General features: G+C 39.4%; 1 protein-coding gene and 1 pseudogene across 1 annotated transcript; one reads left to right on the top strand and one right to left on the bottom strand.

Moving 5' to 3' along the window:
• Positions 1 to 28692: 28692 nt before the first annotated feature.
• Grxcr1 (glutaredoxin and cysteine rich domain containing 1) lies at positions 28693 to 135737 on the bottom strand. The gene is made up of 4 exons (XM_057772615.1): positions 135354 to 135737; positions 81561 to 81803; positions 34588 to 34653; positions 28693 to 28872 (listed from the first exon to the last, which is right to left on the bottom strand). The coding sequence occupies exons 1-4, from the start codon at positions 135735 to 135737 to the stop codon at positions 28693 to 28695; spliced, it is 873 nt and encodes a 290-aa protein (XP_057628598.1).
• On the top strand, positions 65746 to 66279 carry LOC130876165 (cytochrome c oxidase subunit 6A1, mitochondrial-like; annotated as a pseudogene).
• Positions 135738 to 144179: the final 8442 nt, after the last annotated feature.

Genomic DNA, 144179 nt, shown 5'->3' with positions numbered 1-144179 from the left:
ATTGTAATATGTGCCGAGAAACAAATAAGGATATTCTAGCTCAAGAAGTTAATACTAGTACTATTAAAATATAAAGGATAATTCCTAGCATCACAGCCATTGCAAAAACACTGTTTACCAGTTGGCATAAGTAAATCTAGTCACCACAAGTTCCATTCAGCTTTAATAATGACAGTATACAGACACACACAGGCATGCACATGCAAGAACGCACTTATGTATATATAGAGATAGGTAGGCAGACAGACAGGCAGTCAAGCAGACAAATAGAGATACCACTTTGTGTGTAGCGTCCTCTATGTTATCAAACTGCATAGCTAAGCAACAGGTACTATAAATCGTAACAATTACTGAGAATCTCTTCCCAAATTTCTGTGTTTTCTTATTTTCCTTACAACTCAATTTACAAAACTCTGCATCATTTCAGTTTTTACCAATTTTCCTTATAATATAACAAAAACTCAGATATTGTCACCATGGCTTAATCATTTTCAATTACACTTTCATTTGATTTTCTTCTTTGCTATTTCTTGAAAATGTATCCTTGTAATATATATGTCTGGGTAGTTCTTGACAGAACCGTGAAAGGTAAAGGATAGTGTATTGTGTTTGTGTGTGTGTGCGTGTGTGTGTGTGCGTGTGTGTGTCTGTGTTCATGAAGTGAATTTTTTTGCTGAGCCTTATGTTAATTTCTAGTTTTTAAATTTATTTGAGAAATACAATGAGTAAGTATACCTGAGATCTATTGGGAAATAAACTGTTCTCAGTTCATTGTCTGTTCAAACATTGCGGTTTCCCTCTATCAGCCTGGAAGAAACCTGAGCTTACTAATTACCTTAATAAATTTATGGACGAATGACTGAAATTGTAGAGTACATACATTTAATTCTGTAGATAAGTTGCCTCAACAGTCTAAATGAGTGCTTTGGAACTCACTGTCAGAATCATCCCAGAAAATCTCCACAAAACATATGGCATGCCCACTTATTCTTGCCTTCTCACCCTTAACCCTCAAATAAAAACGATACGTTTCGATTGCTATACAAAAGAGGTATTTAGAATTGGATGTGGGTGGTATTTGCTCTCTCATATTTTTATTTAGCATAGCTATTTGGATATTTATTCATGTCATACCATGTTTCAACAGTTGTATTTTCACTGCTGAGTAGTATTCCATGATATAGAGGTACCACAATTTAGTATACCCTGTTACCTGCTAATACTGACGGATGTTTGATTGGTTCTTGGTTTTCACAAAAGCCATTATTATAGCCTTGGATAAAACTTTGTCTGCATATATCTTCATTTTTTGCCAGGTAAATGTTTCAAGTATAAAAATAAAAACAGTTAATTTAAGCATCCGAGCAGCAAAGAATTCCATTTCACCTTCAATCCCACATCACAAGCGTGCTCAGAGTGACAGCAAGTTTAGCTGATTAAGTCGCATGGTCTCAGCCAAGGCTTGCTTTGATTCTAACCGTGTAAGCAGGTGTCCTTTCCATGTCTTATTTAGCACCAGTTTTCCACACTCTGTGCTTGTTGGTGCTTGGTTTGCTTAACAAGGTCCCAGAGCACAGTGCTGAAGAGCTGTAAGTGATTATACACAGAAGACTAGATGTCTTCTGAGAAAGCGTGCATGTCAGATGAGTTTCTTGGAGATGCAAGTTACAGTTGGTTATATTGACTGTGAGCTCAATGCTAATAAACTGATAATGCTGTACAGGACGCGTCAATTGAGCATATGTGTGGATGGGTTCGTGAAAATGCTGTAAGAACAGTGTCCTAGGAACTTAACCCTGTGTTTTCCACTAGGGGCACTGGCTGAATCATTGCTAATTCATTTCTCAGGAGTTTTGAAAGGTCATAATTACTAACAGGAGTCAACTGTACATTAACTAATTAATTAATTATAAATAGTTGTCACATTTAAAAGGAAAACAAAATTATCCTTTCTACATGGCAGATCTTGTGAATCTACCCAAATGTGAAATATAATCAACTAGAATGTATTATTGAAAATTTTCAGGATATAGAATCAATGTACAAAGAATGCTTCTGTTTCCATATAACAGGAGCAAAAAAAAAATAAAATTTTCAAAAAATACTTAACAACACAAAAATACTTACAATGCTTAGAGATAATTTAACAAAAGAAATAGAATAATAGACTCATACACGAATAACCACAAAGTATTGTTAAGAGAATATTTTAAAACTAGACTAAATTAGAAGACTCAATATTATAAAGATTTCAATTAGCTAAAGATTTATTTAAAGATTTAACACAATTGCACCTGAAATCTATAACAGGAACTTTTATAGAATTGACTTTCAGATTTGCAGGGAAATCCATAATATTTCCATGGATCTAAAGGAGCCTGAAGATATCTTTGAATAGTTATATAAGACATGAGTTCTCAGGCCCTCATTTCTTTCATCTGTAGAATGGTGGTAAAATGTCTGCTCATTAAGGGTATGCAGTAACAAATGTGCGTAGGCCTGTTGTTTCCACACAACGCAATGCTCATCTGTACTCATGCTTTCGGCAACAATAGCTCTCCAAACAGGCTACTACTATGATCAGTGCTCTCAGGCGCTGCACTACTGCAGGTCAGCACCAGGGGACTGCTGCAAGACCCATGTGTATTCACACCCTTTCCATTTCTAAATGATAGTGGATTGCTTTCTGTAAAAAGAGAAGTAAAAGGTGGGTTTTTAATATGAGCGAGGATGCGTTATAAATGAGGAGGTGGGATGCAAGCTTTTCTACATGTGTGCAGAAGGCAAAGGGGCATGACAGGCCCTAGGGCTGACCTAAAAGTCACCAAGCTCCAGTAATCCTCCTATCATATCTAAAGAACTGGGGTTGTGGGTGTGGCATTCCTGACTTTTTATTTGGGTTCTGAGGATTCACCTCAGTCCCTTATGTTTGCACAACAAACACTTCTTGGCTGAGCAGCCATCTCCTCAGACCCCAAAATATGATTTTACCTGAGAAAGTGCTCTGAGTAGTCAATGTAAAATGTTAATCTCAGACCATTTTAACTGCACCCAACAAAACAGACAATTAAAAAGAAATGTTTGCCACATTATAGGGAAGACTGATCTTGAGCAAAATGCCTCCGGCTTTGTTACAGTGACACAGTCTCGCTAATTAGGATGGATTAGAATTGGTAGGGCTCCATGAATGGGCTAAGACTGGCTGACATCCAATCAACAGTGAAGAAAAATAAATGATAGAGTGCTGAATTGGGAGGATGTAATTAATTGAATCCATAGAAATCCGGCTGCCTTGCATTTGGTTTAATATTTCCCTGAATGCATTCAGGGAGGAGATATTTTTTTCAAAGCACATCAATTTAAATGAGAAATAAATAGTGATGGTGACAGATGTTTTAAATCAAGAGAAGCCAAGCAAAAGGTAACACGGGTTCCTCGTATTTTCACATTCTTAGAGGACTGCTTAAAAAGGAATCCCACATTTTGTCATTTAGCAGTTACAATGAGTTATGGGGAGCTGGTGTTAATGGTTATTAGATAGTAAGATAGTAAGATCTGGAAAATTTGGGTCACTTGTCTAAGGTCATATATCCCAATGATGGCAGTGTCACTCAAAGTGCCTTCAGTTTCCTCAAAACTTCCACTGACAGACACATTCTACTCTTTCAATCTCCCAGCTTGTCAATGAAAATAGTGCTTTAGTTACAGTTAGTAAGAACCCTACCCAACCTCTCCTAATGTAACCAGAAATTCTGGGAATTCCTTTCATGGTCAGGAGATGATATTGAGAAAATTGGGACCCCCTCCTAATGTTCTTGGTCTCTTTGATTAAAGAATTTAAGAGCAGACCAAGAAGAAAGCTCAGGGATAATTTTAATAGAGTTTAAAAGAAAAACTTTGGAATGGGCAAGTATCAATCCTAGCAGCTACTCGGAAAAGGTGAATAGAGAAGGGAAGGGCACACGAGGTAAGGGAAGGGAGAGGAAGAGAGGAAACAGTAGGGTAGAAGAGGGGACAGAAGCGGGGACCATGTCTTTTAAGTTAAACTGGCATCCTGGTAAGCCACATGGCATCAGGCAGCTGAATGGCAGAGAGGAGACTTGTACAGAAAAAGTCAAAAAGTCCAACGTGTAAGAGGAAGTTCAGGTTGGCTTTTGTCAGCATCCAAACGAAAAAGCAAAAAAGAAAAGTAGCTGACAAGCAAAGGAGCAGTCAGAAATTCTTCCTTGGTCTCTGCTTGACTTCCTGCCTTGACTTCCCTCGGTAATCAGGATGCCATCAGGGTTTGGAAGCCCAATAAATCCTTTCCTCACCAAGTTACTTTGGTCATGGTCTTTATCATAGCAATCAACAGCACACTAGAACATTAACTAATGTTGTATGCATGCCTACCATTTTACTGATTTTGTCTTTTATTTTCTGAGCAACAAGAAATCTTTGCTTTCATATCAACTGTCTTTTCAAATATTTACATTATAAGTTAGAAAATACTTTCTTAGGGGCTGGAGAGATGGCTCAGTCATTAAAGGCTAGGCTCACAACCAAAAATATAAATAATACTTTAGTAGTGCCCAATATGAACGAAACTACCATAAACCTTCTTTCACATACAATTATTAAAATCTGATCTCCTTACATTTGCCTTTAAATATTTAACAATATTAAATAATATGGGTAGGAACACTTGCAGACGATATTCAAAATCCAAAAGAATAAGAACCACTTTTCCCTGTCATCTTAGCATATTGTATTTGAATGCAACACCTCTTCTGTCTTTTCTGGCTAATTATTCTCAGTGGCATTTTGAGATCAGAATCAGGGTATAATTATTCTTTCTCTAAAAACCCCTGAAAGTAAAGTAACTCTCACAAAAGAATATTTAAGTCTTAGAACTTGTGAATAATTACCTTGCAATGAGCCATCTCAAACTATTTCATTAAGGTTTTCAAATTTATTTTTTTAATTTCTCAAGGTTACTAAGACATTTCAGAAACTAGAGGTGGGGAAGGAATAGTGGTAACAATGAAATCTACTTCTAAAATAATGAAAAAATATTTTCTAGAATTTTGAGAATTAAATATGATTCATATCCTTTCTTGTTCTGTGAAAACACAAATATTTTTGACATAGAAAAGACTGCCTACCTCACCACAATCCACTCCCAACACTTTAGATCATGACTTTCTACACTTATTCTTTAAGTCCTAGCTTGAAAGTTACTACCTTGAGCAAAGTTTCAATAACTCTCTAACTTATTTACCTGATAAATGATGTGACTTTACTCACTTTCAGAATTTATAATTTACCTTTAGTTTTATATATTTCTCTGCAAAACTACAATATAAACTCTACTCCAGAAGTTAAAGAGAATGTCTGCTGTTGTATTCCCTAGAATCCCTATGATGTCTGAAATACATGTACCAGAAATATTTGATAAACTTGAAAAAGATAATACAACATTTGTAAGGAAACCTCAAACAAAAGATTGTCATTAATAAACCAACAGCCAAAAAAAAAAATCTCCTGTAGTCTGTGCCAATAAATAATATCAAATTCATGTCAATGGAAAAAGAAAGTTGGGAAATCATTCCTCAACTTTGTCTGCTCTGAGTTATTGGGTTGTGTGATTTCATTAATTCTTTTTTTCTCAAATGTAAGCCTTTATCCCAGCCTGCTGGGACTGTAGTCAAGTATTCTGAAACTAAGTGTAACCCTGAGCATTTAGAGCATGACATTTTTAAAGGTATAAATTATATTCTGGCATCTCATTCTGCAGCTACATGGGGAGGTTTGTGCAAGCAGGAGCTTAACAGAAGCCAAGATAAGTAAACTAGGGCAGATTTTTCTTAGATTCTTAGAAGAGTTGGGTAATTTTCCATGGGGTTCTCCATCAAGGAGATCAAATTCTAGTTGAATTTGAAATAGTCTCAGCAAGAATACAAGATGGAGGAACATCTGCGCTGCCTTGGCCTGTCAGTTTGTGGTGTTTTTATTTTATGGAATACTATATGGAATTATGGATATGACTTTTTTCCTGAGAGAGTTTAAATTACTGCTTCAGCACCACTTTTTATTATAGGTCTCATTAAATAGTTTGTCTCACTTTGTTAGATCATCTGTGTCCAGAAATTCATCTATTTCAATAGCTTGTATATTTTGTTTTATTGGAACATATTGTTGCTATGTGAGAGTTTGGACATCATTAATTTCATTGATATATGTTTTAAGGGCTTTCTTTTCATCTATAAATTTATTAATATGTTTCACTTCTTTATTTTGGTTACTGTGGAAAAGGATTTATTAGCTTGCACATATATTTTCAAACAACAAATCCTTGGGTTTCTTTTTTGTTTCTATTCATTAATTTCTGTCCAAATTTTTTGTCTTTGAATTTGGATTTGGGGATTTTTCTATTTCTATTGTTATTTATTTGAGATCTCTCTGTTTTCTTAGTACATATAGCTAGATATATAAACTTGTCTTATTTTCTTCTTTCCTTTTTCCCTTTCCTTCAATTTTTTTCTCTGTTTTCTTGAAAATATTATCTATCAGAAATAGATAGTTAGAACTGGTACCATTGGCCTGATATAGACTATTAAGGAGAAACCACGTAGCCTTTCTGGAAACAGATGCCAGAACTTTACCAGGTAAGCAACAGCCTCGTGGCAATGTACAGATTAATGGAAATGGGTTAATTCAAGATATGAGTTAGCAAGGAATACACTTAAGCTATTGCCCAAACAGTATTGCAAATAATATGGTTTCTGTGTGACTATTCAGGGGCTGAGCAGCCGGGAACAAACAAGTGGCCTTCCTACAACACTGGTGGTTGCATAACTTTAATCTATTTTTTGGAAAATAACAGAAACAGTAAATTCAAATTTGACAGAATGATTGTTGAATGTGACAGCCAACAACAGTAGGCTCTCTGTAAGCTGATGGGTGGCTGCTGTCATTGACTGTGACTTCCGTGTGACTGCTGTCATTGACTGTGACTTCAGTGTGGCTGCTGTCATTGGCTGTGACTTCCTTATTGCAGGGCAGGTTACAGTCTGCTTGTACAGTATGGAATTAGACTGCAGCTCACTGTGCACATAGAACCTTTAAGACAGTCAATTTCTAAATACTTGTGCAGATAGTATCTTAGGCCAGACTCAATAAAATATAACAAATTAATCAGAACAAATTATCGAGAAAATCCCAATCTGGGACCATTCTACCAGATAACTTCAAAGTTGTGAAGACCTAATAGACAATGGAAGAGCTAGGAACGGACTCAGACTGAAAGACATCAAACACATTTCATTGTGCAATCTGCGCTCCAAGACTAGCACCACTCGGTAAGTGTGAAAAGGATCTGTCTTTTGATGATGATCATATACGAAGTTACCTTTAAGAGTTGAACTGTGTTTGTGTAGGAGAATGCCCTTTTTATAGGAACTATGCAACAAAGCATTAATGTTAACAGAACATGATAACATTGACCAAATTAGAACTTCCTTCCTCTTCCTCCACCTCTTCCTCCCACCTTGAGTGGTCTAACACCTGATCCCCATGCCTTGACCTCCAAAGTTTTGATATTACAACTCAATTTTCAAATGATAATGAAACACTAAAATCTATGTTTTTCCTTTAGTGTTGAATGTATGTCAATATTTATCTTTAAATAAAATGACACGAAAGCTAAAACTTAACTGAAATGAGATGTCTATCAAAAGTAAATAACAAATAAATATTAGTGTATTCATAAAACATGTATAGTACTTGATAAATAAGTGAATAGAATCCGTGCATGCGGTTAACATGAAGAATCTCACAGGCACGATGCTCAAGGAAATATGACACATATGTACAATGAGTAAGATTTGTTGTATAAGGAATCTTAGAGCTACCAAAGCTACCTTATATTAAAAGAGAGTGAATGTAAAGTCATGTGGCTCAGAGAAGCAGGGAGGGGTGTCTGAGAGACTACAGCAGGGCACACAGGCAGCTTTCTGGAGTGATAAAACTGTGTTCTATATGTGGTAATAAGCTGTTAAGTAAGTGTGTAACATTTAAAGCCATCAAGCTATATCTCTAAAAAATCTAAATCCTATTTTCTGTAATCTTTACCTCATTAAAGCTGATTTTAAAATAAAATAGGTATTGCTGATAGTAAAGGAAACAAAAGAAAAAACAGCATCAAAATTTCAAGAAAATCATTTCTTTAAAGTGGCAAGTCTTCTCCATGAAGCATTTTCAATACAAAGTAGTAAATGCTCAATCATCTGTTTGTTTGCTGGAACTTCATCAGCTCACAAGTGTAATAACCTGGGAAGTATTTAGTTTGCTTATCTCTCTTAAATTTCATGTTACATATTTAATAGAATTCCATTGTAGAACAGTTTCTATACTAAACCATTTCATTATGTAAATGTGTGTATTTAATGTGTTGCTTATCCTCATAGCTTGAGTTTATTTTAATTATGTTTTGTTCAAACAATGTTACATGTTTTGAAACCAAAAATTTAATTAGTGTTATTGATTTGGTCAAGGAAAATAATCCTGTAACTTCATTATCCATTAGTGTTTAAGGTATCTTAAATATTAAATATCAAAAGCTTTATTATAACTCTAAGTTAAATGAACATGTTATTCTATTTCCTAAAAGTAAAATTATTTTTAATTGCCATAGGACTATCTTTACAGAACGTTTCAACAAACGTCACTGGCAACCATAGTCCTCCTTTACAAAAGGAACAGTATCTGTGGCTGCAGAGTTGGCTTGGCAGTTAAGAGCACTGACTACTCTGGCCAGGTTTGATTTTGACACCTACATGGCACTCACAACCTCCAGGAACTCCAATTCATGAGATCTGATGCTCTCTTCTGACCTCCACAGATATCAGATATGCATATGTGTACAGACATACATGCCAGCAAAACATTCATACAGATATCTTTTTTTTAATTTAAAGAAATATATAAATATAGTATCCACCCTCCAAAAAAGACACAGAAGAAGAAAATGGATTACGAGACCTTGGCCGTGCAAAGAATCACAAGGGCTTGCTCCCACCGGGCCTTCCATATAGTAGACTGCACCCTGAGTATTTTGCGGAGCGCTCACTGTAAGGAGCACAGAGTTGGTAGCTCAGAAGTTCATTTAGAGCCCATATTCACACTTTTACATAATTCTTTTTCAGATTCATTATGATGGAATGAAAGAGGAAAGCTCTTCAAGATTTTAAATATAAAACATCATGCTACAAAATTTTGTTCCTAAATTCATGGATGGATTATCTGTGCCCTCAAGTGTCACTTTTAAATTATTTAAGGGAAACTGAACCAACTAAATTTTTCTGCAGACCGAATGATCGAGGTCGTAAACGTTTCCTGTTGGATGTTTTTGTGGCCATATTTTGTGTCTTGTTCTAAGGGAGTAAAATTAGCACTAATGCAATATTACAAAACAATGTCTAAAAATGATACATTAAGTAGCTGTGTTTGTCCTTATAAAGCTGATGAAACAGATATTGCCAACAATATGCATTGGAATTTTTTTGAATAAAAGTCTTGCACCAAGAATATATTGTTCCTCTGTGGTGTGTGTCTCTCACCTTATATGAAAGCCAGTTGCAATAAATGTTCCTCTGTCAAAACCTTAACCTGCTTGCTAAGTCTGCTGTTGCTAGAACAGGTTTCCATACCTATTACAATACTTTATGTTGGTAATAATATAGTTACCAGTGTGGCCAATTACCTTGCAGAAGAGAAGAAGGCAATCTGTCATTTTATGTGAAATTCAGTGTGTTCTCTCTGGAGTTAAGCTTTGATTGCATTGCTAAAAGTTAGTGCTATGCTTCATTTGCCCCCTAGGTGTAAGAACACACTACTCAGAAGGCTTACTAGAACCTCATTTTTGTCATTAAATTTAATTGTCTATCATTTACTAGTGATTTTAACAAGCCCAAAACACATGTTCTGAATTTCAGATTTTGTTTCACATTATCTTCTTGTGGCTTAGAGATGGAAATTAAAGACATGAGGTCAACTGGAAATTTTGGGAACACAGGAAAGTAAGAAAATAAGATGTTATAAAATACTAAGTTCAGAAAGAGAAAAAGAAGTGGAATTGTTTTTTTCCCTGAGCCTCTCTATTGAATTGTTTTAGATGTTATGAAGTGAACATTACTATTTAGGCAGTGAGATTCTTCTGTTATAGCTTCATGGTTGTAAGTCAGAAACCAACTTAAGATATAGAACTTTAAAGAAAAGTTAGGTGAGACGTGCAGCAAAAAGAAATTTTCTATACAAACACAAGTTATCACTGGTTCCAAAGGTTCTAGATCTCCAAACACTCAGGAAGGGATTGGGAACTTGGGAAACTCTCACCAAACCTCCTGACCTGATTTTCTGCTCCTTTCTTTTCCATGTCTTCTCTTGGTGTGTGTGGAGACCATGACTGACTTTAATTCTTTAGTCAGATTTTGATATGGGCAAGAGAAGGCCAAATTTACATAAAGCTATATGATGAAGAATCTTGTTGCACCAATTTGAGTCAAATACCTTCCTATGAGTCAAACAACTGTCAGCAAAGATTTCCTGAGGAGTGTATGACTTGGGAGATAGCAGGTATCAAAAGTTTCCATATAAAAGGATCATTTACTCACTTATTAGTTGAACAGATATTAAAAGTAGATCATCAAAGAACCCTGAACCTGATCAATTTTAAGGTAAATAAGCCCTTTCAAGTGAGTTCCTTTAACAATTTGTTGTCTTTTGATTTTTTTGACTGCATATCTTTAAAGAACACTGGTTTTTTCACCCTTAGCAGCCATCAGTTGCGATTAACTTTTTAGCTTCCTGTAAGAGCTCCTGCCCCAACCCAAGTTACTATTTGGATGTGCTAGACTTGTACAGTTACTACCCATGCATTTCCAACCATTATGGTTCATGTATACAACACCCATGTCATGTCTGAAAAATATTGGTTTTCTGCAGTTGCCCATGACCTTTGACTCTTGCAACCTTTCTGTCATCTCTTCCATGATGATCCCTTAGCTTTGAGAGGCAGTGTGGTTTAGAGTTGAATACTTATTCTCTACACATTAACCATTGTGGAGATATATGTCAGCTACTGCAAATGAAAGCTTCTTCGATGAAGGTTGCGAGACGTTTTTATCTAAGTGTATAAAAATGGAAACTGAAGTGGCAATTTATTTCTATGTCCATTTAGCAGAAGCCCCTGTGCCTATGATAAAACCAGCTAGGGGCGTAGGTTTTGGACCCAATTAAAAATACGAGACATGAGTTCCACCTTGTGGATTGGGTTTTAAATACAATCAAAAAAAGTGTTTGGTTATTCCTATAATCTTGTGCCACTATTACACCAGTAGGTAGGCATATCTTGCCAAGCAAGTTGTTATTGTAGCTCACAACATTCCCAGTTGGGTAAAACTGTTATATCCTATGATCTTCTTCTGTCTTTGTTTCTAGGTTAGGACTTGCCAATGACAGAAATTCAGATGAGATTTATAGCATTAAAATATAATTCAATATTTCCCAGAGACATTAAATGATATTCAGTAATTCATATTAGGTCAAGGTCTTCAGGCTCCTCCATAGCATGTACAGTGTCCAATTCCCGTAAAATATTGATGCAAATGTCACAATGATGCCTGAGAACTGTGGCAGATTTCTAATAAGAGGTCCTAAGTATCATCAATTTGAAATCATAGGCTGAGCACATCTGCATTAACAGCCTTAACATCAGCTCTTCTGTCTATAACAAATCTCCTTAACAATTGAGCAAAGAAAAATGTACAGCTCAATAAAAAAATTAAAAACATATTTAATCTTCCATACCTAAAATTTATGAATGGCCTCTGTTCTTCATCAAACCATGACTAACAAAACAGTCTGTTTAACCTGTTAACAAAGTTTTCTGTTTTATTATTAGGGTAGGTGAAAACTGTGATCAAAATATATAATGTGAATAAAAACTTCTTTCAACTGAAGAAGAAAAGTTCCCATTAAAAAAAAAAAAGATGGAAAAAGTATTTCTTCTCTAGAGTCTATGTTAATAATCATTCTGAAGTTAAATTCAATGAATGCTGGGGTTTCATTTTCACTTCTAACACCCCTTCTGTTTGTGTGTGGTCTGATGACTTCATACAGTGATTCAAATTTTTCTAAAATATTTAAATTTTACCATTTGTTGGTGGTGACTCTTTTGAGAAGCGTATACTATATTTTGAGCATGTTACTTCTCTTTAAAATACTCAAGATATTCTAGAAATAAAATGTGATGGTGGTTATAAATTCATTGTGAAGACTGTTGCTTGATAGGCATGCTGTCATGTCTGTAATCCATGAATTTAGGAGGTAGAGACTGGAAAATTGAAGGTTCTATGCTAGCTTTGGCTGTAGAACAAGACTGTCTAAAAGGAAAAATCAAAGCCAAAGACTAATGTTTAGGTATTATAAACAACTATGATTAAAACAATTAATATTTTCTCTTCCACTTTAGAAGTGACCTTTTATTTTTTTCATTTTAGAAGCAAAAATATCTTTGCATTCAGAATTTCATGGAAAACCTCACTGTTCTTTGTTGACTGTGTCTTTACAGTACAAAATATGATTCATCTTTCCAACATTCTTTGTAAAGCTTGGATTTCATTAAAACCATTCTTGGTTGATAGATTTGCTTTGGTGTTGAATTTATATTTAATTCATATTGAAGCATTGGGAGAAACAGCCACAGTATAAATAAATCAAATACAATGAATAAGGCATTACGTGGGCTGTGCAATGAGATGGAAGTATCTGCATGCTTGCATGAAATTCCACAGAAGATGGATGGCCTTGGAGAGCTCATGCACAGCTTGGCAAAGACGCCCAATGAATGGTCAAAGGCAAGAAGTCTTCCTCACACTTCAGTAGTTAATCCACTTGGTCTTTGAAGCCCAGCTGTTGAATCCCCTTTCCTTCACTTTGAGACCAATGACTTCAATACTGGTTTTCAAACATTAAATAAACATACTCATTAATAGTTTATTGTGTTCTTTGATAGAATTTATAAAAGTGATGGAATGAAGTTGATAGTTAAGTCTAAGTTTGTGACAAGGACGACTGACATTTACCCAAGGCTTCTTTCAGAAAGTCTTTCTGCAAAATTTTACACCTACCTGTTGCTTGTGGCATTTTGTCTCAGCCCTTCCACAATTTTAATAAAAAATTTAATTTTCAAATGTTAGTTTTTTCTTGATCTCTTATGATAGATCAATGTCAGCATTCCAACAAAGGCAACATCCATGCTTTGGTATATTGACCATATTTCACTAATATTCAAAAGCAAAGCACTCTCTAGTCATGAAAACTGTCCCCACAGATGTGCAATGATGGTGTGATTTTGAAAAATATCAGCTAGACTGGAAAACAAAATACTGTTATTTCAGCTACATTTAACTTTCAATGTGTTGACTAGTCTTATTGCTTACTTTTGGGGGGGGAAAGAAGTTATGAACAAAATCGTGTTTTTATTTTAATATTTTTAAGAAATAACGAATTCTAAAGCATTTTCATTTACAAAAAAACCCAAGATGACTTCCTTTTGGGAATATGAATGTCATTAAACAGCCAGTTTTTGCAAACATTCTGGTGAAATATTTGGACCAACTTAAGACAACTGCTTGGGAGAAGAGAAAAACGAATGAAAATTCAGATCTCTGTTTGCATGCCCCAAATTAATCTGAAAAGATAAAGGAAAGAAAGAAAAGTAAGCATAAAGGTTACAGGAGGATAGCTGGTCAAAAAATAATTATGTAAAACTGAAAGTTCCTCAGAGAGCTAAAGTGATGTCCCCTATACACTGTCTACAAACCGCAAACATAAGAAGAGGTAAAATTATGAGGTTCTGCCTGCACACTAAAGCACTGCAAATTTTATCAAAGCACATGTGTTTTGTTAAAAACTCAGATTCTAAATATTTACTGCTTTTGCAAGAGAAAAATCGATGAAATTTTAGTAAAGTTGTTTTGCAATTGCAGTCAGAGAAATCACATAGACAATATTAAGTACACATGTGAATTCCTCCATTCTACCTCTTCTTTGGACCATATAAAGAAAAACTACCTGAAGTACAAAGTAGTAGTTCCCCAGTTTATTTGTTTATAAAGTTGTCTATTCTACTCAAATAATGATGGGGGGTTGGAGAGATGGCTTGGCAGTTAGCTAAGAGCCCTTACTGCTCATGTAGATGACCCAGATTCATTTTCCAGAATCCATATGGAAGCTCATAGCTACCTGTAATTCTAGTTCCAGAGGAACTGATGCTCTTCTAGCCTCCACTGGATCTGCATGCCTGTAATGTACTTAAACTCACATGTACAAACAGATGTACACATGAAAATGAATAAATAAATAAAACTTCAGGTCACCTGCACTGTCTCTTACATTCTGCATTACAGATTCCTGGTAAAAGAAAAGTATCAATGCGTACTGTAGTTACGAAAAAATAATTGTGCAATAATAAACTCTGAGCATAATTTGCATATTCTGTTAATCAGCTATACATTTGTTTGTATTTATGACACATGAATTTCGAGCACCAAGAAAAGTAGAAGACCTGCACTTTTGATCAATATATTTCAGAATGAAGAAGGTAACAGAAGACATCATAAGATACAAATACATTATAAACCTGGTACTCCTTAAAACTTTCATGCAAAGGTCAAGACAGTTTATTCCTTTTGTTTTATAATGTAAAGCTCTTTAAGTCTGTTCTTGAAATATTCACCTCCAAGGTGACTATTCCAAAATTTTTCTTCATCTCCTGCCTGTAGCATCTCAACCAGGTTCAGTAGGTAAATTTCATTGTCCTATATACAGCATTAAGGGTGAGTTGGCAAACAACAACAATTTCATTGAGAAACAATAAAGACTCAGTTGTATGACTGAACTTGTGTTTGCAAAATTCTAAATACTGTCAGAAAGATTCTCAATAACCTTTGGTGCAGGGGAAGGATCATCACAGAAGAGGGGACAGAATGAGTCTAAGAGTCAGAGGAACAGAAAGTTTACTGTGAGATTGTGTCTTCTAGAAATTTCAGAGGAGCTACACCCAGGAAGTCGTCAACATGGCTGCATAAACAAGACCCAGCAACAGATGAGAATAAATATACTAATATGGGGGTGGATTCTCAGGAGGCCTCATGCCTAGACAAAGATCTACAGGCAAATGAGGAATTTGGTAGCAGCCGAAAGAGTCTTCCAGGGAAAATGTCCCATTTAGTTATCCAATATCAAGTGGTCAATCCTGAAATTATACATATAGTAACACTGTATTGACCAAGCAGATTCTCAGATTCTGCATGTGCATAGGAACACACACACACATGCACACGCACACGCATACACACACACACATATATATATAATTAAAGAAAAGAAGTCATGAATTAGGAGGTACATAAAAGGGGTGTGAGGGGAAAAGGAAAGAAAACATGATGCTTTTATATATTAATTTATAATAAGAAAAGAAAAATAATTTTAAAAAAAGAAAAATTCACATATATAATCCGAGTTGGAATTAGTCTCTCTTTACATAGAACATTAACCATTTTGCTGTCCATGAAGTTGAAGAGAGTGTATCGCTCCATTGTATTCTACACACGCACTTTTTACCTCGTATTATTCTTGCTACATTTCACTCTATAAAATATTTATGTTGTTCTGAGAAAATTAATATATATCATTATTGAGAGAGATTTCAGATGTTCTGAAGTAAAAAGAACCTGAGGTTTGGCAAGTTCCTCATGCTCCAAAGTTTGCACATTTCATCCTGGTATCTCATTTCAGACTTTTCCTTGGGTCTCCTCTGTGAGGCCACGAGTTCTCTAGCACTTCATACTCACCTCACAACGAGTCTTCAAAAGATTCTCAGCGAGCCTATTCGAAAAGGATTCAAACTCAGAGCCTGTTTCACAGTGCCTTTTCTGCTTACCATAGTGTCAAGGGCAATGGCATGTGTGATGAAGATGGATAAACACTGTATCCAAGGGTCCTGGTTTTTGTTTAGTTTTTTTCCCAAGTCATTAAGCTCTGTTCAGAATAGAATTGGAGAGACTAAATGGGGGAAAAAAGAGCCTGAAATTCCTCAACCTGACAGCAGATTTAGCTGTTTGTGTATGTTGAGTACCTATCGAATAATTCACTTTGTCATCATTTCTTCCTTTTTCTCTTTGTTGTGGGACTCTTTGAATGAGCTAAAACAGAAGAAATGACAAGTTTGCAGATATCAATGTAGTCAGAGTCAATTCTTGGAACTTCTATCTTTTCCCGTTTCCTCTTTACCAGCTTTGGTAGATAATAAATGTAAAGGCATATAACAATGGAATGTTCATTCTGCAAATCTCAGTGAGGAATACAGTATGTCTCATGTTATGATTATCATTGATGATACAAAGGTTAAAAAAACATTATTAAAACAAGCAAGGTTGTAGTCTCTTCAGAAGATGTCATAGGTTTTTCTAATCAGTCAGTATTCCCAGAACACAATGATTTAAATATAGCTACAAAATTATTCAATTTTATTTTAGATGTTTTGTAATACTATCTCTAGAATCAGGAATAAGAGTTCCATTAATGATTACATACAAAACAATTTCACAATCAGCTTTTCAAAACAAAATTGCCTCTGAATCACTCATCAATACAATTGGAAAACATAATAATTTATCACAAAAAAACAAAATTGATTCATAAAGGTAAGAATGATAAAGTAAAGTATATAACAAATGTTTACATTTTCTACACGAATAAATATAACCTGACTGACATATACAGAGTTTAATAAAGTGATTAATAAATATTTACTTATAATGGACAGTTTCCATTGCTTTTATTCATAGATTAAAATAATGATTAAGGTCCTTCATGCAATAAATAGCTAAAAATACGTTACAATCCTAAGTACTAATGTGGTGATACAGGGTAGTAGTGTTTAACATTCTTCTGTAAATTTTAAGTTTTTGTGATACTTTTCCTTTCTAATTTGTGCTTACTGATTTCTTGATCTCTTTCAAAATCTTTTTAGCCCCTCACCTTACCTCCTGCACTCTCCTCTGTCTGGTTGATCCTACATTTGAGCCAGACTTGACCAAAAGTAGTGAGAAGATATTTGAGTGTGGTGGCAGTGGTGTGTGCAGTGCAATAATCCTTCTGTACAATGTGAAGATGAGTTGCTCTCATTATTAATAAGAAGCTGATTGGCCTATGACGAGGCAGGATTTTCAGGGCAGAGAGAATGCTGGGAAGAAGAGCTGAGTGCAAGGAGTCAGAAGGAGATGCCATGAGACACAGGGCGAGCAGAATGGAAAGTGCATACATGAGATAAATGAATCTAAGGTTAGCACATAGATTAATAGAAATGGATTGATTTAAGTTATAAGAGCTAACCAAAACCAAGCCTAAGCTATCAGCTAAACATTTATAATTAACATTAATTCTATTTGTGGTTATTTGGGGGGAACGGCTGGCAGGATAAAAAAAGTCTTCCTACTGGTATGCATGTGTATACAGAATAGCCCAACTTTATACAATGCATGCAAGCACAAAGTTCTGAAATAAATAATGTCAAGGGATACATTTTGATACCTTTTCTTCACTTTCCAAAAAGTCTGCAATAGTCATATATTAATTTAATATTAAAAAACTAGTGGTGTTCACTAAAAAATCATTTCTACTCTGGTGGAGAGAAATGTTCAGGTATAAACTTGCTACAACACAGCTTTGATTCTTTTATCTAATCATTTGCATTCCCATCTTATTAGCAGGCACTGCACGTGTCTCACTTGAGTGTTCCTTCAAGTACTTCTGAATTTCAAAATCCAGAGAGATAGATCCTCCATCTAGTGCCTCACCAGTCTTTTAGCAGAACGATCCTCATACCGACTCAAGCTCCCGGCTAAAAACAAGCCCAGCACATTGTCAGCTCCTGTGTAGTTCTCACTTCCTGCACACTTGTAGCTTCCTGTATTTCCACTTCCTGTTGTGCTGTACTTGCTACTATTCCACAGTAAAGGAGCAGAATCTGCACTTCCTTTTGGTTCACACTCAAGTTTCCAAATGCAACTCTCCAAAGCTTGATGCTGCATCAACCAAAGGCTAAGACTGTTCTCATGAGCTGACTATTGAGCTGAAAACGATTCCATCCAAAGCAAGAGCTCTTAAACTTTTGAGATTTTCTCAGATAACCCATAGGTAACAGAAAGGGAAGGAAGCTGATTGTGAAAGATATCGGCTGAAGGTTAATAGAGCTGTGATATGAATATAAAGTAAAATATAGATTTGATTTGGAAATTGTCAATCACATACTCAAACATAAAAAGGCATTGAGGGAAAAAATACAGAGATGCTGGCTTATTCCTATAGAGATATATTTAGAGATAAGAAAGGGATGATTGTGGTGCAGTGTAGGGGGTCATAATTTGGTTTTCTCTGTCAATTAAAGAATTAGAAGTCAGGAAACATCTCAAACTCGACAGGCAACAGCAAAGAAATCTCAAGCACTGAGGCAGAACTCGCAGCTGAAGAAAATTGTTGACTGGGAGAGCAGAAACACACGTGCAGCAGACACAGAGAAAAAGAGTCTCTGCAGAGCTGAAAACCCAGTCTCCTCATGAGGACTGGGGTTTTTGAAGTTGCTGGAGAATTTTCCTCTTCTAATTTAGGGATGGTCACACATGTAACAGGTCCTGAGCTGGCCTTGAACTTGTTGAACCAGCAGGGACCTGCTGCTGGGAAACAAAAGCAAACGGGGGTTCTGTTTTAAGCTGTCGGTCTTTTGTCTCAAGCAGGAGGGTGAGGAAGAAACTGGTCATTTTCACAACCTCCATTACCTAGTCACGGCTCATCTTCCTGTCTTCCTAAGTCCTGGTTGCCCAGCATCTTGTGGATAGCTGCTCTCACCTGATTCTGCAGCAGGTCATTACTTTTCATCTGTATTTGTAACTTCCTCATCTTATTTCATGGTACAGTTGATCTCAGTTAACATCGCTGTGAACTGGGGTTTTCTCCTGTTCCAAAACCACCTCCCCAGGACCTCAGTCCTTTGCCTGTCCTGTTTTTGTTATAGCACAATACTCTTTCTTTACCTTTTATCTCTGAAAAGCTGTATGTGCTCAAGACGTTCTCCTTCTTACAATAGCACTATTTCGTACTGACAAGTAGAACCCACCAGTAGGCCAAATACTAACCTTTTGCCTTTGAGTCTGATGACAACAGAAGCTAAAAATGGGTCTGTGGTGGTTTCAACTTCTAGTTCAATGGAGTCGCTGTTATTTTGGTCCCTGATGGAAGGACTTAGGTCAAATTGCTAAAACGGTAATATCAATAGCTCACTGTGCCAAGCAGGATCTATTTCCTCTTCAGTCTCTTCATTCTCAGACTAAGGAAAAGCATTTTGCATAAATTCTTATGCAAAATACAGTGCCTTGTGCTTTTTTTTATAAAGATTTCTTTTTCTCATTTATGTGTATCTAACTCTTTCTTGCTCATCTCTCCCTCTCTCTATCCCTCCCTTCTTCCTCTCATGTGTGTGTGTGTCTGGTGTGCCTGTATGCGGGTACCCACAGAGGTCAGAAAAGGATATATTAGGTTCCCTGGAGCTGGAGTTACAGTGATTGTAAACCTTCCAAGTGGGTACTGAAAACTGATCAGATCCTATGGAAAAGAGGCAAGCACTCTTAAGTGCTGCCTCATTTCTCCAGACGCCTCTTCCTGCTTTTCTTTTTACTAAAGATCATCATTTCTCTGTAAGGATGCTTAGACTGCTCCCCAAGTCTCAAGCTGTTGTTTCCAAGCTCTCACACTTGTCAAGCATATAATTATTTTCCTTATACAAATTAACACGGCATGGCAAGAGCAGTTTGATTGCCAATGTTTTCATTGCCTTCATGATGAATATGGGCTCCTTTAAGCTTTTCACCATATGGATTAAAATGATCTTAAACTCGGTATGGAAAGTACTAAAATAAATACTTACTATGTATGTCTTAATCATTTTAGCAGGCCTATTTTGTAGGTATTAGCATTACATGTAGTTTTAGAACTAAGAAATGGAAGAAGATAAAGGACAGATAAGTTCCTAAAGTCATACAACATATAAACGCTGAATCTGCAAAATCCAAACCAGGTGCTTTTTCTTAAGTTCTGTGATGCTTGCTTACCACTCTAATCTTTGATTTGAAGCAGCAATGAATGCTTACATCAGCCAGCCATCATAGCAAGCACATTACTTTCCTCTTACTTGGTTTATAGTAGGTCTTGGCATTTCTTTTCTATCATTATTACCATAACATTATCGTCAAATTTTAGTGTTTTATTTAGATTATTTTATGTGAACTTTGTAAGTTTCAAACACTTCCTCAAATCCTATTTGTACAGACACAGGCAAGAGAAGAATACAGAAAGAGAAACATAGATACCAGAACTGCTTGCATATTTATACCAATTCAAGGAGCCATAGCAACTACTGAAGAACACAAAGAGAACTTGTACCTTGAGGGGGGAAAACAGGTTATAATTCTCTCTTCAAAGAATAAAGCATGGGTCTAAAACTGACTAGCAAGAAAACAAAAATGTGATAGGAAATAGACTGGCAGACAGTTCTGTCTTCAAATAAAAAATCTACAACAGACAGAAAACTCAAAACAAACCTAGGCTTCAGAGAAATCAGGTAGCTCATGGTCTTCCAGGATGAACCTCTGAGGCTGTGTAATAGTTTTTCTAGGATCCCTGAGCTTCACATCTTTACTTAGCAGATGCAAAGCAACACAGGAAATAAGGGAATAGACGACTGACAATGTAAAGCCAGTTATTTTCCATTAGTCTTAAAATTTCTCATCCATGGCCATAAATTGAGGTTGCATCAAAACACCATTGTCTGGATTGCTTATGCAACGTTTTGTTTCTAACTAATCTGTGTGTTTACACTTTAGACATAGGGGACCATAAATATACAGACTAAAAGGTGAAAACTCAAGGGCACAGAATTCTAAATTAAGCAGTGTGAGAAACCAGTGTGGACGTTTTCTAGGTATTGATTAGCACTGATACTAAATTCCAGTTTTATTTTCTATAAGCAATGTTTTCATAATATCTTTATTCTTCTATGAAAGCTATATTCTTATTCTAACTGACCTTGTGTCTAAATTGTGCATTTTTAATTTTCCAATGTATTCTGTCCTACAACGAATGGAAAAGTTCAGAAAGTGCAGAATAGAATTATAATAAGTGTTGTCATCACAATGCTTTTTCTTCTCCAAGAGAGATAGAGTTTTAATAAACAGATACATCACTACAGTTTAAACCATTTTCCCTCAATGAGTCTACACAGTTTGCCAAATGATCTCCAACAAGGCCAGGTCTTCCTGAATTAAAAAATGTTTCCTGATAAAAATCCTTTACGGTCACTTCCATCACATGGAAGACCAACACAGTAGCATGAGCAATGAGACCATCTCTTCCTAAAAGGGAAAATGAGACAGATCTCTAAGAGAATACTTGCAAAGATAACCCTATTTTCCAGCATAATTGGTCCTCCAGCTAAACACTGCCTTCATTAGCTGATGGCCTAAGCAACACCAGCTGCTTAAAACCTGAGAAGTGCTGAGAAAAGTAATGATGAATTGCCTTAGGCATATTACCCACAGTGCCCTTAGATACTGCTATGGCCCAAGACTTAGCTCCTGCCTTGCTAGCAAACTTCCATTTCCCATACTTACAAGATTTGCGGGACCTCCTCAAGCTCTGGGTAGTACATTTCTTCTGATGTCTCCTGTCTCTTCATTGTCTCAGCCAAGAGTACCACCCTTATCTATTTGCCTGCTTCTACTACCTAAAGACATATATATATACAAACAGCTTTCTTTCTTCCCACATCTCGTGTACTTATTATTGTTTTGCATTTAATTGTGTGATTAAAAAGCCATACTAATTTTAATTAAATCAAAGAACCTGTTATAACTAAACATTGCATGGACTCATTAAGATTCAAGAACAAGGAGAGAGAAAGCTGTCAAATCTATGAGAACTAAATTCAAGACACTGAAGATTATTCTGTAATATTGAATATTAAGAAAAGGCTACTTTCATATTAATAATGAATAAGGAAATCAAAGTTTCAGGGGAAATGGTTTAATGACTATTCTTGGTTGTCAACTTGACTATATCTGGAGTGAAGTACAACCCAGAAATTGAGGGGAACTTGTGATCTGAATCCTGAAATGAAAAGATGTTGCAGGAGAGCCTGTAACATGAGGGCTGGCTTGTTGGGATTTCTGTCCCGCCCAATACCCCACAGCGGGCAAGTCCCAAAGAAAAACTACACAGAGATCTCCGTAAGATTATAAACTGATTGGCCCATTAGTTCAGGCTTTTTGTTAACTCTTATAACTTATATCAGCCCATTATCCTTATCTATGTTAGCCACGTGGCTCAGTACCTTTCTCAGCTGGGTAGATTACATCTTGCTTCTCCATGGTCTGGGCAGGAATGGGAGGAATGGGCTTCCTCCTTCCTAGCATTCTCCTGTTTTCATCGCCCCACCTCTACTTCCTGTCTGGTTGACCCGCCTATACTTCCTGCCTGGCCAATCAGCATTTTATTAAAATACATGATTGACAGAATACAGATAATTCTCCCGCACCAAGAGCTCACTTGTTTGTCCCGGCTGCCTGGCTAGCTTAGCCCCAAAATAACCACATAGAAGTTATATTAATTAAATCACTGCTTGGCCCATTAGCTCTAGTTTCTTATTGGTTAACTCTTACATCTTGATATAACCCATTTCTATTAATCTGTATATTGCCATGTAGCAGTGGCTTACTGAGTAAAATTTAGCACATCTATCTCTGGCAGTGGATCCATGGCATTCCCTTGACTCTGCCCTTATTCCTCCCAGCATTCAGTTCTGTCTTCTTTGCCTACCTAAGTTTTGCCCTATCAACAGGCCCAAAGCAGTTTCTTTATTAACCAATAAAAGCAACACAAAGACAGAAGGACCTCCTACACCAGAAAGACACACATCTTTAATCCAGACCTTGAGATTGGAAAGCACACCTTTAATCTGGACCATACCTTCTATTGGAAGCCTATAAAATGTGAAGGGAAGAAGGAATAGGGTGGATGCATTCTTCACCTGCTTGTCCTTACCTTGTCAGCACATCCATTCCTTCACTGGTATTGGAACCTGCTTCTTCAGGACTCCAGCATATATACAGAAGACCAGCTGAGACACCTGACCTCATGGGACTGAGCAACTACTAGATTCTTGAACCTCCCATTCACAACTAGTCACTATTGGACTGCAGTCTATAAATCATTTCAATAAATTTCTATATATACATATATATGTGTGTATTATTATATACATGTATTGGAGCGAGAGAGATTGATTCCATAAGTTCTTAACTCTAGAGAACCCTGATTAATACAAATGAACACAAAATTATGAAATAATATTATAAGGAGAAGATTTACTTGGAGCCTCACTCTTCTTTTATAAGGAAGCCCAAAATGGCTTCTGTACCACTTGTTAAGTTCTGCTCATGAAAGACAAAAACAAGATTAAAGTTCCAAAAATTTGTGTAATGGATGCTAATAATTTATTTTCTAAAAGGCTTTTAAAGTCTTTTAGAAAATAAATTTATTTAAAAAATGATTTTTAAATAAATATGTAGTTATATATACATATATATTAGATCATTTTTGAAGATCCTTTCTCAAGTTCATTTTTGTTCTACTTTGCTTTTTAGCTTAATAGATGGAGTCTAAATGGGATATCATTAATAAATATCTTTTGGTGGCAACCAGTGTTGCCTGTCCTTTGAAATCAATAGTTTAGTTATAGAGAATATGTGAAGTTTAAGAACATAGGGCCTCAGAATAAAATTTTACTTTTGTTCCAAATCTTTTGGTTATGTTAGTGTTTGTGTTTAATAAATTGTTTTTTGCCTGACTGATTTCCTGTCTGATGCCAGAAACACATGCAGCTTACATGAACACTGAAGACACAAGAAATTAACTTTGATTTCAAGACTTTTAGAAATTAACTCTCTGAAACAGTGCCATATTGGTGGCTGGAGAGAGAACTTGGCATTCTAAACACTTTCTGCTCTATAGAGCTTCTAAGCTCAGTTCCTAGTACATTTGTCAACTGGTTCATAACTGCTTATAACAAATAAGAAACCTTCCTCTGACTTCTGAAGATACTCACACACCTCAAGATCCTTTCTTGGGTCTTTTTATTTTGCTTTGCTTTTTCGCTTAATGGATGAAGTCTAGGTCAGATCTCATTATCACATGTCCTTAGTGGCAACCAAAGTCTGGCACATTAAGTTGGAGCAGGAATAAGTCCCTCTTCCCTGCATTAAGGCTGAGAATGATAGGCATCCCACAACAGGCAATGGGGCTCCAATAAACTAGCTCATGCACCAGGGATAGATCCTGGTCTTACTGCCAGGGGCCCATCAGACAATCCAAGTTTGACCACTGTCTCCTACATAAGGAGGGTCTAGCTGGTTCTATGAATGTTCCACAGCTGTCTAAAGTTCATGAGTTTTCACGAGATTGGTTCAGCTGTCTCTAGAGATTTCTCCACCATGATCTTGATCTCCTTTGCTCATATATTCCCTACTCCCTCTCTTCAACTAGATTCCCAGAGCTCAGCCTGGTGCTTGGTTGGTGATCTCTGCATCTGTCCTATCAGTTATTGGATGAACGCTCTATGATGATATCACCAATCTGATAACAAGGGAAGGGCAGTTCGGGCATTCTCTCCATCCACTATTGCTAGGAGTATTAGCTGGGTCATCCTTGTGGGAACTTTGGGAATTTCCCTAGTACCAGGTTTCTCCCTAACCCCACAGTGGCTCTCTCTATCAAAACATCTTTCATCGCTCTCTCACTCCTTCTCTCCCCCCTCGACCTTCCCATTCCCTCATGTTCTCATTGACCTTTCCCTCTCCTTTACCACCCCTACTTACCTCCCATTTACCCAGGAAATTTCACCTAACTCCTCTTCCCAGGGCTATTCATGTGTCCCTCATAGGGTCCTCCTTCTTATCTAACTTCTCTGTAGCTGTGAATTGTAGTCTGGTTATCATTTGCTTTATGTCTAATATCCTCTTATGAGTGATACATACCATGTTTGTCTTTCTGGGTTTTTCTTACCTCACTCAGTTCCATCCATTTGCCTAAAATTTTTATGTCATTAATTTTACAGCTAGTAATACTTTATTGTGTCAATGTACCACTAAGTTCTGGTGATGCCATATTGCTCCTTGGGTTGCATTGGCATCAACCCAAATCTTCCTTTAACCGGTGCAGGTAATATCTTTGTCTCTTGATCCAATTGTTGCAGTCACGGTAGGTGTCTCAAGGAGCCGCTGAGGTTGTGGAGGCATGGGTGGGTTTGGGGGTGAAGTAAAACTTTCAGATTACAAAATCTGATGGGAAGGTTTGTGCAGCCTGCCTACAATAGGCTTGCTGCTGACCAGCTAGTGTGATTGAGATGGGTGGGGGAGAGGCTCAGGGTTTATCACCCCCCTCAGGGCCTAGGGCCTAGAGACTGAGTTACCTCTTATTTCACTCTGTGTGGTCACTCTCTGTGTCTCAAGGAGCCCCTAAAGTCATGGGGCATGGGTCCTTTGCTTCGTTTCTGAACACTCTGCTGCTGCAGTCCGCAGCCTCTTTGTTTCTAACTCAGCAGAACTGCAATGCCTTTGTGGATGTGTGCAGCATGGGCCAGTAAGTTCCCAGAGGAAAAGCCAGAAAATGTAGGGTTTACTTCCTTTTCCCCTTTTGTTACAAGAGGGAGGCCCTTGTTTGTTCTGGGCACCAATTGTAATAGGAGCCTACTTGTTCATCCCGGCCACCCAGAACCCAAATAATCACACAGAAACTGTATTAATTAAATCATTGCTTGGCCCATTAGCTCTAGCTTCTTATTGGCTAACTCTTACATCTTAATCTAACCCATTTCTATTAATCTGAATATCATCATGAGGTCATGGCCTACAGCAAAGTTTCAGTACATCTATCTCTGGCGGCAGATCATGGCATCTCCCTGACTCTGCCTTCTTCCTCCCAGCATTCTGTTCCATCTTCCCTGCCTACCTAAGCTCTGCCCTATCAACAGGCCAAAGCAGTTTCTTTATTCATTAATGGTAATCACAACACACAGAAGGGACTTCTACATCACATCCAGTGTTGTGGGTCAATGGTTTTACCCTGTAAACAATTGTTTCTTGTACTTGTATAATAAAATGTTGATTGACCAGTAGACAGGCAGGGAAACCATGCAGGAAATAGAGGCAGGGAAATGAGAACAGGAGAAATATGGGAAGAGGATTCTGCAAACTGCTATTGTGACCCAGCCACTGAGCAAGATGTGACTGCCTCACCAAAAAAGGTACCAAGCCACATGGCTAACATAGACAAGAATTATGGGCTAATGTAAGTTATAAGAATTACTTAATGAGAAACCTGAGCTAATGGATCAATCAGTTGATAACTAATGTAGACCTCTGTGTGATTAATTGGGACTTAATGGCTGCAGGACCTGGTAGAACAGAAAACTTTGGACAACACCCTTTCAGTATTTAAATACCCTCTTGTTCCTTTCTATTGTTAGTTGCTCTCCAAGGCTTTAAAAATGTATTTATGTGGCATCAGCAGGAAGTCAGGCACATTATAATCTGGCCCACTATCATGAGATGGTCATTGTCTCCATAAGATTTCTAATCCTTCTTTAAATACAATTTTCTGTGACCTTAAAAACATGTAAATTAGTTTTTGCAAGACACAGTGTCCTCTTGCTTTTGACTAACAAGCTTCCAATTGTCTATATATCAGTTGTCCAGCACATTCTGTCTGTTTCTGACTCATGCATGTAGGTCCTCCAGTTGTACATTTTATAGCACACTCATTGCCTTTGTGTTATGGGACCCATTTCTCTGTATTTGCGTCCTTTTATCCTTCCTTCTAGGGTTATAAGCCTCATGAAAACAGAATTGCTTCCCCCCCCCATGCCTGACTAGATAATGTCTCATAGACATTTGTTGCTTTTTTGATGATTGCATGGGTGTTATGGAGGCTGTGGTGGTTTGAATGAGAATGGTCCCTATAAGCCCAGTTAGTGGAATTGCTTGGGAAGGATTAGGAAGTGTGGGCTTGATGGAGGAAAAGTGTCACTGAGAGTGGGCTTTGGAGTTTCAAAAGCCCATGCAAGGTCCAGTGTGTCTCTCTGCCTTCAATTTGTGGGTCAGATGTGAATTCTCAGCTGTTGCTACAGCACCACACCTGTCTGCCTGCCATCATGGTCTCCATCATGATGTTCACGGACAAACACTCTGAAACTGTAAGCAAGTTCTAATTAAATTCTGTCTGCTATAAGTTCCCTTGGTTATGGTGTTTCCTCATAGCATTAGAACAGTAACTAAGACAGGGGTGATTCTTTCAAACCATTGATAAGAGAATCCATGGCTATAGATAGAAGCAGACAACAATGTATTGTCATCTACTCTACTCAAATTATTTTGTTTTAGACATTCATGCTTAAGCAGTTATTCTACCCTTCTCTAAAGACCCACGAGTATCCATAACTTTATGAGTGGCTTCCCATGACAGTGACACAAAGCAGGTGCTTCAAAGTAAGTTTATTTTAAAAAATTAAACAAAAAATAACTTGAAATATCTTACGGCAACATGTGTATATGTGGTACAGGTGTATGTGTTTGTGTGTGTCAGTGTGTGTCTATGTGTGTGTGTTTATTCATGTGTGTGAGTAGGGGGTGTATGAATGCCATGGCATGTGTGTGACGGCCATCAGACAACCTTCTTATCAGTCCTCACCATGCACCTTGGTTGAGACAGAGTTTCTTGCTCAAGCATGCATAAACAGGTTAGCTGTACTGCAAGATTTGAAGAATTCTCTTGCCTCTGCTTCTCATCTCACTGGAGACACAAAGATTACAGGTGGGAACACACTACTGCATGCAGCACTTTGTGGGTTTGGGGTGTTCAAGCTCTGGTCACCAGGATACATAGCAAGGATTTTACACACTGGACCATCTCCCCAACTGTTCTGGAAGTTTTTATAACATCCTCCAAAGATATATCTGAGAACACTGATAATGTATAATTAAAGTCATCTGCTTTGGCACTACTATATAACTTAAAAAAATATGGCTTAAGAATACATGGTTCATTATTCCCCACTGTTCAAAGCTTATGCTTCCCTGACGTTAAGGAATGCATCACATGCATTACACATCTAACGAGTTCTAACAGACCATCCTAAAGAAGAGTACTACTGCAACAAGCACTGAGATATGTTTTCTTTCCTTTAGGAATCAGAAACATTTGGGGAATGAGACTTTGGATATGTTAGAATGATATTGAGTTCTCCATGATTTCCACTAGAAACCATCATCTAGCACACAGGTCTTTGTTCTTTGAAGTTGTTGAGTAAGTGCTTATTTAATAAAACAACAAAAATAATCATAGCCAAAAATTAAAACAAAGGTAATTATAATATACAAACTTTATTTTGTAATCCAAAAACATTACTTTCTTTAAAAAAAAAAAAAAAAAAAACCTTTAGCCTTTGCTCAATAAAATGAGGCTTTCTCTGGGCAGAAGCTCCAGTTAGCCAGCACAGTTCTTACAGCGCTGAAGACCATTCTCATTGCAAGCTGTACACTTCAGGGCTTTGAAAGCGTCCGTAAAGCAATTTCGAAACACTGACATCTTGCTTCCATGGCACACGGAGCATGGAAGGAAGCCAAAGCCTCCACAAGAGGGACACTCGTGTGGATGCTGTACTCTCTGCATAGGGTGGCAAGAAACAGAAGAGAACAGAAAATTCGTTAATGTAAACAATCCAGTCAGTATCGTGAGAGGTTGTAAAACAACATTGGTAAGATATAATTGTGGCTATGCACCTGACATTACCCGCCATTACTATCCTTGGGGCCTAGGAGAAGGACAGGTGCAGGATTCTTTCACGGCCTTCCTATGACCATCTATGGCTCAGGCTTGGTTTAGGAAGTCTAGTAAATTTTAGCCTAAGTGTGCTGCATGGCACATACTTTCAAGAGTTTCATCATATAAAAACATTTTTTGTCAACTAAATAAAGCAAGAGATAATTATTTTCATGAGAAGAAAATACTTTTAGCTTTCCCTTTTGTCTCTCTTAACACTTTTCTGTCTTCTAGGAAAAAACACATCCAATGAAGAATTTGAAAAATCAGAAAACTGCGAGCTAAAGTTTGAAGAAGCCAATATCTACTGAAGATTCGTCATTGTGTTGCCAATTTGAATAATTCTTTAATCTTTGCAAAGCACTTTCAAGTGTATCATTATATGCTATTTCTTCCCTCTACCCTCCCCCTCCACATACAGAAATCATATTCAAGAGAGACACAATACAAGTATCATTATCCTCATTTGATACTTAAGAAAACAGACACGGATATCTTAAGACATTTATGCACATCATAAATCTTTCTTAATAGCTATCAGCCTTTCCACTTCAAGCAATGATAAAGGATCTTAAATATAGAATAAATACACCAGGCCCTGTGTGGAAGACAGTATTTCATAAAACCTTACATTCATTTCAGTTTGCTTCTTTGCACACATAAGCTTTCTCAGAATCCACTGTTGGAATTCTCCAAGCAAGGGGTGATTAGAAGCCATTGCAGAATGAGCACAAACAGAATGATGCTAAGTTCCTGACTCGCAGTAAGGGAATTGGCAACAATGTTTGAAAGCCTGGCTTTGTGCAAAGTTAAAAAAATGCAGGCAAAACACACATACAAACACACACATACACACACACACAAACACACACACCTGCAAAATGACAAACTCAGACAAACATATTTGAACCACACAGATATATACAGTATTGCAATAGAGAGTCAAAATTGCACATGAAAAGGAACCTAAACTAACTGAATTTATTTTCCAATATCCTACTATATCCAACTAAAAGAATCTAGAAAAGAAATAAGTAAATGCAATTTTATCTTTATAAATAATTTCAAAATGTAATTTGGAAAGCAAGCATTAGAATATAATCAAGTGCATGTCTATACCCACAGATATCTTTTTATGTATATATTTTCAGAAAGACCCACTTCCTACTATCCTTTGGTTTAGCTGTTATAGTAAGACACAAAACCTATGCAATGTCTCATTTTTAACAGCACAGAATTATTTTGATAGGAAGTAGTTGTTGCCGATCTCAGTGACACAAATTGGAAACTGGAAATGCTCTAAAGATTGAGGAAATTCAAGTCTCCCAAACAGATAGACTGAATGTAAATGATAATTTGATGATTTTGTTGTAATAGTTCTATGCACGAATTGGTCCCTGTAAAGAAAAGTAAGTTGGATTTAAATTTTTCATAATGCTAAAATGTCTTTGTAAATATTGGGGGGGGAGAATATACTTTAAAAGCTGAATATAAGGGGGGAGAATATACTTTAAAAGCTAAATATAAGGGAATTAGCAAGTAATTACGTAGTCTAATTTCAGAAATAAGATGATCAATGCAATATATTCCTATAATTGTGAGAGAATGATACATTGAGAAATATAAAGTTGGTCTTGTTAGTATACACTTGCAAACCCAGAACTTCAGAAGTAGAGGCAAAAAGATAAAACATGTAAAGTTAATTTTGACTACATAGTGAGTTTGAGGCAAGCTTAGGAGATGATAGATAGATGATAAATAGGTGTATAGATGATAGACAGACAGACAGACAGACAGATAGATGATAGATAGATAGATAGATAGATAGATAGATAGATAGATAGATAGATAGATAGACAGACAGACATCATGGCTTATATAAGAACTGCATCAACTAGACAAAGTAGATGTTAAGCCAGTCTATAGCTTACAAGAGAGCAACAGGATCAGAAGTCCAGGACTCCATTCATTACTGCAATATTGTAACAAATTTGGACTTCCTAATAGACCAAGATTGCCACGTATTAAAAATAAAAATAAAGAATATTCACAAAATTTGAATTTCAGATAAATCACAAATAATTTTTATAGAAGCATATATTTCCTTGGAAATCGATGACAAGCCACAGTTTATGTGAGATTAAAATGTAAGTGGGAGTCGAGCTTTGGCAGACTAACAGGACAGGTGCTGTCAGGCAGCAGGAGGAATGTTTGGAAAAGAGCTGTTTATCAACAGATGTAAATTGTTTGGTCGTTTTTAAAAATGTGCCTCAGCATTTCAGTAACAAACATAAAAGGGCATCAGGTGAACTTTATCTGTAACCAATTCACACTGTGTCCTGGAACACTTGTGGATGAAGAAGCTTTAAAATAACATGGTTTTCCAAAAGAATGTTTATAATGACAAAGAATAGCAAAGCCGAAATATACTGTGAGCTCCATCAGTCACCTCGTGCCATCCTCTCTGTCACCCTCACCCTAAACATCAGACTGTCCATACATAGAACTCAAAATTGTAATGCAACAGAGCTAGAGGATCTGAAACATCATAGATCTGAAACAGAGCCTACAAAATTACTTTTGATGAATGAAAACATCAAATGCTAAATTCACTAGTACCAGGAGTTTACCCTGACTTCATAATTTATCTGAAAGTCACAACTAATAAATTTTCTAAGAGAAAATTAACGTATCAATATTTAAGCCACATTCTTATATTAACAGAGCCACTGGTTTATCAAGACCATCCTAAAATCTTCTCTTTGGAGGCCTTAAATTGCAAAGTGAAATCTTTCTTTGATTACTTAGTTCTTGACAGATTCAGTGAACTAATCCACATTGGGCAGATAGAAAGCTGACTGGCACACAATAAGGTTAGGCATTGTAAGCAAGTCTTTTATTACTGTATCACTACCTTAAGTCATATGCACCAGCTGCTGTCTCCAGATAAATTCTTCACAGCTACATGCCTCAACCATATTCTTTTATATTGGGTTATTTGATTTAAATGCATCAGTATTAGTCTTCTGATTTAAGAGCTTGCCTTGGTAAAGGAAGAGTAAATATTACTCTAAATCTGTTAATTCTGATGCATAAGGCACAGTGGTGAAACTATTATAAGGCCACTGTTATTCTCAATTTTAAAAATAGCTATTTCAACTATCAATGTGAGTCAAGACATAACTTTTGTGTCATATAAATATGCTCCTCTTGGCCTGTTGCTCATGTGCAGGGACATGGGCAATATTCTTCAATAAGTCCCAGCCACTCAGCTTGCCAGAGAAATGTTCACTTGAACAGTATACATGATAGCATTCTTGAGCCAGAAAAAAATGTAAAATTATTTGCTGATTTCCTTTTCCTGGCCCCATGCAACTGCTAAGCCTTATCCATCAACTTCACTTAGGATAACCACTAAGCCTTGGACTTGTACTATGAGAGCAAAAGATAGTTGTATGGCTGACATGTGGCAACCAATAATACAAATGCGAATTGCATAACCTGTCTAATGTCTTACTATAGAATAACCAGTTGTCTGTCTTTTAGGATGTTCCATAAGAAAGATCATAGTATTAGAACAGCTTATCTCTGAACTTCATACACTAGATAAATTTTTCAACCAGTCTTGTGTCTTGTCATGATAAAGTCATATGACCCATTTATCTATATGTCATCTGAATTGAAAGTCATAGGAACATAACTATATATAAGTAATATCATGGGCTTTAGAGTCAGACTGATCAGATTCAGGAATCAAACATTTTCTGTAACATCTTGAGCAAATGATTTAGTCTCTTTCTATGCCTATTCTCTTATAGGCATCGTGAGAATAATAAGATAACATATTTTAATCACTCAGTATATATAAAACACCAAGCATATTACTTGCTACATGATCAGGATTTAAATGCTTTCAGTCCTGCGAATATTTAACTCCTACCAAAACTAACCAGAGTACTGGATATGTGGGGGCCCACAGAAATGGGTCTACTCCACCTTGACTGAAGATCAGAGAGCTTAAGCCTGCTCTTGCTCTTTCAAAGTTACTGACAAGAAGACTGACTTAAGGAGTGGCTACAAACAAGATATCCTGACCTAGGGTGTGGTTACTTGGTGTTTTTGATATTAAGATGGCCCATAGACGTGTATCCACCCCACCTTAACAAAAGATCAGAGAATTCAAGCCTATTCCTGTCCCTTCAAGGATATGACAGGAAGTTTGACCCAGGGAGTGGCTGCCTACAGGATACTTGGTCCAAGGTACATTCACTACATGTCAGCATCAGAATGGTTAACTCAGGAAATACTTTATGTCTCAAATATTGAAGCAAGTAATTGTTCTGTTTGTCCTTTATATCATGTTAAAGCAGTTTTTTGCCTTCTTCCCCTCCTTTCAAATTGGAGTATATAAGCAGATGGAAATAAATGCATGTGGATTCAGTATTCATTGGGTTACCCCCATGGTACTATTCTCTGTCTCTGTATTTCTTTCATTTCTGTTCCTCTTGCCTAACATTTCTAATCCACATTCCCCTACCCTGGAACATATGAACCCATCAAGGCTGGACCCTGAGAGATGTTGCCCCAACATGTGGCTACGACATAGATACTCATATTTGAATATTGCATCCTCATCCACTTTGATTGATCATCTAATGCTTCTCTAGGGTCTCTCTCTTTATCTAGATTGAATTCCATTAAACCCTAGTTCCTTCGTAGGCAAGATTTTCTGGATGACTACAAATTTTACCCTTGGGACAAGAGGTCACATGGCTATCAGTAGAGCTGTATTGCTGGTAAATTCTCAAATTTTCAGACCATAATACTTCATAAATTACAACCTGCATATGCTAAAGAAATTTAGGAAACCAGATCATGCCATATTTTCTTTCTACATCCCCGGGACACTCCCTGTTCAGAATCACTTTCTCTCTGCCTGCCCTTTTTCTCAGCCTCTGTGTATAAATGTAATGCAACTGTTACTATTATGACAAAAATTAGCTCAGAACTTTCCTGAGTTACTGCTATCTCTGAGCAAATCTTTGAGCAGACACTGTTGTCTCCCAGAGGATGATACAGTCATTTACCAGAGAAATGCTAGAAGTTTTCCAGTTACAGATTAATTTATTACACTATGTATTTGAATAATTGTGTCTCTTATGCTTTAATTGTAAAGGGTACCAACAGAAATTAAAATGTGTCTCATAGAAATGATTTTTCCTTTACCTTCATAAACGATGAATAAGCCCATGGGAATAAGTGTGCTTTAAGACAATTTTCTATCTCAATACTTCCTCAACACCTCTATTATGGAGAATTAGTCTCAGATAAAGTCAACTAAAAAGTTCAGTTAATAGGATGAGGTTGTTAGAAGCAGATATTTAAATCACCCTTGTTGGAGCAAATGCAATGGCAGGTGGTACCCAATTAAACTCTCACACATATACCATTTTACATTTGTATGAACATGGAATAAAAATTCAAATAGGAAACCAATTACAATCAGAATGTGCCTAACATTTTTGATTACTAAAAATAAGTTGTTAAAAACACAATTACCTCAATTTTGGTTAAGAGATCTTGCAGTTCTCCCGATTCATTCATTGACAAAATTTTCTCAGCACCCTGTTGACAAGAGGGGTATGGAGGAAAGAAAATCCATTGTGTTAATATTTGAAAGCCAAAGTCATAACCAGGCAAAGTTAGCTTACCAAACAATGAGCACAAATTTCCCCCGTAGCTCTGAATAAACGTAGAACCAGAGGCCAAAATGTTTTACTGTCACATACCCACTCCTGTGTCAAGGCTCAACTTGGGGCACTGAGAAGGCTGTCAAAAGGGGCAAGATCTGGCAAGTACTAGCTCTCACACCAGGTCTAACAGGGATGCGTACAGCACACCCATGGAACCCAGCACCAGGTCTTCTATCTGGAGAAGAGAGCTTTGAGAAAAATCCACAGCCTGGGTTATCTCTGCCCTCTTCTAGTCACCCTGGAATGACTCTCCTTACTGCCATACATGTACTTTTAATGGCTAACAAAATCATCATCATTAACCCAGCGCTGTTGTCAGACAGCAAGCACCATCTCCTTTGATACAGTGTGCTCTGCTGCTCGCAGAAGTTGACCCTTAGTAAAATTACATAACAATCGCAGAGTGTCCTTGAGAGAAAGCATAAAGGCAGCTGGAACACCAGCAGGGGAATTGCTGCAGAGCTGAAGTTACTATGAAAGTCAGAATAGGAAACACGTAGGCCCTTTCCTACACGTTCATCACGGTTCTTTGAACTATCCCCACCGTCTCTCCTTTCTATTGTCTTCTTAGCACTCTTCCATTCAACTCCTCAGAGTACAGAGAGGGGAGGAAGACAGTTTGGGTAATTATTACTAATGAAAGGCTGAGTTCACTTTGACTTTGTTCACACTGTCTCTGCACTGCTTCAAATAAGAGTCTAATCCACTTTTTTCTTAATGAACAAGTCATGGACAAAAATCAAACCATGTTTTTATAATCCTATTTGTGGTAAGCATGGCAAATATTCATTTAAAGAAATAATGAGATCTTATTTGATCCCATGGGAATCAAAGTATATTTTATGTGAATACATATAAAAGAATAATCCACTTACAGAAGAAGATATTAATGCTAAAAAAATGATGTGTTGGGAAATCCCAACATGAGCTAAAGATCTACTTGCTAGGGCTGCAGAATGCCTTCTGGGGTTAGTGGCATCTGTTCGCTTGATCACTTGTTCAGGTCATGAAGAATGTGCAACTTATTTAAGTAGATGCTGGTTACTTCCCCATATTGTCTAAGAACTCTAGCCCTTGTTTCATTTTAGTTTACTCTGCCTTCTAACATATCAACATCAGAAATGTCAAGTCAATATATTAAAATCCACTACAGACGAATGCGCAGGGAGACTGAAAATGCACAGAGCCTAAGAGGAGGTAGATTATATTCATTCATTCATTGATAGCTTCACCAGGCACATAGACAGATGTGACAGACAATATAACACAGGTGATGGAAGCCCACTGCCAGAACATTAAACGTAGAAACTTAGAAAGAACCGGTAATATTTTCGAATTGCAGCTTTCTATTTCTTTTCCTGAGCTAACCAGGCTAAAATGAAAAAATCCTCTGGGGATTTGGGCACAAGAACTAAGGCAGCACGGAGAATATACACCTCATTTTTCTCAAATGAAGGAAAATGCACCGCAATGATGGCAAACAAAATGAATGCCCCATAAAAGCTATAGCCAAATTTCCTGAGAAACCGCCACACTGTTTTCCATAGTTGTTGCACAAGTTTGCACTCCCACCAGCAATGGATGAGTGTACCCCTTACTCCACAACCTCTCCAGCAAAGGCTATCGTTGGTGTTTTTGATTTTAGCCATTCTGACAGGTGTAAGATGGTATCTCAAAGTTGTTTTGATTTGCATTTCCCTGATTGCTAAGGAAGTTGAGCATGACCTTAACTGTCTTTTGGCCATTTGAATTTCTTCTGTTGAGAATTCTCTGTTCAGTTCAGTGCCCAATTTTTTAATTGGGTTAATTAGCATTTTCACGTCTAGTTTCTTCAGTTCTTTATATATTTTGGAGATCAGACCTTTGTCTGTTGCGGGGTTGGTGAAGATCTTCTCCCAGTCAGTGGGACAATGGGGATGGTCTATCGGGAACTCACCAAGGCCAGCTGAACTGGGTCTAAAAAAAAGCATGGGATAAAACCGGACTTGCTGAACATAGCAGACAATGAGGGCTGCTGAGAAGTCAAAAACAGTGGCACTGGGTTTTGATCCTACTGCACGTACTGGCTTTGTGGGAGCCTAGGCAGTTTGGATGCTCACCTTACTAGACCTGGAAGGAGGTGGGAGATCCTTGGACTTCCCACAAGACAGGGAACCCTGATTGCTCTTCGGGCTGCTGAGGGAGGGGGAGTTGATTGGGGGAGGGGAAGGGAAATGAGAGGCGGTGGCGGGGAGGAGGCAGAAATCTATAATAAATAAATAAACAAACAAACAAATTAAAAAAAAAAAACTATAGCCAGTCGGCTTCCCAGTTCTTTCCTAAGCAATGCATTTTGCCTCCATCAATGGTGTAGAATACACTATATGCTGAGGAAAGATCTAGTTCATTGCTCTTATATGCATGGAAATTTCCAGAGCATAAATTCTATCTCACATTAGATGGCTAAACTTTAATCATATCAAGGTCTGACACAATCCCAATCGTCAAGATATAACCGAATGATTAGTGGATAGGTGGTGTACCGAGTGCTCAAGATTTCAAAAAGGTTTCCCAGTTACAGGAAGCAAAGAGCTGAATACCTGTTTCCTCTATCACCAGCTGCAGTTCTAGGGTCTCCACAATTCCTCTTCAACCAGTGCTCAGATCTGTATCAGGAAGCCAGTTTCTAGTCTCGGTACCATGGGCTAAGCCACAATGGTAACCAAAATCTCTGACTTTATACTGAGCCCCACATCTCTTTGAAAGTATAAGATATAGGAGTGGGGTTGGACAAGAGTGTTCTAGGGTCCCTCTGTCTGATCCGAAGGGCAGCAGCCAGAAAGGTGATCTCAGCCTTACAGGGCCATTTCCTTCCATGCTGAGGTTCAAAGCACTTGTCATGGAGTTCTCTGATTGGCCTGCTCTTCACCGTGTTTGAGTACTCCAAAAGTCTCATCCAGTCCTTTTTTTTTCAGTCAAATCAATCCAAGTCATTAATTATCTTACCAAAGATGCCCATGTGTGTACAACAAAGAGACATTGACACTCTCGATTACTAACATTTTTCTGGTTTGTTTGGCAAAGAATATCAGAATTTGACACTGTTCATCTACAGCTCCACCATTCAATCATAAGCTACCAGATATTAACCATACAATTATGTGCTCCAGTTCATCAAAGCTACTAGGGCAACTTTATTTTATTTATTGTTCAGTATTTTTTTTCTGTTCTGTATTTTTTTTCTTAAAATAAATATAATCCTGAAAACGACAATAATAGGACAGTAGTAATACATGAGGTAGATTATAGGCATTTAGTCATTGCTGCAAAGTAAGATTATAGGCATTTAGTCATTGCTGCAAAGTAATCATAATTATCACAAACTTTAAAAAGAAAGAAACTAACATTTGAAGAGGAGCAAGAGGATGCACAGAGGAAGAGAGAGGAGGGAGAGAGAGAGACTGTTGTCCCTCGCTACCATGAAGGCTTGTTCATCAGTGAGAGAATAGTATCAAAAACTCAATCTGGGAACTGGGAACTATGACGGGCAGATTTGTATTTAGGACTGGCTGTTCGCTGAATTCCCAGGAAGTTCAAGTGAGTGAATAGCACTTTGTACCATGAAGACCCTACATCCACAGTGGAGCATACCAGAGAAATTGGAAAAAAATAGTTTAGCTTTGTCCATTTCAGGACTGTGTTTTATCCAGTTATATAGACTACACTGTGTGTGCCAGGGTAGGTTCTGTCTCGCAAATGTTCAATTATATATACACATATTTGTTGTGTAACACCTAAGCACCTATATTGTAGGTTTTGTTCATATTTACTTATTTATTCCACTTCATCTTACTAAGAGCACAACATGAGTAACAGACCTATATCATAGCATAATAAAAATTATATTGAATATGATTTCAAGAAAAAGAAAATGAAGCAAAGAAAAGGAAAATACATCCCCAAATGACAGTTATGATTAAGGCTTACACTCGATTATCAATTATATCCTCAGAAGAAACAAAGTCTGTCTTAGCACCAGAGTCTGGACAACAACTCAGACAAGAGGTGAAATGGCTCATACAACAAGTAATATCTTTATTTTTTACTGACCATAAAAATTTTGCTTTCAATAAATGCTATTAGAGAAATGACTCTTGAAACCAACCAGTAAAACTTTTAGCCTCCTGCTAGCTTTAAAGAGGATTCTTTTATTTTTCACTTAATTGACTCCCTGCCATGCATTTGTCTCCATTTTGTTGCATGCCCCACACTGCTCATTAAACAGTCTTCTCGTGACTAACATAAAACCCACACTCTCAGCAGGGCCCACAAACAGCAGCATTGCTGGCTGACCAATCCTCCCAGAGCTGTCTTGCCCTACTGTAAGTTCCGCAATATTTCTCCTCCTCCCTTCTTTAAATTTTACACACAGACTCCATCCATTGCCTGAACTTTCTCCTCACTCGCCACTAGGAAAACTTTAATACACTATTCAAACCCCTTTAAAATGGTAAAGCATCCTTGAGTTTCTCGGGAGAATCAGCCATCCTTAGACCTCACTGCACAGCAAGCTGTGATGACATCCTTAGGTATTCAATGTTCTTGTGCCATCAACAACTCCTGAATATTTACTGTATTATTCATCTTCAAAACGGGGCAGTAACACATCATTAAATTTGAAGCAAGTATTTCTTATAATCAATACTATCTCAACAAAGGTAAGCAAGCCTTGGAAATATCAGATCGTGTATTTGTGAGAGAGATGTTGTGTATTTGTGATGCTAATGTGATGTCATAAAAGAATGTCAGATGAACAGCAAAACAGGCAGATGAAGACTGTGGAGCCACTCCCAGGTCACTCTCTGGAGAGGACCAGGAGGCTAGGACTCAGAGATCCTGCCTGGTAAGCAACCCTTCTGCTGTGTAATCAGGAGAGCAGATGGCACGTTTGGCACTGAGAGAGCTCAACTAGAACCAAGCTTCACGCCTGCCAAAGGATGTGCTCAATTAGTGTTTGCTGCTCTAATTGCTGTGCCTACCGGAAATGGGAGCCCATATCCACTCTGCCTGGAAAGAGGCCGCCTGATCCCTGCTGATGAAGTGAGTATTTCCTTTAGGACTCAGCTCTGGATCTCCTCCAGTGTGTGGCAAGCTTCATGGCGTCTCTGGAGTTCTGCATCAAACACTCAGAATGGGAAACTGTTCAAAACAGGTGTAGCAGTATCCCACCAATGTCCAAAAAAACACAGTAAAGGCTCCTGTGGGTATTTTAATAATAAAACAACAGCAACAAAAAAACATGGTTTTTCTATGTCCCTGCAGGGAAACTTGGGGGCAGAATTAACTAAGATAATTGACTTATTGAGCAAATATGAAACACAGACCCTTGGGTGTCAAATTCCTGCCAAAGCCGATGTCTTTAGTTTAATGTAATTAGTGTTGAGCCACTATTTTCAGTGCAGTTGAAAAGGACAGTTTTCTAGTAAGGCCAGTTTTTACTTAATAACAAAATTACATCATCAAAATAGAGGATCATGGGAGTAATTATTTCGTCCTTCACTGAAAGCCACTAAATGAACTTGATATTAACAAGTCAGTAAGTTGTTTACTTTGTTTGTTTGTTTGTTTGTTGTTTTAGTTTGGTTAGGGTTTGTTTTGTTTTGTTTTTTGAGAAAGGGTCCCTCTATGTAGAACTCTCTTTGTAGACCAGGCTGGCCTCAAACTCACTGAGATCCACCTGTCTCTGCCTCCTGAGTGCTGGGATCAAAGGTTTGAACCAACACTGCCCAGCCCAGTAAGTTGTTTTTTAAGGAACAATATTGATGATTAGGTTAGCAAAAATATGAGGATTGTTTTACATAATAAATTCAAGATTTTTACTTGTTATTTGCCCAAATTCTCTTTGCATAAATTGATTTTAATGCAGTCATTAAGGTCACTAAAACACTGAAGATTCAAATTCTAATGCCTCCATTATAAGTTAACCTTGAAAATTAACAACTGTAGGAATTTCTTCAGCCAGTAGCCTTTAAATTACCTGCCCACTTGGGTGTGGCCTCTTACACTATATATGCCAATGAAAAGTGCATGTTCGGCCTCTTTTCAATAGTCATCCATATTTGTCATACTTATAGTTAGACTAATCAGGTTCTTTAGATACATAGTGATTGTATTCTATATAGATAGGTAATCTTCATCCACTTCAAAGAGCTATAGAATATGACATTTAAATAACTTAAGAGTTGTGTTGAAGTGAGACACGATTGCTCCTGGCAGCACTGATCTAGTCCCAATAGAATGTTGAGCACCAAAGATATTCCACTTGGAGCTTATTTTTTTCTTGGCAAAACTGGCCTTTGGGCAAGGAACTGCCCATGCATTGACCACTGACAAAATACATAGGACAAGCAGGATACAAGAAAAAAGACTGTCAAAACTTGCCAAGACATGGTAAGACATTTTTGAAAATTTTCCTGCCTCTGAAAATGGTCTATCAATTACTCTAGGCCTTAGCCAAAGTTGGTTGCTCCAACATTGTAAATGAGGCTTTGGGTGATTTCCCAGGTAGCCAGTTATCTCTGTCATTTGTTGCACATTTTGGAAGTTGCTTGATTGCACTTCCTGCTTGCTCAAGAAAATACTATTTCCCTTCTCAGGTCTTTGATGGGGTTGAAGACTAGATAATTATAGTTACTTTCCTCTCGTGACTTGGCCAAGTTATTTATCATACAAGACAAACTCTTTAAGATAGGATATTATTGAAACATTTATTATGTGTTTCTTGCTTGATATTGTTTATCCTGGTTCTAATTTTAATTTTTACACCTGATATTTGTTCTTATTGTATATAATTTTGTATTAGGCTTAGAACTCTTTTATTTAAACTAAAGAGGGTGGTGATGTAGGTATTCCTACAGTCAGTAGCCTTTAAATTACCTGCCCACTTAGGTGTAGCCTCTTATACTACATATGCTGATGTAAAGCACACGTCTTAGCCTCTTTTGCAGCTGTGGGATTTGGTTGCTGTTCTCCATTTGAGCAGAGAATTGTGATCTGTGAGTCTACCACTAAATAAATAACCTTTTATTATACTCAGTTCTGATCTAGTGTGGGATTTCTTTTTAATGTCCTTCTTCAGTTAACTGATGTGCTCTGAGAATCAATGTATTTGTGAATAAATGGGTTGTAATAATGATGACAAAGTTGCAGGGCTGACATGAAATGATAGATAAGCGTCTAGAAATGTACTTCATACTTGAATGGGAATTCAAAGAGTAGCCGTCAAGGAGTAAATTCCTTAAGAATCCATGCCAAGCTCCCAAAGGTCAGTCCACAAACAAATAATGAAACATTCATAAAGTCCAGAAAGTATTTTCCATTACCTTAGATGATGTTACTATAAGTTTAAATAGAACGTGATGTTTTTAAAAGGGGAATGAGTGGTTGAGCTTAATAGGTATTTATTCTTCATGATAGATATTGAAAACAAATACCTAAGTTTGTGGTTTATTCAAAACAAAAGTGATAGGACTGGAAAGATGGTTCCAAGGTTAAGAGCCCCTATTGTTACAGAGAACTTGGCTTTCAGAACCCATAGGTAGATCACAATCACCTCTAACCCTCTAACTACAGTTTCAGGGAACTGACTCCTTCTTCTGGCTTCCACAGGCTTCTGCAGGCATATGGTGCACATGCACTCACATCACACACACACACACACACACACACATTAATCAATCGATAAATCTTTAGTAAGAAGAGTGACATGAATTTTGAGGATTCTTTTCCAGGCCATGAAAGTTTTCAGCTCACTTGAGAGATGGGTGAAGTGTTAGTTATCATGGGAGATTTATCTAGCTTTTAGTTAGGGTTCCCTGAAGAGTCATGAACAAATAAAAACCTAAGAATAATTAGTTAACAACACTGCTGAAAACTAAAAATTGAGTTGATTGCTTTTCTGGAACAGTATGGATATTTAATCAGTCAGCAGAAAAAATATTTGAGGAAGACTCACATTGAGACAGTAATTGAGAAATATAATTAGATGATCAAAATGTCAATTAAAATTCCATTCATTGGAAGGGATTCCAACTTGAATGGGCTCTCTTCCCAGATGAGAACTGGGGATATTTGAACATAGATTGGTTACTGAAGACAGAGCACTGCAGAGCTCACATTCAACAGACTTTTGCATTATTCATATTACTCACAGTAAAACGATCAAAGTCCTGAACAACAAACACCATACCCAGCTGCCATCTCAGAGGACTTTTCTATGGTGCACATAATGGTCAAAAATAATAGAATATCACATTTTAAAGGTTTTGCAACAGTAAAAATACATGGAACACCTAATGAGAGTTCTTTTTAGACTCACAATAAAAACACAATCTACCCTGTAAGATCTTAGCAGGAAACTGATGACATACACAAAACATATTATTAAGGAACTTTTGATGAAAGCCCACAGTTCAGAAATGTAGACAAGGCTTGGTAAATACCAGGCTTGGTGATGCACAAAATACCTGCCGGCGTTGGAAAACTTTTATACCAAGCTTAAAGGTTCACTGGGAACCTTCTGGCTCTACTTCATTCTTGCTACTGTCTTTGGTCATTTCATGGTACTGGAATCTCCAAAATGTTGGGATCTCAGCTGGAACTGGGCTACAAATTCTGTAATAACCTCTCCTGGGCTCTTTTTATGGTGCTAAGCTTCATCTGCTTTTCAAATCCAGTACCATCTAGGAGATGCTTAACACATGACCAAGTCAGGCAGCCACCTCTGTAAGATAAGAAAAAAAAAATCACTGAAGTAAAAACCTTGCTTTACTGAGAAAACTGATGCTGTTCAGAAGGAGATAAGGAATTAGCAGTGATTGAAAAGAGACCATTATCATTAAGGTGAAATCTGTGAAGTGTTTCCTCTGGGTCAGCACATAGATACTATTCCAGAGGTGGACTTTTCTCTCCTGCCCACCACTTCCCAAATAACCACCATGGTAACTCAATTATAATTGTAAATACTCAGTCAATAATTGAGGCTTATTACCAACTAGTTCTTACAACTTGAATTAACCAATTTATATAAATCTACATTCTTCCATGTGGCATTATCTTTTTGTCATCTTATGTCTCTGATTTCATCTGAGTCTTGCTGGCCACTCCTCTCACTCTGCCCTTCTTCTTCTTAGTGTCCTTAGTCTGGTTTTCCTGCCTAACCTTGTCCTGTCCAACTATTGACCAGTCTTTATGAAACCAATAACAACATAATTTACAACATAAAGGAATGTTCCTCAGTAGTTCATCACTGAAGGAAGTCAGAACAGGAAATCAGGCAGGGCAGGAAACTGGAGGTAGGGGTAGGTGCAGAGGGTTGATGCAGAGGCCATGGAGGGGTGCTGGCTTGTCCCTCATGATTTGCTAAGCTTGCTTTCTTAAAGAACCCAGAACCACCAGCCCAGGGATGGCCCCACCCATAATGGACTAGGCTCTCCCCAATCAGTCACTAATTAAGAAACTGCCCCAAAGGCTTACCTACAGATAGATCATACGGAGGTAAATTTTCACAATTGTGGGTCCCTCCTCTCAAATGACTTTAGCTTGTGCCTAGTTGATTGGAAACTAGCCTGTTGAGATGTTGTGTGTGCTACAGAGGGCAGAACCAGAGAAATGACTCTTTGGAGGAACCCAGAAGATCACAAATGAATTTCAAATATTGAACATTGAGTTATTTACACTGTTGGAATTTGGTTTTGCTTCAATCTGATTGCAAGTGTGACCTGGTTCTTCCTTCTTGAAGTAAGAAAGTATTCAACTTAAATTTGATTTTACAGGAGTACACATTGAGTTTGAAATTTTCAAACAGATTTTTAATTTTTAAAGAAACTAAACTTTTAACGTGTTTGAATTTGTAAAGAGAGTAGGACTCTTAACATTGTTTTTGTTTTATATTGTGATATAAATATTAACATGCCGTCTTGGGAATAAATGAAAAAGGAAATGCTCTTCTTGGGAGGGGTGTGTTTGTGTGTTACGATGACAAGGGGTTAGTTTTGCTAGCTAGTTTTATGTCAGCTTAACACAAGCCATAGTCATCTGAGAGGCAGAAGCCTCAACTAAGAAAATACCTCTATAAGATTTGGCTATAGGCAAATTTGTAAGGTATTTTATTAAGTAATGATTGAATTGGGAGGACCTGGCCAATTGTGGGTGGGTGGTGCCACCCCTGAGCTGATGGTTCTGGCTGATGGGTTCTGTAAGAAAGAAGGCTGAGCAAGCCATGAAGAGAAAGTCGGTAAGCTGCATTCTTTCACGGCCTCTGCATAACTCCTACCTCTAGGATCCTGCCCTGTTTGAGTTCTTACCTTCATTGCATTTGAACTGTTATATGGAACTGTGAGTGTAATAAACCCTATTTTCCCCAAGTTGTTTTCATCCATGGTGTTTCATCACAGCAAGAGTAGCCCAAACTAACTCCTCAAACCTCTACCCTGCCTCACCAGACAACCTTCTCCTTCTACCTAAGTTCAGGTAGAAGGCAAAGCACAAATCTGGAAATCAGAAAGAAAAAAAAAACAAGCAAAACTACCAATAAATTAAATGAATTCATTATTTGGAGACCATCACTGTGTAGGTTTATTTATTTCATATTTAAAATAGAGGTAATATAGATGTGAAATTCTCCCTGCAGTCCTGAAATGGAGGAAGGGGATCGCATGAGATGTGTGGGAGAGCTCCAGAACTGAAACTGCAGTTGTGGTTTCAGCCACACAATGAATCCTGTTTCCTATGATAATTAGATATCTGAACTTGGATAAATGATTTAATTCCCCACAGTTTGGATTTTCAATTGGAAAAACTATTTTCAGTGTATAGAGTTTCAGGAACCGAGTGAGACAATTTATAGTAAGCGCTTAGCATACTGCCTACTGCACATAGGTGCTTTGTAACAAAAACACTTTCTTGTTTTCATAAGCTTAGTATTTGTGAACTTTCTGCTGAGCCTAAATCCAAAATGATTTCTGAAATTTTACATAAACTTGCTTTGACTTATGAACAGTAGGAATCCACCTAATAACCTCATCTTATAAGTGCTAGGCACTTGCTCTTCCACTGAACAATATACACAACCCACTTTTTGTTCATTTTTGAATTCTAGAACAGTCTCACAAAATTGCCAAAGCAATCCTTAAACTGCAAGTCCCCTGCCTTAGCCTTTCCAAGTAATTTCAAGCACATACCATCAGGCTCAGTTAACTTCCTAATTTTTAAATTAGCTGATCCCCATGGCACCACCATTGTCCATCCTTCCTTTTAATGAGAACATCCCCTGAAAGTCATCTGAAATAGTGTTCAATGAAGGACTAAATTTCCCAGCCTCTGCGATGTTTGAGTGTATCCACCAGCCTGGAATATGTCTTGACATCGCACTGTGAGCAGAAGCAATGCATGCAATGCCTAGGCAATTCTCTTCCAGACAATCTCCTCATCTTTTACTTCCTATTTTTAAATAACAACTATCTAAAATTTCATTAACATGATAGAATTAAAATATCTTTAATTATAAAAATTGGCTGCTCCAAAGGAGTTACAACCAAAGAACCACTTATGGGTAAAGATTTCTATATCTGTGGGAGCCCCCACCCAGCACTGCAGGCTTATTAAAGAGACAAATCAGTCTTTCACATGGATTAAAGTTTCTGACTCATATGATACATAGCAATGTAAATGTATAATAAGACAAAAACATATGTATGTATACTCACATTTATACGGAGAGAAGTGTAACTTGGATGTTTGCCCTACACACACACAAAAAAAAAATACTTTATTCATTGAAATCTTAATCCAAGTGTTTTTGTTTTAGGGGGTACATCTCCTTTGGGACATCTCCCAAAGATGCACGAGGGCATGAGGGTGCAGTTTAATGAATAATGGCATTACTGTCCCTGTAAAAGAGAACCCAAAAAGCTGCCTTGCCTTGTACACCATGTTAAGTTTGGAGAGAAAAAGACCGTTAATGACCTAAGAGGATGTCCTTCTGCAGACACAATCATCTGTTTGCCCCTTGATTGAACCTCTCAGCCTTCAGCCTACAGAACTACAGGAAATATGTTTCTGCTATTTCTGAGCTACCAAGCATCACACTAAAACATGTGCCTAAATGTGTGCATTTAGACATAAATACTTATGTATTGGTGGAAAAAAAAAAAAAGAGGTCGTCAAGATAGAGCCAGATACATTCAGAGAGAACAGAATCTGGCACAAACTCCTGGATACTACCAAAATTTAATAATCTAACTTTTGGGTTAAGAATTAAAATATAATAACAGTAATAACCTTTACAGAAAGTTATATATTATATATCTATATATAGACATATATATGTATTTGTGTGTGTGTGTATGTGTGTGTGTGTGTTTCTGGCCATCCTCCTCAAGGAGGTATTCTGTTTGGAAATGAAGAAGTTGTAATTTTTTTCTGTGGATTCTATAATTCACAGAGGATGGATAAACCCTGCCCCCCAGTAGCAAATCTTTACAGTCCTTTGCCATCTCCCTCTGTTTTGACCTCTACAATCTTCAAAGAAGGGAAGTTTGGGATTATCTTTAAAGCACACGGCTCTGTGATCCATCTCCTGAGGATTTCCTGTGTCTGAGTGGTTTGAACAGTGCCAGGGGAATTTCTTAAGGATGGAGCAGAAGAGAAATTGTTCAGCATCATAGGAGTTGACAGACCCACAAGAAATACCCTTGATGTTCTCCAAGCACCATTTATTTAATCTCCTTTGCATCCTACAATGGTCTTTCAAAATCTTAAGTCCTAAAATTACAGAAACTGGAATATAAAGATACCATGAAAAAAATCAAGAGTTACAAAAGCATGTATTCAAGATGACAGAGTTACCAGGTAGCAAGACCAGAACTGAAATATAGGTGTGATTAGCATTAAAACTCAGACTTTTGCTCATTTAGGTTAACAAAGGTTTTTAAAATAACATCTACCTTTATGTATACTATAAGAAAGTACTATATTAACATATATCAAGGCATAGTTTAATAAAGAAAATATTAAGTTCTTGATAAACAATATCTATTGCTGTTGAATATTAGTGTTTGACTCTAGCCCACACTTAGACAGTACAATATTATAAATATTGCTAAGTGTACTATGATGTCTAGCAATAGAGAACAGGCTTTGGATGCTGTCATTTCTTGGACCTCACTGACTTTTTGCGTTTTGTTTAAGTCACCAGTGATGGGTGGGAATACAAGCCATTTATTAAAATCACATATTTAAGTCTGTATCAGATCCATCCAAAGAGAAAATATGAAGCTTCTTTGTTTACAAGATGAGCTAGCTGAAAAGACACCCTCTTATTAGATGGGGTCTTACCCATCTAATTTTTACTGACATTAGTATCCATTTTATAATTTAAACACATCTAGAGGTAATAAGCAATCTTTTCAAACCACAACAACAAAAAACTAGAGAAGGTAAAAATATATTTATGATAAAATAGATTAAATTAAAAATAGATTCAAAGAATAAAAAGTTGAATTGAATCATTGAAAACTATAACTAATCAAAAAAAAACCCGGAGAAAAGATGTTAGTGATATAAAGTGTTATGACCAAAACCATAAGAGAATGAGAACATTAATATAAAGATAGCCCTAGAAATACTTTTAAAGGAAAATAAAGTGAATAAAATAGTTGAAAATATACAACATCCAGTAAGGTATTATAAAGCAGGTGAATTCTTATTTATTATGTCAAAGGATTTTATGACAATATATAAGTCAGTGGGCCTCTAAGCCTTAAGCACAGTTGTCCACAGGGAAGTTGTCTGAGCTCCAAAGATGAACATTCATATTGAATAAACTGTGCCTGTATGTCAGTTACTCGCTTGTTCCCATCAGTATCACAGTGGTGCACACAGACTCATTTCACCCCACACTCAACCCATCACTAAGTCTGCATGCCAATCAGACTGAATGCATGAATTCCAGGAAAAGATGCTCACTGGTAGCCCCCCTGCCTTATGCCTGACATCTCACACAACCCCCATCTACCTGCTACTGTCGGGGTAACCCTGCAGAGGAAAGCAGGTTTATATATAGCCTGGCATCTTGACAACTTTTGTAATAGATTCCCTCATACAGTGGCATCTTTTTCTTCAGTAGCATAAGGTTGAACAATATGGAATTGTCAAAGATGACTGAACATCAATAGTTTGTAACAGTTAATATTTAATCATTCTGAAAGCAATCACAGAACTAAAACTAAAGAATTCACTGCAAATACTGAAAGATACCCCAAGCAGCCTTCTGAAGGCCAACACAACCCTGGGTATATTTAGAACTTGAAGATCCTGGAAAGACCCTGAAAGTTAAATTTCATTCAATACAGACCACACATTTCAGTAGCTACTTTTTCTATGTGTCTGGGAGTACTTTTCCTGTGGGATTATAACCTGTATCCATAGGGACTTGGAGTAAAAAAGAGCACCAGTACATCTAATTTGCATCTACAGCATTCAACTGAAATGCAAGGCAGATAATACAAGTGCCTGGAAATTATAAACAAGCTCTTTGAAAGCTTCCAGGCAAACATATATACCCCGAAAGACTCCCCCAAATCCACTGAACACCCCTCTCTCCATACTGATGATCAAATGCAGGACTTAAGCATGCTAGATAATCATGCTGCCACTGAGATACACTTTCAACCCTTTTGTTTTTAAGATGGGGATCTTAACATGCAACCCAAGCTGGCTACAAATTCAAGATGGTTCTGTCTCAGCCTGCAGAGCACCTGGGATTATAGGCATGAGTTTATCAGGCCTGGAAAGGATTTGCATTTTTAAGAGCACAGATTAAAACAGTTGTACTTCAAGAAAATGGCACCTTTCCTCACCATGTGAAGTAAATGTCATTGATACCCAAATTCAGCATTTTAAGTTGGATCCTTTACAACAGTAAAAGTCTCAAATTACAGACAACTTTACTGGGTGACTTGGAACATGCCTGTAGTCCTAGCACTCAAGAGATGGAGGCAGTGACCATCCTCAATGACATAACAAGCTCAAGTCCAGCCTGGGATACATTAGACTCTGTACACACACACACACACACACACACACACACATCCCTGATGTATTGTCTGTGTGTGTATTTGTGCACAGATGTAAAAGAGTGCAGTAAAGAAACAGGTCAATGCAAGGGTGAAGAAACCTGAAGAATCCCTGCAGACCAAAGTGCCCTTGATAAGCCGTGGTTCTCACAAGCTGTCTTTGAATGCAAGTCTCTTCTCTATCTCTGCTTGGGCCCCCTGTTCTTGAATAAAATTTATGTAGTCATATATACTACAAAGTCATCATACACAGGAAACAGTAGCAAGAAGGCAAAGTACACCCAGAGCACAAGCAATCGTCAGAACATAAAGCCCTCTACCTCAGCCCCCTTCACTCTCAAGAATCCACGAGGATCTTGAGGACTTTGTAAGGATGAAGTTCATCTTTACCCATCAGGTATTATGTGGCATCTGACTGTTCTCCTGTTAAGTCATTTGTTTCTATGTTCTGCTGATTCAAAATATTTTAATGACAACTTAAAGAGGTCTAATATAGACAAATCAATAGGATAAACTTTATTTCCTGGCAGGGAACCTAAACATGCTAATTTCCATACCACTTTTTTTAAGTCAGTTTTTGAAATTTAACTGTAAAATAGGAAATTCTAACAAATAACTACAACCAAGAATCAAAACATTGAAAAAACATATCTTCTGTTTAAACTTAGATTGTAAGGATACTTTTTTCTTGAAGCAAGACCCTCTCTCTGCATTAGGGAGACCTCAGAACCCAGGAAACTTTGGGAACATGGATGTTACTCTCTCAGTGAAAGCCTCAAGTGGGAAAGTTTAAGCACACCAGCCCAGAGATAAATCCTGGAGGCTTTACAATAAGATCAATGAGGACTTTTCTCATTTTCCCCTTTGCGTCTTTATTTCGTTCTTTTTCGACTTTCGTGTGTGTGTGTGTGTGTGTGTGTGTGTGTGCGTGAATGTTTATGCATGCTTGCACTGTATGGCACAAGTCTGTGTACACGCATGTGGAGGCCTGAGGGTAATGTCAGGAATCTTCTTCCACCTTGTTCACTGAAGCAAGGTCTCTCAGTCAAACCCAAAACTCACCAGCATGGTTAATCTTGCTACCAGCTTGCTCTAGGGATATCCTGTCTCCGTTTTCTACGGCTGGAACTAGAGTCAGGTTGTGGTGTTCTAGCTTCATTCTGTTGCTAGGGCAAACATGATTACATCTTGCAGGTCCATCACTGAATGAACTCAGGGCAAGAGTTCAATCAGGAACTTGAAGGAAGGCCTGCTTGCTATTCCATATAGCATTACCTCAGACAAAGGAATTCACAACAAAAGAGGTACACCAGAAGCCATGGAAGATGCTGCTTACTAGCTGGTACTCAGGTCGGATTAAACTCAACTAGCTATTTTATATAATTCAGGAACACCTGCCTAGGGATGCAGGGGTACTGGGTCCTCTTACATCAATTAGCAACCAAGGCAATCCCCACAGATAAGCCAACAAAACAAACCAAATTAGGCAATTCCTCAGCTGAGGCTCTCCTTTCAGATGCCTACATCATCTGAAAGACTACATCACACTGACAACGAATCACTAACTAGAGCACATGAGTCTTGAAAATCCAAACTCTGATTATCATGGTTGTATGTCAAGCATCTAAACACTGAGAAATCTTGTCAAACCCCTCTTTTTCCTTTGCAAATCTTCGTCATTTTGATGGCTTTGTATCAAATCATTGGATATTTTTAACTTGACATTCATCAATATGTTTGTGATATGGTCTTTAAGAGTCATAATTTCCGTATCTGCCTTTCTCGGATACACTGAAGTAGTCTTCATGCTCTATCAAGTTACATACACATAGAGCACATTGTTATATGAATAAAAATGCAAACACTGCCAGAGTAGAATATCCAGGACAAGTTTACCTATATGTTAAGAATAGAATCTCTTTATAGATGGACAGGCCATGGGGAAATGAAAAGGGTACATTGTTGTAAGAGGTCGCTTGTTTGTTCCCTGCTGCTCAGCCACCAAATAACTACACAGAAACTGTATTAATTAAATCACTGCTCGGCCTATTAGATCTAGATTCTTATTGGTTAGGTCTTATATCCTAAACTAGCCCATATCCATTAATCTATCGCCACGTGACTGTGGCTTACTGGGTAAAGTTTTATCCAGTATCCGGCATCTGTCTCAGGTGGAGCTACATGGCTTCTCACTGACTCTGCCTTCTTTCTCTCCACATACAGTTTAGCTTTCCCCACCTACCTCTATTCTGCCCTGCACAGACTCAAGACAATTCCTTTTTTGTTTGTTTGTTTGGTTGGTTTTTTTTTTTTTTTTTTTTTTTTTTTTTTTTTGGTTTTTTTCAAGACAGGATTTCTCTGTAGCTTTGTCGCCTGTCCCGGAACTAGCTCTTGTAGACCAGGCTGGCCTCGAACTCCCAGAGATCCACCTCCTCTGCCTCCCGAGTACTGGGATTAAAGGCGTGCACCACCACCGCCCGGCCAGACAATTCCTTTTTAACCAAGGGTATTCACAGAATAGAGAGGGAATCCCTCATCACTTCCCTTTTTCTGTTTAAATAAAAAGGAAGGTTTTAAATTTAACATAGTAATTACATGTAACAAAACAGTTATCAAGCAAGAATTACAGTTACAACATTTATATGTACTTTATTTTTATCATAACTAAGAAAAACTATATCTATTTCTTAATTTCATTAAAGACTCCAGAAGGATATAATATTACCTAAGTAAGCAGAAAGTGCATTGTAAGCAACTTTTAAAACTCTAGAATTGGCAGAGACATCTTGCTGCCTGGATAGTCACCCAAAGTTCTTTTGGAGCATCCATCTTTAGCCTAAAGGCCCATAGTATGAAATGAAGAGGGTGCATTTGCTAGTTTATTGTTGCTAATGACTTTTTTGGTTTTGATTTGTTTTTCCTCTTTTTTACAAAGCACATCAAGTGAAAAGAAGCATGGTTGAGCTCTGGGGCTAGGACTATAGGCTGGTTAAGAAGATCTTATTCAAAATTTCATTCCCCCACTTTCCATCTACAGACTGTTGAGAGGGTTCCTTGAGTCTGCAAAATAAATGTTAAGTCTCCTCTCCAAAGATTCCAAAACAAACCCAAGTACAAAGCCACCTAAATTTACCAATGAGGTTATAGAACTTACTTAAAGACTGTGGATAAAGAATTCCTGGCAAGATTGTGGGTGACCCCAATGTAGCTTCACTAAGAAATCTTTACCCACCATGAATGATGGCTTCCCCACCCACAACACTGGAGCCCACTTCTGTTAACCTTCCTCAGACTATATGTCCGATTACCTCTCAAGACTGCAGTCGCATGCCTTGGGTCATAATTGCATATAGGTGGCTGGGAGAAGGAACTAGAAACTCAGGTGAAGGTCAGTCAACCCACCCTTCTGTGAGGGAATGCCAAGTTCCTGGTGATGAGCTCTGGCAAGCAGGCACAGTTGACTTCATAGAGATAGAGGACCATTCTCTACAAGAGAGCCTCTGACCCTCCAGTTGCAAAAGTAGGGTGCATCGATGGCTTCTTCCTAAAAGTGGAGGGATCGGGTAAGATCCTGCGTGAAAAGGATTCACCAGGATACCTGTTAACCTCACACTCAGTAAATGAGAACATTAAAACAACTATTAACGTCTTCTACTTTAAAGTGGGAGTTTGGGGTAATGGGGAGAAGGCTTAAGGGTAAGGTGTTTGTGTCACAAGGCTGGAGACCTACCATCAGATCTGCAGCATGACATAAAGAAGGTGGACACGGCTGGCCATGCCTCTCTTCGAACCCCTCCAAACTGACCTCATTAATACTTCTACTTTCCCTCCACTTTACAAAACCATTTAAGAGGCATGATGATTTTAACCCCACTCCTGGCAGAGTGGCAGAGTGGGCTGAAGGAGAGCTCCAGAACTCAGGGGCTAATAGTCTTGCTGATTGATTAGTGCTAGGCTAAGTCGAAGACATTGCCTTTAAAAAGTAGAGAATGAGAGAAAGACACCGGTGCGCTTCCAGCCTCCACATGGTCGTATTGTTTCTTCTAGGAACTACAGCAGCCCAAGAGGGGCATCCCCATCTTTGAGTAACTTGGGATCAGAAAGTGCAGAAATTCAAAATCTAATGAAGTTGAATTCAAAATCACCATATTCGGCTCCACGTTTCTACTGTTCTCTTCTGCCATTGATTTCAGTCAGTGTTTGAATGTGAGGCAGGATACAACCTGTGTGACTAAATACGATTTCAGCTCAATAAAAATCACAATTTGTCAAACTATTCTGTAAATAAAATAAACTTCACCAAGTATTTGAAGTTTCTCATAGATGGCAAGGAAAGACAGAGAATAAATATAACAAGTCTATTACAAAACATTCTCTACATAAAAAGCACTTCATCTATGGGTAGTCATTTCCTTTTAACATAGGGTGTTTGTATACACATATCACTTAAAGTATAAATGGCATACAAGAAAGTTTTACAGAAAGAGTGTCAAAGTGGCTACTAGCTACACACAGTAAGAGGTTGAGCTAATATGGGTGGTATTAACAAAAGGAAAGAGACATGAGCACCCATAGAAAGACATAAAGTACTTCTTCAAGAAATTCTGACCAAAGATTTCCTTGTTATGGTAAGGCAGAGATGCAAGCCTATATATCCACAGTGTAATCTACTGACGTTTTGTTAATGTACTGACTTAAAATTTGTGGTATTTATTGACGATTATACTTTCATACGAGCAGTATATTATTTTGGCAACTTCAGTAATTACAGTTTTGAACATATATCACAGAGTCATCTTCATAACATCATAATTAAGGATGCTGGATCTCTGTAATAAATCTACACTCAGTATTTCTGAGCTTGCTGTATAAATTCACAAGGAAGTGACTACTTGACTATAATTTGGGGGGTAAAAAAATAAAACTTAGTCACAAAAGAAATCTATAGGCTTGCTGGAATTACACAGTTTATCTTCAAACTACACAGAATATTTATACGTCAAGATTTCTTCCCACACACTAAAAACACAACTTAGAAAATATAGGATGATTTATTCTCCAAGTAACTTTAGGTCAGAGTTAAAGATGACTTATTAGGGTCATAAAAATCACACTGGATGGACAGTTTCCTGCCCTTTCACTGAGGCTACCAACCCAGAGTAGTGAGGGCCTGACTAGAGGGCAGGCCTCAAGGTCCCCGCCAGGGAAAGCGGGCCCCCGCTGCTGGGGCTGCAGTCTCTGCTGTGATCTCCTGGACCTGCTCTGCCTGCGCCCTACTTCCCTTTGTCCCTGGCTCATTGGGGCATCCAGGAGTTCCTGTGTAGGTGCCGAGAAGTTTCATCGGGCGGGTGAGTGTGTGCTATCCTGGGGCAGACGGTCCCGGTAGAGAGCACAAACGCCCCTCCCCCAGCTCCTGCTGCAAAGCTTTCTCTCCTACACACCCGCCCCCACCCCCACCCCCAAGCCTGCCTTGTCTGCAAGGTCCTTTACTGTGGAACAGTTTCCTGCCCTTTCACTGAGGCTACCAACCCAGAGTAGTGAGGGCCTGACTAGAGGGCAGGCCTCAAGGTCCCCGCCAGGGAAAGCGGGCCCCTGCTGCTGGGGCTGCAGTCTCTGCTGTGATCTCCTGGACCTGCTCTGCCTGCGCCCTACTTCCCTTTGTCCCTGGCTCATTGGGGCATCCAGGAGTTCCTGTGTAGGTGCCGAGAAGTTTCATCGGGACGGGTGAGTGTGTGCTATCCTGGGGCAGACGGTCCCGGTAGAGAGCACAAACGCCCCTCCCCCAGCTCCTGCTGCAAAGCTTTCTCTCCTACACACCCGCCCCCACCCCCACCCCCAAGCCTGCCTTGTCTGCAAGGTCCTTAGCTGTGGAACAGTTTCCTGCCCTTTCACTAAGGCTACCAGCCCAGACCAGTGAGTGCCTGACTAGAGGGCAGGCCTCAAGGTCCCCGCCAGGGGAAGCAGGCCCCTGCTGCTGGGGTTGCAGTCTCTGCTTGTGATCTCCTGGACCTGCTCTCCCTGCCCCCTATTTCCCTTGGTCCCTGGCTCATTGGGGCCACCAGGAATCCCTGCATAGGTGCTGAGAAGTCCCATCTGGATGGGTGAGTGTGTGCTATCCTGGGGCGCACTGTCCCGGTAGAGAGCACAAACGCCCCCCCCCCCCAGCTCCTGCTGCAAGGCTTTCTTTCCTACACACCCTCCCCCCACCCCCACCCCCAAGCCTGCCTTGTCTGCAAGGTCCTTTACTGTGGAACAGTTTCCTGCCCTTTCACTGAGGCTACCAACCCAGAGTAGTGAGGGCCTGACTAGAGGGCAGGCCTCAAGGTCCCCGCCAGGGAAAGCGGGCCCCCGCTGCTGGGGCTGCAGTCTCTGCTGTGATCTCCTGGACCTGCTCTGCCTGCGCCCTACTTCCCTTTGTCCCTGGCTCATTGGGGCATCCAGGAGTTCCTGTGTAGGTGCCGAGAAGTTTCATCGGGACGGGTGAGTGTGTGCTATCCTGGGGCAGACGGTCCCGGTAGAGAGCACAAACACCCCTCCCCCAGCTCCTGCTGCAAGGCTTTCTCTCCTACACACCCGCCCCCACCCCCACCCCCAAGCCTGCCTTGTCTGCAAGGTCCTTAGCTGTGGAACAGTTTCCTGCCCTTTCACTAAGGCTACCAGCCCAGACCAGTGAGTGCCTGACTAGAGGGCAGGCCTCAAGGTCCCCGCCAGGGAAAGCGGGCCCCTGCTGCTGGGGCTGCAGTCTCTGCTGTGATCTCCTGGACCTGCTCTGCCTGCGCCCTACTTCCCTTAGTCCCTGGCTCATTGGGGCATCCAGGAGTTCCTGTGTAGGTGCCAGAAGTTTCATCGGGACGGGTGAGTGTGTACTATCCTGGGGCGGACGGTCCCGGTAGAGAGCACAAACGCCCCTACACTAAGGATACCCAACCAGAGCAGTGAGTGCCTGCCTAGCGGGCAGGCCTCAGCAACCCCCGAAAGGGAGCGCAGGCACCTCCAGCTTGTACTGCAGTGTCGCCTGTGTTCTACTTGACCCCGCCCGACCCCTTGCATTCGGCCTTCTTTACGCGGGTCATTGGAATACCACGCATCCATGTTTTGGTGTTGAGGAGTTCACCTGGAAGGGAACGGTTCCTGCCCCTACACTGAGGAGATACACCTAGAGAGTTAGTCACAGCAAAGACTGGTCCAAGACATCAGGCCTCTCCTGGCTCCATTTGAAGGAAAAGATGGGCAGGCGCCAATGCAAGAATTCCCCCAACAACTTGAAAGGCAACGTGACATCACCAGGATCCAGGAATCCCGAAATGAGAAGTGTACACCCTAATCCAGAAGAATTAGAAGAATTCGACTCAAAAGTGAATTTTATGAAAATAATAGAGGACCTTAAACAGGAGGTGAAAAACTGCCACAACCAATTAGAGATTACAAACAAAAAGGTAGAGGAAATGAATAAATCTCTCAAAGATACCCAAGAAAACCAAGAGAAACAAGAAAAAGTAATCAAACAGGTAAGGGAAACGGTTCAAGACTTGAAGAATGAAGTGGAAGTAATAAAGAAAACACAAACCGAGGGAAGGATGGAGATGGAAAATTTGAATAAACGAACAGGAACTACAGAGACAAGTACCACCAACAGATTACAAGAGATAGAAGAAAGAATCTCAGACACTGAAGATACCATAGAGAAAATAAACACTCTCATCAAAGAAAACAGCATAACCAACAAATTCTCATCACAAAACATTCAGGAAATCTGGGACACAATAAAAAGACCAAACCTAAGAATAATAGGGATAGAAGAAGGAGAAGATCTACAGCTCAATGGTCCAGAAAATATATTTAATAAAATTATAGAAGAAAACTTTCCCAACCTTAAGAAAGATATTCCTTTGAAGGTCCAAGAAGCATACAGAACACCAAATCGACTGGATCAAAAAAAAACATCTCCTCGTCATATAATAATCAAAACACAAAACATACAGAATAAAGAAAGAATATTAAGAGCTGCAAAGGAAAAAGGTCAAGTTACCTATAAAGGTAAACCTATCAGACTTACACCTGATTTCTCTATGGAAACCATGAAAGCCAGAAGGTCCTGGATAGATATACTGCAGAAACTACGAGACCATGGATGCAAGCCCAGACTTCTATACCCAGCCAAGCTTTCGTTCACTATAAATGGAGAAAACAAAATTTTCCAGGATAAAAACAAATTTAAACAATACGTAGCCACAAATCCAGCCCTTCAGAAAGTAATTGAAGGAAAATCACAAACCAAGGAGTCCAACAATGCCCACAATAACTCAGACATCTAATGACCCTTCACCAGCACAACTTGAAGAAGGGAAACACACAAACTCTACTACCAAAGGAAAGAAGGAAAGAAAGGAAAAATGACTGGAGTTAACTACCACTGGTCATTAATATCACTTAATATCAATGGACTCAACTCACCTATAAAGAGGCACAGGCTAAGAGATTGGATACGAAAACAGGATCCAACATTCTGCTGCTTACAAGAAACACACCTCAACCACAAAGACAGACATCTACTCAGAGTAAAGGGCTGGGAAAAGGTTTATCAAGCAAACGGACCTAAGAAACAAGCAGGTGTGGCCATACTAATTTCTAAGAAAGTTGACTTCAAACTAAAATCAATCAAAAGAGATGGAGATGGACATTTTTTACTCATAACAGGAACAATTCACCAGGATGAAGTCTCAATCCTGAATATCTATGCCCCTAATATAAAAGCACCCACTTATGTAAAAGAAACGTTACTAAAACTCAAGGCAGTCATCAAACCACACACACTAATAGTAGGAGATTTCAACACTCCTCTCTCACCAATGGACAGGTCAATCAGACAGAAACCTAACAGAGAAATAAGAGGATTAAGGGAGGTAATGAATCAAATGGACTTAACAGACATCTATAGAACATTCCACTCAAATAAGAAAGAATATACCTTCTTCTCTGCAGCTCATGGAACCTTCTCGAAAATAGACCACATACTCGGTAACAAAGCAAACTTACACAGTTACAAAAAAATATCGGTAACCACCTGTGTCTTATCAGATCACCATGGATTAAAGTTAGAATTCAACAACAATGCTATCCCCAGAAAGCCTATGAACTCATGGAAATTGGACAGTCAACTACTGAACCACACCTGGATCAAGGAAGAAATAAAGAAAGAAATTAAAGTCTTTCTTGAATTCAATGAAAACGAAGACTCATCATACTCAAACCTATGGGACACTATGAAAGCAGTGCTAAGAGGAAAGTTCATAGCATTAAGTGCCCACATAAAGAAAACGGAGAAAGCACACATTGGAGACCTAATAGCCCACCTTAAAGCTTTAGAAAGAAAAGAAGCAGACTCACCTAGGAGAAGTAGAAGACTGGAAATAATCAAATTGAGGGCTGAAATCAACAAAATAGAAACACAGAAAACAATCCAAAGAATCAATGAAACAAAAAGCTGGTTCTTGGAGAAAATCAATAAGATTGATAAACCCCTATCCAAACTAATCAAACGGCGGAGAGAGAATACGCAAATTAACAAAATCAGAAACGAAAAGGGAGACATAACCACAGACACAGACGAAATTCAGAGAATCATTAGATCTTACTACAAAAACCTGTATGCCACAAAATTGGAAAATGTAAAAGAAATGGACACTTTTTTAGATAAGTACCATATACCAAAGTTAAACCAGGACCAGGTGAACAATCTAAATAGACCCGTTAGTCGCGAAGAATTAGAAGTTGTTATAAAAAACCTTCCCACCAAAAAAAGCCCAGGTCCAGACGGCTTTAATGCAGAATTCTACCAGAACTTCCAAGAAGACCTAATACCTATACTCCTTAATGTATTTCACAATATTGAAACAGAGAAGTCATTGCCAAATTCCTTTTATGAAGCTGAAGTTACTCTGATACCAAAACCACACAAAGACACAACCAAGAAAGAGAACTACAGGCCAATCTCACTCATGAACATCGACGCAAAAATACTCAATAAAATACTGGCAAACCGAATCCAAGAACACATTAGAAAAATTATCCATTATGATCAAGTAGGCTTCATCCCAGAGATGCAGGGCTGGTTCAACATACGAAAATCTATCAATGTAATCCATCATATAAATAATCTGAAAGAAAAAAACCATATGATCATTTCATTAGATGCGGAAAAAGCATTTGACAAAATTCAACATCCCTTTATGATAAAGGTCTTAGAGAGATTAGGAATACAAGGGTCGTTCCTAACTATAATAAAAGCTATTTATAGCAAGCCGTCAGCTAACATCAAATTAAATGGAGAGAAACTCAAAGCTATTCCACTAAAATCAGGAACACGACAAGGTTGTCCACTCTCTCCATACCTCTTTAATATAGTGCTTGAAATTCTAGCAATAGCAATAAGACAACATAAGGGGATCAAAGGGATTCAAATCGGAAAGGAAGAAGTTAAACTTTCATTATTTGCAGACGATATGATAGTGTACATAAGCGACCCCAAAAACTCCAGCAAAGAACTCCTTCAGCTGATAAACACCTTTAGTAGCGTTGCAGGATACAAGATCAATTCCAAAAAATCAGTTGCCCTCCTATACACAAAGGATAAGGAAGCAGAGATGGAAATCAGAGAAGCATCACCCTTCACGATAGCCACAAATAGCATAAAATATCTTGGGGTAACCCTAACCAAGGAAGTAAAGGATCTATTTGACAAGAACTTTAAGTCAATGAAGAAAGAAATTGAGGAGGATACCAGAAAATGGAAGGATCTCCCTTGCTCTTGGATAGGGAGGATCAACATAGTAAAAATGGCAATTCTACCAAGGGCAATTTATAGATTCAATGCAATCCCCATTAAAATCCCATCAAAATTCTTCACAGATCTTGAGAGGACAATAATCAACTTTATATGGAGAAACAAAAAACCCAGGATAGCCAAAACAATCTTATATAATAAAGGATCGTCTGGAGGCATTACCATCCCTGACCTCAAACTCTATTACAGAGCCTCAGTATTGAAAACAGCTTGGTATTGGCATAAAAACAGAGAAGTCGATCAATGGAACCGAGTAGAAGACCCTGATTTTAACCCACAAACTTATGAACACCTAATTTTTGATAAAGGAGCTAAAAGTATTCAATGGAAAAAAGAGAGCATCTTCAACAAATGGTGCTGGCAGAACTGGTTGTCAACGTGTAGAAGAATGAAAATAGATCCATATCTATCACCATGCACAAAACTCAAGTCCAAATGGATTAAAGACCTCAATATTAGTCTGAACACACTGAACCTGATAGAAGAAAAAGTTGGAAGTACTCTACAACATATGGGTACAGGAGATCACTTCCTACGTTTATCCCCAGCAGCACAGACATTAAGGGCAACATTGAATAAATGGGACCTCCTGAAACTGAGTAGCTTCTGTAAAGCAAAGGACACTGTCACTAAGACAAAAAGGCAACCCACTGACTGGGAGAAGATCTTCACCAACCCTGCAACAGACAAAGGTCTGATCACCAAAATATATAAAGAACTCAAGAAACTAAACTTTAAAATGCTAATGAACCCAATAAAAAAATGGGGCACTGATCTGAACAGAGAATTCTCAACAGAAGAAATTCAAATGGCCAAAAGACACCTAAGGTCATGCTCAACCTCCTTAGCGATAAGGGAAATGCAAATTAAAACAACTTTGAGATACCATCTTACACCTGTCAGAATGGCTAAAATCAAAAACACCAATGATAGCCTTTGCTGGAGAGGTTGTGGAGAAAGAGGCACACTCATTCATTGCTGGTGGGAATGCAAACTTGTGCAACCACTTTGGAAATCAGTGTGGCGATTTCTCAGGAAATTAGGGATCAACCTACCCCAAGATCCAGTAATACCACTATTGGGAATATACCCAAGAGATGCCACATCAAATGACAAAAGTATCTGTTCAACTATGTTCATAGCAGCATTGTTTGTAATAGCCAAAACCTGGAAACAACCTAGATGCCCTTCAATGGAGGAATGGATGAAGAAAGTGTGGAATATATACATATTAGAGTACTACTCAGCAGTAAAAAACAATGACTTCTCGAATTTTGCGTGCAAATGGATGGAAATAGAAAACACTATCCTGAGTGAGGTATCCCAGACCCAAAAAGAGGAACATGGGATGTACTCACTCATAATCGGTTTCTAGCCATAAGTAAAAGACATTAAGCATATAATGTGCGATCCTATAGAAGTTAAATAAGAAAGTGAACCCAAAGAAAATCATATAGTCATCCGCATGGAGAGGGGGAAGTAGACAAGATTGCAGGGCAAAAAATGGGAACTTGCGGGTGAGGTGGCATGGGGCAAAGGGGAAATGGGATGAGAAATATGAGAAGGGGAGGATGGGAGGAGCTCGGGGGATTGGGATGGTTGGGATATAGGAAGGATGGATACGGGAGCAGCGAAGTATATATCCTATCTAAGGGAGCCATCTTAGGGTTGGCAAGAGACTTGACTCTAGAGGGGTTCGCAGGTGTCCAGGAATATGTCCCCAGCTGGTACCTTGGGCAACTAAGGAGAGGGAACCTGAAATGACCCTATCCTATACTGATGAATATCTTGCATATCACCTTAGAACCTTCATCTGGCGATGGATCAAGGTAGAGACAGAGTCTCAATTTGGAGCAACGGTCTGAGCTCTTAAGGTCCAAATGAGGAGCAGAAGGAGGGAGAACAAGAGCAAAAAATCAGGACCACGAGGGATGCACCCACCCACTGTGACAGTGGAACTGATTTATTAGGAGCCCACCAAGGCCAGCTGGTCTGGGACTGAATAAGCATGGGTTGATTCCGGACTCTCTGAGCATGGCGGTCAACGAAGACTGATGAGAAGCCAAGGACAATGGCACTAGGTTTCAATCCTAATACATGAACTGGCTTTGTGGGAGCTTAGCCTGTTTAGAAGCTCACCTTCCTGGACGTAGATAGAAGACCTTCGTCTTCCCGCAGGGCAGAGAATTTGGACTGCTCTTCAGTATCGAGAGGGAGGGGGAATGGTGTGGGGGGAGGAGAAGAGGAGTGGGGATAGGGGGAGGGGAGTGGGGGGAGGGGGCAATATTTGGGAGGAGGGGAGGGAAATGGGAAACGGGGAGCAGGTGGAAATTTTAATTAAAAAAGAATAAAAAATAAAAAAAAAAAAAAAGAAAATCAAAAAAAAAAAAATCACACTGGATGTTGAAATTTATGGCTTTGCTTTGTTCCCTGTCATTTTGTAACCAAAGCTATTTCTACCCTGCCATAATGCATACTTTTAATAAGACAGGATTAGCCACGGCAGAGCAAACCACAAGTCACAAGGACAGAGGACTATAACTCTATTTATGTTAGAGATGGGTTTCTGTGGCGCTACATCAAGAACAGGATTTATTCGTCAAATTAAATTTCCACTTCGCTTCCTTCGTAATTTTTCTTCTAAGGAAGTCATTTTGACCCCTAGATTTTATCCTTTAAAATGTGTGATTTTCTTGCATGCTTCTAATGTAACAAACAGTAAGCTAACGGAAAGTTTGTGCTCCTAATTGATTAAAAATTATCTTTGAGTGGGTTGGGAGGTGGGAAAGGAAGAGGAGATTGGGGAGAAACATGACGGGGGGGGGAACTGCAGCTGGGATGTAAAATAAATGGTAAATACGTTTATAAAAAATACAATTGGATATCCAAAAGAAAATTATCTGTGATAAAATAGCATGAGGAAGAAATCTAAAGACTTGAGCAATTTTTATAATTGTGATGATCTCTCAGAAGCCTGAGGGTAACATTCAAAGCCATTGCCTGCATCAGTACCAAGTACCAAGTTTAGTTTGAAGCACCTCAAAATTCTCAGAGTCAATAAAACCTTGTCATCTGGCTGTAAAATTCTTGATCTTACAATTTTGTGAACAACTTTTCTAATTCTTCAAAGATGGTGTTCTGTTTAATTGATTAAATTATCCAGGCATGTGACATGTTCTTCCTTTCCTTAGATGGATGAAATCATCAAATATTTGAAATGTCTCTGCCTGATTTATGAAAACTTATTTTATTAATGTGAAGACTAGCATACATGTACTATGACTTCTCCAGCACCTCTCCGTTTAACAAGACTCACGCCACCTGTGGCTTTCCTCAGTACTAGGACTCAGCTGTCTACCCCGTGCATTCGTTTTAAAGCGGGAACCTAGCGCCCCCTAATGGTCAATGGTGAACAATGAAGATATCTATTTCCAGAAAAGGCTAAAACAATAGGAAAACATTACAGGGCACACTGCTTTTATTCCTCTCTAAACAGAAGAGTTATCCCCATGGATCATCTCTGCTTTGAAAAACATACATGTAAGATGTGTTTAAAATTATAATGACAACATCTTGTAAATTGTCCAAACCAGAAACACTGAAATGCACTAGTGAAAGCTCTACATGGAAATATGCTGTGCGATGATGCTCTCATCTCTTCTGGGTTGTGCTGAGAACACAGTTCCACAGCAGCAAGATTTCATATCTGACATTATCTGTGAGGCAAACCTCTCTTCAGGAAATTTTAATGTCTAATAACAAGGAAAGATTATAGGCTGTATCATCATAATAATACATTTGATGTTAGTAATTTTTATATGAAGAAAATTGATGCTGGGGAGAAGGAAGGACAAAAGAATTTTAATATTTCTATGTATGTGCAACAGACACGCATAGAGTTCATATGAGGGGATAATGAGTGAAAGAACGAGGAATTACATGGGCAGCACAAATGCAAGGGAAGCCTTCTGCACAGAAAGAACCGACAGCAGAAAGAGCACTGAGGTGCCGTGACCTGAGAAGCTGTGATGTCACATGCCGTCTTCTTGTAGAATCCTTTAAACTACAAAGAAACAGAAATAAAGGGTGTGTGTGTGTGTGTGTGTGTGTGTGTGTGTGTGTGTTAAATACATATATATAAGCACGGGAAAAGTAAATTTTAAGAAAAACTGAATACCAAGATTAAAATATAATTACACCAGCAGTGCAGGAGAGATGAGTTCCTAGGGATTGATTACCAGCCAAGGCAGCCCACTTTGTGATTTACAGGTCAAGGAGAGGTCCTTTCTTAAAAATGAAGGTGGACAGTGCCTAAGGAATGGCACCCAACATTGACATCTGGCCTCCACATGTATGCATTCATATATTTGTAAGCACAGACAAGCGTGCACACACACACACACACACTCATTCACTCACAGATGAAATTACAACAGTACGAATAAAACTTTGTTTAAGACAATAAATTTAAATGGCTGAACTCCCCTGCTAAACATAAATGTTTACAAACTGTGTCAGTAATATGAAATACAAGATTATTTTTGTTCATAGACCAGACTATCAACTCCTAATTATAAACAAAGAAATATAAGACTAGCTAAACAAAACCCATAAGTTAAATGTATTAATACGACAAAAGAACAAGTTCAAGCCAAAAGCCATTAGCTAACTAAAGCTGACTACTTACAATAGTAAAATATTACGTATTACAGAAGCCGAATATTAAAGCAGAAGGATAAGGGACTAACAACAGACACATCTGCAAATGCTTCAACGACCGAATCTCAGCTGATAAAATCACACCACTGCATTTGATAAAGATATTAGATGGAAACAGGAACAAAGTATCTAGTGATGCAGCAAGAACATACAACTTAAAGCAGGATGTGGTGGTGCGTGTCTGTCCTCCCAACACTCAACAGGAGGAGCAGGAAGATCGGGAGTTCAAGACTACACTAAGCAGCAAGTATGAGGCCAGCTTGGCTACATAAACCTATCTCAGAGTTCCAAGATGGTGTCGTCGGTGTGCGGGTCTCGGGTGTCGGGGCTGCTGTGCCGGGCCCTCCCACGGGTGGGGCGGCCCATGTCGAGTGGCGCCCAAGGCGAGGAGGGTTCAGCTCGCATGTGGAAGGCCCTCACCTACTTCGTGGCGCTGCCCGGGGTGTGAGTGAGCATGCTCAACGTCTTCCTGAAGTCGCAGCACGGAGAGCACAAGAGACCCGAGTTCGTCGCCTACCCTCATCTCCGCATCAGGACCAAGCCCTTCCCCTGGGGAGATGGTAACCATACCCTCTTCCACAACCCTCATGTGAACCCACTTCCGACTGGCTATGAAGATGAGTAAAGAGAACCTGGACCTTCCCCCAGGCAGCAAGGGACCACAGCACTGGTTTGGACCATTACTTTGTGGACCATGAAAGCGCATGGGGCGCTAAGCTCATCCTTCCTTGTATCCTACAGTGACCATTACACTGATCTTCCATCCCTTTGCTTATAAGAGGAGATGGCCTAAATAAATAACTTAAAGTTACTTTGTTCATGAAAAAAAAACCTATCTCAATAAAATAAAAATAAATGCAGAATTTGAAAACTGTGTGGTATTTATGTTTACATGTGTACATACAAACGTAAAAGAAATGTATTCTTGGCAAAAGACTACAAAAGTTCTCCAAAAACCTTACCATAGTTTAGACTGCAAAGAAAATATCAATAAATTTCAAATAATAAGAACTCCATGGGTCATATTTCCTGACCTCGATGTAATAAAATTATAAGTAATAACTATAAAACAAAACCCATTCACTTTCTTGGAAATTAATAAATTCTTTGAAGAACTTTTATACAAAGGAGCAAACAAAATTCAAAATTCCTACCGACCCGAATTACAACAAAAATAAAGATGTGACAGGTCCATTTGTATCATGAAAGTTATTTTAGGAGGTAAGTTCACATCAATAAGTTTTCACATCTTAGACCAAAAAAAAATGAACTAATAATTCAAGAAACTGCACAGTGAAATCAGAAGCATCCTAGCAAAACAAGAGACAGAAAATAATAAAGGCTGGAATAGAATCAATCAATTACAAAGCCAAAAATTACTTTAGAGCTTCCCTGGAAGCTACTGAAGTTTTCAAATAATTATTTTCTTCAGTTATTAACTCAAAGCTTTGTAGAATACCAAGAGGAATCAATTATACAAATATGGAGATGCATACTATATCTACCCTTGGTGTCAGAATTTCTTTTAGGAAGTGTCCTATCCATACCAGGAAAAAGAGTTTAATGTTTGCAGGTAGAAGATAGTACTTTAAGAGAATTAGGGATTGGAGAAACATTTGAAGATAGTGGCTCTCAACCTGTGGGTGCCACCCTTTTGGGAAAGACATATCAGATATCCTGTATCTCAGATATTTACATTATAATTCATAACAGTGACAAAATTACAGTTATGAAGAAGCAACAAAATAATCTTATGGTTGGGGTCATCACAACATGAGGAACTGGATTACAGCGGCCACAGCAGTAGGATGGTTGAGAACCAGTGTTCTAAGAAAACAGAAGAAGGGCGCATTTGTCGGCATGGAGAGAAAATGTGGGAAGATAGATAACAAAGGAGTCAGACATTTGGTTCAGCTGGAAAAGGCACTAGTTGCCACGCCCGAGAATCTGAGTTTAATCTATGGTGGAAACCCAGTGGAGGAAGGAGAGAACCAACTGTAACAAATTGTCCTCTGACCTCTAGACACCAGCATCAACATGTATTACCTGCACACTAAATCAATCGATCAGTCGTCTCCACTGTGGTGATGAAAACTTTAAGAGGTGGAGACTAGTGGAAGGTCATGGGCCTTCAGGAGTACACTGATGCTGCCTCGTGGAAGCGGATTGGGTCTGCCAGAAGTAAACTCCCCAAGAATTGGATTATTATAAAAAGAGAGAACTTATTCTCCCCCAAAGCTCTTGTTTTTAACATAGTGTGTAACCCATCCACATGTGCTTGACACACTCATATCTCCACAGACGTCTCTTCACCAGAATGAAGTTGGTGCCATGTTCTTGAACTTCCAGAATGGTAAGCTAAATAGACTTCTTTTCTTCATGAGGTGCCCAGCTTCAAGCATGTCACACAAATGGACTGGGATAGACTATATTTTAAGACAAGGCGCTCTCTCTCTCTCTCTCTCTCTCTCTCTCTCTCTCTCTCTCTCTCTCTCTCTGTGTGTGTGTGTGTGTGTGTGTGTGCTTTACACACATATATGTGGGTATATAATCCATGCCGAGGCCAGAGAACATTAGGTGTCCTGCTCTATCAGGTTCTGCCTTATTCCTTGGAGACATTGTCTCTCATCAAACATGGAACTGGGGCTGGCAGCCAGTAAGTCCCAGAGACCCTAAGGCCTCTGCTGCTCTCTTCCCCTGCATGGTGCTTTAGCCCCACGCAGTGTTGTGGAGCGGGTGAGCACTCCTGATATTTTAGGGGGAACCCAGGTCCTCAGTGTAAATCCTCTTACCTATCTAGCCTTCTCTCCAGCTGCTGAAGACAGAATCTGTAAGGAGATACTGGGCTACATTAGTTCATAACTTGGAAATTAACCCAGTAACATTAGTGTCTTTGTAAGAGGAGAAAAAGACATGGGAAAATCACAGAAGACACCACAAGAAGGCAGCCATCTGTAAATGAAACACAGAGGGCCAGGAGAGACCAACATGATGAAGTCCTGACCTTGAATTTTGACTCCTCAGATCTGTTGTTTCGGCCACTCAGTCTGTGACATTGTATACTGATGTCCTTAGATCCATAACACAAGAATCATAAAGGAGAGTGAAACTGGCCATGCAGAGACCAGGAAGTACTACTATCCTGATTATTCTAGAATGTCCAGGAAAGAAAATTTTTAAGTACCTATCTTTAAAGGTTATAAAACCACGTTTGAAATGTGTTGTGTCACAAACACTTTAATATCCTTTCCAGGCTATTCACAGCTGGTGGAAAGTAAGGGGACAGATGACCTGGTGTCATTTCCTATCGGAGTCTGGATCCATTGTACACAAAAAAAGGCCTGCCAGCTTCATGTAAGAAATAGCTCATAACTGCCCCCTTTGTAGACATGAACCCTGAGGCAAAGAGTAATGCTCACACAGGTCTGAGGCCATCCTTCTAGAACGCTCACTCTATCTGCAGAGCAAGGGGTTATGAAAGAGTGAGCGGATTTCTGCTTTTTCTCTTAGTCATTTATCTCGCGGCTCTGACCAAGTTCTTGACAAACGAAAATGAAGAGAAAGACGGTTTCTTTTCGTGCCCAGTTTCAGTCCATCAAAACCAGGATGAAAGATGGGAGGAGTGGGTGAGCCACTGAGGGTGGGAACTATATTGCAGATGTTCACATGACAGACACACAGACCAGTCAGCCACCGACAATGGGAACTGTACCACAACTGAGCACATGACAGACAAGCCCTCAAAATAACGTCCCGTAGGAGAGTCTCCAGAGCCCAGCCTAATGTGCCCAGCTTTTCTTACAACTCTCTCACTCATCGCTCCCTCCGCTGGTCATAACTGGATCATATTCTGATAAATTTTAAGTTACATATTGACATTACATGGATCGTTTTAGTCTTGGTGCAGACTTCCAGTAAGTGAAAGCCACACACCTATGTGACTACTAGATTCTCCTAAGGGCCCATTCAGTATGAACAGGTTTCAAGCACATATTAACTAGTTACTTCACAAAGTGTCTGTCATCATCTGTTCTGTATCAAGAAAAATCAACAAAACTTTTTTCTTTTCTTTCTTTTTTTTTTACTTATACTGATAATTCATAGAGATCTATGTTGTTCAGAATGTCCTTCAAAAAAAAATTCCCTGAATTTATGAGATTTTCTGTCATAGATATCATCACATGGCTCTTTCCCAGCACTAAGAAGAACAACACCTCCTTAGAGAGAATCAAGGATCATTAAAATAACCAGGCACAGTGACCATTATTCTCTCCTGAAACCCCATGCTAAGGAAACCAGTGGTGTAGAACTAGGAAGACGTTCCCATCTGTTTATTGCAAACTTACATATGTGGTATAGGAGGTCCTTCTGTCTGTGCATTGCTTTCATTGGTTAATAAATAAAGAACCTGCCCTGGCCTGTTGACAGGCAGAACTTAGGTAGGCAGGGAGAAAGAAGGCAGAGGGAAGAGACGCTATAGAGCAGCTGCCGGAGTCAAATATGCCGGAACTTTGCTGGTAGGTCACGATCTCATGGTGATTGATATACAGATTATTAGAAATGGGTTAAATTAAGATGTAAGAATTAGCCAATAAGAAACTAGAGCTAATGGGCCAAGAAGTGTGTTAAGTAATACAGTTTCTGTGTGGTTATTTTGGGGCTAAGCTAGCTGCGCAGCCTGAATGAACAAGCAGGCCCCTCCCCTGCAACTCATATGTTCCAGAGCACAGCTCAAATGCTTCCTCCTTCTTGGAATCTTCCTTAATGTTCCTAGTTAAAGTATGTGTCCCTCCTTCTTTCTAAATACCTTATTCCTGTTGTTAATTTAGTCCTTACCACAAACAGAACACCACCGAATGAGACAGCAGTGTCCATCACCCCAGCACCACACACTCCTTTGACTTTTAGTTGGATTGGAAGAACTGTGAGTTAATGTCTTCGGACTGTCTAGAACACTTCAAAGTGCTGTGTACCCAAAGAGTGCTCGCTATTTGCTCAGCAAATAGACAGCTTGCTCAGTTGAGGTTTTCAATATGATTAATTTTAAAGTATCGAGCAAAAAGGAAATGTTCTACTAGATTCAGATGCCACTCTACACAGAGGGCTAGCTCGATGGTCCAAGTGCCAGGGAAATTCAAATGACATAAGATTGCCTGAAAGAGGTTCAGACATGTGGTTTACTGTTACTTCAAGTTACTCCCCGAACCCTTTTTGTTTATTTTAAATCTTTCAAGGGAAAACATATGTAGCATACAATAAAGTGTGGCATGGAAGACGCCATTTGCATGTGTAAGAGTTTGAAATCCTCTCAGTTCCATCATAGCCCCCAATGGAAAGGAGGAAGGGTACCACAGAGATTAATTTGGAAAGCAAAACTCCTCATCCAGACTCTTAATGCCTCAGACAGGCAGCATGAATCAGAGAGAAGAGCTGAAATCAAAACAATGGATGTGCTCACTGGCCCCTGGAGACTGAAGACCAGCCGCTGCTGGTTTCTTTCTAGAGACAGCCCACCTTGAGCCTGTGAACCACTCGTCCAGCCTCGGTGCTTGCTGTTGGCCAGATGGTGTGCTCCATTCTGCTCATTACAGCCGTTCTTCTCATCCGACTCCGTCAGGATGAAACATATGGCTGGGTCTTTAGCTTAATTTTTTTGTTGTTTTGTTTTTTGGAGGGAGAGGTATCTTAATTTCAGCTCAATCAAACTGCGAGCCCCAGGTGAGATTAAAACGAAAACAAAACCATAAGACAGTGCATGCTGATTCCACCTAGGCAGAAGGAAGCCTGCGCCTGGGCTCAGGGGCTGCAGTTTGTTAAATCCCTGGGTAAAGTACTCACTCAACTGTAATCATACATAATCTCCGAGTTACTAGCTATCTGTTTACAGAAAATGAGTGCTTCGGGCCAGACATTCTCAGAGACAACACACACACTTTCCTCTCAGTTTGTCAGTCAAATATAAATACATGGTGTAAGAGTTTGACCTAGAATTAAGCCCCAGGTTACAAAATAGTTGCCAATCTTTAAAGGTTTTTGAGTCATTAGTTAAAATTGTTCTTCCTAGTCTGATTCTTTTCTGAATAGAAATCTAAATTTGAAAATTTGAATATAATTTATATATTTAAGACATTTATTTTTTATTCAGGTCTAAGGAAAGATTATTACAAATGATTTATCCTATTTCTGCTTTCTTATATATTTAATATAGTTCTTATGTTGTGAGAGAGCCCTCTGGTGGCTGAGAAGACACTAAATCATGGCTCATTAGAGCCAAAATCAAGATTCTAACCAATCAACACTATTCTTCATTGAAATATTGATTTCAAGTTTGATTGGAAATGTATGCCTAGGAAGTTTTCTCTGCTACTTTCCATTCACCTTACTTACATTCATGAATTTGATAGTGTTCAAACTGTCTGGCATATTTTTGATGCAACTTTAAAACTAAGAAAACACTGATAACATGCAAGTACATTTCCTGTCCAATGACAATGAGAATAATTAATAACTAATCCTTAAAGAAAACAGCACATGGTTTGGTTCCTCAGGGGCTCTAATACATGGTGTGACCTATGTCCTCATTAATTTGTGGTCCAGTTTGAAACAGACACAACTGTATTAAACTTTTATTGTGGGCAAATCCAGTGCATCAAATTAAGCCTGAGGCTTTGTGAAGTCTGTAGAGTATTAAATAATGGACCACCAGGCCCCTCAGCCATGTAGAGAATCACAGAAGTAAAAGAGAACGAAGTCCTATGCTATGTGACGATGTGTTTTGATGTGTAAAATGATAAAAAATACAAAACAAAAAAGCAGACACTGTGTGGGTTCCGGAACAGTGTAATTTAGAAGACTGTCTACCTGCCTCAAAACTCCTTCCAAGTGGCATTAAGTTTCAGGAGCAAATAACTGAATTGTGCATTAATAGGTTTCAAAGTTTTTACTTTTTGAGTTTTCAAAATATTGAGTTGACTGTAGCAATATGGGAGATAAATTAGAATCTGAACTTTGGCATTGGCTGCAGAGAGAGCTCAGTAGGTAGAGTACTTGCCATGTGTGGTGGTTAAAATAAGAATGACCTCCAAAGGCTCAGATATTTGAAAGCTTAGTCACTAAGGAGTAGAACTGTTTGTTCTGTTTGATAGGATTAGAAGGGTTAGGAGGTGTGGCCTTGTTGAAGGAAGTGTGTCACTGGGGGTGGGCTTTTGCCTGACCAAGTCTTGCTCCCTCTGCCTGTGAATGAGGATGTACTCTCTGCTGCCTCTCCAGTAGTGTGCCTGTCATGCCTGTGGCCATGCATGCTCCCTGCCATGATGATAATGAACTAAGCCTCGAAACTGTAAGCCAGCCCCCATTAACTGCTCTCTCTTACAAGAGTTGTTGTGGTCATGGTGTCTCTTCATAGCAACAGAATAGTGACTAAGACACCAAAGAAGCATGAACTTATGTTTGATCCTTGAAGACCCATGTTCTAATGGGGTGGACTTGGTAATACCAGCACTGGGAAGCAGAGGCAAATACCTGAGCTCACTGGCCGGCCAGCCTAACTGAGTTTCCAGACAGTGAGAGACTCTGTAAAAAAAAAAAAAAAAAAAAAAAGTTGGGCAGCATTCCTGAAGAACAGACACCAGAGGGTACCTCAGTCCCCCACATGCACCTGCAAACAAGTACTCTTGCACACCAATGAATATGAGAGAGAGAAAGAGAGAGAGAGAGAGAGAGAGAGAGAGAGAGAGAGAGAGACTAAAGCTAGGGGGAAAAGAATTTTTTTTCTTCTGTAAGAATAAGATTAGAGGGAAAGAGTAATAAGCAGATAAAACTGTAAGGCTGAAAGGAAAGATTTGGCCAAGGATACAGTAGGATGCTACTGGCTGTGGGGGCCAGCCCTGATAAGCTAAGTATGAACAGGTCACCCACTTTCCAACCTTGATAAATTTAATAAGAGGCCTGAGCCTCAGTACCCTGAGGCACTACCTGGTTTCAAGACCCGACCATCGCCCAAGAACAGGCCGACCATCGCCCAAGAACAGGCCATTCAAAGGAAATGCCTAACATTCCAATCACAGTAGATAGGACCACCTGCCAGTGCACACTCACCAGGACACCCCTAGACAAATGTCAGCCAATCAGGGGGCCTGAACCTCAGAGACCCCTCACCACCACTTTTACTACTATAAAAACCCAATTCTAACTGAGCTCAGGGCTCTCTGGTTGTTCCGATACGTTGGCTATGAGGAGAGACGGACTTTGAAAACTTGATTAAAATAATGGCTCTTTGCTTTTACATACGGGACTCGGTTTCCTTGTTGGCTGGCACAGGGTCTTCATGGATTTGGGCATAACACTGGCCACATCATAGAATTAAAAAAGCAAAATGGTAAGTTGATGGTGTGTGCTTGTGGAAATTTGAGAAAACGTAGTGCTTCAATTTGCATCCACAAGGCTGGGTATTCAGTAGCAAACACAAACACAAGTCATGAGAATGAGGGGTAGGACATTTTTAACAGCTTTGCTCAAACAAAAGTATCCTTCAACATGAAAATGCAGGGCAAGAGTGAATACATTTGGGTCAGGCAAAAGCCTGGGGTTAAATAAAGCAAAGTCCTAATTTGTTGCAGGTATGATCCCAAATGTGCACATATTTATTGTAAGCTCTAAGGCATAGCACAATACACAGGCAGACAGTCCTCCCCAAAAGAGGTACCATCCATTTCCATCTTCAACCTGGACTTGATTATAGGTTCTAGTCAAGTCAATGACATCAAAGCACAAGTGACAGGAAGAGGACTCAGAGGTCTTTGCTCAGTGGGGCTGACGAGAAAAGGGTCTGCTGGAAAGCCCTTGTAGCATTTAGCAAACAAGAGTTGGTTTCTGGAGACGCTTGTGAAGGCCATCTCAAGCTAAAACAGAATTGCCATATGAACCAACTATGCTTCTCTTGGGCGTATACCCAAAGGACTCTGAATCCTACAACAGAGACACCAGCACATTCTGGTTTGGTGATGCTCTAGTCACAATAGCACAGAAATGTACTCACTCTCAATATTCATCAACAGATAATTAGATAATAGAAATGTTGTAGATAGCCAGGCAGTGGTGGTGCATCCCTTTAATCCCAGCACTCGGGAGGCAGAGGCAGATGAATCTCTGTGAGTTCGAGGCCAGCATGGACTACAAGAGCTAGTTCCAGGACAAGCTCCAAAGCTACACAGAGAAACCCTGTCTCAAAAAATGAAAAATAAATGTTGTACATATAATTAATAAAATTCGGACGTAAGGAAAACCAAAATTATGAAATTTTTAAGAAAATGGAAAGAATTAAAAGGATTTTGGGAGGTAACCCAAACTCACACAAATACTGTATTTTTTCACTCATGTGAGTCCTAGCCTCAAACTGTTAAGTATGGGTGTTCAGGTAGGAATAAATAATATAAATATGATAACAATCAAAAGGTTATTAGTTTGAGAGGGAGTGAAGAGGAAACGGAAGTTAGAGGGAGATAAGGAAGAAGGCAAGTGACGTAATTATGTCTTAATTTTAAAAACTTTAAAGAAAAAAACATTTAGGTGCTTTGCTCTCCTCAGTTAAAGTCTTTAGTCTTTACTAATGACTAAAATATATATTATTTTAAAATTTTTTTTCTGGTGCTACTTATACTTTCCATGAGTGGAGCTTGCTGGACGAGCAGTTGTTCTGGGAGAGTCAGCCAGTGAATAGTGAGCTGGAGAGTGTGAACGCCCAGGCTTCCTGCACATCACTATACGTTCACTACACCAACCCCTAACAAAAATCCTCTGTTCATTCTAAAGTAACTTTAATCACTGAACTCACTGTCTCTTTTACAACATCCTTTTAAAGACTTGTTATCTCCTTTGTAAATACAACCGAAGACATAAACTGTGCAGCTCCTACCAGAATACTTCCTTTATAGTTTTATTTGTTGCAATTCAAGAATAATCCTTAGAAATGTTTAGAAATGTTCCTGGAGTCTCTATTCCTAGGGTGAAAAGCTGAGCTCAACAGTAAATGCCTTCATTCTTTTTTTTTTATTGAAAAAAAAATTTTCTGCCTCCTCCCCGCCTCCCATTTCCCACCCCCTCCTCCCGCCCCTCTCCCCCTCCCCCCACTCCTCTTCTCCTCCCTCTCCAGTCCCAAGAGCAGTCAGGGTTCCCTGCCCTGTGGAAAGTCCAAGGACCTCCCCCCTCCATCCAGGTCTAGGAAGGTGAACATCCAAACTGTCTAGGCTCCCACAAAGCCAGAACATGAAGTAGGATCAAAACCCCATGCCATTGTCCTTGGCCTCTCGTCAGCTCTCATTGTCCGCCATGTTCAGAGAGTCCGGTTTTATCCCATGCTTTTTCAGTCACAGTCCAGCTGGCCTTGGTGAGCTCCCAATAGATCGACCCCACTGTCTCAGTGGATGGGTGCACCCCTCGTGGTCCTGACTTCCTTGTTCATGTTCTCCCTCCTTCTGCTCCTCATTAGGACCTTGGGAGCTCAGTCCGGTGCTCCAGTATGGGTCTCTGTCTCTATCTCCATCCATCGCTAGATGAAGGTTCTATGGTGATATGCAATCTTCACCAACCCCACAACAAAGGTCTGATCTCCAAAATATATAAAGAACTCAAGAAACTAGACGTTAGAATGATAATTAACCCAATTAAAAAATGGGGCACTGAACTGAACAGAGAATTCTCAACAGAAGAAGTTCAAATGGCCAAAAGATACTTAAGGTCATGCTCAACCTCCTTAGCGATCAGAGAAATGCAAATCAAAACAACTTTGAGATATCATCTTACACCTGTCAGAATGGCTAAAATCAAAAACACCAAGGATAGCCTTTGCTGGAGAGGTTGTGGAGAAAGGGGCACCCTCATCCATTGCTGGTGGGACTGCAAACTTGTGAAACCACTTTGGAAATCAGTGTGGCGGTTTCTCAGAAAAATTGGGATCAACCTACCCCTGGACCCAGCAATACCACTCTTGGGAATATACCCAAGAGATCCCTTATCATATGACAAAAGCATTTGTTCAACTATGTTCATAGCAGCATTATTTGTAATAGCCAGAACCTGGAAGTAACCTAGATGTCCTTCAATGTAAGAATGGATGAAGAAAGTGTGGAATATGTACATTTTAGAGTACTACTCTGCGGTAAAAAACAATGACTTCTCAAATTTTGCATGCAAATGGATGGAAATAGAAAATACTATCCTGCGTGAGGTAACCCAGACCCAAAAAGAAGATCATGGGATGTACTCACTCATAATTGGTTTCTAGCCATGGATAGGGGCCACTGAGTCTATAATTTGTGATCCTAAAGAAGCTAAACAAACGCCGGGCGGTGGTGGCGCACGCCTTTAATCCCAGCACTCGGGAGGCAGAGGCAGGCGGATCTCTGTGAGTTCGAGACCAGCCTGGTCTACAAGAGCTAGTTCCAGGACAGGCACCAAAACCACAGAGAAACCCTGTCTCGAAAAACCAAAAAAAAAAAAAAAAAAAAAAAAAGAAGCTAAACAAGAGGGTAAACCCAAGGAAAAACATATAGTTATCCTCCTGGCTACGGGAAATAGAAAAGATTTCCGGGCAAAAAATTGGAATCTTGGGGGTGGGGTGGGATGGGGGTAAGGGGAGATGGGGAGAGAAAAGTGTGAATGAGAGGATGAGGGGAACTGGGGGAAACGGGATGATTGGGGATAAAGGAAGGTTGGATAGGGGAGCAGGGAAACTCATATCTTAGTTAAGGGAGCCACCTAAGGGTTGGCAAGAGACTTGAACTTGGAGTGGCTACCAGATGCCCAGGGCAATGTCCCCAGTTAGTTCCTTGGGCACATGAGGATAGGGAACCTGAAATGCCTTCATTCTTAAATGAAGCAATACGATACTTTAAGTAGATAACGAATTATTGACTGTGAGACTTCAGCATCAGCTTCTTAAAGAGGTCTCTATAGATCAATGACTGTTTGCCATGATGCCATTTGTGCTCAGTGTTGTTTGTAGCTCCATTCCAATGTGAACTTTTTAGGTTTCCATTGTAGATTTGATGGTTGGTGCAGAAAAATCATGATTGCTAGCCCATTTCTTAGAGGAATGTTTAAGGTTACTTAAGACTAAGTTTGTAGAGTATAATCTTTTTATGGAACTATGTTCCGTTGCCAAAACACCAGAACAATTATTGAAACCACTTCTGAGCTGAATTTACTCCCATTCCCCCTGTTAGAAATCATCCCTAGGCAGTAAAAACCTTATTTACTAAACTAATTTTTTCTCATCAAGTCTTTCAGTCCTCAGTTATTAGCTTTTTGGATTCAGGAACTGTACGAAAAGTATTCTCTAGGTGTTGGTAATGATAGTAAATCAGCAAGAAAGCTACCAAACACTGCCCTGCTCTCCCTGCCCTATCTCTCTGTCTGAAGTCTGTCTGAATCTTCTCCATCTGTCCTGTACCTGTTTCTCTCTCTCTCTCTCTCTCTCTCTCTCTCTCTCTCTCTCTCTCTCTCTCTCTCTCTCTTCGGCTGTTTTATTCATCCCTCTTTAAAGAAAGTTGTACTGTATAGATGATTCCCACATCCCAATCATTCTCACTCACCTAATTTAAAACTCACTTAAATGGCGTCCTGTGACAGTTTAAAGCACCACAGAGGTTAGGAAGTCAGCAGCAGCTGCAGCAGCCAAATTTTCCTCCCTAAGAGCAATGTTTCATAATCTGCCAAAACCCAGCAGAGGGCATCCTTCCATTTCAGATCCATGAACTGCGAAGCAACAACTCATTATAGTGGAATGTATTTCACTGATGGTTCTGCATCGAGATGCAAACCTCGGCTGGCTGGGTTGGGAGGACTGTTATACAAGTTATTCAGGGCCCGGTCATCCTGAATTGTGGGGTTAGAAATCATTCTCCCCTTCTGAGAAGGAAGAAGAAAATGCCTCCTTTTCCTGATTCCCTCCAGGTGCAGAGAAGCAGACTGAAATTACAGAAGCGGTGGAGTTACCCCCTGTGGTCTCCCTCTGCTTGGTGCTGAGTGTGCACAGAAAGATCAGAGAGAAGACACAACTGAGAAAGAGCCAGGATCACAACCTCATTTGCACCCATCACTTCTGTCCAGGCATCTGAAAGACAAATGGCAGGTAGGTACCATGGTCTGGTACACCGCCTCAGAAGCATACAGACATTGTTGCATTGGATGGCAATAGGGGGGCAGCATCTGAGTGGGGCCAACCTCACACCTGAGGATGCTGAATGTGCTGCCTTCTTTTATGCTGTCGAATATTTATTTAGTGATACAAAGATGTGTTGCATTCTTTTATGCTGCATTTGTTTAACTCCTTGAAGCTGTGTTACTTTCCCTGCCTAAAATACCTGATTGGTCTAATAAAGAGCTGGATGGCCAATAGCTAGGCAGGAGATGGAGAGGTGGAGCTTCCAGGCAGAGAGAATACATACAAGGAGAAAAAGAGAAGAGGGAGGAGCAAGAAAAGGAGAGGAAGACAACAGGGGCCAGCTACCCAATCACACAGCCAGCCATGGAGGAAGAAGGAAAGAAAGGTATATAAAGGTAAAAGCCCAGAGACAAAAGGTAGACAGGCGGGATAATTTAAGTTAAGAAAAGCTGACTAAAAACAAGTCAAACTAGAGCCGGCCAGGTATTCATAAGTAAGAATAAGTCTCCATGTATTTATTTAGGAGCTGGGTGTTAGACTCCAAAGAGCAAAGAGTTGAAAAATAAAAATAAAAAGTACACTGGCAGTTTTCCATTAATTTTAGTTCTATAGTTTCACTGTAATTGACTTACACAGTATGGTGGTTGGAACAAAAATGACCCCCATAGGCACATAGGGAGTGGCACTATTAAGAGGTTTGGCCTGTTAGAGTAGGTGCAGTCTTGTTGGAGGATGTGTGTCACTGGAGATGGGTTTTGAGTTTTCAGAACCCCAACACAGGCCAGGGGCTCACTGTTGCCTGTGGATCCAGAGATAGAACTCTCAGCTACCTCTCAAGTACTGTGTCTCCCGCATTCTCCCATGCTTCCTGCCGTGACAATAACTGACTAGACCTGTGAACCGTAAGCCAGCCCCAATTAACTGCTTTCCTTCCTAAGAGCTGCCATGGTCATGGGGTCTCTTCACAGCAATAAAACTCTAACTAACACATATAGTAAAAAAATACTTTACATTATCAGAATACTTTCCTAGTTAAAAGGCAAAAGTCTCCATCTATCTTTATTTACCTGCTTGTTTTTTTGTTCTTGTGTTTTAAGATGGGGTCTAATGAATCCCGGAGTAGCCTCAAGCTCACTGCATAACTGAGTGCCTTGAACTTCTGAATTCTCCCCTAGAATTACAAGCATGTGTTACCAGCCCCATATTATGGGGTGCTGGGGTGGAACCCGGGCCTTTGTGTTACTAGATAAGAACTCTACCACTGGAGCTACATGCTCTGCCACAGTCTACAATCCTTGAAAGTGTCAGTCCCCTGGCTAGTGAATGGATCCTACCCTTTGTTTACGGAGGAAGACAGGGAGGGAAGACTTGAATGTGAAGAAGCTGCATAACAAGTCATGGGTCCAGCCAATCTTAGTTCCCTGGAACATCTACTTCATGCCAAGCCCTCTCCTAAGTGCTGGCTCTACATAGTAAAGTCCCTTTCCGTATAAGGGTCTTTCACAAAGCAAGGGTTAGGAAATCAGACATAGCTAACCTAGACTCCCATCCATTCCCCCTGGTTAGCTATGTTACTTGAAGCAAAGGCTTTTACTACATTGGGAAAGAGGAGGTTCTTAGTATTTTTTGTAAATCTGCATTGTTCCTCTCTATAAATTTTTGCAATCAGCCTATGAGGTCAGCCTTATTGTCATTCCAGTTTGTCACATGATGAGTATCAGAGCAAGGATTTAAAACAATGTTGCCTGGAGTCCATCATTTGCTTCTTCTCCAATAGCCATGGGAAGGACTGAGAGTTGAGCATCCTGAGGGTCAGACATATGCCGAGCATAAGATTGAGAAGGCAATAGACAATATCGCCCTCACTGTCCTTGTTTTTAACACTACTGCCAAAGCCACTATTTTGTAGGACCTAAGAATGTATAAATACAGTGGATAGAGGATCAATATTCAAGTCAAAATTCCTTCCTTTCAAAAGGTAGTACTTATCCAGTTCTGTTTAAAATAACATTGCACATCACCAAAGTTAAGTAATCCTGGATTCATCACATTTATCTTTCCCTAGAGGCAGGCTGCCTCTAACAAGTGCTGTATTCAGGGTAAGAAACACAAGGTCCTGAAAACCAAGCAGGAATCCCTCCCTGGATTTTCCTCTATCCCTCAAAGTTAAAAGTTAAGATCAGATGCTGAGGGTGACCAAGATCCAAATACCCTTCTAAGGTTTGAAAGTCTTTGATCTCTGATGAGGGATCATTTGGTTGGCATCATCACTCAGCGGATGATATGCCCCCTAGGCTCTTCCTCTGAAAAGCCTCTCCTGGGGTGTTTTCCCCAAATGTGTGCATAGATCTAAGGGAGTCAACAACACTAGCAGTGTTATCAAAGAACAAGAAGGAGGGAGGCATATTTGTAGCTCTCCTGGAATTTGGGTTCTTTCTGCAAACCTGAATCTGTGTCACACTGCCATATTACCAAACTCAAAAAGTGATATTAAACAATAAGCAGATAAAACTCTGGCTCTAGACCTCATTAGAAAGCTGCCATTTTTGTATCATTAGGTAAGAAACTGAATATTTGATTACAGAGAATTAAGGAAATTTGCAAATGTTCCTCTTATAAATATTCTATTTTTCTTGCTTACACTAAAAATGTAGTTTCATCTTGGGTCAGCTTTTAAAAGTCAAAGTTAACTGAGCATGTCAGGAATGGATTGGTATTCAACAAAGCAATTTCACACTGATTTTATCTCACCATGCTTCCCTGGGAATGAGCAACATAGCACAACATAGCAGGGCATTGTTTGGAATAGAAATAAAACTCCCAGCCTTTTGGTCTGAGCTCCTCCAAATAGCAAAAGTCTGGGTGGTCATGTCACAAATCATCTTTTCATACAGTTTCTAGATACATATGACAAAGGCAGTTTCCTTCTGCAGAATACTTACTCCAAGATAATGGCCGTCAATGAACACGACAGGGAGGGAAGGCGCTTCAGAGACACGCTTGCATCGTTCATCCAACTCCTTCCCGTAGTCACCATTCAGAGCTATGTTTTTCTCTTCGAATTTTACTCGATGGTTTTGGAAGATCTTTCTAACCAGTTCACATCTCTCAAAGGTTGTTCTCACCACGCGAAGGCAGGTTGTGTAAATCACCACCCGGTCAAATTCTAGGTCAGCTGATGGTTGCTGGAAGGGAAACAGAACAGTGTCAATCTATTTGCTTTGACTTGCTTAGAATTTACTATGTGTGCACAGCTCAAACGAACAGCTTTGAGTAAATATCCTATATATTAAAGACACTCACAGAAGTTGAATAAGCACTTTGTAAATTCAGAGTCATATTTGTTGCTGTTGTTGTTGTTATTGTTATTGTTGTTTGGGTTCTTTGTAGGGCTCTATTTATTTATTTATTTATTTATGGGTTTTTTGTTTGTTTTTCTTTTTTTTAGACAGAGTTTCTTCATGTACCCCTGGCTGTCCTGGAACTCGAGCTGTAGACCGCATTCACAGAGGAGCCTCCGCCTCCTGAGTGCTAAGATAAAGTTGTGCTCCACCACAGCCCAGCAGGACTCATGTGTTCTTTAGTTGATGAAACCAGAAGTTTTTGTCATATGCCGAATCTAGATTACATATGTGTGCATGTTTATTTATTATATAAAGAGCAAAAGAAATGATAGAAGGTGAAGAAGGAAGATGGAACATATGGAAGAGAAGAGCATAAATGAGTATTTAGGCGGTGAAGGAGGCAAAGGACATTTACACAATATCAGAATAAATAAGAATAAAATATAGTAGTGCTGGTTAGAGGACTCAACAGACTTGCCACCATGCCCCATGACCTAAGCTCCATCTCAGGAGCTCACACGGTAGAGAACTACCTCCCACAAGTTTTCCTCTGACCTCCATACAGGTACATATATATACAAAAGAAATGTTTAAAAAGAAGTGTGTGTGTGTGTGTGTGTGTGTGTGTATGCGTGCATGAGTGTGTGTAAATGAAAGATCACAAAAGAGCAAATTACTTTGTGTGGTAACTTTAAAATAATTTATAAAACAGTAAACAAATAAATAAAATTTAGAAAAACCTGAGGCATATTATTGCAATTTAGAATTTAGCGCCAGGTGGTGGTTGTGCACGCCTTTAATCTCAGCACTCGGGAGGCAGGAGCAAGCAGATCTCTGTTCAAAGTCAGCCTGGTCTACAAGAGCTAGTTCCAAAGCTACAGAAAAAACCTTGTCTAGAAAAAAGTAATTTAGCAAAAAATAACAACATAATTTAAGTGATGTGTTTGGACTGTTCCTATTGATGAAAACACACAAGGGGTACCATGTGGTAAAGTAATGAGCAGCTGAATTTTTATTATGGAGAAGTTGTTCAATATCTGTATCTGTCTCTTCAATCCAGGAGGGAGGAGGCTGAATGTCTGATGAGACTCTGCTACAAAGCAGAAAAGGTTCGCATTTAACCAGGTGGAAATTCTTAGACGATCTGGAGTATCCTGTACTAATAAACTCAGAACCACAGGACGATTCTGAAGCTGAATCAGTACAGCATCTGTGGATGTTGATGAGGGACAGGCCTCCAACGTGCAACGAAAAGGCCCTATCACAGGGGATAAGGATTGGGTGGTACAGAATGGGAGTCTATAGAAGCCAGCACAAGGGGGCAGAGAGACCAATTGGGGAACTGAAAATAAAATGAGTATCGGGACACACAGCAGTAGAGGTAAACAATACCCCAAGGCAAGATGACAATTGTTCTAAGAGTCTTTTTTATGCTTTCTGATAAGTCAGACACCTGAAGCCACTTGCCTGGGAACCCTGCCCCAGAAATGCCAGAGTGAACCAACGAGAACTTTAGTCTTCCTTACATTCCCACCATGGAATAAAAGTCCTGCAACATGAGTTGAAATAAATGTTCCCTCTTATGAAGCTGATTATTGTAGACATTTCATCACACTGATATGTAAAACCAAGTAACACAACAGGGTTAAGATTGTTTAAAACAACAATACACCTTGTGAAACTCCTATGATGTCAAAAATTAAATTAGAAACTATTCCAGACAACTAAATGCTAAAACCAGCCACACAGAGCTTCGCTACTTTGGATTTGAAGAAGTCAGATCAATCTTCCCATGTACAAAAGGAAAAACAGTAGTAAATAAATCCAATTCACAAGGATATTAATATGATGCCCTCCCCTCAAAGAGAGAGGACTTTCCCCTGATGACCAATTTTGATAAAGATACATGAATTACCTACTAAATCCAGGTGGTGTGCGTGACAGTGGGACCCTCCACTGGAATATGGGAAACCTACAGCGGCTACATTCTCAAAACCAAATGACTCTCCTGGAATTGGGAAGGGCTCACATTGGGAGTGATGCATGATCATTCTTCATTGTGTACCCATATCAAGTGATCAAAGATTAAAAAAAATAAGGATATAGGGATGACTTTTTTTTATCCAATAGAGTAGAGCAATTAAACTTACAAAAAGAACAGAATCATGAAAGGAACAGGAGGAGAAAATTTTACAACTATAAAGGCAGGAGGAAGAAAAACATGGTGAGAAAAGACAGGGAGAATGACATATAAAAGATTAAATGGCTCAGGAAGTCATCAGGTTGTAGGCATGTGACCCTAGTGGTGTCAAACATAATTGCTTTGTATATACAATTCTGAATTTAGGAGATTATCTGATTTGTAAATGGTTTTACCTAATTTTAAAAAATGCTTTAAAGAACCTTATTTGAACCAAAGTATCTGAAAGCTAAATGTGGTGTATGTTCAGTTTCTGTCACTGTAACAAATGCCTGAGGAAATCAACTTATCAAGAGAAAGGTCTATTTTAGTTCACAGGTTGAGAAGTTTCAGTTTCGGACTGACAGATTCAATTCCTTTGGGCCTATGGTGGGATTGTGTGGTGGAGTTGGGCAGTTTATGAGGCAAAAGTGAGCAAGGGGCCGTAGTTCCAACGCTAGAGGGCGCACCTCAGCGATCAAAAGGCCATCTTCTAGCTTTCTATCTTTTAAATACATGACTGCTTCCCAGCATCTCCTCTCTTGGAATCAAGCTTTTAATACACGGGCTGTTCGGGAACATCAAGATGTAATTTCTATTGTAGTACAAACAACTAGAGTAGAGAGAACAGGGCCTTGTCAATTAGATACAGTTAGGTACAGACCCAGACTCTGTGTGTGCTTGGGAAGCCCATGAGTTAGAAAGCCTGAGCTTTATTATCTGTAAAATGTGATAATTACGGCATATGTCTAGCTGGTTTGCTGAGAAGTCGGAGGGAGACTGTAGACACGGCAGAGAAGGATTTAAAGGGCAGCTCAGTATTCAAAGTTAAACAGAGGAAAAGGGTGGCATTTCCAGTATTTGGAATGTTTAAGATTAAAAACACACAAAATATGAGGGGGAAATGAGGGTAATCAACCACAGAAATAAGCCATCTCCACATTTTAAATTTAGACTCTTAGGAACAAAGCAGGTGCTCTTGGGTCAGCTGCTCCTCTTCACATTCACAGCCATGGAATGGAGATAAAAACAAAAGATTTATATGGTCTGAAGAGAACCGCTGCCAAGGGTCATGTCTGGGTCCGTGGCCCCATCTCAGCTAAGGTTTGCATTGATATCTGAGGCACAGTATAAACAAAGGGTTTGCCTGGAGTCATATAGTCCACACTCTGAATAGTTACATTCGATCTCAATGTCAACACCTTCAGTCTGAGAGCAGAGACGAATGTACATGGGCTAGATTGGGGTTGGGGACTATGGTTATATATTACAGTAAGGTGTTAGGTATAACTTAGAGGTATACCTGCCTAGGGGTAGGAATATTTGGGCTGAGTTTTGAAGATATTTTCCAGTGTTATTTATTTTTATTTTCCAGTTTTATAATATGAATTCTAAATGAGAATTTCTTTGATCAAAAAAAAGTCTGTATTTGATTCATTTTTCTATCCCTCAACAGATTTGTCAAAGCATCTGGTCAGGAATCTAAAAATAGCTTCTCTGTGGCACACTATCCCTTCTCTCCCTCCCAAAGGGTTACCATGGGAATATCATGAAGATAGAAGGGATAGAAGTCTCTGGGATGGCGGAGATAGGCCACTGTTGTTTTGCCTGCTGATTCCCAGGGAGACCAAGAGAGTAACAAAGTCAGGCTTCTCCTCCTTTGTATGGAGGAGCTTCCCCACAACCTGTAGCAAATAGACAGAAAGGAGGGAGAATGGCTATGAATGAGACTGAGGGGTTGTGAGTCAGTTTGTGTGCCCTGCCCCCATGTTACCAGGCAATAGCCACAGTCGACTATTATGTACTTGAATCCCTGTTCATCTTTAGGCATTGCTTACCTCCTCAGCCTGGAGCAAATCCACTAGACTGTCCCACCATAGCCTTCTGTGAGCAGCTGTGCCACAGTCAAAGCTGGAAAGACTTCTTAATGTAGTCTTCTAAGCCTTGTTCAGGTGTACCCCCAAGACCTTAAAGAATTCAGGAACCCCAGTCTTCACCACCCATTAAAACTAATTAGCTGGGCAGCAGTGGCACACACCTTAATGCCAGCACTAGAGAGGCAGAAACAGGTGGATCTCTGAGTTCATAGTTGCCTGGTCTACATAGACACAATGCTAATAAATTTTCTTGTATTTAATTCTGAATGTCATTTACATGGTGCAACTATTTAAGGTGATGGATCTAAATTCTGGATTCAGACAAAATTCTGATTAGGTGACAGAGTTACATAGATTCAACCAAGTCAGCATAGGAAACCAGACAATTACCTTTCCAAAGTCTGGGAACTCTGGGCTCCCCACTCAACCCCACTGAAGCCAGCAGCTCACTATTGTGTCCTTTTCGTCTTCATCTCACAGTTGCTACTAAGTCACAGTCTGCTGCTAGACAGACCCCACTGCCCATGAGGTAGACTGCAACTTAAAATCTTTGCCTCCTTTCCAAATTACATCCCACATTTACCAGGAACATTTTCAGGCTTCTGTGGGTGTGTGTGTGTGTGTGTGTGTGTGTGTGTGTGTGTGTGTTGCCATTCGTTTTTTTAAAGGACTCCTTTGAGATAAGTAATGTATGGATATCTTTTGTCCTCCTCCTGAGAACAGACAGGCAAAGAGATTGGCTCTGAGTTATACAGCATGTCAGAAGGCAACCTGGGACCAGACCCAGATTTCTTGATGACCTGACAATAAGCCATTCTGGAGATTTTAATCAGCAGGCGGTGGTGCCGCAGAGCTGGAGCACAGGTTATTGCTCATTTTCCCTCTCCATGAGACCCTGCAAACTCCAGTAGTCGACAATGTGTTAGGAAATGCATCTTAACATCACGTTAAGGGAGTAAGTTAACCCCCACCCTGATTCTCATTCTCACCAGGTGACAGTCTTCAAAAGCTCCTGTCCATCTACACCAGGTTCCCCTGTCACCTGAGATCCTGGATCAGCTTCCGGTGTAACCATTCTTCCTGTTCAGGTTCCAGGAGATGATGACTTTCTACCCTGCACTCCCCTTCCAGCACAGATTGTTATGTGATAAACAGTGACAGTGGAGAGCTCTGTAGTTCCTTCTGAAGTTCCTGCGTGCTGTTTGCATCGTCATGAGTGATGAGGATAATGACCCAGATGAGGAAGTCTGAGCTTGCTAACAAGCTTGGAAAAGGAGCAAGGTGGGATCTGAGTGTGTCCCTGTCTTAGCTGGGGTTTCTATTGCTGTGAAGAGGCACCATGACTTCTGACCGTGAGAAAACATTTAGTTGGGGTGGCTCACTTACAGTTCAGAGGTTTAGTCAGTCCATTATCATCATGGTGGAGAGCATGGGGGCATGCAGGGAGACATCATGCTGACTGCTTCTTGATCAGAAAGCAACAGGAAATGGTCTGAGTGTCGCACAGAGGGAAACTTGTACAAAAGAGGCCTCAAAGCCCACAGTGACACACTTCCTCCAACAAGGCCACACCTCCTAATAGTGCCACTCCCTTTGGGGGGGGCATTTTCTTTCAAACCACCACAGTCCTCTTTCCAGAAGATGATGCTATATGATCCTGCAAATAATAAATGACCAAAGACACTGTTCTAGAACTGAATGGCAAGTTATAGCAGGCTGTGATTGTCTCAGGGACAATCCTGAAAACACCTCCTTCCCTCTACTTTTAATGCTTGGTTAAATGGCACCACACATGGGCAACCATTCCTTATTACACCATGAACATAAGTCCCTCTGTCCTCTTACCTAATCTTTTCCTTTAAAATAGGCAGGAATGTGGAATATTATACAGTGTACACTTCTCTGTTCACTACCATGACCTACAAATAAACTATAACCCTACTGAAACAAAGACATACATTTTTCTTAAGGTCTATCTAAGATCACATAATACAGCCTGGCATATGGTAGATGCTCAGTAACACTGACTATGCTTTTCTATAATTCAGATAGATTTTGTTAGTCTCCTTCTTACTAAGTAATCTTAACTTAGGTATTCAATCTTTTGTCCCTTACTTGTAAAATAGGGACCTTGGAGTCTATCTTATGGTAATTTGTGGGGTAAGATTATTTAACAAATGAAAAATAACACAAAAAAACCCTGATGCCTAATGAACTCTCAGCAAAAGATGTGCTTTGTTGTAAATCTCATTCTTAACATAAAATGCCACTGACATGCCAGCTTCATCACTGTTCTATAAGCTAAAAGATCCCATGTAGAGATGCTCAGCTCACACCCTTCAGTGGTAGCCTTTTACACTGTTATACAGTGACTACAAACCAACTCTCCTACTGAGGACAACTGTTATTTATATTTGTTTTCTGCACATGGAAACAGTCAAGTTGGACATATCAGATATCACAGAAACCCCTTCTTTTCCAAATTCAGCAGCCCCTGTGTGACATGCACAAATGAGCGAGCACACTCTGCAGGTGAATATCCCTGGGAACAGAGCTTTCTGTCTTGTTAATCGTCCAAGATTGTGCAATAAAAATGTCAATGAATTCCCAAGAAATTGTTTATTTGTTTGCATCAATTGCTGAGCCTTTTTAGACAGTAACTGAGAAGTCAATACAATCTTACACACCAAAAATAAAATGGCTGTTCATAAAAGCCCTCCTGAAACATTAATCTGTGCATCACTACGAGGTCATGGGTCTCCAGCAAAATTTTAGCAGGTTTGTCTCTGGAGGCTCAAAATTTTAGCAGGTTTATCTCTAGAGGCTCCATGGCATCTCCCCCTGTGCCTTTCTTCTCCCAGCATTCAGTCCAGTTTTTCCTGCCAACATAAGTTCTGCCCCATCAACAGGCCAAGGCAGTTTCTTTATTCATTAACCAATAAAAACAACACAGAGACAGAAGGACCTCCCACACCCCAATTTCACTTTCTGTCATTGTTCACAGCACCCTTTAGATTTATGTTCACATATGGTGTCAAGGTTATCCCACACACACATTCACATCTGAGAAAACCCAGACATACACAGTTGATTTATTTGAAACAAACATGTTTGCTTGCTTTTGAGGCAAAGGCTCACTCTGTAGTTCCTCCTGCTAACTCTTACATGCTGGATATGGGCATGAGCCAGCATGCCCTGTTCAAGCTTTTGTTTCAGAAGCAAACACTGTGCACTGGAATGAAGCCCACCTTAACCTTGACTTTGGCATTTAGCTATGATCATAACGTCATTGTTCAGGGGACACCCAGGAACCTGAGTAATCAAGTTCTGTTCCTGGGTTAGTGTATAAGGATGTTTCTAGAGATGTTCATTTAAATTTAAGTCATTATACAAAAGAATGTCATCAGACACCATGAAGTCTGGAGAGGGCCTGAGCAGGCCAAAAAGGTAGAGCAAGGCAGGATACATGCTCTCCACCAGGCTACTTGACATCCACCCTCTCCTTCCCTTGTGATTTTTTGTTCTCAGGATTGTAGACTTGACTCCCAGGCTTTCAACTGTATGGAGGTTTCCCTGGATCTCCAACTTGCAAACGTACAATAATAAAACTTCACAACCTCCATAATCCCAAGGCTAAAAACATACAAAAATCCCTTGCTAGACATAAATACCTTTCTGTATAGAGATAGGTAATGACCAGGTCTTAGTTAGGTTTCTATTGCTGTGATAAAATTCCATGAGGAAAAGTTTGACTTCATCTTGTAGTGTGTGAATATTAAAGATGAAGACATAGAGATAAATACGTAGAGAGGAAGACTGGGCAGGAGCTTGAGGAAGGAACACCTGACACAGAAGCCATGCAAGAGTGCCACCTACTGGCTGGCTCCTTGCGGCTTGCTCGGCTTTTATCTGGTGGAGGCATTTTCTAAGCTGCAGTGTCTGCCTCCCAAATAACTCTAGCTTGTGTCAAATTGACAAAACACTAGGCAGCACAACAGATGCACTCTTGGTCCTGTTTCCCTGGAGGATGCTAATGGAGCAGCCAATGAACTCGGGAGACAGTGACTTTTCTAGGATGAGGGTTTCTCTTTTCTAATATAGGAGTCACAATAATCTAGCCATAAGGAAACTGTAACGCCCAATGTAAAATGTACCTAGACACACATTGTTAATTATATAACATTACAAGCATGCCAGTGTCAGTATTACTCAATCCTATGACTAGGGGAAAAAATACTGTTTAAATCTAAAACCTCTTCTGGAAACTATGTTCCAATAAAAGCCATTTTCCCCCCATAGGACACTGGCCTCTGTCGGGATATTTGCACACACTACCAATTGGTGGTTAATATTTTCTTATCTCCACAGACCAAACCTGTATCGAGATAATGATATCCAATAACATCTGGTCCCAGAACAATGGGCTTACAACAGCAAAAGGCCAGACAACAAATCAATCAGCTACATCCTGACAAGAAAGAGATTTTTTAAAGTCTATTTTCTTTGCAACCTTCAAAGTAAGCAATTTGTAAATCCAGAAGAAAACACTGGACAATGACATGAGAATAAGTGACCAGAATGTCACATACTAGCCATTTTCATAGTTAACCCTTCATCTTATTTTAGAAGACCCTGGTACTTTTACTTAAAATCAAAGAAATTCTTTCCTTTTCACCCTCCCCCCCAATAATCAATGATCAAAGAGAATGTCCTCAATTTTCCAAATCAAGGAAAATGTTTAAATAATCATGTAAATGTAACGAATTTCCTCCAATGGCTTTGGATGAGAAGAATCTACTTTAAGGGCTGGAATACCTGTACCCCATTTCAGCTCAGGCTTCCATAAATTTCAGTGTGGTGAAGAGAAGTGAGCTCAGCTTCCGTGGAATTCCCAGAACAGATTGAGAATGGAGAACAACAAAGCCAATGAAAATTCAGAAGTTCAGAAAACTGAACCAAGCCACAGGCAAATTCCTTGTGCCTGGCTCCTTCTTGGGCTTTTGTCTTTAACTCTTCGATCCCTTGGACTGTGTGGCTGATAGTGGGCCCAACTTCAACTAAATCTACTCATTCTCAGACTCTAATATTGCACATGGGAGAAGTGATTACTGGAGAATAGTATAGGGGGTTAGAAGTATGTGTAAGAAGTGTGTTTTAGGAGCTGACTGTGAAACAAGACTCATACAATATGTGCGCGCGCACACACACACACACACACACACACACGAGACACACAGTATATAAGTGCACAAGAGAAAACACTGAGGTACAGAGAAAGAGTGTGTCCTGCCTAAAGCTAGAAAACTAGAAAAATAACGAAGCTGGTACTTAATCCAAATAATAGAATTCATGTCTTTAATAAGCTTATTAACTGTTTATGTACTGTGACTGTTTTTACATCCCATTTTATTTGGTAAAGAGTAACAGATTAGAGGGACCAATACAGGATTTATGAATCATAAACTTTTATAGACAGAAATTTTAAATAGCATATTCATTCCATTCATTGTAGCAAATAACTACAAGCTTAATATCTTAGAAAAGCAAATATTATTTTACAAAACTGGAGTCCAAAGTCTCCCGTGAACAAATATCAAGGTGTCAGCAGGTCTCATGCCCTTCAACGCCTTGCCATGGTCCTTGATGGGACCATATTCCTTGAATCATGGTCCTTTTCCACATCTTCAAAGCATGTGACCCAGACTTTGCTTCCTCTTTGGTTCTGACCCTCCTGCTTCCCTTTTGTGACCTCCTTGTGATTATAGCGGGTTTGTCCAAAAGTCTAGAACACTTTTCTCATTTTAAGATCCCTAGTTTCATTATATCTCAGAAATACTTTGAAAGGTAATGAGTCCTTGTTTGGAGGGAATGTGAAACAGACAATTTTGAAAGAAAGGTAGATACCGATCATCCAGCTGCCTTCCACAAGCAGATAGGTAAATTTAAAGATAATAGATGCAGATAAAAGATATACATAGATGAAAGATAGATAGATAGATAGATAGATAGATAGATAGATAGATAGATAGATAGATAGATAGATACTAGTTTGAAAGTACTATAGCATAGCTATGGGAATAAAAAAACTTCAAGTCACACAATGTTAATGCCAAAAATAAACCTGAAGTTAATCCAGTACAGCGCAAGCAAGCACACAGCTTTCAAAATACGCAGTGATCAAGGACACGCTAACAAGGCCATCTTCCACATTAGACATGCATCCACATATTTTTAAACTACAACCTGAGTGCAAATATAGTAGGTAAGCATGCAACATCTTGTTCTTCTAAATCTAAAACTTCTTTAAAATCATGCGTAAGTAAGACTTTTCTTCAAGTTGCTACTTGAGAAGCAGGAAGAACATAGACACAAAGCAAGTGCCCTAAAGAAAGGAGATGCTCTGTCCTTGTCAATCAGGCATGACTCACCCCTTCTGTCTCTTGCCTTGCTTGCAATAGACTTTGCTTCTATTGTCAGAGAAGCGTGGGACCTTGCTATCAAAGTCAGATACAAAGCGTGACTAAGTGTGGGAGATCCTTTTAATGCAGAGGAGAAGACAAATGGAAAGAATTCATCTGTCTGCATTAGGCCACAGGCTGAGACTACCTCAGTGCTGCACAATGAGTCCAGATAATATTGCAGCTCAGCTTTGAAGAGAACAAATCACTATCCATAAGATTCCAAAACTAGAAAAGTGTTGTCTTAACATCTCTACTCTTAAATTTCCCAAATTAAATTACAGCAATAAAAACACCTAAACTGTGGGGCACAAGAAGGCTATGGGAGCAAATAGGCAGAACAATGGGCAAAGCATTAAAGGTCTTTTCTTCTCAAATATATGCTCTAGAGTTCAGAATGATTGACAGAACTGTGTAAGAGAAGTTTAGTGTCTGTTATTATAGCTTCAAATGAGAAATTAACGTGGGTATTTTTAAACAAGAGTGATTGGATCATAGTGTCATTATCAAAAGGAAGAAAACAATTATTTCCAGAAATTCCCTGCATCGGGTCTGTCTAGTTTGTTAGTACAAGCCCATACAAAAGCTGATGCCAGAGATTCAGCCATTAAGAAAGGGGTCTAACTAAATTACTAAATAAATAACGCAGTTAAGTCTCATTAAGTGGTGGATTTCATTGTGAACAATTTTACAAATAATCCAATCAACATGGATAGGATAAAAACATAAAATTGGATAAATCCTACATTCCAAGATATTAACTGAATGTATTTCCTGATATCATTTTCACAATGCACTATATAGCAGTTTTTATTATTCCTTTTCATTGACATGGAAAATTTAATACTAAGACATTGCTAGCTTTCTTGTGGTCACAAAAATTAAGAAACTTTTCTCATTGGTGTTATAGACTATTTGCCTGCCTTTAATAGCATTCTGTGGCATATATGTCTGCTCCTTCTCCATGTTTGGAATAATCACTTTTTTTTCTTTCTTAGCATCCTGGCTTCAGTAAACTCTTGAATATACCCACTTGATGCCTTATCCGTCTCTATTTCCACCTGCTGTAGAATTCCAGCAGCTAACTGAAGACTGAAAAACCTCAAATGTATATCTTCAGCTCAGGTTTTTCCTCGGTAAAGACCTGAAGTCCAGATATACCGCTATACCACGTTCATCTGGATATACTCTCTGGAGGTTGAGTTCAGATTTCCAAAGCTAGCACCTAATCACCACTAAACCTGCTCAGCTAAATGCTTGTTGTTGCCCCCAGGTGATCATTTAGAGTTGCTTGTTACAAGCCCTATATACTATCTGGTGTGGTGGTTTGATTGAAAATGACCCCCATAGACTCATAGGGAGTGGCACCATTAGGAAGTATTGGTATAGATACGGCCTTGTTGCAGGCAGTTATAAGCCATCCAGTATGGGTCCTGGGAACCCAACCCCAGTCCTGCAAAAGAACAAGAAGTGCTCATAAACACCGAGCTCTCTCTCCAGCTACTCAAGGGTTTTGCTTGTCTGTTTTTGGTTTTGTACATAAAGAATGAGCAAGTAAATCCTTGGCAAAAAAGAATTGCTTCCTTTAGCTTGAGAGTGAAATTCAAACACCCACAAAGATTTCTTTATTCTGACCCCTACTTTTTCTTCTTCCCCTTGATGCTTATAACACGCTTTCAAACACATTTGTTATTTATTTGACAAATATTTATACAGTTCTATGATCAAATATTTATCAGTTCTATATACAAAATTCTCCCGACCAACAAAACTGCTGTCCTTCTCCAAAATGTATCAAATCCTTTAGTGTCTTGAATTCCCTAGGCAGCCCTGAAGACTGGAGCACACTTGCCTCCGTTGCTCCCTTGACATCTTGTCCTCTCACTGGTCAGGCTCAGATAAAGTAGCACCAGCTTCAAGACTCTCCAAGCCTTTCGCTTAGTGGATATGACCCAGTTGTCACCCACATTCCCATCACTTCTGCATACCATGGCCTTCCCAGAAAAGAGGTCTGTGCTATTTAGTTTTATATCCTCTAGACTCAATGAAATTTCTGGCCCCAGTAATGGAATGCTATACAGACACTTGTCAAATCTCAGCCTTTCTGTTAAAAAACATTGTAACTTCTTGCTTCCAAGAACCTGCTCACAATCACCTCTTCAATCTCTGTTGGTCTTACATGGTTTGATTATTATACAATGCTGGGGCTCATATCCACAGCCTTATACATGCTAGGCAGGTTCTCCACTCATAAGATACATAGCCTCTATTTCATTTATTAATGCTCTTGTACGTACTGAGCAGATTGTACTGAGTCTAAATGTCTATGTATTTTGAGATTTTACTATTATTAGTATTTACTACATATGATTTTGCTCCTAAAATAAATCTGAGGATGGGAGAAAAGAGTGACTAAACGACCCTCTAAATTTCCTGTAAGATGCAAGATGCGTTGCTGTAGTGTCTGAAAATGTGGTCCATGGATCACAGCATCAGCAGCCCTTGAGTGTCTGTCTCAGGCTCCATCAGCACTGGTTCTAATGCAGTATTTGTACCTCAGTAAGAGGTGTCTTAAATGCTCGGTGAAAACTACTAGTAATGAGTTCTGAAGTTGAGGTGTTCTTGTGATAAAAACTGAACTTTAATATAGCAAATTCTGTTTATTTTTATGACCATCGGGGATGGGACTTGTCACATTTCCCCCTCAGTTTCTCTTCTTTTCTGAAGGCGACTTCCTAACTCAAACCTCCCACACGGGTGACTGTGAGTACATGCTCTCCTTTCTTGATTTTATATTTTTAACAAACTGTGAACTAACATAGCATGAGACCTCACACAATATTCATATTCCTGGAACGAGACCTCAGTGTGCTTAGCTTTTCCAGCTGAATATGGATCACGTTATACCCAGTTTACCAGATATAAGATACTAAAATCTTCCTTAGCTGCTGGTTATATTTTACGAGTGATTTCATTGTTACCATACCAGCTACCAGAATAGCTCCCTGTGAAGAGCTGTAGACCCACACAAACAATGTGAGCTTTCCCCCCTCTTTGGAAGGCAGAACAAGGGCAAGCTGTGAATTGAAACCTCTTGGAAAGATTTAGAAAGTATGTTCACAAATTGCTCTTGGGAGTGGATACACTGCATATTCCTCAGACAAAGGCTTCATTCTCTTGATAGTTCCCAGGCTGAGCCCACCCCTAACCTAAAATAAAGATGAGGAGGGTGGTGAGATTGTTGCCACATACCTTTGAAATGGTGCTTTTTGTTGTTGTTGTGGTGGTGATGGTGGTTTTGACTTTCAACAGTGGATACTTTTGTCTTTATTAAAATTCCCATCTTGTCCCCATTGCTATGTACTTTAATATAAGGGGTTGATTTTAAGCCCTTTGCCCACTGTCATTAAAGAAAAATTTGGCTGAAGCAACCCTGAGTAAGCCATACTCTGGTATAGGGACAACTTTGGGCTGGGAATCAAAAATGTCAGATCCCAGGTGGGTGGCATCTTGGAGGATTTTGTGTAGGCCATCACTTGCCTTGATTCTAAAGAAGAGTATGTAAAATCATGGGCTCACAAATTCAAAGGTTTTTTCTGGAGTCAAGCAGATGAATCAAAGGGGGATCAAGTCATGATATGATTTAATAAAGGCTAGCAGACATTCTGAAGGGCTAGATTTCTCTATTCCCTCCACACATATTTGGGTTGAGAATATTTTTAAGATACAGTTATAATCAAATTTCTGAAAGTCAAATTCAGTCTTCAGACTAGCTATGATTACTATATGTGATAGTTTTTCACATATCTTCCAGCTTTAATCATACACAGTATTAGCCTCATTATTACCAAAGCAAATAATAGCAATTGTTACATAATAATATTAACACTTATTTAGTGTTTGCTATATGCCAGGCTCTTATTTAGAGGTTCTGCTTACAGTGACTCATTTTGGTCTTTATGACAGCCCAGTAAGATCGCATTATTGTAAAAAAAAAAAAAAATGCCTTTTCAATAAGAAAAACACTAAGGCACAGAGAATGAGGAATTTTCCAGAGAGAAGCCACTTACATTTTTACATATGTAACAATTACCCTTCTCAATACAATGGAGTAGACCAAATAACAAATCCCATAGTTGGCTAAGTATTCACATTATAACCCTTAATAAAGAGATTTAATGAAGAATAAAGGCAATCGTCAGGAGTTAATCCTCCCCCTCATATCATGTAGGATGTTGGAACTGAAGTGAGTTCCCAGGCTCAGTAGTGAGTACTTTCACCCATTGGGTCTAGAATCACCCTACTATTCTACAGAACATCCGAACTTATTCCATTCATTTTACTGTATTTTGGCTTTTTATTAACCATCCTCCCTCTACTACCACTTACTGCCCTCTTTCTTCCTGCAGGATTCAACTTTTTCTGACTCGCCAATATAGGTAAGATTAGGGTGGGGTAGAATCACAAATAGTTATAACTCTCTCATCTTTCCGTGTATCAACCCTTCTCCTTCCTAAGGTTAGGAAGACAAGACAGAGCAATTGCCCTAACTTGTACTTCTTCCCCTTAAAGAGTAGAAGGGTGGTCTATGGAGAAATACATCCTCTTAGCAAACCTTGGCAGCCAGATTCCGAGCTGTATAATACCCTGAGCACTTAACCTTGGTTGTGGTTGCGATTCATGAGAAAATGGAAGAAATCTTCTTTCACCAAATAAAACATAGTTACAAACAGATGTGGCTCAGGTTCTTCTGAGACCTTCCATCAGCACAGTGCCTGATGGAGAAGCCATTTTAGAATTCATAACTCAATGACTCTCCACCCTACTTTGAGTGACCCTGACAGTACAGCACAATCCTCCCTTGTATGACGATTCTCAGCAGTGATGATCAATCAACTTTCTCTGTCTTGTAAAGACCTTTTCTGATCGATATTGAAAGTTACCTTGTGAATTCTGATATGCCTTTTAATATTCCAAGTTTCCATAAATGACACTGAATGAGAAGGATGTTGATCACCCCTCTCCCATTTTAGGAGCTAATTTTCAAAAAGGGTGCAGAGATAAAGGAACAGGCAGCACTTTCATAGATGGGCAGAATAGCTGAATAGGACAGTGTTCATCTGGCATGGTAACAGCTTGAGGACTTCCTGGCCTTTCTTTCACCATTGGGCATCTGACAGGGTGCTGACCTGGTACGATTTATGTCCTAGTTTTCATTGTTACCGAATGGTGAGAATAAGTGAACAGACTCCAGAAGACCCCTTGTTCCAAATGCTGTCCTCAGAATTAAGCAATGAGCATGGTGTGTATGAAGCTTCATCAAAAGCACCAACCAAGAGCTTGCTAGAATGCAGACCCTCAGTCCTTGCCAGGCTTCTTAAACCAGACCTTGCATGTTAGCAGCATTCCTGGTGTGTTTCTATGCTAAGTATATGCTAAGGAATGAAGCTACATCATCCCTAACTTCTCTCATCTAAACTGGATAAAAAAATTGAAGCCAAAAGAGGAGGAACACAATTTCCTTGGAATGTGCTGTTAGAGGGCACAGTAGCTTTCTATCCTTTACCTAGCTGGAGTCAGAAGGGGAGTTTGAAAAGAAACACTCAGATTTTGGCTGACCTATTTCTCTTTTAATTGATTAAAAAGTTAGCAGGCAAGAGACTGGCTAAGTGGTCATGGCTGTGTAATAAAGCTGTGGTGGTAGACAGAAAACTGCTCTCAAATCAGTTCTGAAGGTTAGTGTACTTTGCCTTGTAGATCAAATGTGAGGCTGGAAACAGGGAGCATCCTGGAGCTATGTGAATCCTGTCTGAGAGAGGCACCAATGTGGAGAGATATTCAGAGACAGTATATAGGGAACCAGATGGTAAAGGTCAAAGAAGGAGTCAGTACAACCCCCTTGGGGTAAGTATTAATGTGTAGCAAAAAGGATGGTAATTGATATTATGATCCAAGGAATAAAATTGCATTTGACAGAGGGATAAGTTCAAGCTATTTGTTTTACAACATAGCAACCATAATTAATAACAATGTTAAAAAACATATTTCAGTCATAGAACAAGGAAAAAGTCAAGCTGGTTCAGGCACGAAAGCTTCATCCATTGTGGATAGTTTTTATAGAGCTAAAAGATGCTATGCAAACTAGAAAATTAATCAACAGATATATTCAGCTATAAACCCTGTGAACTATAAAATTTACTGACCTAGTAAGTTATGCCCACTGGTGCAGTAGTGGCATGAACATCACAGACGTAACCAGTCACTTTCTAACTGGAGAAGGGTCCCACTCCACAAGATGAAGTCCATTCCTGACATCATTATCAAACTAAGAATTAAGAGCTAGAGTAGGCACAGGTCCTAAGGTAGAACCTACTATTTTTATAGCACAAAATGGACATAGTACTAAACCAATCCATAATGACTTATCATGCCCATAGATCAATGTATCTCTCTACCTCCATGAAAGAAGCTGCAGAAGTTTCTCTGAAGTAGATGGTGATTAACATGGAGACCCACAACCGCCTAAAGTGCAGAGAATAAGAGATTGAAGAATGCTTAAGTCTAAAGGAGACTATGTACCACACACCCTCCCCCAAAGCTCAGGGATAACAGCAGAAGAGGAGGTAGACGTGAGTTAGAGCCAGAGACAGTGGATAGCTACAAGGAAACATTGTCTCCTGGACACAGCAGGTCCACTGCACCTATGAACTAAGTAGTAGTTGGTACAGTATTTATAAACTGTGCAATCCCAAACTAGATAAAGTCTCAGCACTCTACCCTTAACCATGGAGCTATTGGCAATGCTTAGTTTCTGGAAGATGGGAGTGGGTCCTCTTTTGTCAGTGATGTTCTCCTGCTACAAATTCTCAAGTGTTCAAGGTACTGGGAGACAAGCAGGTAAACAACCAGATAAACAACTTCACACCATCTCTGTCAAGCAAACTTGCATTGTTTTCAATGAGAAGTTAGGTAAGAGCATCAGGATTCAAATATCATTCTTGGGGAGAAAATTTCAAAAGTGAGTAAGGAGAAGGACAGCAGGTTTTAACTATACAAATTTGGCACCTTTTTAAAAAAATGTTAGTTATACTTAAGGATGTCTTTTGGAAATGGCCATTAAGCAAAATGCTAAAGAATAAATCATAATCATAATCAAATGGTTGCAAAACAAAAATCTGTTGAAATCAGTGAAATTTAATTATCTGCCATAATTTATCCTTAGATGAACCACTAATTCAAGGAACTGATGTAGTCGATAAAATGCCTCACTTTTAATTTACTTCTATGGTTGAATAATTCTATGGTTTTTGTAGTGCTGTGTAAAACAAAATTGGTTTATTTTATTTAGGGATACCTGGCTTTCATATTCTGACCTATTAGCAATATGCCCTCACTAACCCCCCTCCAAAATTTCATCCTATCCTTTCCCGTGCAAAACACATGATGTTGGTCCTAGCTAAAGGGATGTTCAGCTAAACGTATGATCTATGTTCCTTGTCACATTGTACAAAGCACAAAATGTCTCTTACATGCATTCAGACATGTTGTGCTTTAGGAAACATCTCACAAGCTTTATATTTTTTCCTTTGTAGGGAAGCTCAGAGAAAAATGCATACATTGCCATCTTTTATATGTATATATATACATATAAAAGAAATGCTAACTAAAAGCTTTGAGTAAACTACAGAAAGTAGCTAAAAGATCCTGTTAATGAGAGCATATTGCTTACAGAGTAACAGCCCAATTTAGAGAATTCAATAAAACTGCAGATGGGTTGGAAATGACATCAAATAATATAGGACAATAAATTAAGGTCTCTCTCAAGAGTCAAATCCTCTCCCTTCATTAGAGAATTTTGCTGTGTATGGCTTGTTTTACCTTATCTCATCCAGGGAGTTAATAACAACACTAGTATTATAAACAATTTTACAGCTTTTAGAGGGTAGTTTTTAATGAATATTAGCAACGACATTTACAAGTAGCTTACCTTTTGATACAGGTAGAGAAAAATCAAGGCTATCACCAATAATCACTACATGCTCTCTCTTTAGCACTCTGAAATGTTCCCTTAGTGAGAGAGAATGGGGTAAGGCCACACATCGTGAGTGAGGCATAGATTTCAGTGGTATCCTTGAGATGACACTGGCGTGTGAATGGCATCTATCTTGTGTGTCTGTGAAAAGGGGGGGGGGGAGAAAAGAGGCAGAAAGGTGAGAGAGGAGAGAAAGGAGAAGAAAGGGAGAGCCGGACATGACAGTGATACTGTACACATGAATTCACAATGTAAATGGTATTTATAGACAAAAGAACCTCGCTAGATCAAGCCAGCCAATGTTCCAGCATGGATGAGGGAAGGACTCAGAAGTTCCTCTCTTATCTGGACTGTTATCCTGTTATCGGCAAATGATGGCTAGTGGGAGTGTCTTTTTTTATTCAGAAATGCGAGCCCTGGGGGGCTCCCCAGCTGTAGAAGACTGCCCCACACCTACACACATTCAGGCAGCACCAGGAAGACTCAGTGTATTTTGGGAGAGGAGGACATGACATTAGGAAGACAAGTGGGGAAACTGGTAGGGAATAGAGAAAGAATTGGAGAGGCGGGAGGGGGGTGGGTTTGATCAATTCAAAGAAAAAAGAAAAATGAAGAGAAAGAGAACAAGGATGGACCTGCCTTGGGTCACCTATACTCATGACTTTCTGCATCTGTGCAAATGCATGTGCCTCTATACCTGCACCCTCTTGTAGCTCACACTCTAACTGTGCAATACTCCAGAATGTTCCCTCTCTGTCAGTCCTGCTTCCACAACCTACAGAGACTCCTTCTTGAATCTGTTTTCCACAGGAGCACAACTTTTAATCCAAGAGCTTGCTGTCTGGAGCGCATGAGAAGAAGTGAAATAAAGCTTGAACAGCCTGGTAGGTGGTGACACAGAGGTGTGGGGAGCATCTGATCATGGGAACAGAGCCAAGACAGAAAAGATAGGATACTTGACCTTGGACCCCAGATGGAGAATGAGGCAGGGGCAGGGACTGCTCATCTTATGCCATCACATTAAAAGACAAATTTCCAAGAACCTGAGGAACTGGAGAACCTAACCTGGCTTTGCAGGTCAGTAAATCAGATAATTGTCAAAATAAAGGCAAAGAACACACTAGATGTAGCAGGGTTTTTGCCTTGATAAATTATCCTTTAATGTATTTAAGATATAAATCTATGCCTTAGCTTTTCCCCTTCACTCTACACTCCACAGATGTTATGGATGGACACCAGAGGGGCATCTGTGGCAGTGCAGAGCTGACCAAAACGTAAAGGGAAAACACTGATCACTTTGGTTCCATTTTCTTCCTTGCACCCAACCATGGAAATCTGGGAAAGGGAGGGAGTGAGGGAAAGGAAGCCAGTGTGTGTTCGAGAAACAGGCCACCCACATGTTTGTCTTAGTCTGCCTAGCCTTCCATACACAAGCAAATCAATGTTTCATTAGAAGTGTGGGGTCTTAGTGGTATTTGTTTGAAATCTTAATGAAATGATTTTTTTAAAAAAGCATTAGATGAAATGTGTAGAAAGACAGAGGCTTGAAAAAGTCAAACTTAAGAAAACAATAAAATGCAGCAGTGTACCAAAGGCAGATGTTGAGGAAGGAGGGTGTTGGTCAAAAGTTACAAAACTTGGGGAAAAAAAAAAACTGTAGGAATAAATTTGAGATATTATAACACCTAGCGATTACAATCAATAGCATTCATATACATAAAAATACAAAATACGTTAAAAGAGTTAAGAAGAGGTTTTAAGTGTTTTAGCACACACAAAAATGGTAAGTACATGAGGTGATGTACTTGTCGTTGGCTTTATTTAAGCACTTCATAATATGCATTAATACACATGTGCATGTGCATATAGATACAGACACACACGTGTACCAAAACATGAGGTTCCATAACTTGAGGAACCTAACCATAAATACATATTTTGTCAATCAAAGTGACATTTTTAAGCAGTTGAAAAATAAAATTATTTATTATTTGTTTCACCAAATCACAGTATTCAGTAAACTGTTTAGAGGTGAACTGAGTGTATAGGTGTGTCTGTGCATGCATGCGCACTTGCGTGCGTGTGTGTGTGTGTGTGTGTGTGTGTGTGTGTGTGTGTGTGTGTGTTAGTACCCCCTATATATCAGTGGCAAATTCTTGGTTAAAAAAATTACTTCTGTCCTCCGTTAGAGCATTTTCTGCAATGAAATAATGAAATTTTCAGTTACCAGAAACCGGATACAATCCTGGATTTACAAATTTAGAAGACCCTAAGAGAGAAAGAGAGAGAGAGAGAGAAAAGGAAGTCTAAATGAAGGTGCAAATGAATTCTTTATAGGAAATTTGGTGACATTCTTTTTCTGGATTAGAGGTTAGAAAAGAGATTAGTGCTGATCTGAATGACAGATAATCCTACTTTCAAGTAGACTGGAAAAGATTTATCAGTCTCTACTTGCTAAAAAGATTAAAGGTGGGGAGAAAGCCAGGGGGAGGAATTATCAGAGGTGATTATTAGAGATAATAAGGATCCAATCAGGACTAAGGAGATGACTTGGTATGGAAAGTAAGAGAAGAGTAAAACATATGATTTCCCAAAAATAAATCAATTTCATGAAATTCTATCAAAAAATTATATATATATATGCGCATGTACATATGTATATACACACATATATAGTGTTTTTATATAAACTACTCTAAAACTAAGTTAAAAGGGAAAAGGAGAGAAAGGGGGAAAATCTCAACCCTGTAGGATTTTCCCAGTTGATGGGAGAGGAGAAGCCCAGGTTGTGCCACCCGGAAGTGGATCTGCCGTAGAGACTCCACTCCTTGTTAAGCAATTGTCTGCCAACACCATGTAATTTGTTTCTCAGCTCCATTTTCTCCAGGAATGTTTACCACACATTACAGTACTGTCTGCTATTTCTACGTGACACACTGTCTCTACATACACATCATAATTTCAAACTTGGCTCTGTACACCATTCTTCCCCACGTGTGCTAGGCATGATGGTGGTAGTAATAAATCAGTTCTCACATTAGATCATCATAAGCTGTGAATGACTAACCATGTCATCAGACATATTAGGAATCCTCTTTGCTGAGCGAGCTGTGTGGTCCATGCTTGCTGCCTTTGCTCCATGCTCCCCTCCTGTCCCTCACCTTCACCTTGCAGATTGCTGACTCCGGGGAACAAAGGCAGTCTTGGAGTTCCTTCATCACTGTGCCTACTGCCTTACATCAAACTCTCAACCAGTGATGTTGAGGAAGCAGATTAGAGGAAAACCCTACCAATTAATAACAGTGGTGTCAACACCCTACCCTCTCATCACACATCAGCAAGGTGTCCCCTACTTTTTTGGAGAACCCAGGGCATGGTACCATATGCCACAAAGGCCAAGCTTTGTGAAGGACAAAGACCCACGGGTATACTGAAAACATAGGTGGTAATTATGCCACATCTCTTATCACTCACAGCATTTGGCTTCTGAGAGGTATCCAAGTTAACCAATCAATTTTCAAGTCAGTAGTATAAATTATAGAAACCAGTCTCTATGAAAGTCTTAGTTTCTAGATATAAAATAAAACACAAGTTCTAAGACGTGACTTCTTTTCCCAAGTTTGTGGCATATTCTTGGATATGGCCGTGTACCTGTTAATCTGAAAAATATACTGCACTGTAAGAGATATTGTCTATCTACCAAGAACCATAGGCTGGGAGCTTCTGTGTCATCCAAAGGCAGCCTTTGCACATCGTGAGCTCTCCACTCAAGGCAGTGATCTAAAGGGCTCCAGTCTTTCTGTGTTTAGAACCACAGTATCCCTGGATAACAGGAAAATAATTAAATTCTATAGCACACTGTAAAAAGATGAGCAGAAGCAAGCTGGATGCTTTTAAAACATCATATCCGAGAAGCTAGACCAAACCCTCAAAGCGCCCATGGGAGATTAGCAAGCACTTTGATGGTTCTACATGAGCTGGGGCCAGGAAACAACAGAGTAGACTGATGGGAACTCCTGGGACCCTCAGACTTGCACTTTGGGAAGTGGTAAGGAGTAAAAGTGGGCTAGCCTTGACCTAGCTACCACTGGAACCAAATGAGCAAATTCTGAAAAATTTATTTTTGCCATGTCCCATTTCTGTCAAGAGATGAGACTAGTCCAGATTCTATGTAAATTCTCCTGATTTCAAAATATTAGGAACTATGTAAGTTGTTTTTAGCCCAAATATTTTCAGATGGTCTTTAGATGCTATTAAAATAGCATCTTAATGAGCTCGCAAGTTGAGTTTAAAATGGATTCATGTGTGTGCAGGGCAGCAGGAAGAAAGACCTCCTGGGACTTGCATTACATGAGTGGAATTGGAACACCTGCTGAGAAAGAACTTGTGTACCCAAACAGAAAGGCTGAAAGTGAGAAAATACTGCAAAAATAATAAGAAACAGTAGGGGTCAGAACAGACACCTTAGTGTAATTTTACCCTGTCAATGTTAAGTACAAATAGCTACAGTGCAGGTAACATGGCCATTTTCAGAACAATGTCTGACCATCAAAAGCAGTGATTTAGCACAGGGTAAGTCTTTGCCACAGTGAGAAAAGAAAGCAGAGCTGGGACAAGGGGAGAAGATGGTCATGATGCCCAATGCTACAGATTGAATGTCTTCTAAAAGACCCCAGCGTTAGAAGCAAGGCAGCACTGAGAGGTATTTAAATAACAAGGGCTCTTCCCTCACAAATTAACTAACGCCACAGGGAAAAAATGGCTTTCAGAAATGAGTTTATTCCTTTAATGTCTTCTGCAATGAAAGAAAGAATGTTTCTCCTCTGTGGCGGATCCAGAATTCAAGGTACCATCTTGATAGTGGAAATCACCAAACAGCCGATCTTGAACCTCTGTGCTTCGAGAATTGTGAGAAATAGTCTTCCACTCTTTATAAACTTGCTAGTCTTGGATATTTTGCTAAGGTATGTTAAAATGGACAAAGTGACCAATGGAGACATGTTATGCTCTCAGGCATTGCTTTCAAGGCTTTGTTTTTGTAAAAACCTTTGTCTGAGCATCTTGTCACAGTATACATTCTGATGTAATAGGGCTAAGTGATACCAGGAGATCAGCCTTCCAAACCATTCTCTGGTGGTGCTGATGCTGCTCTCCTCAGCAGACTGGTTACGAAGGTAGACCCTGTATTTACCCAGGAATGTTAGTGCTTTGTAGCTAAAAATAAAATGGTTTAGAACCAGAATTTATGTGTAATTAGATAGAAAGCAAAGCTCAAGCTTAAATGAAGACAATCATAGTCTTTGCCCTTCCAGGTTAGTATGGAAAGGACAATACCCACCAGATAGGTCTTGGAGAAATGTTAGGTACATATAATGATGGAGCCAAAGCACCCTACATGCAGATGTCAATATGGGCCGGCTACCCTGTCCATTCCCCAATTTAGTTCTATTTTAGGTCTTAGAATATATAATAACTAAACATTAGTGTGACTATTTTGTGTTTTCTGTCCTCTTTAATTGTTCAAATATGTTCTTGTTTCCCTACTGCAGAATTTGGTTTGGACCTAATAAAATCCCTGGTGATCTTATTCTACCCAGAAATACCAAAGTGATTTTTAAATTTTTTTAACTACATTTATTGTGTGTGCATAAAGGTCAAAGGACAACCTGTGGGAGCTAATTCTTTCCTTCAACATGTGAATCCCTGGGATAAGGTTTGGTGGCAGTCACCTTTCCACACTGAGTGCTATCCCCAAAGTCTCTTTTCTTCTAAGGAAGATTTTTTATTTTTTTACAGTGAATTCATCCACCCTGAGAAACGTAGCTGAGAAACCTGTTAACCTTCATCCTGACTGGCCACCTGTTTCTGGACACTGTTTAATTAACATAAGTATCCCTGGCTTCATTTGTCACTCTCCTCCGTGTAAGGGAGAGTAACGATAATGTCTGGAATTACTGCCAGTAAAATCCTCGCTGGTGTGTCTCAGCTGAGATGCAGACATGCAACATTTTCATTGGCAGTTCCTCCAGCCCTGCAGTTGGGATTAATTCCTCTGCAGGAGCTGTCTGCCTAGCGTGACAAAACAATTTTCATTCATCATCTGTGGGTGTGAGATTAATGAAAGCCGCGAGCTCACTGGAATGAGGCACTGAGTTCTCATTTGTACTGTCAACATTGGAGAAAATGGGACACAGTTTTCCTTTCTCCATATTGTTTTTATCAATAAACCGGTCCAGACTTTCATAAACGCCAAGTACAGTACCTTTAGATGATATGTATATTTGTGGTGCACATAATATAAACTATATATGTTTATTTATGGTGTGTATATATCATATATGATATGGTGTGCTATAAATAGACCACATATATGGCATATATACAATGCAGAATATGTACACCATCTACATATATATGCCATGTATTATATAGAAAAAATATATCTACATATGGTATATATTACATGTATTGGGAAGACATTGGTAGCTTCCCTAGGCAGGAAATAAACTCAAATTTCAGAAGCCAGCCTCACATAAGTCCTATTTTTAAAGGATAAATTATTGGGTTTTGTTACATAAAATTATCTTCTTTGATCCTGAAGCAACCACATTAGGGTAAAATGTTACACGGCATGAGATCATAAATTTTCAACAGCATACACACTTATATATTGAAAGTCTCCATTTGAACTTTATCCTAAAGACAGACAAGGCCTGGATAAGGACAACCTGGAGAGATTTGGGATCTCAGACAAAGCCAGTGATCAGATAATGAGAATTTGATGGATCTAAGTCATATACCTACCTCAGATCAATCCAGTAATCAGATAATGAGAATTTGGTGGCTCTGACTCACAAACCTACCTCAGATCAATCCAGTGATCAGATAAGAGGAAATTGGTGGATCTGAGTCACATTATCCACCAAATGATGAAGTCAACAGCAGCAAAAGTAAAGTGAGCCTGACCTTCTTCACAGAGTAGGGAGGAGAAAGTAGCTTGAGCTTCAAACAACAGCAACAATCTTGTGTCCCAAAGCACAAAATTGCTCAGAAAATTGACAGGGACATGTTGAAAAGATACTAAAACCTGGGATTTTATTTATTTATTTAGCTTACAACCTGACCTCAGTTTCCACTCCTCCAAGTCTCTCCCCTCTGCTCCCCACATCCTCTCTTCCTCTGTTTCTATTCAGAAAAAAAGCAGGCCTCCCATGGATACCGACAAAACTTGGCATATCAAGATGCAGCAAGACTAAGCACCCCCATTCCTTGCATTAGGGCTGGACAAGGCACCCCAGTATGGGGAATCAGGTCCCAAAAGCCAGCCAAAGTCAGAGAGAGCTCCTGCTCCCACTCTTAGGGGTCACACATGAAGACCAAGCTTCATAACATATATGTAGAGGGTCTAGGTCCCATGTAGGCTGCCTGTTATCTGACTAGAATCTGTTCTAAGGGGTTCCCACCTGCAAAACCTGGAACATTTAGAAAATTAAATAGATTACAGCCCAGTGAATAAGAAGCCACAGTATGTATATATAGGATAAATAAAATTGTGAGAAGAGGGTAAACTGTGTTACTTATAAAAATACAAGCTAATATCTGTATTTTTTAAAGAAAATCATCATTTTGAATAGCTTTGAATCCACTCGTAGCCCAGGCTGCCCTCAAATTCTCAACGGTCTTGATTCAGCCTCCGGAGTAACTGCAATTGCAGACCTGTGTCACTAGTTATGTCCGTTTTGCAAATATGATCCTAAAAGTTGATTCAGGTAAAAATCACCAGTTACTTTTTAAAAATCTTGTATATACTATATATAGTATATATTGTATATATAGTATATAGAAGTTTGAAGTGGAAACTTATGTGTGTGTCCATAGAAACAAAATATTGATACATGCTTAAAGTATCTCCAAAAATTGATTACAAGAAAAACCTACTATACAGAAGAGAAATATTAAAATACCATATGCAGTTATGAAAATTAACCTCCTTAGCTGAGGTAAAATAGAAACCACATGTCTTCAGATATCTTTCATGCAGGATGTGATCACTGGGTATTCTAGTCAAAACTGTGTAACCTAACTCTAGCTATGACAAAATTCCAGAAAAATTCAAATAGAGCAATAGTCTGAATGCCAACCATGTCAAGGAAAGCAGAGAGTTGCAATCATCTCAAGGACATGCATCTAACTCATATTTGAATTATAATTTCTTTATTTTTTTAACCTTTTGCTAGTTGGTTTTTTTTTTATTCTAGAGTTTACAGGTGTTATGTTAATTCATTAGTGTGGGATTTTTTCAGCTTCTTTATGTAGACATTTAGTGCTATGGACTTTCCTTTTAACACTTTCGTTGTGTCCCATAAATTTGGGTATGTTGTTGTGTGGTCATTTTCATTGAATTTCAGGATGCCTTTAATTTTTTCCTTTATTTCTTCCTTGACCTATTGATGATTCAGGTGAGCATTGTTTAACTTCCATGTGTTCATGGGCTTTCTGAAATTAGTGTTGCTGCTGGATTTTAATTTTAAGCCATAGTGATCTAATAAGGTACATTGGGTTATTTCAATTATTTGTATCTGTTGAGGTTTGCTTTGTTACCTAGTATGTAGTCAATTTTTAAGAAGGTTCCATGAGATGCTGAGAAGAAATTATAATCTTTTATGTTTGGATGGAATGTTCTATAGATGTCTGTTAAGTCCATTTGAGTTATAACATCTATTAGTTCCTTTATTTCTCTGTTAAGTTTCTGTTTGCCAGACCTGTCCAGTGGTGAGAGTGGGGTGGTGAGTCTTCCACTATTAGCATGTGGGGTTTAATTGTAATTTTAACTTTAGTGGCGTTTCTTCGACATATGAGGGTGCCCTTGTATTTGGGGCATAGATGCTCAGTATTGAGATTTCCTCTTGATGGATTTCTCCTGTGACTAATATAAAATGTCCTTCTTTGTCTCTTTTGATAGATTTTTAGTTTGAAGTCTATTTTCTTAGATATTAGGATAGTTACACCAACTTGTTTTTTAGGTCCATTTGATTGGAAAATGTTTCCCCACCCTTTACTCTGAGGTGATATCCATCTTTGAGAGTAAGGTATGTTTTTATATGCATTAAAAAGATGGATTCTGTTTTCGTATTCAATCTGTTAGCCTATGTCTTTTTATGGGTGAGTTGAGTCTATTTATTTTAAGGGATATTAATGACCAATGATTATTAATTCCTGCTATTTTAGTTTTCATTGTTGGTGATGTTATTGTGTGTGTTTTTCCCTTCTTTGGGATTTATTTCTGTGAGATCATCTATTATCTGAGGTTTTGTGAATGTAGCTAACTTCCTTGGGTTAGAGTTTTCCTTCTAATACTTTGTGTAGGGCTGGGTTTGTGGCTAGGTATTGGTTATATCTGGTTCTGTCACTGAATATTTTGTTTTTCCATCTATGATGATTGAAAGTTTTGCTGGGTATATAGTCTGGTCTGGCATCTATGGTCTCTTTAGTGTCTGCATAATGCTTGACCAGGACCTTTCATTGTTTCCATCGAGAAATCGGGTATAATTCTGATAGGTCTGCCTTTACCTTTAAAGGTTACTTGGCTTTTTCCCTTTGCAGTTCTTAATATTCTCTCTTTATTCTGTATTTTAGTGTTTTCATTATTATCTGGCAAACGGACATTTTTGTTCTTTTGTTTATTTGGGGTTTTTTTTTTTGGTTCAATCTATTTGGTGTTTTGTAAGCTTCTTGTATCTTCATATGCATATCTTTCTTTAGGTTGTGGAAGTTTTCTTCTCTGATTTTGTTGAACATATTTTCGGTGCTTTTGAGTTGGACTTCTAAATCTGTTCTTCTTAAGTTTGGTATGCTAAATTTCCTGGGTATTTTGTGTTAAGTTTTTGTTAGATTTAACTTTTTCTTTGACCAATGAGTCTATTTCCTCTATAGTATCTTCAGAGCTTGAAATTATGTCTTCCATCTCTTGTATTCTGCTATTATGCTTGCATTTGTGGTTCCTGGATATTTTCCCATATTTTATGTTTCTAGAATTCCCTCAGTTTGTGTTTTCTTTATTGTCTCTATTTCAGTTTTCAAGTCATGAATCATTTCTTTCTCCTCTTTAATTGCTTTTTCTTGGCTTTCTTTAATGAATTTGTTTTTTCTTTTTCATTCTTTTGCTTGCCTTTTCTCCATTTCTTTGAGAGAATTTTTTATTTACTCTGTAAGGGACTCAAACATTCTCCTAAAGTTATTTTTTAGGTCATTTTCATCTCTTTTATTTGTACGGGGTGTTCAAGTCTTATTGTTTTTGAGTCACTTGATTTTGGTGGTACCATGTTGCTCTTTGTGGTGTTGAGTGTATTCTTACCTTGTCTATCCATCTTTTCCTCTAATTGGTTTTGTTGGGGTCATGTCTCTCCTGATCACTCACTCTTCCAGGCACCAGTGGATCCAAGGCTCAGATGGTTGCTCCTTGTGGTGGAGTCAAGGCCAAGGTTTTAGTCACCCCAGAGGCCACTTAGCATTGCCAGAGGTCACTTGGTCCTTCTGGAGGTTGCTCTGTAATCCCAGATGTTGTTTGGGCCTGCTCCCAAGGAGGTTGCTGGCTTGGGCTTATTCCCTTGGAGGTTGCTCCCTTGTACCTACTCCTGTGGAGGTTGCTGGCTCAGGCCTGGGGCAGAGGTCACTGGCTTGGGCCATTATTTCTTTGTTAGCATGTGCAGCATTGTTTGACACTTTTTTATTTACTGGCCTTTCTCTTGTTTAATAAGTTTGTGTATCACTGATAAGGTTGTCTTTTTGGTATCTGAAGATCTCTCAGCATCATTTAGTATAGCAACCCAGTCTGGTACAGATGCTGCACATTAGCCTCTGAGGATCTTCTGATACTATTCTTGAGTTGGGCCCAATGTTTTCTGAATTCCAAATCATCTGATTTCCTAGGTTATAACTTTTTACGTTTAAAAAATTACATTCTTTTTTTTATTGGGCTCTACATTTTTCTCTGCTCCCCTCCCTGCCTCTCCCCTCTCCTTCAACCCTCTCCCAAGGTCCCCATTCTCCCAATTTACTCAGGAAATCTTGTCTTTTTCTACTACCCATGAATTATGTCGAGCCGGGCGGTGGTGGCGCATGCCTTTAATCCCAGCACTCGGGAGGCAGAGGCAGGCGGATCTCTGTGAGTCTGAGGCCAGCCTGATCTACAAGAGCTAGTTCCAGGACAGGAACCAAAAGCTACGGAGAAACCCTGTCTCGAAAATTAAAAAAAAAAAAAAAAAAAAATCAATAGATAACCTGGCAACAAATTCTAGAGGGAGTACAGGGAGAAAGGAACCGTCATTCACTGTTGATGAGATGCAAACTGGTGCAGCCACTGTGGAAATCAGTATGGAGAATTCTCAGAATCATTTTTCGGAGAGGCGTCCAGTGATGGTGAAGTACAGATGTGCTCAATCAAATGTCCCAAGGACCTCAAAATTAGAGATGAAATGGAAAAGAGGAAATTTCTTAAAAATCAAAACATGATATCAAGAACTAGAAATAGAGGAGAAGCAACATGGTAAATAAATGAAGCCCAGAACTCCAAAGCCCTGGGCTGAAGCAGAGTCTGTCTGGAACAGGGTAAGATGGGATTGCTCTGGTCTTAATAGCTGGAAGGAAAGCAAGCCCCACTGGTGGCCTAAAACCACAGACCAAAAACAAACAGAAGCTCACATGCAGGACTTCCACAAGCTACACGCTTGTTTTGTGACTGTGTTTAAGACATACTCCAAACCACCCCGGTCTTAAGTCACCACTTGAGATGTGGTTCCAGACTGGGTGGACATGCCAAAAACTAGTAAACGGGAAAGCAGATGGGGAAGTGAAGAATATCATCAGAGAAAACCGTACACATCCGAGAGTTGTGCATGTGACATGGAAATGTTAGCACATCTGGAGATTCAAAGACCCCACTCAGCCCATTTCAGATCCTTGTGGTTCCATAGCTCTCCCAACCTGATTCTTGCTGTGGTGCTCAGCTCTGCATGAGTTCTGACCATTGTTAAGCAAAGAATCAATAACAACGTTCACCACAAGCCTGTCTCCCACATTTCAGGGAGTGGACTCAGGTCAACATAGGGGCTATAGGCTTGCTTTTCTGAGCATAGTTAATGATTTCATATTTCACATCTCTAAGGCGTTGAGATCTCTATTTCATAGCACAAGCATCCATGCTTGAGTTCCCCTTTGCCCTATACTGTGCATCAGATGATAATGGCAAAGTACAGGAGAGTACTCAGACACTGCAGCTGTTGTCACTGTCACAGCTGGAGTGCAGAGGAGCAGAGCTCCCAGCCCCACAGCTGAAAACATTTCATGACTGTCTTTTGAGTATAACGTAAAGCACACCCCAAACACAAGAAGCTGTGTGTGTACTTCAGTGACAATGAGTTCTAACCTTTTAGTGCTGACTTTTTGTTTCACAAATCAAATTCACTTGTTTACTTTGACATTTTGAATTACAATGAGAGCATATTCCAGTCTGCCAATACATAAAATGGAGAACGGATTTTGTCGGATTATCTACTGAGTGTGTACATGGGTTTAGCCCTGAGACTTAGGAAAATTTAGTCTCTTGGAGAAACTCTGAATATCAATGGAGAGGAAGACCACAAATGCCTCCTTCTTTTCCTTGGCATAGATTCTGAAAGGCTTTTGGACAGTTCTCAGACTGCCCCAGTGGTCCCAGCTCAGAGCCCAGTTGCCTGTGGCAGCAATGCATGCACCCATGCCTCACCTTTTCCATCCTTCTCCCACACTCCTCCACACCCACTACCTCTTACTCCTGGGTTGCTGCCCAAAGAAATTACCTGAATGCAAGTCCATGTTTCCTACTCTTTCTCTGAGAGAAACTTGGGCATCTACATCAAACTGGGACATTTGATTTAAATGTAAATGTTACAGAGAACCAAGAGTCTGTCTTCAACAGAGGAGAACTGCAATTAGACTGTGCAATCATCTGAGCCCAGAGACTGGAGGCTGAAAGAGAAATGTGACCGTGTTTCTATGTTCTGCAAGGTAGCTAGACAGCAACTAATCAAACCCAGGAGGCAGATGATTTTTTTAATGAGAAAATGACAATAATGGCTCTAAAATCTGACTAGCCAGATGGCACCTTCTGATTGCATTTTAGGAAAAGGGAAAATGCAGGCACTAGCCCTGGCTGAAGAAATTATTCAGTGCATACAGCATATTTGTGAATTGGGTGTTTGGTTTGGTTTGGTTTGGTTTGGGGAGGGTAGACAAGAGACACTATTGTTCCGCACCTTTTCCTGTTGTGACAAGCTTGTTAGCAGTCTCACTTCTAGAGCTCTGGCAGCACTGGGAAGTTAGCTACACATTGGGAGGTTTGAAAGATACACAGAATGGCTTCCTCTCTTATAACCAACAGCCTGTAAGAATAAGCACTGGAAACTGCAGATCTCTAATTACTGGTCAGAGGAATGGAGCTTAAGTCATGTCTCTGGCCCTGAAAGCAGCTGTGACAGATTAGACTCAGAAGGTCATTTAATGGATAGCCACCTAAATCCGGTTCCAGGAAACTTAAAATATAACAGAAGAGAAAGACGCTTTGGTGTAGAGCAACCATGTGCATGCCCTTCTAAGAGTCAACCTCAACAGGCCCATCAATCACCTGAAAAGGAAAATGTCCCTCAGGTAAGCTGAGTATTCTAACACCTTTATAAATAGTGTAAAGGCTTCCTACATGTAGGTTGACACAGGGTCCCCTCAGCCATTGCCCACTGTCACCCTTGAGAGTGTTCTCAGCAGTGGCTGCTTTGGCCACAGCTCACTCGATTCTCTTGAAGACACCTGCTTTACCTATCTTCTACTCTTTGCTCTCTGTGTCTCTTCAGAATTCTTTCCATGGAGATCACAAAAATGCAGGAGCCAAGCTGAGGCAAGCAAAAGGTGCTGTGACAATAGAAAATGGTTTCCCTCAGATGAAGATTCCCAATCTGTAGCATTTCCTGATTTCTGTGGCGTGAAACTGGGGCAATGGCTAACTGAAAACTCCACAGATCTAACTACTAACTTCTGAGTTTCCAGAGGACCAGTTCTCCCCCTTTCTCTTCTCTCCAAGGCATACCTACCACTCTCATCTTTCCAGTGCAGTGTGTCAGTTAGAGATCTAAGTATCTTGAATCTTCATCAGCTCTCTATCCCCATGAGTTCACCTTTTGTTTCCAGATGATGTGAGTTTACATTGACAGTATGTGGCGTCTACTGGTTTCTGTTCTCCATTATTTCCAAAACCAAGCTATTGCATCATCCCCAACTCTTCTCAGCTACCTCTCTCTCCAGACAGAGAAATGCTTCCTCAGATGATGGGAAAGGGCGGCATGTCACTCAGGAGGTCTATGTGAGAAAAATCAGCCAAAAACATAAGTCATAGAACTCACACTGGTCCTTTAGCTGCAGTAACATCATTGTAATGAAGAGCAAAAACCCTAAGGTTCTGTGTAGCAACATTACATTTGTATTCTAATAAATAAAGCTTGCTTTTGGAACAGAAAGTAAAACAGCCACACTGGCCAGCCTTACAGAGCAGGCAGCAATGACACACATCTTTAACCCCATAACCACACTAGTTCGCCATAGAAACCAGGCAGTGGTGATACATGCCTGTAGTGATGAGGTGAGCAGGCCTGCTTTTCATCCTTCCTGGCTCCAGCACGGCTAGCTTAGCCCCAGAAATAATAACACAGAAACTGTATTCCTTTAAACACTGCCTGGCCCATTAGTTGGCTCATTAGCCTCTTATTGGCTAATTCTCACATCTTGATTAACCCATTTCTAATAATCTGTGTAGCACCACGGGGTCGTGGCTTACCGGGAAGATTCTAACTTATGTCCACCTCAGGCAGGAGCTTCATGGCGTCTTCCTGTCTCTGCTTTCTTCCTCCCACAATTCTGTTCTGTCTTCCTCGCCTACTATGTTCTGACCTATCAGGTCAAGCAGTTTTCTTCATTAATTAACCAATGAAAGCAACAGATAGATAGAAGGCCCTCCTACATCACATGCCCTTAATCCCAGAACTAGAAAGAATTATAGGACAGGAAGAGACAGCTCTCAGGATTCGGCTCATTCTGAGATTCCTTGAGGCAGGATCACCATTTTGGACTGAGGTAGAGGTAAGAACCTGTGATTGACTGTTTTGCAGTTTTGACCTTCAGGTTGAACCTCAATTTCTGTCTCTGAGTTCAATTCTGGATGATTTGATAAGCAAACACATTTTGTGGAGACTGAGATAAACCAAACATAGAACTCAACAAAAAGCCAACAACTTTTAACTCCTGCAGAAGCATTTGGGAGTCTAGTGGCATGGGTATGCTGGAGCCGTTCCGTAACAGCTAAAGACCAGTTATCGGAGTTTTTGATTCCCAGTTCTATCAAAGAAGCACAGAAGATAGTGGGGTGTTTTGGGTGTTTAGGGTTTCAGAATCCTCTTTCAAGTGACATAGAAGCTTATTGGTTCTGGTGTAAGATCCAAAAAGGGTTTTGATAGTTCTAAACTGAGGCATAAGGAGCCCTGAAGCTTAGTTCACACAGCCCAGTAGATCTTATGATACTCGAATTATCTGTAGTAGGGAGGGTCACCATTTGGAGTCTCCCTCTTGTCTATCTCAATAAGAAAGTCATAGCAGTACCCCTAGGTCTCGGGAGCATGACCATATCAGAAACAGGAGAACATTCACAGCTTTTGAACATTCACAGCTGGCATGACCTGAGCACTGGAAATGTGAACATCTGCCATATTCAGCCATCAAAATTCCCCATCAGCACCTCTCACATGTACATGAGCACCTTTAAAGTCACAAGGTCAAGCAGCACAGTAGAAATTCATCACAAAATGATAGGGGTTCATCTAAGATCAGGCTCAAGAAGGTTAAAAGATTCAAACTATATGTATAGGAAGGGATATTGCCCTGCCATGTACCTCACTATCCCAACTTGCAACCAAATAGCTTTAGAAGAAAGTACAGCAAGCTGCAGGGTCTGTTTAGAGGGTCTATTCAGGGGAAAGAAGCATGGTTCTTCAGCTTCACACTTATATCTAACTAGCCTCCACCACATAGTGCTGTGTTGCCAATAGCACTCATGGGGTCAGGAACCACAGGAGATATGCAAGGAGCCCCATTCCCCCATCACTCCCAGTCACACACCTGAAGAATTCTGCTTTACAGCCCGGCAATGGCAGAGCAGTCTAAGTGCTTGAGCCCAGAAGGAAACTCTTCTTCCAGATAACAAGATAGAGGTTCAGTAAACTGTAAACTCCAGGGGGCATCCTGTCACCCAGCCCACACCATCACCCAGCACACACCATGACAAGAAGTCGCAAGGAGCTGTAGAGATGGTTCAGCAATTAAAGATGCTTGCTACTCTTTCTGAGAACCTCAGTTTTAGTTCGTGGAACCCACATGTGTAACTCCAGTTTCAAGAGATTTGATGTCTTCTTTTGGACAGACGTCTCTCTCTCTCTCTCTCTCTCACACACACACACACCACCACCACCACCACCACCAACAACAACAACAGAAAAATCTTTTTAGATAAATAAAATTTAAAAAAGGAGTTTTCATAACAGCAAAGGCAATTTGCCATGACTGTCACAAAGAGGTAGAACTAAGGAGCAGGAAAAAATATATTTGATGCTTGGTTAGCTCCCTTGAAACTCAGGGGGGATTTAAATAAAAATGAGGAAATACAGCAACCACTGCAAGATGAAGGTATAGTGTTAAGAGCTCAGAAACTGCAGGCATTGACAAGATAGGCCATTCAACCATGGACGCCATTAAGATGAGCAGAAGTCCTAGCTCAGTGCAGTGGGCTCATAAATAGAGAACGGTAAGAGGACGCACTAAATCCAGGTTATCACCCCAAGAACAACAACATCTTAGGAACTATACTCTATTCCACCAACTGTGGCAAGGCTGTACCAGACTGGAACAAAGAGTGCGAGGAAGCAAATGAGACAAGAGGTGCGCAGTGGTAATGTGTTCCCAGCTGGCCAACCCACTCCTAAGCTGCCATGAGCTAGGAGCCAAGGACAACTGACAAGGCCAGGTGAAACAGCAACCTGGACCTCCAGCAAGCTGAGTTTGTATTCTGTATCATCCAGAAGGTGTGGACTGATGCTGGTACCTGCTCACTCCTTGCTCAGCCTCCTGGCTGCACTAGCTGCTTCCTGTACATCCTATTTTTTCTTGAGAGTGTCCCTTATAATTCATTTTTCACAAGCATCTTATCTCCAAATCTGTTTCTTAAGAATTCAAGACAAAGAAGATCTTTGGAACAAAGAAATAAAAGAAGCAACAGAAAGAATTCCAGGTGGCAGAACAAAGGGAAGATGGGAACACTTGGGTAGAGATGCTTTCGTTGTCCTTTTAATTATTTGAGGTGTGTTTTCATCTTATATGGTGTAAATTAAGGGGTTAAAAATCTACCTCCTGGGATGGTAGCACACACCTTTAATCCCAGCACTTGGGAGACAGAGGCAGGCAGAGCTCTAGGAGTTTGTGGCCAGCCTGATACACAGAGTGAGTTCTAGGACAATCAAGGCTATATAGAGAAACCCTGTCTCAAAAATCCCAAATAATTAATAATGATTAATAAATAATAATAGTCACTTGTTGACAAGACTATAGATTGCTCTCCACAAACTGACAACTCCCCCCACCTCCAGTTTACTTAGGACATCCCATCCATTTCCTCTTCCCAGGGAAAAGAGGGAGATAAAGATCATGACGGGGAAACACACGGAGACAGCTGACCCGAGCTTGTGAGAGCTCATGGACCAAGAGCTGGGGAGCCAGCATGGGACCCATCCGGGCCTCTGCATCTGGGTGACAGTTGTATATCTTTTGTGGGGCCCCTGGCAGTGGGACTAGGAGCTGTCCCTGAGGCATGGTCTGGCTCTTTGGAGACTATTCCCTATGGTGGGATGCTTTATTCCGCCTTGGTGCAGGGAGGAAGAGCTTGGTCCTGCCTCAGCTTGATAAGCCATGCTTTGTTGATTCCCATCTGAATAGAAACAGAGAGGAGTGGTGGGGAGGCGAGGGGAGGGAGTAGAAGAAGAGGAGGGAGAGGGAACTGTGGTTGGTATGTAAAATAAGTTTTAAAATGATGAATTTTGAAAAGGAGTATAAGAACCAAAGGGGATGAAAAACACCGGGAGAACAAGGCCCTCTAAATCAACTGAGCAAAGCTCCTAAGAATTCACAGAGACTAAAGCAATAATCACGGGGCCTACATGGGTCGGCACCAGATCCTCTGCATATATATGATGGCCTTCAGTTTAGTATTTTAATGGGAAACTTGAATGTGTGCAGGGTATGCCAGACATACCCTAAAACGGGTAGGACTGAGGGATGATGGGAGGTCCACTTTGATAAGTTAAATAGGCACCAGATTTGAGACCTAACAGTGCCTACTCTTGGGCTCTTTTCCTTATGTTTCTCTTATCCGACTCCAATGTGCTTTGTATTATTTATTATCATCCCTTAGAAAACTGTTTTCTAATGAGAGTAGGGAGTGGATGCAGAAGGGAGGAGAGGTGGGGAGGAACTGGGAGGATTGGAGGGAGGGGAAACCATAATCAGAATATATTATGTGAGAAAAAAAAATCTATTTCCAATAAATGAAAAAAATAAGGTACTTTCTAATACATTCAGTAAAAGGTTTTTCTCTTATTCCTAATGTGGAAGCATGCTTTCAAGTAATTCAAAAATAAAACCAACCTTGTTTGTGAGTAGCAGAAGGAAACCAGCTGAAGCCAGTTTGCTTGGTCTCTCTGAAAATGAGTCTGCCTGGCTCTGCGTGCAGAGAGCTTTCTAGCATTGTTCTCAGATGGGAAATGACTTCCAGCCCAGTGCCTGCAGAGCCCCTGAGGAACTGGCTTCTGAGGCAAGTGGGGAGGAAGGAGCTGTGAGAGGGAACACAGTTGTGTGTTTTATTTTTGATTTACTGTAGGTAAGCATCAGAAAGAGACAAAGCCATGTGCATTGTGGTGCAGAAGCTGTTTTCTCCTTTAGATTGCTCCAGCCAGGTCAACTGCAGTGTGCACCTTTTCCTTTCTTAATTTCTTAATTTTAACTAATTTTACATTTATATATGTGAACTGTATCTACGTCATTTCCCCCTCTCTCCTCCCTCCAAATCCACCCACATCGTCCATCACTCCCCCACAAATTGATAGCCTCTTTTGCTTGAATTATTATTGTTACCCACACACAAATTAGTATACAAATGCAACCTGCAAGTTTAAACCAAATAGTTTAGTGTTGCCCAGATGTATGTTTTTAGATCTGAATATTTGATATTGTATAACCCATCAGCGGGTTTATCTCTGGGGAAGACTTACTCTCCTCCTCCTACCAGACATTAATTACTTGTAATTCTTCATCTAGAAGTGGGGCCTTCTGAGATTTTCCCAGCCAACCTTGGCATGGTAACTGCTCCATTTTCCTTTGATACTCATGGTGAGTGGACTCAGGGCTTCACATGTACTCAAAACGTATGCCCCTAATCTAAATGTGTGTTTTTAAAATATATATATAAGTGACATATAACTATAGGTAGATCATATGAATAGTATAGATGGTCATAGATAAAATAAATGACTAATATGCTAACACTTCACAGTCATTAATATAAAATTGCTTTTCAGTTTTACCATTATTTGAAGTTACTGCAATTATAGTATTACATATGTAAACATGTCAATTAAAAAGCTCTAGACCTGGAGGTGGGCAGAGATAGATAATAGATACATAGACAGATAGAAGGTAGGCAGATAGATAGATGATAGATAGATAGATAGATAGATAGATAGATAGATAGATAGATGCTATAAAATAAGAACACTATAGAAGTGCCTTTGTAATTCAGGTGGTATGGTGGCACTAGTTAACATGGAATAAATGACAAAATAAAAACTAGGTATGCCAAAGTTCTTGCACAATGGAGAGGCAGGCCTACCTGTTTATCAACAGCTGATCCCAAGCCCATCTTCCTGTACTACTTTCTACCATTACAGCAAAGGGAGCACCAAGTTCATCCCTAGCTGCTTTTTTTTTCCTTTTTATTTATTTATTTATTTATTAAAGATTTCTGCCTCCTCCCCACCACCACCTCCCATTTCCCTCCCCCTCCCCCAATCAAGTCCCCCTCCCTCGTCTTCCCTAAGAGCAATCAGGGTTCCCTGCCCTGTGGGAAGTCCAAAGACCATCCATATAGTCATGTAAAGCGACAGAGAAGTAACTCTGAGACAGCCACCTAGGATGTTTCTAGACTTTTCTTTTTCTAATAAAACAGTAACATCTGAACAGAATAATCTTATTTGCCCACTCTTCCCTTCTACTTATTATCTTGTCCAGGCTTTCAAATCTATAAGGGGGTGCTACAGATACCCCAAAACCACAGTGTGATCCAGTATCAAAAAAGGAACCTCTGGTCAAGAGATTAGAATCTCTGCCCTAGTTAAGATCCAACATTCCAGTTGAACAACTTCAGTCACACTGACTAAGAGACCAAGCCTGGAATGTGGGCTCACCTGACACCACACTAAAGAGGTGGGTGAAATTAGTCCTAATGAGTGTACATTTTCTGTAGCATCAAAAGTCTGTCCACTTTGATGAATTATTTAGCCCTTTGCTGTTTCTCTTTCCTAAGCATGCCTTTTCTGACACCTTGGGATTTTCCCTAACCTCTGGGCTTCCTCCTCTTTCTCTCCACTACTGCTCCCCAGGCCCCAGTGCCGTGCCCTGTCTTGTCTGCCAAGTGTGCCAGTTTAAATGGCATAGATTTATTTTTCCCTCTCCTTCATTTCCCTCTGCCAGGAAGCAGCTTAAGTGTACAGCTTGCCTGCCCTGGGGTTTTCTTTTAAATTCTAATAAAGCTGTCCTTAAGCTTCCATTTGAACTCATTCTTAATTTGTTTTAGTAATGAGGCTAGGAACCCCAAGAGAGAGATAATAATTTCCCCTGTATCAAGAGGAACCTCAGAAAAAGTCTGGGTCTTTATCATATTATCAATTCACCAGATAGACTCGGCAGCTGCTGCTCCTAAATTCTTGTCATATACCAAAATCTGCATGTGTTAAGCCCTGTCTAGTAATGTTCTCTGCGGCTTGTAGCTGAAAACCTTCCATAGAGACAAAAGAATTCTGGGTTGGCAAATAAAAGCATGGGAAACCAACCCAGAAGAGATTGTCTTTGCTTCCACACTTAAAGTGCAGACTAGGCTTTGGGGTGACAGGTGTGAGGGGGAAAGCAAAGACACAAGGCATGCGGGTGGCTGGCTATGCTGGGGACCACTTGGCCAGGTAGCCAAAGGAGGGAAACTATGCCATCCACAGCAAAGGCAAGGGCCAGAGCCAAGGCAGGATGCCCGAAAGAGGAGCTGGCCTCAGGAACGCAGGTTCTTATGGCAGAAGCTGAGCCAAATTTAGAGGTAGGAGCTGAGAAGTGAGTTCTGGCAAGAGAGGTTCAGGGGCAGGCTGCTGCCCATGCAACCTTAGGTTAAAAGACACTGTCTGGAACCAACAGGATCTCACCAAGGTTTACACAGCTGGGTCAGATGCCCGATCTCTGCCCCCTTAAAAGCTCTTGAGTTCACGTTATATCTTACCAAAGTGTGATATTTTTCATAAGAATAAACTGAGATTCTCTTAGGATAGGCAATGTGTGTTATTAATCTTTGCACCCTCATTGCTTACCAGGGCTCTTTCCCACCTCCATAACACCAATTTTAATTTTTAAGACAGGAAAATGTATTTGTAATACACATTTGGAGAAACATTAATTTTTTGAGAACATAATATAATTTCATAATTTCTTTTTTTCCTTTTCTTCCCTTCAAACTCTGCCATATACCCTCCTTTCTCTCTTTCAAATTCATGCCCCATTTTTCCTTTAATTTTTGTTACATACATACACATATATAATATATATTACATACATATATCCATATATACAAATATATACAAATGCACACACATTTATATATATATATGAAGAAATTAAGACAAACTATTGTGATAGTTAACCAGTTTCTATGATAAAAGAATTTATACATTCATGAGGACTCAAACACCTCTTAATAGAGTTGGCGTATCTTTCAACACTACCACATAGAAAAACCGTATTTTCAACACATGACATTTAGCATAGTAATAGCAGTGATATACAAGCCTCTGAGGACTAGTGACTCTTAATATTTATTTATTTATTTATTTATTTATTTATTTATTTATTTTATTATGTATATAGTATTCTGCCTGTGTGTATGCCTGCAGACCAGAAGAGGGCACCAGACCTCATTACAGATGGTTGCGAGCCACCATGTGGTTGCTGGGAATTGAACTCAGGACCTTTGGAAGAGCAGGCAATGCTCTTAACCTCTGAGCCATCTCTCCAGCCCCGACTAGTGACTCTTACACTAAGTAAAATTTCTGACATGGCAAGAGTAATGTATAAGCGTTGTTCTTAAAGATCATTTTTAAAGGGCTCAGTAAGAGGTACTATGGAAAGTCCTGATGTGGACTTTGTCAGAGCTACTGCTACATCATCTGTCTCTCTCTTCCTGCCACGTTTTTCTCTTCATTGCCAAATAGCATTTTTTTTCTTTTTTTATTATTATTTAATTAAAAATTTCCACCTCCTACCCTCCTCCCATTTCCCTCCCACTCTCCCCATCCCCCTTCCCCTCCCTCTCCAGTCCAAAGAGCAGTCAGGGTTCCCTGCCCTGTGGGAAGTCCAAGGTCCTCCCCCCCTCCATCTAGGACTAGGAAGGTGAGCATCCAAACAAAGTCATTCAGTGCAGTAGGATCAAAACCCAGTGCCATTTTCCTTGGCTTTTCAGTCAGCCCTCCTTGTCAGCCACATTCAGGGAGATCGGTTTGATCACATGCCATACAAGCACAATGCTGATAGCTTTTAAAGGGAAGCACTCCCTAGATGCCCATGAGGGCATATGAACCTGGTTCCATTCTCTCAGTAATATGGAAATAAGAATGGGTGTTCAGTGTCATGGCCTGGTACTGGGACTTTCCTTGCTGCTTTGGTTTTAACTGATGAAGTCACTTCTCTCAATCTCTAGACCCATCAGTTCCCCCTGGGATCACAGCCCATCTAGATCTTTCCACCATTCTACCTAAGATGGTCATCATTCGGACCCTACCACATGCTCAGACTCTCTTGTTGCCTCTTCTCTTTTCACAAAAGCTATCTGAAACAAATCAAGACACTGGCTTTCACTTTTCAATTACCCTTGTATACTAATAAAGCTTCTACAGGCTTTCCATGAAGAAAAATTATAGACTTGCTGAGTGGTAATGGTGCACGCCTTTAATCCCAGCACTCAGGAGGCAGAGGCAGGTGGATCTCTTGAATTCTAGGCCAGCTTTGTATACAGAAAGATCGAGTTCCAGAACAGCCAGGGATGCAGAGAAAAACCCTGTCTTGAAAAAACAACAAAAGGGAGAAAAGAAAGAAGAAAAAAAGAAAAGTTACAGAGCATAAATTTTATAAAAGAAGAAAAGATCAAAGATCAATTTAACTTTTTCACAATCCCAACTTGTTGCTTAGAAATTGATAAGATACCAAATACTGTTATCGTTTATTGAATTTGTAGCAAAGTTATGGGGAAAATGATATTTTTCTCTCCCAAGGAAATGTTATAAGGCATAATTTGTCAGAAGATGGGTAAAATAATGGTTATTGGGAAAACAAATGTACGAAAGAGACCTCAAACCATTAGTGTACTTGTCGCATAAATAATCTTCTCTTAATTAAAATTTTCTGTATATTTTATTTAGTTCATAATTTTGCAAATGTCCTATAGGTAATAATGACTCAGGCATTGGCATATTTATATAAATATATAATTTTGTAGACTAAATTCTTATATTACTGGTGTACACATTTTGAAATATATCAGAAATTCTGCCAGCATAAGCAAGCCACCAACGAGAGGCTGTCTGGCTCTGTGGTGGCAATGCTTTCTTAAAGTCTAGAATCGTATGTCCAGTCTTCCAGCTCACTGATTCTTCCCTCAGCATTATCAAGTCTTCTGTTAAAGCCTGTTGTTGAGTTTGCCAATTCACTTATTCTGTTCTTCATCTCTAGAATTTTTATTTTGAAATGGTTAACTTTTATTTCTCTGTCAAACATCTCATGTTGCTCATGAATTATTTCCCGAATTTCGCTTAGTTTTTTGTCAGTATTTTCTTGTAATTCCCTGAATTTTTGTAAAAGGACAATTCTGAATTGTTTGTCTGTCATTTCATAGATTTCCTCCTCTTCATCTTGGTCTGTTTCTAGAGGTTTCTTGATGTCTTCCAACAACGCTGTGTTTCTCTGGTTTTTCATCATCCGATTATCCTTATGTTGCTGCCTGTACATTTGATGAGACGGTGGCCTCTTTGAACCTTGGTTGGCATTCTTTGGTGGCAATAGATCTTTACTAATTCTAGCCTGGGATTCTGCATGGCCCGGCTGGTGGCAACCCAGACATTGAAATTTTCCAATCAGAGGAGAAAAAGAAAAAAAGAATGAAAAGGAATGAAAGCTTAAATAACTTATAGTATAGCATCTAAAGAGCAAAACTACAAGATTTTAGCATTCAAAAGGGCTGAGAGACAGGAATAGAAAGCTTACTTATAGAAGCAACAGCATGAAAGTTTCCAAACCTGTAGAAAGATATAAATATCAGGGTTCAAAAAAGTCAAAGGACACCAGTCACGTTTAATCAAAATAAAATCACCAGAAATGTATTCCAATAAAACTATCATCAATGTTTAGACTACAAGAGAGAATTCTGAAAACAGCAACATAAGATCAGAAACACTGATGACAACTTATGCTGGAGAAGATGTGGAGTAAAGGGAACACTCCTGCATTGCTGGTGGAAGTGTAAACTTTGGAAATCAGTATGGCAATTTCTCAGAAAATTAGAAAACTATATACCTCAAGATCCAGCAATACACTTTTAGGAATATACCCAAAGGATGCTCAATCATACCACAAGAACATGAGCTCAACTATGTTCATAGCAGCATTATTTGTCACAGCCAGATCCTGGAAACAACCTAAATGCCTCTTGACCAAAGAATGAATAAAGAAAATGTGGTACATTTACAAAATGGAGTACTACACAGCAAAAAAAAATCTTGAAATTTGCAAGCAAATGGATGGATCTAGAAAACCAGTAACCAAGACTCAGAAAGACAAATGTAATGTGTACTCACTCATAAGTGGCTTTTAGACATAAAGCAAAGAAAAACCAGCCTACAATCCACAATTTCAGAAAACCTAGACAACAAAGAGAGACATACATGGATCTAATCAACATGAGATGTTGAAAAAGGCAAGATCTCCTGAAATTGTGAGCATGAGGATTATGGGAGAGGGTAGAAGGGGAAGGAGGAGAAAGTGAGGGGAGTGGAATATATATATAGCTCAATAAAAACAATACAAGGAACTGCTTATGTATCAAATATCTCTGCAGAAACATTACAGGGCACAAAAGGGTAGCATTACTCACTTAAAGTACTGAATGGATCCCTGCCAACTAAGAACACTACAGTCAGAAAAGGTGCCATTCAGATATCAACGAGGAACAAAGACTTAGACACACATCTGAGAGAGCTCGTTGCTGAGCTTGTATTCTAAGGAATGCTAGGGAGAGTGATAAATGGAAACACTGAATCAAACCTAGACTCCCCTAATCATGTGTACTAATATAAAATTTAAAAAGCAAACTTATTAAAGAAAAGGAACGTCACGCAAGCATGAAGATGTACGTTCAACCCAAGCACCTATGCAATAAGTCTGCCATGGTGACTTCCACTTTTAATCCTCTACCTAAAGAGGCAAATGATGTGGGAGTGTCATATCAATCTGTTGATTTCATTGGTTAAGTAATAAAGAAACTGCTTGGCTCTCATAGGTTAAAACATAGGTGGGTGGAGTAAACAGAATAGAATACTGGGAGGAAGAGGAAGTGAGCTCAGATGCAGGGCAGCTCCTCCGAGAGACAGGCGCCATGCTCCCCTCTCCAGAGCAGACGCGATGAAACTCCGACCCAGGATAGACGTAGGCTAGAATCTTCCTGGTAAGCGCACTTCAAGGTGCTACACACATGAATAGAAATGGGCCAAGCAGTGTTTAAAAGAATACAATGCTTGTGTTGTTATTTCGGGTATAAAGCTAACCATGCGGGAGCCGGGCTGTGGGAAGAGGCCCGCGGCTCCCACTACAGGCAAAGGCGGGTAAGTCTCTGGACCTCATTGGCCAGCCAGCGTAGCTGGTCTGAGTGAGAGATTCTGTCTCAAAAGAAACAAGACAGACAGCGCCTGGGGGAATACCTTAGCCTCCACATGTCATACACAAGTGCACATACACATGTGCACACATATATCATATGCACACACATACACCAAAAAGAAAAAAGTAATCAGCCAGGCCTTGGTGGCTCCCAGCACTTTGGGAGGCAGAGCCAGGTAGGTCTCTGCGTTTGAGGCCAGCCTAGTCTACAGAGTGAGTTCCAGGACAGCCAGGATACACAGAGAAATCCTGTCTCAAAAATTAAAAGGAAATAAATCATAAGTACAATGATTCATTAAGGAATATACAATATAAAGGCATATATAATGCATAGCATCAGAAAGTTAATGTGGGAGAACCAATAAAATGAAAGTGTGGAGTATTTTTATGACCACAGTTATGTTGCTATCAGATTAAAATGTCTGTTGTAACTACATGTTTTCGTAAGTACCATAGTAAGCACAAGGTAAAAACCTATAATTATACACTAAAAACAGAAAAAAATGGATAAAAACATACTACTTGTGGAGAAAAAATTGTTTAACCACAAAGAAATATCATAAGCAAGCATGAACCAATTCAGAAAAATGAACAAAATGACAGTGGTATATTTTTGCCCACCAATAATTACTTTGGATATAAATTGTCTAAATTCTGAAATTAAAAGATATACAGTAGGTGCCTGGAATAAAAAACAAAAACAAAAACCCAACCATCTGGAATGCAAATGAAACATACTTTCCTGTAAAGAATTATGTCGAGCCGGGCGGTGGTGGCGCACGCCTTTAATCCCAGCACTCGGGAGGCAGAGGCAGGCGGATCTCTGTGAGTTCGAGGCCAGCCTGGTCTACAAGAGCTAGTTCCAGGACAGGCTCCAAAGCTACAGAGAAACCATGTCTCGAAAAACTAAATAAAATAAATAAAATAAAATAAATTAAAAATTATGTCATCTGAAAGTAAAAGGACGGAGAAAAATATTTCATGCAAATGGAGACCAATAGACAACATTTCATCAGACAAAGTAAACTTGACCAACAGAAACTGTAAAAAAAATACCACAAAGGTAACTGCAGAAAAATGCAGAGGTCAGTTTAACCAGATAACAGTTACAAATGTGTATATACCTGCTGTGGGACAACGGTCTTTTATCCTGTCATCCTGTCACTTGTATTATTTTTAATAAAATGCTGATTAGCCAGTAGCCAGGCAGGAAGTAAAGGCGAGAATTATGGGAAGAGGAACATTTCAGTCTGCAGCTGTCACCCAGACAGAGAGGAAGCAAGATGTGACTGCCTCACCAAAAAAAAAAAAAAAAAAAAAAAAAAAGGTACCAAGTCACGTGACTAACACAGACAAGAATTATGGGCTAATATAAGTTATAAGAGCTAATAAGAAGCCTGAGCTAATAGGCCAAGCAATTTATAATTAATGTAGGCCTCTGAGTGTTTATTTGGGAATAAATGGCTTATATGACTGGGTGGGACAGAAACCCCAGTCAAAATATACCCAAAACATGAGACCTGGAAGCATAAATCAGTGCTAATGGGTATGAAGAAAGAGTTAGACCATATTAAATGACAAGAGAAGACTTCAACATTTCATCTGTGGTGGACAGATTGTCCAGACATAAAATTATCAGGGACACATACTTAAACTATACAAAACAGACCTTATAGATATTTATAGAACATTCTAATCGATAGCTATAAAATACACACCTTTGATTGCATGCACATAAAACATATCCCAGACAAAGTGTTATCTACACACCTTGTTTATTACAGTACTAATCACAACAGCTGAAACATATAACCCACCTAAGTCATCATTAGTGAAGAAATAAATATGAAAAGGTGATATGTTGATAATAGAATATTATTACACCATAAAAAGTGGAAAGTTGCAACAATACTGATAGTCTTTCAGGTTAGCTAAAATTAATCTAAACAGGCATATAAATACCACATGATCTCATATATGAGATATTAAATGTTGACCTTCCAGAGAGTAGAAGAGGTTATCAGACCCTTGAGTAACTAGCAAGAATTGAGGAATATGGAGCTGTTTGCCAATGGACGTATGACTACAGTTACGTAGGAATAATGTGTTTAAATGGAAACATTAGGCAGCTAACTAGGAAATAGACAAGCAATTTCTTATAGAAAGGAAAAATAGTGAAGAAAGGAAATGCAGGATGGAGGCAAGAGAAATGAAGACGAATGCTTACAGATTTTCTGTTTGGATAATGAAAACATTCTTAAATAGCTTATAAATAATGAATGTACAGTTTAGTTAACTCACTAAAAGCATCTGGTGGTGCATTTTGAATGGATGAATAAAGTTACATATGATTTATGTTTCAATAAGATTATGACAAAAAAACATAATTTGAGAAATCATGGGCTAGTTTCCTTAATTACGTGGTTACTGTGTATTATTTGTAAGAGCTTATTGATGGTTGCAAGTCATCTTGCTGAGAGTGTGTGCTTGCTCAGCATATTGTTCTGGAGTATGACCTCAGGCAGATTCCTGAGGCTGAGTTCATGTAACCAAAACCAAAGTTACACAAGTTCAAATATCATAACAATAGAAGAGTCTCACAAAGTGAGGAGAGTAGGCAATACTGATGGAAATAACAACTTCAATAAAACTCACAGAAACTGGAAAAGTGCTAATTTTCTGAGACTTTTGGGATCAGAATTAAAAGTCCTAGGTTACACAGATTAACCTGAGTCTTAAGTCTACAAGGAAGAGCTAAATTAGAAAGAATAAGGAAAAAAAAACACAAGAGAAAGGAAGAAGAAAGACCAAATGGAATGATGACATGCCAACAGAAAATCAAAGGGAAAAACATATTCAAGAAATTAAGAATGAGTAGCAGAAAATATTATGCCAACAACAATAATAACAGAAAAATCAGAAAATTGTTTGAGAATGGGAAGTAAAGCCAAATTCAGATAAATTCTTTCAGAACCAGTTTTGGACCATCATCCATAAAACAGCACTTAGTCCACAGTGCTTAGTCCACAAGGATGACACCAGCTAAGACCCTAAGAAATAGAGGAGGGGGACCCCAAATGGCTTTGCCCTGTAGTCAGACTGATGGATATCTTCAATATCACCATAGAACCTTCATCCAGCAACTGATGAAAACAGAGGCAGGACCTACATCAGAGCGCTGGACTAACTCCCAAAGCCGAGTTGAAGAGTGGGAGGAATGAGAATATGAGCAAAGAGATCAAGACCATGATGGGTACACCCACTGAAACAGTCTACCTGAGCTAATGCAGCTTACCAACACCAGCCAGACTGGGAAGAAACAATCATAGGGCTAAACTAGTCCCTCTGAATGTGGTTGACAGTTGCATGGCTGGGGCAGACCAAGGGGCCACTAGCAGTGGCACCGGGATTTAGCCCTACTGTTTATACTGACTTTTTGGGAACCTATTCTCTTTGGATGGATACCTTGCTCAGCCTAGATACAGGCCATGGACCTTCCCTAAAGCAATGTGCCTTACCTTCTCCGTGGATGGATGGGGGGGATGTGGTGGGGGGTTAGTGGAGGAAATGGGAGGAGGAGAGGGAGCGGAAACTTCGATTAGTATATATAATGAAAAAAGATAGTTTGCTTTTTTAAAAATAAAAATAAAAGTAAAATAAAATAAAGAGTGTGCCTAGAGTAGTAGTAGCCTACAATATTTGCGATCATATCAGATCCTTAAGGTTCATGCCTAATTCCTGATAACTAAGAAGGCAGCACATCCATGCAAGTTGTCTGCAGCAATTTTTATGGACAAATGACTTTTAAATTCTGCAAATTAATTTTTTCTCATATAGAAAAAAGAGCTTCATAATAACTAATTTGTTAATACCAATACTATTTTTTAAGATTCCTGTGAGAAATTAATATGTTAGAACACATATATAATAGGAATACTGTCTGGTGTTGAGGCGCTACTTAATCAGCCCTAAGAATGCTTGATGTTGCCTTACAGAATTCTTCAAGTAAGACAGCAAGGTCACAGACTCACCAAGAGTATTCCAGGGAACAATAGTATATTACCTGACCTATACTCTATGAACCAAAGATAGATAAACGTCTTGCAGAAACTTCTGTCACTGTCATCCATCCTGACTCAGTGGACAAGTCTAAGAGTCAGGCTTTCTTTTTTGGTTTGTTTGTTTGCTTACTTGCTTGTTTGTTTTTCAAGAAAGGGTTTCTCTGTAGCTTTGGAGCCTGTCATGGAACTAGTTCATGTAAACCAAGCTGGCCTTGAACTCACAGAGATTCTCCTGCCTCTGCCTTTCGAGTGCTGGGATTAAAAGTGTGAACCACCACCGTCCAACCAAGAGAGTCAGATTGCAATCTCATGACTACTTAATCAATTGGAAATGATGTCTGTGATAATTTTTTTTAAAAACTGTTAAAGCTGAATAAACACTGTCTATTTCTTCAGACCTTCCCCAGCTGAAAACCAAATATTAAACCAATAGTAAAATTTAAAACCTCACAAATGATGAAATTTTAAAAAAATAGATGATATCATAACATGATATATTTAGTCTTATAAATATTTGTGTTCATCATTATTAAATTTTAAAAGGTAAATTTGGGCATTTTTATATTTGATATACTTTTAATAGAAAAAGAAATGTTAGAATTCATGTATTATTATTAGCTTTGAACCAGATACTTTATCTAACACTATAAACAATATCAAAAAGTATGGATTGCATGTATTGTAAGAATAATTGTCAAAAGTTATGAAAAAGTAAGAATGAATTTTTCTAATTATCACCAGGGACATAACAAAAGTCTCATTACTTCTTTCATAAGAGTTTTAGGTAAAAAATAATACACAAGAAAGTTCTGTGTGTGATGCAAATTACTATGCCAACATATCACTTTTTTGTCTCAACACGTTAAATCAATCCTAGGTGCAACTACCATAAGAAGAGATATGCAGCATGTATACATACAAACATAACCTATGCATTCAAGGTCCTTCTTTGGATTCATTTTTCTTTGATAATTTTAAATTTGAACAAGAAGAAGTTAAAATTATGGGAACTAAAAAGGTATATTCTACAAGAATATCCTAACATAGTTTGAGGAGAAGGTCAAGGAATGAAAACCATCTAAACTATAGATTAATAACAATATATTGGCAAGACTTAACAACCTTGGTTATCTGCATCACCGATTCACACTAAGACACTTTATTTAATGTTGCTGCTAAGAACAAAGAGTGCCTCGATTTCATCTTGCCAACTGGACCATAAGAGCTGTGTGCCACCCAGAATCCTTATAATTTGCTTTGCATATGATTGCTGACTAGCGCTGGGGGTGAAGGAGAAGAGGAAAAATAAGTACTGTAGGTATTGTAAATTATTCCGGTAATCTGGATTAGATTCATATTAGTAGAGAGAAAAATATCCTTACAGTAGACTTGCTAGTGCTACAAAGGTCACCCACTTTAGACAGCATTGGTAACACCTGTGGGCCTGTCTCAATTGATCAATTGATGAGCTTAGCTTTGATAGGAAACATGGCTCCTCTTCAACTCCAGGAGATCTTCCCAGTAACCCAACCTGATCAGAATCTCACCTCGATGCAAGTCTCCTTCATTTTTCCCCATTAAATATTGACAGCACGGGTGATGGGAAGGACTCCTATTTTACACTACCCAGGTAAATTCACCATCTGCACAGCTGTTGAGTTATCGTCACACCTTGATGTGTGTGAGAATAAACTAAAAAGCTTCTAACAGAAGCAAATTCCAAGTTTTTGCTTAAGAGATTCTAATCAATACACGTTTCTATGCTCAAACTAGATTTGAGGCTTTCAGATGTCCGGACTCGCCTCTCTTCAGCATTGCCTTCTGGATACCTGTGGCAGGGGTGAAACAAAAACCAGCCTCTGCCTTTGAAGACCTATAATCCAGACCAACTGGAGACCCCTGACTGAAGCTCCACTTCTCTTCCAAGCCCAGCTGGCCACCAGGTGACTGACCCCAGTCTCCTCACTTCTGTCACTACAACCGTCACCCCGATAAATACCATGCATCCGCCATTGTCTGGTGTTCTGTGGTGTCAACTAAGAGACAGAATAGAAACTAGTTCAGCTATCCACTTGACAGTCTAAAAAGTACCACCAAGAAGTAAAATTGATTTAAAGAATCATTTAATCAACTCGTCTCTGTACAGTTGAAATTTTTGGAAGTGGAGTCAATAGTTTTTGACAAAGCAGTAACTACTCAAGGAAATAACAGAGAGGAAGCCAAGCATCTCACGTGCACTCTGGATGGCTTTATCTTTATTTTTGCACTTCCCCTCAAGTTTCAAATTGAGTGTTTTAAGATTTTATAACCTGAAACAGGAAGAAAGGTCTAAGTGTTTCTTCAGTCACGGTTTCTTGTTCACTGAGAGGAGCTTTATATCAAAACCTGAACCAGATGTCCGAGAAACTGGTTTTGTTCATTTTTTCCTTCCTCCCTGAACTAAATCACTAAGTTATGGTGACATTCAGGTAAGTTTGTTGCACAGTTTGCTAAAGTTATGGAAAAGGGCAGATCCAAGAAGCCATACCTATGGAAACCTATTCGTCTCGGGCATCCCAGGCAAGACATAGGATACCATTTATGATGTGCATATTCTTTATGAAGTAGCAGGGACTCAAATCTGTTCTCTACATAATGCCCCATATGTCTTTTTTGCTCATATTACATAGAGTTACTGTTCTTACAGTGGATGCCCTTTGAGTAGGGAAAATGGCAGCCTTGGTCCAAAGTCACAGACCCTTTATGTGCTTCTCCCTGGAGAGATCAAATAGCATTCATTTTATGGAATCTTAATTATGATGAAACTAAAGATGATGTCAAAACTTTGTGATTACAAATGCTGATTGTTTCAACACTTGGAGTAGACAAGATCATCAAAAAAAGTTGGACTGAATTTGTGTTCACAAAATTGTTTACCAAGTCATGCAAAGAAAACTATGCAAGTAATTATTTAAGGTAATCCAGTGGCAGAGTTTTGACTTGGAAGTTTCCTTTGATGCTCGATTGTACATTTGTAGCACTATTGGGTGAAAACAGAAGGAGAAAGCTAGAGTTTCCCTTGTAGGTTTTGGGGTTTGTGGTATTTATGCATAAGTGACAGTATTTTTGAGAGGTTGGTAAACAAGTGCAAATCAAAGTACTAAAACTAAAATAGCAGTTTTGTGATAAAAAACCTTCAGCCATAAAGCAATTCAAATAATAAGAAACTGATTAACCACCTGGAATGCACACATTGTAGAGCCTATTGCCATATAGAAACTTGGTCTGGGGCCTGACAGTAAAAATGTTTATAATGATGAAAACTCACTCCTGTAAGGTTTTCTTTAACCCAGAAGTCACATCTCTACAAATTTCTGTGAGACCATTCCCTATCTCATGAAGCATAATTATCAGTCTCTGATTTTGACTCTCATCCTTAACCTATTAAATCATTCATGAATACATTCTACATATGTAAAACACCACCACTCTTTGCTGCTCTTTTTTCTTTGGGTAAGATCTAAATTTGCTTCTTTAGATTCTCATGATTTGATCTTTTCACAAACTTCCTTTGAAGTAAAATATACTGGAGTGACATTTGGTTTGAAACTCTTTCTCTCTATCATCCCTGTTTCTTTATAGAATATAGAAGCATGGAATAGTTTATTACAAGAGGTCATTTTGCTTAGGTATCAAAAATAATAGAAAATGCAATTGCAGTGAAAGCAGTGAGTTGCCACTGTAATCACAGTGATTATAAATACTATTCCTGGGTTAAACAACCTCAGAAAGATAATCCTACTAACACTTCCAGGAAATTGGAAACGTTTTCCTGAGCATTAGATCATTGTCAAAGGCATCAGATCTAAATAACACATACCTATGTTCGGGTGCAGAACCTAGCACATCTTAAGCTTGAAGTCTGAATCTCTATATTTTTAAAGCTTTTCCAAGTACTGCTCTAAAGCCATTACAAGCAAATGAATGGAGAAATGGACTTCAACAAGTGTACACCATCCTTGAAAATGGTCTTTATAACTGCACTACTGAACACACTATACCAAAAGCGAGAGCACTCTGCTTTTCTGGTGTAGCTATCAATAAAAGTGGCAAAGGATGCTGATTTAAGGATAGGCCAGAAAGGAATTAACTTTTAGGCATTGAAGAAATGCTTTAAACACTCTAGTTTGCCATCTTCTTTCTTTGTTAAGGAATAGATTTGTGCTAGTCATCACATTCAGAGGAGATGACTTACAGATCAGATATTTGGTTATGAGAAGGCAATGTAGTTTGCCAAGAACAATGAGCCTAGTGGGTGACTGTGCACACAGGGTCTTAGATGGAGAGAGCCCCATGAAGTTGGAGGAATGAGATGCTGTCCTGGAGAACTGAGGGGGTGGAGAGTGTGAGTGAGGAACAAAGCTCAGAGCGGGAAAGTGTAATGACTTACCTGTAACACTTTGGTCAAATTGTTAAACAGAGCTTGGCCAGCACTCACTTTGTATTTGACGCCTCTCACTGTACCATTTTTGCTTAAAATGTTGACTCGTCTCGTTCCAAAAGCCTTCTCACTGGCTGTCCTGGCTAATACCAGCAAGTCATCCTGATCTTTCTCGTGTTCGCTATCTTCTGGTCCAGTGTGGCCGTTTTGCTGTCTCTCAGAGTCTCTGAGTCCATCTAGTCCACAGACACTGGCACATTCAGAATCCAGAGAGCCCGGGGGTTGTCCATCTTCATAAACTTCTTTCAGAACTCTGCCACTGTGAGACGAGGCAATCCGAAACCGGACTTTCCGCGGCCTGTCACTTTCTGCCTTTGTCTCTCTTTTTAGCATGGTCACCTCCACCCACATGCACAGTTCACACCATTATGGATCTGCTGTCAGTTCCTCCCTTGGCCACAGCAACAGCAGAGCTGACTTCCAAAGACAGCAGCCCTCCCGTGGCACTAAGAGTGAAAGAAAAGAGGATGCCCAAGGACATGCGGTGTGCCTTGGCTATAAATAATGCATGTGCATGTGTGCTATGGTTACCATTAAACTAAAACCTGCAAAACGATCCCAGCCCTTAAATATTAAACATGCAGGGTGGGCTCTGACAGAACAAGTGCAAGAAAGTGGCCTGAGATGAGACATACAGTAAGCATGCGACAAGGACGTAAGGGGCTTGAATGTCAAAGCAGATGATGGGTGTCGAAATGATCTTACCTGAAACAACTCTACAGGTTACCGTCTAGAATGGAGGTCTGAAATAAAATGTAGAATCTAATGTGTGGGACACAGGTACCCCCATCATCTCTAAGTGCTAGTTTCTTCTCCCACTCTCTCCAGGCAATCTTTCAAAGGGACAGCGAGTGTGCTCCACGCCTGCATAAACCTGCAGGGTGAACTCTAGTTAAGTAGCTGACGAGACTGCAATACCATTGCATAGGCAGATATTCAGCATGTTCTTGGTAGTACTTTTCTAAAGGCAAGCTTTCACACTATGAAAGAAAGAACTTCAGGTCGGTTGTGTTCCTACCTCTGCTAGGAGGGAGTGTTCTCTTCGACACAGGGAGGGGTTTGGAAAGGAGATGTGGAATGATGAAGGAAGAATGGAAAATCCTCTAAGCCAGCCAGATCAGCAACAGCCATCCAGGTGATGGGCACTGATAGATGCTCCATCCAGTCACTCCTGCACCTGCCTGGTGTGTTTTCTATCACTCTGGCAAACATCCAAGAAGCTTTTTAAGTTGTAAGATTGTGTTGAAATGTTTCTAGTGAGTGTAGTAAGCTAACTGAATACCTAGAAAAGAGTAGAATCAACTAACCCACAGTGTATTTTACAGTCAATTGTTTATGTTTTAATCTAAGATCTTTGTTGATATTGTTTTTCAAAATTAAGAAAATACTCGATAGAAAAAAATTGAAGACAAAAGCCTCACCAGACACATGAAAGTTTTTTTGCCTATTGCAGTGTGTAACATGGAGGTGGTTACAACGCAAACAAAACTGGACAGCTTGGCTTTTTGCTTTTAAGCACAAGAGTAACCAAGTGCCATTTTTGGCCAAGAAGTGAACAAAAATTATTAATCCCTTATGGTCCAAAGCAGTTAAGACAGAGAGTCTTCTGTCTGCAATTTTGAGAAGTCGTCGGGCATATGCCACCTTCCCTTACTGGTTTGGTCATGTTCAGGTATTATCCAGCAGTAACAGCCACTATGAGTTCTTGAGTCCAGCAGTCCTGCCATGCCCAAAGCCACTGCTTTGCTGCTGTCCTCTCCGGCCTCCAGCTCCTGTCATCTTTCTTCTCCCTTTTCTGCCAAGGTCCCTGAGCTTTGCAGAGGGCATGGTATAGATGTGTGCTATGTGCCTGAGCATTCCACGGTCACTTATTCTCTGCTCTTTGACCAGCTGTGAGTTTCTACCCACTGCACGCAAAAACATCTGCTCTCATGAGGTCTGAGAACTGTACTAACCTGTGAGAAGCATGGTATGAATTTATAGGGTGGTTTGATATGTCCATTTATCAAAATAACAGTTGGCAGTTTATTCTTGTGGCCTGCAAGCTACCCAACCTTGGGTTCTCGCAGTACCATTAGCTGAGGTACTGTGGACAATTGAAGGCTTCTGGGGAAGGCAGATGCAGTTTTCTCTAAGGGTGAAGCTCGGGTAGGTCACCCATGCTGCAGTTGGATGGCCCCACACTCAGAATTACATGGACAGCAGAAATTTAAGTCAATGAGCTATTAAGTCAAAAACACAAAAGTAGGCATGAAGTTGGAGGGATATCAAGGTGGGAGAGGATCCAAGAGGAATTAAGGGAAGAGTTGGTAAATATAATCAAAATTCATTGTATGGAAGTGCCAAAGAATTACAGATCACTTATTAAAAGACTAAAAATTATACAGAGAGCCTGTCAGAATCAAAGAGAAATTTACAATCAATCTCTACTCTGCATGATTATGTATTGAGAAATTATAACATGCATATATAATATAATGTGTGGTGGGTGTATATGTGTGTGTGTGTGTGTGCATCTATATATAATATATTAGGCCACAGAGTCAAATACAAATCCATACTACATTTATTAACTTACTACATTTAATTTACTATATTATTATTACTACATTCATTATCTTACTCTTTTATACATACAGTATCATTCTTTGCCATTATCTCTGAGAAACATAAATTTGATTTAATTATGCTAATATCCACACCTTCCCCATTTGCTACTGTACAGTCTAGAAAATCTGGACATTTGGGATGTAACATGCCTATTTTTTTGTATCACATAAGTATTCCCTCACTAAATTACCTGCTATGGCAAGGTAGCTCTGAGTCTACTGGACATTCAATTTGTTCTTAAAAGGGAGATGATTCATTTAAAATATTCTATAAACTATGAAACACACATATGCATCCATGTACACAAAACACATGCTTTGAAATGTATGTTTAACATGATCTAAAATTCCATCATTCTAATGAAGCATCTCTGCCCTTCACATAGGTTCCTCACACTAACAGAAATATCTTTAGCACGATAAACTATATGTTTGATATATATTATTATAATCCACACCTGTCTTAAGCTAAAATGAAATTATACTGTTATGTTCAGTAGATAATTCTTTGCATTTCCTCATTTCCTCAAGCTATGAATATTCCATAAGTATCCTAAACACTGCTCAAATATAAAACCTAGAATAGATGCGGTAAATGTAAATATGTAAAATTATGGCATGTTTTCTTAGTTTAAAAACTGTCTCCGGTTAACCCAGAGTACTTTGTGTGTATGTGAATGGCTTTGTCTTGACATAATGGAGTTTCTTGTTTTTCAGTATCTTTCTGTATACTCTGAAAGCTCATTCTGTTCCAAACTGGCTCCTGGCCACTGTGTGTCATCTGCCCACTGTCTCACTCATCACTCCTTCTCAGGGATCCATGTATTGTTCATCACATTTTAGTCTTTTTACAGCCTTGTATGCGCCATCCTCATGAATTTCTTGTTCTTCCTTCACATGTACACTTGTGGTTATTCTTTTAAGCAATATTTGTTGAACACCTACCATATCAGGATTTCTGGATATAGTCTATATAGGTGAATATAATAGACATGATACCTGTTTCGGGATGAGCTTATATAACATAGAAATAAAAACAAAATAAAAAAATGCAAGACAAATTACAAAGAATACAAAAGTAGATACAACTTAAAAGGATATGGGAAAGAATTCTCCTGTAGATCAGGTAAAACTGGTAAGTCTTTAGGAAGAGAAGGGGTTATTCTGGAGTATATCAAAATTAGGAGTTTCAAAGTGTGTGAAAAACAAGAAGTTGGTCACTGTACCAATCACGAGCTAGAACCTCAAAAGCTATGAGGCACACAAACCTTCGTCCTTTATCATTATCTCCAATACTTACATAACAGACAGCTAACACGGGAACAAAACACAGTTTCCTGAAACAGGTTTCAAACAAACGCGAGTGTCAAGTGTGCAATCTTTTCATTACTGCGCTTAGAATGGCCTCAGAGAAAGTGTAGAATTTTCAACCCTTTGAAGTACAACAAGATTACCTTAGAGAGTATCCTGTTAATAAACTTACATAACAGAAATCTCCAACTTAATGCAGACTTCTTGTGTTATTTTTACGGCTGACATTTTTTAAATACTAAAATTTTAGCTTTTGTTATCTTGTACCAGTAAATGACACAAATTGAAAAAGAATAGCTACCAGACACTAGGTTATTACAAATTATATTTCACAATTGCATTGTTTTCTTTTGATCCAAGAGCATGATGCTAGAATGATGCCCCAAGACATTCTAATTCTATTACCTTATCAGCGTTGCCAAGGTAACAGGGCCTGCTGATACCACTGTCTGAGAAGAAGGTTAGAACTGGCAATGAGAGGCACATCAGAGAGGCAGCAAGCCAGGAAAAAACAACCCACCCTTTGCTCATTTAGGGAGCTAAAGATGCTTTTGCTCCTCTGTTAGGATTGCAGGTTTGACTCTACAAATAAATGAGAAGGTTTTTTTTTTTTTTTTTTTTTTTTTTTAGAACAGATGAATAAGAGGTACCAAAGGAGGTCAGTAAGAACAACGTTTCTCTAAAGAGAAAGCATAATGGATAGAAATTATGAGTTTCCTTATTGGGAAAGACATATCATGCCAGAAAAAGATGTTGTCCATCAACAGTCCCAAAACAACAGCTATGCAGCAAAGAGGGTGAGGTCCACAAAGCACCAAGATATGTGACCCATTGGGATCAAAAATAATTTGACACACATTCCAAAGCCTTTGTACATGTATACTACTATAATTTGTCTTGATTGGTTCAGATCTTCTTTTTTGCTTTGGGAATCTTTCCAGAATGATTCTGCCGGTCATGCTAGAAACAGTACCAAACACTGACTATTTATGTTGACTACGAGAATGTGAAGATATTTACAAAGTACATGTGAGAAAATGCTCACTTTCAAGATATTGGGAATCTGGGAGATCTGATCTAGGCACCAGGAGAGACAGCAGCGGGGTGAGTTTGTGACCTGCGGCGGCGGAAGCAGCCCTGGACAGGGAACTCTGAAGTTCCTCATCCCCCACCCTATACTCCCTGGGCTCCCTGCAGGGGCTCTACACCCTGCATACTGCCTCTCTCTTCTTGTCCCACCCAGCTTGCATCCAGAACCCTTCTTCCTTCTGCCCCCTTTCCTCTTTGGGCACATAACACCATCCAGCTCAGTCTGTCTGGCGCTGGGGGCAAATCCTCAGGGCAAGTAGGCAGGCGAGACTTCCTTTGTTTCACTGGCCTGCCTGCAACAAGCAAGGTAAGGCCTTTGTTTACAAACTACCCAACCTGCATGGAGATCTGATCAAGATATTGGGAATCTTAAATTCATTACAGAGAAAAGAGATTGTTTGTTAATTAAGAAAAGTCCGTTACCATTGCATTAAACCAGCACATTAGGACATGTGCCCCTATATCTTCAGTGCTTATGTACTTTGCATAAATTAATACTCACAGAAGTCACTACTGGTTTGTAGATAACAGATGCTTCAGTGAGCAGAGATAAGGGACTATTTTATACATTATTTTTCATGGTGAGGGATTAAGAAAGAGAGTCTGGGAAATGTTATCATGAAACCTATCTCTTTTCTAAAGTTCACCTAGTTTGAAGCCCAAAGGCTGTAGGTGCCACAGCTAAAGTTGGGCAAACTCGATGAACTCTGGAAATACACCTTGCTGCTTTAGAAACCAGAAAACAAAAGGTGACAAGGAAAGGGCCATTTTTATAATCTCTTCACAAAAGCTCCATCTGTGATTTGCAGTTGTGGGAACATTAGAAGCCTGCCCCTCTTGGCATAGATGTTACAGCTTTTCAGGGTGGAGACCACAGCTGACATCCAGGCAACTTCAATCAGCACAAGTCAACGAGGAGAATCAGGCCCCATGGGGCTAACTCAAGAGATTGCTGGGTGTTTTTCATGCAAGATTAATTGAATTTCCTTTCATGAAATCATCATTGAGGTTTTGGAGTTGAGAGACCTGAAGTCCTGCCGCTGTCATTTAGGAATGGTATTCTCCCAGACCATGGAAGCCCACAATATGTAGCTGTTGTTGCATCTATATGAAAAGCTCCATCTAGTATGAAGTCTGTGAAGAACAGACCTTGGGAGCCTAGGACTGAAGAGACATCCTAGCATGTTTCATCAGTTCAAATGCTCAAATATTTTGTTTTGTTTTGTTTTCCATTTAACATCTCTGAGACTATTACACACAAGGGTCTTGGATCCATCAGTGACAATCATGACATAGTTTGTCATTGCTGCCTCAAAACTCACAGAGGATAACTAGCTCAGGAAAATTTTCCAGAGACAATGCCAAAGCACATTTGTAAAAAGTGATACATCGCCACCAAAGCTCTCAACTGCAGGTAAGACTGAGTTCACCATGTGGAAGAAATACACACATCAGTCCTGCTAGCACAGACGCGGTCCAGAGGACTGCGCCTGTAGGTGGGAACCCAGGGACATAGCCTTAAGCAGTATTACTATTGCTGTGATGAAACACCACTACCAAAGAAACTTGGGAAAGAAAGGAGTAATTCAACTTACACTTTCACATCATTATACATCATGAAAGGAAGTCAGAATAAGAATTCAAACAAGCCAGGAACCTGGATACAGGAGCTGATGCAGAGACAAAGGAGGAAATGTTGCTTACTGGCTTGCTCATATCATGGCTTGCTCAGACTGCATTCTTCTAGAACCCAGGACCACCAACCCAAGGACAGCACCACCCACAACAGGCTCGGCCCTCCCCCACCAATCATGAAAATGTCCTACTGCTAAATCTTAAGGAAACATTTTCTCAATTGAGGGTCTCTCCTTTCAAGTGACTCCAGCTTGTGTCAAGTTGACATAAAACTAGATGGGACAGTCATCAGATCCACTCATTTCACGTGGATTAGACCTCATCTGTATGGTCAGGAGCAGCACATGAGCGTGACCTATGTGTATAGATGTCCAAATGGCTTCCGTTGGTTTAAAAGGAAATTTTCAAGTGGCAAAACCCTTTCAGATGACAATAAAATCTACGCCACAGTTAAGTTAGCAGCACTTTGATTTTCCTCTTGTATTGATTCATACAATAAGGCTGCATCTTCCATTCTAAACTTTAGATGCTGTTGACTGCTGTCAGCATCTTTAGATTCAGAAAAATGTGGGTAGGTATCACAATGCTTCCCATCATTCAGAGGGACCAGCAAGAAAGAACTTATTGATCAAAAAGGAAATATTTCTAACACTCTGTCAGGAACTCACTGTGGTCCAGAAGACCAGCATTGCTATCTCCATGGGAACCACTGTGCTATCTAATAAAGATAGAAGGATCTTTTGTCCTCTGAGAAGCATCCAGAATTTTCTTCTCTTCTTTCACTTCTTCCACTAACTCTTCCTTCTCTGCCCCTAACACATCCCTCCAGGGTCCCAGATCTATTTGGTTGTAACTCTGTGAAAAAAAGTCATAAAACTTGGGTTCTTGTTCCTCCAGGAGAACCGACTCAGGTCTTACTGACATTTTAAGGTAATTATCTCAGAAACTACCGAGACATGCCTTTGCCGGTATTGATGGCATCTTATGGTATAAATGCAATGACGTGTGAAGAAGTCCTCTCTGGCTAGGATGAGGGATGAATTGTACAAACTACTAGAGAATGCAGTTGGATCTCTGTGAGTTCAAGGACAGATCTACAAAGTGAGTTCCAGGACAGCCAGGGCAAACCTGTCTCGAAAAACAAAAGCCAAACAACAACAACAACAAAAGAAGAATTCTTATAAAAGTAGTGTTTATGTGTAATACATTTCTTCATTCTGGAAAGTACACAGGAAAAAAAAGACAAAGCACTTCCTGGTTCATAGTCTGCTTGAAACATCTTGTTAAAGAATGTATTTGTCCTTCACAAATAGATTATGCTATCCACATACAGACCACAGTGTGTTGGAGAAAAAATAATCTGTTGTCAAGCAAGTATTTCCACAGAAAGTTATTCAATCTTTTTCAGAATTTCCTATTCTCTCTAAAAGTCAAAGTTTCATATAAGTGCAGAATGCCACTCCAAAAAGAAGGGATGGAGGAAAGGAGGGAGTTACAATCAGCCTGTTAGCTTCCTTCCCCTATAACATGGAATTTTTATCCTTTTTATATTTGTAACCTCCCACTCTACACAGAGACACTGATGGTAAAGGTTCAAAGAACCAAAGTCTACGTATCTGTGTAACTTTGTAAGACAACGGTATGTCAGTAGTAAGTTCTCCAAAGCTGATTTTCAGCAGGCCACTCATTGGTCTAAAAGAACCATCCTGGCCCTGGAGAATTTCATCAGAGATGGTGTGAGAAAACAGGAGTAGTTGAGAGGCCTATCAAGCAGCTAAAAAGACTGAATCATTATAGAATGAATGTAAATATTGGGTTAGTTTGCCTAAACTTCATGAGGAAACCTACAAAACCACTTGATGTATATAAACAAAATCTATTACTAAAATCAGGACATTTTAAAAATTACATTTTAAAATTACATTAATTTTTGAGCTTTTTTTTCCCTGTGTATTTTCAAATAAGGAGTCTATCCTTGTAGCTGATAAAGTATTGGTATTTTTTAGAATTGTTTTCCCATCATATCTACAGAGATATAAATTACAAACATTAAAATATACCCTTGTAATACTGCATATTGATGAATTTTAACAAAAGTCCAATTTTTAAGAGACTTACTACTACCGGCTTT

Source organism: Chionomys nivalis, chromosome 6 (assembly GCF_950005125.1).
Source record: "Chionomys nivalis chromosome 6, mChiNiv1.1, whole genome shotgun sequence".
Lineage (NCBI taxonomy): Eukaryota > Metazoa > Chordata > Mammalia > Rodentia > Cricetidae > Chionomys > Chionomys nivalis.
The sequence above is the reverse complement of the archived record's forward strand: the minus strand, read 5'-3'. Positions and strand labels throughout refer to the sequence as shown.

Bases quoted from the DNA above. Each gene is read 5' to 3' on its own strand.
- Grxcr1 (XM_057772615.1), bottom strand. From the start codon at position 135,737: ATGCTAAAAAGAGAGACAAAGGCAGAAAGTGACAGGCCGCGGAAAGTC. The intron at 81,804-135,353 runs GTAAGTCATTAC...TTTCCCTTCCAG, and splicing joins ATTTGACCAAAGTGTTACAG to CAACCATCAGCTGACCTAGA. The intron at 28,873-34,587 runs GTAATTGTGTTT...CACCCTATGCAG, and splicing joins ATCTCTTAACCAAAATTGAG to AGAGTACAGCATCCACACGA.